This window comes from Ricinus communis, chromosome 2, assembly GCF_019578655.1.
Source record: "Ricinus communis isolate WT05 ecotype wild-type chromosome 2, ASM1957865v1, whole genome shotgun sequence".
NCBI lineage: Eukaryota > Viridiplantae > Streptophyta > Magnoliopsida > Malpighiales > Euphorbiaceae > Ricinus > Ricinus communis.
The window spans coordinates 3,300,741-3,436,265 of record NC_063257.1 but is presented as its reverse complement, the minus strand read 5'-3'; the positions used below and the strand labels follow the sequence as shown (position 1 = coordinate 3,436,265).

Sequence of the window (135,525 nt, the reverse complement as noted above, 5' to 3'; positions counted from 1 at the left end):
CCAACATTAACTTTCTAGCCTTCAACTGTATATATATATCTTCTCTTGACTATAGAAGAATCATTCAAGTAAACATAAACCTTAATTCTAATGGAAACATAAATAATATATATGTAGAATACCCATCAACCAACGTTCATTTAATTTGATGTCTTTATTAGCAAATTATTGTATCAGCCTCTCTAACTCTATGTTAGTCTAATTAAGTGTTCTCTCTTTCTCAGTTTTAACCGCACAAACACAAATAAAATAAAATAAAAAGGTAGGGAGCATTTGACCAACCAATCTTGTAGTATATCATCACTATGGATTTAATGTCACATACATGGAACTTATGAAATGTCCTTCATTAGGGCGGCTTTCAAGCAGCCGAATTAACCCAAACCCAAAAGTTACTAAACCCGCAACAAATAGTTGTTCGCACATTGAATCGTTTATAAAGAAGGTGTGTGTAAATTAAAAAAGGGCTGAGAGTAGATGAACTAGTTCAATCAATAGCATCCCTAGCCAGGGTAATGCAAAAAAGAAAAAGAAAAGGTTCATAGTTGGGTACCCCAAAGGGCAAAGGCATCTTTTACGTATATGTCACTTCGTTTTCAATCGAAAGCTAATACTGGGCATTAGGGTTTCAAGGTCCAAATCATATAGAGCATACAAATTATAATAATGGTGATCTCTACCCAAGATCTATACGTTCATAAAATAATGTGTTTTATAGAAGGTTGATGGGTTCTTCTCACCCATTCAGGCCACACATATATCATATTGAGCGTGCCTAAAAGCTTTTGCATCAAGTGGGCCGTAGCTAAAGCATCATATCATGTTTCCTTTCTTGTAGGATAACGAGCAAAAACTAACATTGCCAAATCTTGGAAAAAATGAAACTATCATAATCTTTGGTATTTATTTCTTTCTCTACCTAAAAATTAAATTACCATAAGATAATGAAAGTTGGACTTTAGTTTTAAGTTGCAGTTTGCTATCCTACTTAGCTAGTGATTGAAAGTCCTTTCTTTTCATGTAGCATTCAAGAGAAAAAGAAAAGAAAAGAAAAGAAAAGGCAGATTTTGAAAAAAGAAAAAGAAAATCAAGGCCTAATGTTGCTCACCACCTTATTGATCAAATATTGGGATTTATTTTGCATGAAATATATATGACGAAAAGATAGAATTTTAATATCATGTATCTTATATATAAATTGACTTGTGATAACACTTTTTATAGTGGCTATACAGAAAAAATAAAAAATAAAACAAAAATAGAAGCATTTGTGTGGATTATTGGTGCAATTGTATCCATGTGTGGTAGACTGCAAGTTAAGCAAAACTTGTGTCAAGATATCAATTTCATTGCAGCACTTGTCTGAGAGTGCTTAATTCGAAAGGAAGAAACAAACAGGGAAACACACAGAGAAAGCTGATGGCTAAGATCCAAAACCCAAGTTTCCTTTTCCTCAACCTAACTCCTTATTCATTGGATTTTCTCCTTTTCTGACCGTTGGCTTAGATGCAGACCAAATAACAACTGCACAGAGGCAGCCCCCACTTGAAGGGGCTTAGAGTTGTCGTGGCAGATTTTCAGTTGGTATTTCTAAGCAATACTAATTACTCTAATTTCCCACTTTTGAACCCATCTTACCAACCTGAAAAAAAGAGTCTAGCATAACCTTAATCTGCTATTTCAATTAATCCAATAATGACACTTTGGCTACATGGTAGATGCAATTGCCTCTGGTTTTTGTTGTTTTGTGTTTGGTTAATCATTAATTTAATTATGATTATTATTCTTTTGGATTCTCAAATCATCAGCTTATTAGAAATGGATTAGTCGGTCGGTGCTTGCTTCTAGATGACTAAGGCAGAAATGTCGAATACATACTACAGTACAGAATCCGTATTATGAGTGACAAGTCACTTAAACTTGATATGTCTGCTCTTCCTAATTATTACCCTTATATTATATCTAGCAATGTGGACAATTTCTATATTTGTAAGAATTTGACATTTCATCTCTTTGAGAATGTTGTTTTAGGCATATGAAATAAATAAATAAACAAAATTGTTATAGTTTTTGCTTTCTTCTAAGATTAAACATTACATTCTCATCTTTGAAGATAATTTTATACTCCTGGAAGAAAGAACATCCTAAGTTTTATGTTCCCAACTCGGGGGTAGGGAATGGCACCCCAATCTTACGTTAAACAACTGTATGATAATAATATAGGACAAAAGAAATCTTAGTCTTGTTTTTTCTTTTGATTTTGTACGCTAGCAATTGCAAATAAAAACATTTAGCCAATAAAAACTATCATCATAAATTAAACTAGATATGGCAATGCCAGTAGGTCCCCACAAACATACTACTTGATTTTGCCAATTTCGTTTCCTTTTTTTTTTTTTTTTTTTAAAGAAACCTGACGAATCATTTATCCCGATGTTCTTCAACAATTAAAAAGTTCCCTTTCTTTTCCTTCTACACCACAAAATAATATATAAAAAAAAAAAAAGAAGAAAAAAAGCAATTATAATTTGAAAACAGCTTTCGGCCATACAAAAATTGCCTTGTTTAAATGAGTGCAAGTAAACATAGCTTTTCTGTCATTAGAATTAGAACTTTGAGAGGAAGGCACATGATTCTACAGCCGACCCAGTATCTATTCTTTCTCTTTCGTCTAACTTATCAAATTTCATAACTACGAATAGTTGTGCAGCTGTGATTTCTTTATTCCCACAACTTCTTCAACTCCTCAGCTTTTGTTTTTTTTTGGTTTTCTTTTCTTTGCTTGAGTGCTTTTTCTAACCCATGTGGTGAATGGTGATATAAGACTTAGCATCACATGCTCCTGATGAGCTCCCACTTCCTTTACATCACAACATGCATTATTCCTAATCCTTTCTTTTTATCCAAGCTCCCCTCATCTTTCTGTCCCCTTTCATTCTGTCATTTCTTACTCACTGCCATTGATCCTTCCTTTATTAACATGAATTATTAGCCCCATTATTAAAACTAACTTGGACTATCTCACCATCCAATCGCTTAGTTCTGTTAATCAGTGCACTCATTCTTAAGTACCCTTCTTTTTTTATAAAAAAAAAGAAAAAGAAAAAAGAAAGCAAAGAAAGATATAATCTTATAAGGTTTCATGCATAGGACTCCAAAATGACATAATTATGATAATTGTGGCCCTCTTGTCAACTCAAACTCAAATGTAACTACATATATATACAAAACCCAATTTTATTTTTGCATTACGGTTGTTGATTAAAAACTATTCGGTCTTGTATTGCTATCAAAAGCCCTTCTACAGTCTATACTATCCTTATCTTTTTATGGAAGATTTTTGGCTCCAAAGCTAAAAGCGAAAGATTGTAAGAGACATAACATGTGCAAGATTGATAGTGCTGATCATGCGCCTGAATATATCATTGCGTCAAGATTTGGACTCAGTGGTACAAGTATATGTCTGAAAGTGGGGTTGGGGGTGGCTAATCGTCCATGGCTCTTTACTTCTTTCTCCTCTCGCTCGGTCTAACCATGGCATTCTATATTTATTTATTAACTTAACATCCCATATCACCAATCAAATCAATATGTTTTATGATTATACATATTAAAAGAGTCCCACAACTGGAAAGTGTCACAGACCTAATGAAAGACCATGGCCCTCTTTTTCCTTTTTCTTTCTTTCTTGTGTTTTCGAGGTCAATCACTCGTAACCATCCATGACTAGTGAATTACAACTACTATTGTTTCTTGAACAAGTGCCAACATTTTTAATCATCCAAAAGGAGAAGTGTCAACTGTACTATGGTCAATGTCCATTATCTCTTTTAAATCAAAGCATTAATCCATTAATTTTCACATTCACATTCTAATAAATACAGATCTAATTATGATTCTAATACATAAATATTATCTATTAATTATAATCTTTAACTTGACAAATAATTATATTGGGTCTCCTTTTCTTTTGGTAATAATCTCTACCTGTTCAACTTCTCTTCAATATTCGACTCGTTTTATAAAAAGGAAGTACGATATATATTGATGATTTCTAATAACTTTCCCCTTTTTCTTTTCATCTCAAACTAAATCAGATATTTATCAACTATATGTTTGGCTGTTTTTTTAATTTTTTTTTCTTTTCAAATTGTTCATGCTCTAAATTTATTACAAGTATAAAAATAAAAGGTTTAATTACCAAAATAAATCTGTAGTTTTATGTGTTTGTTAAATTTAGCTTGTGATTTTAGTTTTCCGGCCTAAGAAGCGACAAAAACCCTTTCACCCCCACTAAACTCTTATGGTTGGTTATTAAATTATGATGACTCAACAAATAAAAATAGTCAGCAAAAGAAAAAATATCAAAAGTGAATTTTAATTCAGTTTTAAATTCTGACTCATCAATCTTCTTTTTATACAATCCAGTATCACATCAACAATTTCATATTATAATTTTGTACAAATATTAAAATTGAAGTAATTATGTTAATTGGTTGAAATTTATTAAGAAAAAATAGATTACAGGCTAAGTTTAATAATAATAAAAAAAAAAGTATGGGTTATTTCCAGCAATTAAGCAGAGTAAAAATACCTCTGAAGCAAATGGTAGATCTCTCGTCTAGGGCTAGAATGACGGCCTGGACCATCTGGAATAAAATTTGGGCTCTATCTAATTCAGGCCACACAGGTTAATACGAATCATTAAATAGGCCTGGTTCAGGGTTGTGGATCAAGCTTACACACCTGCGAGTCTACAAACTCTAGCCTTACATAACACTGAATCCAACAATTTTATGGAATTTATTTTAATTCATTTAGAATTTTATATAATTAAATTTATGAAATTAATAATAATTATATTAAATTTAAAAAAAAAAAAAACTTATGAACAAATCTAACTAAATTAATATATTTTATAATACTAAAATAACCTTTAAACTTCATCATTTTATTTTATATTTCTTCCTTCTTTATAAATTTTTTACTATAATCCATTTCTAATATGATATCTATTTTATGTTGAATGAGTTCTACAGTCATTATTTAATGCATCAGATATAAAATTTCATTTTGAAATGAAATCAATTTTAAATTCGTCTATGAATAAAAAATTTATAGTTAAATAGATAATAGGTGAGTGTTAATAATTTTCTTAACCAACTAAATAGTTGGATATAACTACTAAAAAAATATAAGGTGTAATAGTGCTAAAATTGATATACACTAAATACAAACTTTATCAGTAAAACTGATAAAAGATAGTTAATTTAGTGGTAGAATGCATTCAAAATTTTAATTTTATTTTAAAGCATAACGGAATTAAAGCATTATAAGTTCACTTTATTTTAAATTTGGGTTATTGATAGATATGAGAATTGAAAAAGATTAGATTAGATGCCATTGTGTAATATATCTTGTGCAAATTTACTTCAAAATTAACGAGGTCAATTGCTTGTCTACAACAATAGTGGCCAACTTCCTCTTTCCATTAACTTATCTCATCCTCGTTTCAGGGAAAAAGACCTGGGATTTCCATTTCTCATTATTGTCGAGCAATTCAAGGTGCACTTGCCTCTTCTTGCTGGGGCTTCTCTAGCTACAATGAATGATTTGCTGTAGTTTCCTTAGATTTTCTTCTCTGTTGTTGCATGCTTGTACATTCTGATATCATCAATTAAGGACTTCAAGTCATTGTAAGATGACCCTCCTTCTTCCACGGCCTTTTTAGCACATTCTGCTAGTCTTCTTGCTCTTTTTCTCATTTCAATTGCTTCACCTCCATCACCCACTACCCTTCTCACAGCATTCTCTATATTTTTTCTACTCATCAGTGGTGATTCTTGAGTTGCCCATATTTTCCAACTCTCATTACCAACAGGTACTCCAAATTTAACTACTTGGGTTACCAACTTCTCATTGTAAAACTGTTCTGCAAAAATTGGCCATGTAACCATAGGCACACCTGCGCATAGCCCTTCAAGAATTGAGTTCCAACCACAATGAGTCAAGAATCCTCCAATTGCTGGATGCTCAAGTATCATCACTTGAGGAGCCCATCCTTTTATGACAAGGCCCTTGCCACTTTCCTTCAATCTTTCCTCGTATCCTTCAGGCAACCACCATTGTTCTTGCTGATTATCTTCATCTTTCTCATTGTCATTATAGGATTTTAGTACTTTTCCTACGACCCAAATGAAAGAACGGCTTGAATCTTCAAGTGCACTTGCAATCTCTACTATCTGTTCCTTGTTGAATCTGGTCAAGCTTCCAAAACAAACATAGATTACAGAATTAGGCTTCTTGGAATCAAGCCAGCGCAAACAGGTGTGCTCGCATACACTAGTCTTATCCCCTCTTGCGACTTTATCATCAGCAAAGAGAGATACAGGGCCTAAATGCCAAGCTTTTATTCCTATAACTTTTGTAAAATGATCAGCATAAGCTGGTTCTAATTCATAAAAACTATTCATCAACACTCCAAAGCTCTTCCTCTCAGCTTCCTTAAGTGTATCGAACAAATCAGAAAAATCTGTTCTGCTTTTTACGATATCAGGCAATTGCGATCTCGTCAGGTTGACTAGGTCTGGCAAGCCTGGAACAACAAAACTTTCTGTCTCAGACGTAATAGAATCATGAGGCCGATTACACTCGATACTATTAGCGACGCAAAGATTAAAGAAACCACTGCCACTAAATGCAAGCCTCGGTATTCCAAGTTCAACAGCAACATCAACAGTCCAAGGAAAAAGATAATCAGAGACAATGCAATCAGGGCTATGCTTTAGAAAGATCGTTTTGATCTCCGGCTCCAGCAAACCTATTCCATGAAAGAGTTTTATAGACATCTCTGGCGTTGGTGTTGATGCTAAGTTTTCACAGCCTTCAGGTAAGCCAGCCTCTGCGGAGGGGAAACGTAATATTTCAAGAGAAATGTTTCGACCGGCTTGAATATCGCGATCGATGGAACTCTTGAAACGAATGGCATTCTTCGTGGTGGTTATAATGGTGACTTTTATACCATTTGAAGCAAACAGTCTGGCTATGTCTATCATTGGCATCATGTGACCTGGGGCCAAGTAGGGAAGGAACATTACATGAATTTGTTCTGCTCCTGAAACCATATTCAAATAAAAAGATTTTGCAGATGGAGATTCAAAACTGGTGTTCTTGAGGGAGAATCGAATGTTACTTGAACAAAAAGAACAATTTTAATTGCTGGTGGCTGATGGCTGGCCAGCTTTATCGGAGGACGAAATATATTTTGTTTGGTTGATGGTATTAATAACATGATCTCTTTCTTTCTGTTTTTATTTATAGATATCATCGTCTCAGTTGGACTAGAACACTCGTACAAGAATGAAAAGCAGTTCAGAAAATTCGCAGGAAATCAAGGAGAAAATATTTTATCACATTTCAATTCAGTCTGATTATCGTGAATAAAAATAAAATAGAAAAGATAAAGACAGCATGCAATGGAGGCGTGGACAATCAGAGCTTGTCACCTTCTGTTTTTAGGCTCCCATCAAGCCTAAAATATGGATTTAGCTCCATTCTCAACAGTTGTGACTGTGAGGGAAAACTATCCAAGCCCATAAATATTTTTGGATGTATCTACTCAACTGTGACCAACACAAGTTACTTTATTATGCGAAAATTGTTATGATCTCAACATCATCTCAATCGTGGGAAGCTATGACTCATTTTGATAAACAAACAAATAATTTCTTAAATTCTTATCTAATATTGATGTATATGTTCCTATCTAATGATACATATTTATTAATTTAAAATAATGAAATACGTGTTAATCATTTAATATTATAATATAACACAATCATATATATCAGTCACATAACATGAAATTATTATTAAAAAAAATTTGAATGTATATCGAATCTCAAATTGGTTAGATTTAGAACTGTTCCTCTAAAATATATGGTGTTAAAAGGGAAAGCATCTCAATTTATTATAAACATTTCATACAGCCGGAAATTGAGTAAATGGAAACCACTAATAAATAATTAAGTAGTTGTGTTTATTTATGAATGTGATATAAACATTGTTGAAGCATAGGAGTTGATAATCTAAAATATTATGGGTTTATAAATGTGTCCACCACTAAGACAACCTCGGCCCATGATTATTCCTTTTCATATAATTGCAAGTCAAAACCCCACAAAATTATATTCTCAACTTTCAAGAGCTACTAGAAACAAAAAGTGGATGCCCTGCCCTACCCTACACGCTGCCATGCCATCCTTCGGATAGACCCCGTAATTTGCCCCACCCACCAACGCCCGAGATTAATTCAATGTTCCTACTCCAAATTTATTAAAAAAAAAAAGGACAAAATTCTTGAATAAAGCTAATTTAATAATTCTCAATTATAATTTATTTGTAACAAGTGACAGGATCAATTTTACTTTTAAATTTAAGTTGATCTTCTGTTTGACTTGTTGGAAACCGCTTGATATTGCTATTACTGAGTCATAAGAAAATTAAGAAGAGATATTAATTTCTAATTTATCAGTGTAATCTATTTGAACTATTAAATTAAATCTATACCAGCTAAATAATAAGAAAATAAAAGTAAATTTATTAATTAATATATTAATGATAAAATATTTATTACAAAAAGTTATAAGCTATTTAATAAAATTGTATAATTACATTCTAATTATAAAATTCAATAAACACATAAAGTTAAATTATTAAAATTTTAAATTATGAATAAGTACATAAATTTAAAAATAAGTTAAAATCACAAATTATATGAATTTTAGTAGTGGATTTCAGGGTAGTTTCATATGACAATAATTATAATATTTATGAAATTTTTCCGTACAAAATTAGTGTAATAGAATGTGTAAAATCTGAATAGCTGTAGGTGAGGTTGGGCTTATCACATAATTCGAATATCTATATATTAGTAATAATTTTATTTAGGTTTTTCGTGGAGATATTAATTATTTTTTAATAAGTATTAAAAGGAGTAATATATTCCAAAATTTATGTGTGAAGTGTTTCCTAAAGACTTCAGTTTATATATATATATATATATATATATATTGGTTCCATCCCTCTCAAAATTAATTTATAATAGCAAAACACATGTGGGTGAATTCACGTTTAGTTTATAAATATGTTAAATATTAAAAAAAAAAAAAAGAAAAAAGAAAAATAGAGGGTGCTGGGTTTATATGTGCCGTCGTCCTGCAGGAATCTATTTGTTGACGATGACATGACTAAATCTCATTAGTTTTGAATATTAAATTATAGGCATACTATTCCTTCCACGCAACATAATAATAGAATTTGGAAATGATCTTTTCTTTTTCTCTTCGATTATTAATTGGACATTGCAGTCAACTATATCTGATGACAGCCGGACATTTTAATTTTTTATTTTTTTATTTTGCTGCTGGAGATTATTTCATCTTCTAGACCTCTTCCAGCATGAAAATTAGGAAGACTGCGAACCAAATGCCATTTCAATCTTACAAGCTACTACTAGTAATTGCTAGCCAAGGTACCATCTTCAAACCAACCCCCAAAACCAGAAAGAAAGGAAAAGAGTACATAAAATGGAAGGGAAAAAAAAAAGTTTGTCATCTTTATGCCTTTTGTTTATTTTCTTTCTTTCCCGTTACCACATTGTACTTTTGCTATGTTTAGAACTGTTACAAGAATCTGATTCTCCAAATTTACTGATAGAAGAAAAAGAAAATTATTGAACAAAATTGCATCTCAAAGATATGTGAAATAAGGACCACCAATTTACATTTCAATGAACATTAGCATCGACTGTACAAGATTGTATATTCCTGATATAAAACCCATCAAAGAGACAATATGTATCAATAAAGAATGGTCCTCAGAAAAGCGTGTTTTCTATCTATCCTATCCCAAAGATTTTCTTTCTCTGATGTTAACTATCAAAGACAGAAGAAGAATTCTGATGGTCCTCGCAAAATCCATGATCACTCTTGCACACAGAAAGAATAAACAGTAAACACTGATGCAGAAAATTGTTAGTGATTGTGTGTGTGTATATAAATCTATAACACTATATTTGGAGATCTACCGGTGCCATCCAGTACAATTTCAAACAAATCTGCTTCAGACTCTTCATCGAAATCAACTGCTCGATTATTACTAGTACCATTGTGGTGGTGGTTGCTGCTGCTGTGAAGGCTAGCTTTAGTTGTACATCTGTTAAGCCATTGAGAATCAATTCTGCCCATTGAAAATAGTTCTTTACTGTCTTCATAGCCCAGAGCAGGTGAATTTACAAGCGGCCCAATGAAGCAAGGATTCGGTGTTCTCTGAGCATTTGCCTGTGCATAACTGAATGCACTTTGTCCAAAATTTACAAGAACTAATACGTCATTGTTGGCTGCAATTGTTGGGTATAATGGACTCCCGAATTCTTCTGTCTTGCAATTAATTACATGCACCAACTCTGCATCCACTGTGAAAAATACTTTCTTTTGCCTTGGATCAAAACCACACCCAATTACTTTGTCCTTGCTTGCCCAGTCTCCTTTTTCAGATTCAAACACAAGTTTAATACCTGAAACATGTTTAAGGAAAAAAGAAAGTATGTCATGTGGTAGCAAAAACAATTCCATTGAACTGCTAAAATCTTAGCCTGCTAGTTGTTGCATGATTCTGTTTCATTGAACCCAATCCACATCATTTATCTGGTCAACTAATGCTTGATACCTACTCCCAAAACAGTGAAGCAAGATACGGTCGATTGTTTTAGCTTAAAGAAACAATTCTTCTCCATTTCATGTAATTAATGGCTAATCCATTAGTGGACCACTTCACATTAATCTTTAACTAGATAAATTAGGTTAAAGAATTATTCATTAGTGGATTGTCAACTTTTCTTAGTGCTGCTACTGCACAGAAGCAAACGTACATGCTACATTTTGACAACTACAATAACTCATCAAGAATTAATTGATTTATTTTTCATCAGCGGATGTTATTGTTATTCTAAAACTGTGAACTAAATTAATAAGAAGATGAGAAAATTTACCATCAAGATAAACAGAACCATTGGAGTTGAACCCTATGGATCCTGGATAACTTCCAGGAAGTCTCAAAGGAAGAGAACCTCCTGTGGTGAGTCCTAAAGATAACATAACAGCTTCGTCTTTGCCTTCATCTTTACCAGTAGCAAGCTTCAGTTCTTCAAACTTGTTAAATCGATGACTACTAGTAACATGTGCTAAAGATTCTGAATTCATTCTGTGGTTAGAATTTTCTTGGATTAGTTTAGTCTTCTCGCCTTCTCTAATCTTGGCGACAACAGAATGATCGTGATAATTCCCTTGACAATACAAAACTGTTATCTCAAAATAGGCTTCTTGAGGAAAAGCTGAATTACCCAAAGGAGGCCCTGGTAAGGGCAAACCAGTCCTGATTACAGAAGCAGCAGACATAGGAGGACTATTAGTTGCATTAATTTTCTTTAACCCTGAATTTAGCCTTATTTTTTGCATAAAATCTGCTGATCCTTGACATACTTCCCAACTTATCTCTGTCTCTGCTTCTCTTCCATAATCACCAACTGCACATAAGCCTAACAACGATGACCGTGAAGATGGGGAGGACATAAAACCTGTGAAACCAAATCTAGACCATCCATTTTCAACTGCATCTGTAATGAGTGATGGATGATCAGCCCAACTGAACAAAGGTCTTGTCGGAACCCCACGTCGGAAGACATAATAATTTCCTTTTCTTTTGCCATCTAATTCAAGCTGATGATGAAGACTGGTATTATTCCCTTGATGAAGCTTTGCAATCCCATCTTGCAATCTTTCTGGTCTTGTTCTTGCTGTGTCAACAACAACATCTCTAACTTGTTTGAAACATAAACGCCGCCTAATCAACACGACAATAAGGATCGCAAGAACTATGATACCTATTGCTATCAACACAACATGTTCCCATTTAAGCATTCTTGTTTCAAGAAATGATCAACTTCTCTCTCCGCCCTCTTTCTGTTTTTGTTGCAATTGTTTTATATGTATATATATATATATATAGACTAAAAGAACAAGCCTGGTTTATTTGGAAAATGCTTTTGTTTTTTTTTTTTTTTTTTTTTGGGGTAATGAAAGGGGAAATAAAACAGAAAGAATAGACTAATATAAGAATGAGGCGTGGACTAAGAATGGTTCAAGAAAGGCAGGAAGGTATTAAAGAAAGAATGAAACTGGTTAATGCCATGGAGGGTTGATTCTCCATTTCATCGCTCAATCTTTGGTTTCTGGCACTTTATATGGTGACTTTGCCTCTAACGAAGTAAATTGTGCCATTTAAGACTGCCTTGAATGCTTGTATCATTTTATTGTAAAAAATATGAAATAAAAGACTTTGTATATATTTCTATCAATATACTAAATCAATGGATGATTAACATATATTTATTAGTTTTAAATGATGAAGTATGTTTTAAGTCATCACATATCAAAATATAAAATATTTATACATACATAATACTCTTCTATTGATTATAATATATATATATCAAATCTAAATAAATATTTTTTTTATTTTTATGGCTCGATCAAAAATTATTTTATAATCATAGAATATAAATTAATTAATTGAAATGCACGTCCAAACACCATTTTAACCATTGGTAAAAAGAAAATAAAGAAATGTGACATTTTTCCAAGATGACATTAACTGTTTCCTTTTTCTTTCCCCCTAAAGTCTATACTTTTAAGTAATTAGTGTGAACCGACAGTTTTTCCTCATTAAAAAATGGATTGGTTGATTTGTATCAGTTTTTCAAAGGAGAGAGAGAGAGAGAGAGAGAGAGAGAGAGAGAGGGAGTATTAAGCAAACACTTCTAGAAGGAAAGGGGACAATGGGGGCAATTGTGGTGCCGGCAAGACGGAGAGTGTCAAGAAAGTCCAAAAATTAAAGAGTAAAAGCAGAGGAAACAGAGGAGCAAGAATTTATAGATTGCAGGACGTGTTTGTGGTAGTTAGTTGTCGACCGGTAACAGTTAAATCCAATGTTTGTTCAGAGTTAATGATGCAGAAATTTATGCAATCTAAGAGAGCGAAGTACATTAAAAAGCCTTTTTCTTTTTCACAAGGCATCAAAATTAAATTGTATTGAGACTTTTGGGTCTAATGGCAGATTGTAGGCAATGTTAGTACCTTGAGATAGAAATAGAGAATTTGTCAGTGCCTTGAGACATAACTGTAGGGTTTTGGAAAATGGTATCGCATTGGATGAGTGAATCAGGGGAGGGGACGCTATGTAAGTTATGAAAGAGTGGTCGTTCGGAGTTCCATTTCAGTAAACCTTTTTATTTAATGTTGCCATAGAATTTCATCACAGAAATGCCCTCCTTCACCTTTCTAATGCAAGGAAATACAATTTTAAGTATATAAATCCTTCTCTTCTTTCATTGCCGTTCCTTTTGTTTTTTTTTTTATGGCTCTCACACTTATTGTTGAGTTCCTAGGTTATAGATTTCATATTTCTTGATCAATTCTTAAGTCATAAAAAAATTAACCTTGCAATAACCAGAAAAAGATTTAAATCCAAAACCTCTATTTCTATAAATAAAAAGCTTTTACTAGTCCAGCTAGATCTAGATTCATATTTGTTTTTATCTCTTTTTTTTTAATAATTTCTTTTTTAAGTGGTTTCGTCTTTTATATAAAATAATTTGATAATTTTTTTTATTGCATGTGATATATTTAGTTCTTTTTTTTTTTAAATTTAAATTTCAGAAATATAAACCTTAAATTTTTTAAACGAGAATCTTGACTCTTTACAGGTAGATATTTCCATAATTAATTAACTCTTAACATGTGTTTTATTTTATGGGAGAATAACATGAGTTTATTTATTTATAATAGGCATGTGCACCTAAGAGAATAGAAATTCCCCTTCAATGTCCCTGGATGGATCTTCTATTCTTTTATGGAACCACATTGGTCATTAAAAAAAAAAGAAAGGGAAGAGAGACAAATGGCAGACTATTCTATTTGATCTGTTTTAAATCATTATTAAAGGAAAAACAAAGAAAGTAGGAAAATTGGAATATTTTCTCCATTTTAAAGGAAGACACGATCAATATAGGGCTCTTATCTGTGTACGAATTCTTAAAGAATTATATTTTCAAAATACAAGTAAAAGCATGGAAAGGGAAGAGATGTTTATTTATCGGATATGTTTACATTATCTTTGGATGCCAGACTACCCGTTTCAAATTTATTTATGGTCACTGACTCACTGTCAGTTGTAGTGGTGCTTCTACTACCAATCCCATCTCCAAATTATATTGTTAAATTGATCAGGAAGAGCAAACCAAAGTGGAAATACTTAAATTATTCTCCCTCTCTCTATATATATAAAGTGCAATACTTAATTAGTTATGATTCAACCCTCCATTATTAATTTAAAACACATGATAAAAGCAACCCATATGTCTATTAGTACCTGTTTGGTAGTAGTTGGATTAGGAAAAGTATTACCATAATTGTGAAGGTAATAGTCATAATTTATACTGATAAACCATGACTTAGCAGTTGACCTGAAAAAGATCACAACAGTTATGGGAATGGCAAAAAGGGATTTTGTAAAAAGAAAAGAAGAAGATAAAGTAGTAATGAAAAGATATGCAGCAAAAAAGGAACAATAGATGGTGATAATCAACTGAAAAATATATAAGGAAAAAAAAGGCGGTTTTATAATTAGAGTTACTATTTATTATTATTATTATTCTAACTAATTAGGAGGCAAAACCATGTAAATAAGAGCTCATATTGTCACTGCCTATTGCAGACAAGATAATGAAGGAAACGAATGATTGGTTTAAAAGTTTGCCTAAGTTGAAGAGGATAATGTAGTATGCATGTGTCTCTCTAACTAACGATAACAAACAAAACATTCACATCTCATCACACGTTAGAAATTGCGTCATGGGCTTCGAGGCATATGGTGTCTGTTATATATTTCTGTCTGCATTTAGCTGATCAGGGGATGAACAATTTGGTACCTGTATGTATGTATGTATTCACTAATCTAATCAGAGATTTTCTTTTTCTTTTTTTCTTAATAAAAATTTCGGATTATGTTTAGGAAGTGGAGAAGCAGTTGTGAATTGTTTTTGAATTTTTATTCATAAAATGTAATTTATTTAAGAAAGCTGTAAGTAAGAAATAAAAGAAAGAATGGAAACGGACATGCTCGCAAGCCCATATTTTTTTTAACGTGAAGATATAATGGGCCAAAGCCCAATTTCCTTAAGATCCTCATTGCTTATTGCCCTCTTCTTCTTATCCGAAATATCTCAATTCTCAAGCACAGAGTTAAGCAGCAGCACCCAAATCGATAGGCAAACATCAAATGCGGAAAAGCTATATCTGCTCAGATTGCATTGAGTTGAGCAATGCCTCCACTCTGCAGCAATCCACTAAACACCTATTCTCCTTTACTTAAACCTCGATTTCATCTCCACTATCCTATTCTCCATTTCTCACACCAGTTTCGGAACAGCAGCAGCAAGAAGCTTTCTCTTACTTGCAAACCCTCACTCCCTAATCGATGCCTTGTCATCAACGCGTCGTCCGCTTCAACATCCGAAATCGACATGGTTCCTAACAGACAAGGAGTCTACACTTCCAAAAAAAGCAAAGTCGTTGTCTTATGGGACCTTGATAACAAGCCTCCTCGTGGCCCTCCCTATCTGGCTGCTTTAGCACTCAAAAACCTTGCTCAGAAATTCGGTGAAATTATCGAAATGTCTGCTTATGCTAATCGCCACGCTTTTATTCACCTCCCGAATTGGGTGTTACAAGAACGGAGGGAAAGGAAACAGTTAGATATTCTCGAAAGAAAAGGACTTGTCAACCAAACAGATCCCTACATTTGCGGAGTATGCGGCCGTAAGTGTAAGACTAATATGGAGTTAAAGAAACATTTTAAGCAGTTACACGAGCGTGAGAGGCAAAAGAAACTGAATAGAATGAGGTCATTGAAAGGGAAAAAACGGCAACGTTTTAAAGAAAGGTTTATTTCTGGGAATCACAAGTACAATGAGGAAGCAAAAAAATTGTTAACTCCAAAAGTTGGGTATGGGTTAGCACAAGAATTGAAGAGGGCTGGCGTTTATGTGAAGACTGTACAGGATAAACCACAAGCAGCTGATTGGGCTTTGAAAAGGCAAATTGAGCATTCAATGAGTAGAGGGGTTGATTGGTTGTTTTTGATATCGGATGATTCCGACTTTTCAGATATTTTGAGGAGGGCTAGAGAGGCTAATTTGGGGACTGTGGTGGTTGGTGATAGAGATAGAGCATTAGGGAGACATGCGGATTTGTGGGTGCCTTGGATTGGGGTTGAGAATGGGGAGGTTACTGAGAACGATTTGGTGTTGAAGAGTAGGATTGAAAGCGAGAATTTTGATGGAAAAGATGGGTTCTTTTCTATTACGCATTTTGATGGGGAAATCGGTGGTGTTGTAGAGGGTGACATGGATGGTGTGATTGAGGAACTTGCTGGAGTTAGTTCTGAGTGGGATAGTGCGAGGGTTTCAGTGTTTTCTGAAGGAGAAGAGGAAAAAGAGGATTATTTCTTGTCGGATAGCGAGGATGAGGGAATTGAAGAGGAAGACGACTACTTTTTTATCTAGTATAACAGTCGAAACATTTCATTGTTTTGTGGATCTGGTAGTAGTAGCAGTAGAATGGCTGTTAAAAGAAAGTCATGAAATGTGTGAGCAAAATTATAATCTTGGTTGACTGCATTCAGGTCCAAATCATACTTCCTTCTTGATTAAACTCCATTCGTCATTTGTACATTGAAGGTTGGTTCTATTGCCGTTCAATTTTGCAAAACGGTAATGTGTATGTGTTTTTTAGCACTTTCTTTTTATGTTCCTTTCTTATTAGTTTTTTAGTTAATGTTGATACTTGATATAGAGTTGACAAGTGGTACAGGATTTTAATCACATAGCTAGTCTACTGAACAATAATCATAACAGTGAACTCAGTTGTCTTTTTGTTTGCTTCAGGCTTATATTGCGGCATTTCAAGCAAAATGTTAATTTCAGCAACCTTTCTGATGTATTCTTTCTTAACTTAGTCATATAGTTACCAGTATACATATTAGCATAATTAGTTTATTCTTAATTACTTGAAAACTAAATTAGACATTCTGGCTACCTGTGGTTAGGCCGTGGTAATATGGATAAATAACTAGAATATTTTGCGACAATGCTCAGTTGGTTATTCTTGAAGCCTGAAGAAGGGAAGAAGTGAAATTGAAGAATTGGTATAAATTCCCCTTGTTTGGACATTTGACAGGATAGGGAATGGAAAGGCTAAAATGGCACATTGGTTTCTGGATGAACTATTGCTGATCTGTTTTTAGGTCATACAGCTAGAGCATGGCCAAGCCTCCATAATGAAAGGGGATGTAATATCTAACATGATTTTATCATGAGAAATGCAGCCATAGTAATATACCATTAAGGAGGGATGATATATGGTTAAATGTGGCATGTACCCTCTTTCTAGATATGGGTTTGCCTGTAATAAAAAAGGAAACCTAAAAGAAGGATGACTATGCAAGAAACGACATGATTGTCTCTTATTGCTTTCAACAAAGCTGAACTGGCTTTCTCAGAGCTGAGGTTTGAACAGAAGAAAAGGATCATGGAATTTGATTGTGAGTGAAAACATGTTTGACCAGATATTGCTTAGCGACAGAATGAATTTATGAATGAAGGCTCATCTTCTCTTGTGAAGGATATGCTGAACTTTTGCCTTATGGGGAGGGAAAAGTTCATCAGAATGTGGTTTAATGAATTATTATGTAAGCATGACTATATGCCTTAAAAACTTGTTAGTAGTTTACTGGTACATAAATAAGGTAAAAGCTGAAATATGGATGATGAGATTATTTAATTTAGCAAACTTTGGCTATAATAAATTTTGAGATCACAATTAGTTTCCCTTCATTTTATTTTCTTAAAAGAGAATTTATGATTTATGTAATTACTGTGCTTTTTACATATCCTCTTACTGATTATTCTACTTCAAAACCACTATGATTATATATCTGTTGAGTTGGTTAAATTTGTTTCATAACTTTCACTGTATGCTGCCAAAGTCTTCATGGATAACTTCCTAATGATGGTAAAAATTGCAAATGCAATTGACTTGTCATCCTTGATGAGATCACAGCAAGTGGAGGCCTGGGAAAGAGAAGTGCTAGCTAGTATCATGAATGTTCAGGTACTTCATAACTTCCCATCATATAATGTTTATCTTTCTTGCACCATCAAGTTTATAATGTCAGAGTGGACGATGGTTTCTTTTCCCTTTTCATTTTATAGCAATTCCAGTAATAGTTGAAATGGACTTCCAATTTTGGTATTGTATTAAGCCATCAAGAGCTTAAGATGATTTTGGAATCATTTCAAGCGTTTAGGGCCAGTAGCTCCTAAGAGATAGGAGTCTAATTGTTCCCCTTTGGCAGAGAAGGAAAAGTGAATTAATTTGTTTTTTTTTATTAGATTACTTGATTCGGATCGATGGGGCTCAAACCTGCTATATTGAATGAATTTTAAATGCTTTCAGATCAATTATTAATTTTTAAAAATGCTCCATGAGTGCCTTTAAAGATTGCATACAAAGTTTGTCCTGTGCTGTAGTTTTCAGTTCAGTTAGAGCATACCTTAATTGTTGTGTGTACTGAATGTCGCAGTTTGTGGTCCCTTGTATTATTTTCCATATTAATAACAATGTAAAAATGGCGGTTGCTGTATTTCTCATTTACCATCCGAAGTTCTGGTTCTGGAGAACATGAAGAATTTGAATCCAACAGGATTGATGAACTTTATTACGCATGTTGCGAGGAAATATCAATATTTTGACCAACTGAAATAACTTATTGATCTTTTGAATTAAGGTAATATTCTTTTCTTCAAATTAATCTCTGAAGTTTTATGGTACTTATGTTTTGTAAGAAGAAATTAAAGTGTACTTTTGGAATAGGATACCTTTTCGTTTAGTCGGCAAATGTCCTAGCTTTCTTTCATGTTTGAGAATACAATAAAAAAAGATAAATGTTTAATTTGTTATCATTATTAATACAATAAATAAATAAAATAATCTTAGTATAAATGATAAATTATTATTTTACTTATTTAATCATTTTTACTTATGGTAATAAAAAATTCATTCTCTAAGCGGCACGAGGGAATGAGTGATGGAGAAATTCAAAGTGATTTTGAAAAAGACAAACATCAAAAATAGGAAATTACCTGCAGACATTATAGTTCCTATTTCCATTCAATTCTTTTACAAAGCAAACAACCACTTGTAAGTAATATGTATATGAAGCGATTTATACTTGAATAATTAAAGAGTAATGTGAATTTTAAACTAATAATATATATAATTTTAAAATTGTAAGATTATTTGATATGTATCTCTCTTCTTACAGTAAAGATGTAATAAATAAAGATCGATGATTTTTGTATTAAGTTCATGACCTTTGTACAACTTAGGTCCTTATCAGTCTCCAGGGCAGTAGAATTTAAGAGCATTAAGTGGTTAAGCCTTTTTCTAGGAGACATGGAGTGGTTCGTTGAACTTGCCCTAGTGACCGTCCAATGGCGCGAAGGAGCAGACAGAATGGTGCAAGGGGAGCATGCAGGCCTTTTTGATCCTATTCCTATAGTTGCTTGCATCGCTGGGTGACCATCATCTCTCTATTTTGCAGAGATTCATTTTCCACCCTTTTCGGGAAATCATCCGGAGGGCGTACTTTTACATGTGCAAAATGTAATGGGATATAGGTTGTGCCGACTGAATCTCCTAGTTTAGTTGGCCCAAAAATTAGGCCACCTCCCTCCTTCTTCCACATTAAAATTTAATTCTACATTTTCAAAGTCTTACAAGCAACATGTTAGGCGGTTTGTTATTAACGCCGTGTTAGAATTGTCAATCAAAACATGCACAAGTATTTAAACAAACGGATAATGTGAAGCAAATGATATTTCTAATGTAGAGGGATTTTGCAAATGTTATCTGACCCATAATTCTTTTATTTTGCTCAGAAATAAAATTTGAAAGCTACCATCATTATTTCCAATAAACTTTCAATTTTTTAAACTGAATATTATTAATGCAATTTTATTTTGCTCAGAAATGAATGTTAAATTATTAAAAAGGATTCCCCTTCCAAATTCTAATTGTAGTTGAGGCCGGAAAGAGTGAAAAAGTAGGTGGTTCCATTATAAATTATAATTATACAAGTATAAATAAGGTCTAAAGCGGCTGATTTCACCCTCAATATTTTGTCAACTAGGTCGGTGAGTTTTATATTAGACTTAGTGTTCATCCTTTAATAAAGTTTTACTATAGACTTATTAATAATAAAAAGCTTTATGATATTTATCGCCTAACCATTATACACCATACAAATCATCAAGATTTAGACCATGATTAATGCACTAACAATAAAAGAAGTGTAAAAGAAACTCGATGATGATGGTGGATAATTGAATAAGGAAACAATGGAGAAATTTGAACATTAAAAACTTCATTCGTCGTGTAAATTTGCAGATGGTGATGACGTCTCTATGGTAAGTCGCTCTCACGCCCCAATACGTCCATATACCACCGACTCCGACTCAGACTCACTCGCTGCTGCCTCTGTAACATCCATTTGTTCACAATCCAAACTCATCATGAATAGGGGGCGCTAGTCTTGACCTACACACATCATCAACTTATTACCAATAATAAAAACAATAATTTTTCTCTGCCCTTTCGAAACCCACGCATTTAATCTGCATTGCGTTTTTATTATAGGCTTCAATTAAATGATAAAATAACTAATTACTGCTATATTCTTATATAAGATTAATAGAGGATGAAATGAAACTCGAATTTGTTTCTTTATCTATTCCAAATTCTGAAAAGAAAAAATCAACTATTGATACTAATTTACTTATTAATTATTAATATGCACGCGCACACATGTTTAATTGTGTATGTAACTATTAAATCATGTCAAAATTGGCATTAACTTATAAAAAAGTAGGAAGATAAAAGAAAAATTAAGGAAAATCATCATTATCATCCAAACAAAATTCATTACTAAATTATTTTAGCTATAGACAAAGGAAATGGAAAAGCCAAAGACGCCAACACATGGGTGTTTTTGCGTGCTAGAGGCGTAACCATCCACATCGGCAGTCCCTTGCCCACAAGCCGCTACGTGGATTTCCCTTCCTCGTTTCTCTTTTTCCTTTCATTTTTCAACTCCAAAACGCCCTTTTGGACTCCCCGGGCGAAAGCTATTGAAATTACATCCTCATGTTTACACTACCAAGTCTCAAGTTTTAATTGTTTTTTCTATTATCACAATAGAAAATTAGATATATGTCAGTCTTTAGCAAGACATTTTTTTTTTTCTTTTTTGAACTGTCTTTTAGTGCCACAATATGTACGAACTATCAGAAGGAGACCACCTATTTGATAAGATTATACTTAGATGCCATTTATTCTTCACTATTTGAAGATAAAATATTATTCAACGAAGAATCTATTCCAATTTTATTTTTACTAAATAATCACGTTCATCCCCATCAGATAAAAGATAAAATATAAATCACAAGGCTAAAAAATAATAACTATTTCATTAAACCCTCTAACTTCACACGCTTAGCAGTTCATCAATGATAGCAAATGATTGATAATAAAATTGAAACATTGATCAAGAACATATAGAAAACTTACATTTTCGTTGGGGTGCCTGGCCACATAATAAATAAATAAGTAAATACTTAGCTCTATGTCCATGTTATATATGTACGCAGCGAGAAAGATGTATGTATATATATATATATATATATATATATATATATATAGATAGAGAGAGAGAGAGAGAGAAAAGAAAGATAGAAATGATCGATGGTGTGTGTCGGCCAAAATTGGATTTATCTTAAAGGAAGATCAACGTGGCGGCCGTGCCCAGACGACAGACTAGCAGCCAAGTAGGAAGCTCTTATGTCCTACCTCCTCTTTCTTTTCTTTGTTTCTTTCTTTCCATCTCCCTCTCTTTTTGTGATATATATAAGCAAACCATAGCGTCTAAGGCAACCGTTTTAGCTCTCTAAGCTTCAAACATCACCACCACCACCCACAGAATCTCTCTCCTCTTTTATTATACTAAGTAGTCCTTTTTTATCTTTATTATTATTATTAATTTATGAATTGAACTCTTCAAGAAATCATGGAGGAATCGTCAGGAGAGTATTGTTCAAGCTCGAGCTCAACCTCTCCAACTACTACTGCTACTACTGCTACTGAGAAGCGTAAACAAAGGCAACAGCAACAAGACAAGCCTTATAGAGGAATAAGGATGAGAAAGTGGGGGAAGTGGGTTGCTGAGATTAGAGAACCCAACAAGCGTTCGAGAATTTGGCTTGGTTCTTATTCAACCCCTATAGCTGCTGCTCGTGCTTATGACACCGCAGTTTTCTACCTTAGAGGTCCTTCTGCTAGGCTTAATTTTCCTGATTTGATATACCAGGAAGACGGTCTGGGTGATATGTCTGCTGCTTCTATACGCAAGAAAGCTACTGAAGTTGGAGCCCAAGTCGATGCCCTTCAACAAACCACAAATCTCCATCATCACCACTCGTCAGAAAAGAAACTAGTTTCTTCCGAGAAACCTGACTTGAATCAGTATCCAAACCCTGAAAATTCTGATGATGAGTAGAAGATATGATCTCTTGATTAATTAATTAATTAATTATGACTCTTATGTAATCATTTTAAATTTTTGGCTTTGGTTTCTTTAATCTTTTTTCTTGGGTTATAATAGCCACCTCCTTCTCTATGTGCATGCCTCAGAAAAGTTCGTCAGACACGCAAATGAAAAAGAGGATATTATAAGAAATAGATTGATGAGAAGGATTCTGCTTCATAAGAAGAGAGTGAAGAAATTGGCTCTTCTTACTTTATCTCATCTGGTCAGTTTGTAACATTAAAAAGTAGTTAGATAAAAGGATGCCAAATAGTTAAGTTTTAGTTTAGTTAGTTAACCTATCAAGTTAAATTTGATTCTGTGTTTTGTCTTTTAGTAGCGGTAACATGTTGCTATGTATGTCCTTGATTTTCTTGAAGTTGGGTTCCAATAATATGACTTGGAAAATTAGTTGATAATGGAGAGGGAGGAAGAGGAAGAAGATGAAAATTATGGCCATGGAATTTAACTTAAAAAGGAATTAATATGATGAAACAAGCAACTATGGCCTACGCTTTACATGGATCTGTCTTTTTTATATGCATACATATATAAGCTTTGCACAAAGAAAAAACGAAGTAGATAAGAAGATAAGGAAGAGATGATCAGTTGGAGTTGGGCACCGAGAAGTGGCAACTTGTGACATGCCTGTGGACACCACAAAACACAAATGAAATGAAATATATGCGAGAGAGATGGCAGAAGTGGTCCTCAATCAGGGAGGTTGTCACCCTCATGAGAAGGTGGAAAGCTTACGAAAGGCCGTTCGGTGGAAGTTAATGGGCGATGAAAGGTGGGCGGTGAGTGGGTTTTTTAAACTTTTTTTTTCTGATTCGTTAAATGTTTGTTAATTAAGCCGACTCTATCTAGGGCTAATTAGGACATCAGTATTCACTTGCCTTTGGTTGTCTACAATTTTGGAATAACCGGTTAAATATTCTCATTAATGGAATTGGACAAAGAAAATGAATTTCAGACCGTTCAAGCTTACATAAAAGAAACTTTTCAGATTAAAAGTAATTCTGAGTTGAGGTGTTATTGTTTTATAACTACTTGTTCATTTTTGAAAATTTAATATCCAATCGTAACAGTTAATTTCAAATATTTTAGTAAATAAAATTACTGAAATATGGCCTATCATGTTTTTCCAAAATATGAGAAAATAAAAGAAAAAGAAATTGATACAAGTAATGTAATTTTAATGAAATTATAAGTCAATTAGTATTGCTGTCAAATATTCATATATAGTTAACTTATCAAAAAGAAAAACAATTATTTATATAGTTAAAGGGAGTTTCAGCTTTACTTATGATCTGTATGGGGACCATTTTATGCAACTTCTTGTCTGAGTGTTCTTTTTTTAATTTTTTGTGGTGAAGGGAGTTGTTTATGTTTGGAGTGTTGCTTGTAGATATGTTCTGTGCAACAAAATCTGTGGCTGCTTAACTGTTCTCCAATGAAATTGCTTTTCTTTGCAGAAAACTAGGGCTACTTAAGCAATGATCTCATGCATGATTGGTCCTTAGTTAATATAATTTAGTAGAGTAGTAGTAGTGGTGATGCCTTCATTATTCTTATTATTTGTAAGTTTAATAATTTTGGTCGGTTGCAAATAAAATACCCATCTCAAAATCACTTCCGAAATTAATTTATTTTCCTAAACTTATGTCAAGCATATGGAGAAGTTGAAATTGATTTGATTTAAATATTTTTTTTTCCATCCAAGGATCATGAAGTTTTGAGTGGCCAACCAGGCAACGTGGAAGAAGGGCCTTTTGGAGACTTGACCGTGATATTTTTACTCTAGCATGATTGGACAATTAAGCTCATCTTATTCAGATTTTGTGATGTCTTATTTAAGAAAAGTTTTCATTAATGATGATTATAGACATGAATCGCCCCCCCGAAGTTTGTGGTCAGATGGTCCAAATATCTCTTATTCAAACATGTTTAGCCACTTACTTCTCCAAGGTGTATTCTATTGCCATGTGTACACCATCATTCACATAAAATATCATACTCTCCTTTTCTATTTGTTTTTAAATCTTCCAATCTTTATTGTAAATCACACATATAAAAGAGAAAAAGATAAGACTTGTTCTACTTCAATAATCCAATATCAATTATCAGGTTGTTCTCTTTTCTAAACTTCAATAATTTAATTACACTGAATAATATACAATAATTATTAATATTCTTATTCCTTTTTCTTTATTTTACCTTTTAATATATAAATCCATCTCCCTTCCTAGCTTAAATTTTTTGGTTTTAAATTTAAACCTTTTAATCTTCAAATGTTTTACATTTTATCCTATAATTTCTTATTATTTTAACCTGTAATGTCTATGTTTTAATATTTTCTTTTCTATAGCCACTAAATTGTTCATTTTTTTTTTAATTTGTAAATTCTTCATATTTTTTGCTTGAACCCTAAATAATTTCTCTCAGTATCATTATGAAATTCTACTTAGACCCCCTTCCCAACTAAAATTCAGACTCCATCACATGTATATTCTCTTACTCGTACTGTATAATTAAGGTCGTAGGCAAACATAACTTCTAGTAAGGACATAAAAGAACTGGAATTTATTTTCCATAAAAAGATGCTGCGAATTTTAACGGACTGTGTTTCATTTTTCCCATTCTATTCAGATAAGATCATTTGACGGCCAAGGCATCTCTTCTCTTCAAAAGGAAAAGAAAAGATTTGATGATAAAGCCCACAAAAAAATAACCAGGTTGTCAGCCTGGTACAAAGCCAACGAATAAGGACGGTAACTCCATCCACCCAAATTCCACAGCAATGGAATCTCAGACAAAAGCAGAAGGTAGCTGGTGCATCTCCACCTACAAAAACTTCATATCTCATTCATATATTTCAAGTGCGTAATTTAAGTTATTCTCCAAATATTCCAAGGGTCATCTTTAAGGAAACACCCACATACTATATTTTGCGGCTTAAACTATCCAACCCTTTTTCTTTTTCTTACATTCCATTATCATTATATTTTATGAGGTGATGTTTTTTTTTTAAAAAAAAAATTGATTTATTAGTGTCTAGATTGTATGAAAATTTTAAAATTCACTGCATCTTTCTGTCAGATATATTTTAGACACCAAATTTCTTTTAAAATTTATTAGTGTCTAGCATTTTAATTTATAGATCTCTTTTGTTTTAATAAAATTTTGATATTACATTACTAATATTGATATTTAAAAAAAATATATATAATACAAACTTTCTTTAGCATTTCTTTCTCTAATTTTTTTTTTAAAATTTTGTATTTTCATATTATATCTTATCGTGTCACGTTTTCTATTTTAGTTCTCATGCCAGTTAGATCAATATTGTTGAAATTTCAATAGCATACCACCACACCTTTCATGTCTATTTAACAATGAGAATTAAGCATCAGTATCATAGATAAGGAGTAATTATCCGCTACTCTGACTAATCCTTTGGACACACAATTATATTTTATGATCTGGGCTGCAACTTAGTCTTAACAGTAGCACTCTTGAGTCAACAATTTAAGACTTACATGGAAAAATACATTCGAAAGACAAAGCTAAAAGCAAATTACAATGATTTAGCCTATGTTTTTCTTTGCTAAGGCAATCATTATTGTATCCTACATGTATATACATAAATGTCGCAAAAGTAGCAATTGCACACCATGAAAGCGTGCGGGTTCACACTAAAATATTTAATTATGCACAATTGCTTTTCATGTCACCTGCAGGTAGAAGAAGAGGCATTCTAGTCTTTACCTTTTGAATTCAATCTAGGGTTAAAGCAACCCTTTTTACAATGGTTCATCATTCCTGATTAATGCTGATGACAGTAACATAACATAAATATCAACATCATATGGTTGCCCCATGCCAGGTGATCACAAGCAGAGATATAATTGTGTTACACTCATAAATTTCTTAAAACAAGACAAGAAGACCCCAAGAAAGAAAAGGAAAAAATCGGATATGTATCAGGCAAAATTGGGTCTCTTTTCCTTTTAGCTGGAGACTTGGATTGCCATGAGGCTGTCGTTTTCTGGTATTAATCACTTTAACAAGTGTCTTCCATTTACTGATGATTAAGAGAATAGCCATCGAGGCCCTTTTTGTGTTGAAATGAAACGCCATGACCATGATTTCACAGCTTAAGCAATAGAAGATCAAAAGAATATGCGACAACCTCACAAAGTGCCTTCTAAAAGAGCATGTGCAAGTGCATAGAGCAGAGTGCTGAGACAATAATGCGCGGAAAATTGACAGTCCAATCCATTAAAGAACGCAGGAGTCGTAGAGCTTGTTGACTGAAAGCCCACACAACCACAAGCAAAAGCCCAAAGTCAGCAAGTCTAAACACCAAGTCTGCTTTTGCTTTTTCTTTAAAATTTATATCAATGGCCAATGCATTACATTTGAGGGTATACTCCACTTCTTAGAATACATCTAGTCTTAGTGTATTTAAATCCAAGACTTCTCTTCCCAAAACCAAAAAACTCACTTCAATTGTTTTTTTTTTTTCCTTCTAACTTTTAGATCCTAAATTTAAAAATAAAAACAAGAGAAATAAATACAAGGGAACACTTTGGAAAAGAGAATTGATTGCTTGTTTATAACATGTGCTTATAGCTCGCAAACATACATTAAAAATATTTTATGTGTAACAATAAGATGACATTCGAGAAGTGGGGTTTGTAACTTATGCAAATAAAATTATAGCGCACTTAGTTGCAGAGATTAATTTGAAATTAAATGGAGACCATTATATATCTTTTCTTCAATATTCGGCTCAATCTATGATTTATGTGTTAACTTAGTTTTAGGTATAATATAAATGATATTTTTCCTCATTTGATACTAATTAGTTTTGATATATGGATTAATCAATACATACAGTTTTCATAAGTTTGCTTAAAAAAACATATGAAATTACAGTTATGCTTTTAATTTCTTTTTTAATTTTATTAGAGACAGTTCACATAACAAAAATTATAATCATTTCTTTACATATATCTATTATATAAATGTGATAAATTTCTAATATTTGTGGTAATGGAAAAGAGTTTCAAGCTACATAGTTTTCTAAATTTTATATGTAAAACTACGAACTATATCATTCATTAACTGATTTCTCCGTACTTTTACAACACATAAGATGTAAAATTTATAAAATTTTAAGGCACCATCGAAAATATTTAAATTAACATCACGAAGGCACCATCGGAAATATTTAAATTAACATGACAAAATCCATTCTTCATGGACACCAAATGGGGAGAGGATTGACATTCATCTCCTATTAAGATATGTTTTTTTTTTCTTTTTTTTTTTTTATGGTGATCATTTGATAAAAGGGTCAAAGTCTTTTCTGTCTCACTTTTTTCTTTTCTAATTTTCTACTTTTATTCTTTGATTCAAAATAAGGTCAAAATTCAAGTCCAAAAAACTCAATGTGTATCAAGAAGCTCGAACCGTTATTGAAGCATCACAATTTGAGATTATTAAAAAGTGATATTATGTGATTCCCGAAATATGCACAATTTGGTGGCACATTTTTATAGGAATGCAACTCCCCTTTTTTCTTTTTACAGCAATTTTTTGTCAACTTGCTTGCAATTTACTAAAGGATTCTGAATTTTTCATAGTGTTTTCCCCTCCAATCAGCCTGGGATTTTGAATATTATATATGCTGTAGTTTATATTCAAGGAAATCATGATGATAATGTTGATTAATTAATACATCATTTCAGCAGTTCTTTCACTGACTAATCCACAAAATCCAAACTCTAAATCCAATCCAGAATTTTGAACTTATTTGATTTGTGGGTGTTGCTTTATTTTGTTATCATCATTAGCTGTTGAATAAGGTTTGGACATATATGGAAAAAAATTGCTAGTCTATTCATATAAATGGCCTCTAGTACACATTTAAATTAACTTTGTTTTCTCAAAATAATATCACGAAAAGAAGAAACCCATTTCACGTTGTGGTGGAATGTGAAAGAAAAGTTTTTGGACTCACTCTAGTTCTAAACAAAAGGAAAAAGAAAAGTATCGAAATTAAAGAGAAGCAAGAAAGTTGGCGTCAGCTCATTCTTCTTGATATGTGTTTCTTTGGCGGGAAACTGAAAATGCAACCCTAATAGTATCTAAAACAGATTCATTGATCAAAACAACATGAATCGAAGTGGGTCGTTAAGCACTTTGGTCGTATGTGATTGGGGAATAGTTTTCACACACTTGATGAAAAGGTTATTTGGGAGCTCTATAATCTTATATAAAAGAAAAGGCAGATGACAAAAAGATTGCAAGTAGACTTTTCCATATATATTTAAAAGAGGGGAGTCAAAATTTAACTCTTCGAGTTTGTGCAAACATGCACCACTACACAAAGTTAAAAAATCAAGAAAATAAAAAAAAAAAAAAGAAGAAAGAGAGAATATAAAGTAAAAAAGTTTGTACAGTGAGGATCTTTCAGTGCCATCAATTCAATTAATTGTGCTTGGACTGTCATCCATTTAGTCTCAAAAATAAAATCCTTTTCCCTGCACCATTTGCACCCACTTTCCCTTACACGACATGACATTTTTCTCACCTAGTGATCATGTTTTTAATCCTTATTTCCTTCTTTCTTTTCAATTTATTTTTCTTTTTGATAGGGTTTTCTCTTTCTCGAGAAAGAAGAAAAAGGAGAAGGGAAAAAGCAAAGAGAATTAGACTGTAGAACTATAAAGTCATGAATATATATGTAAAGATGCCCCATGTAAATCTAGTTTGGAATATATTTCAATCCAAACAATGATGCCTGCCCACATTCACTTTAATTTTTGGCATCATGCATTAAAGGGTCATCCCTGATCAGTAACAACAAACAGCACACATTCACCCAACAAAAAACAATCCCTTTCTATCAATTTCCAAGCTAAAAAGGCTTCCAAGCAAAACGAGAACTAGAGTATAGAAATATAAAGTCATTAACAAAAGTGGGTGAAGATGACCTTTCTCAATTCTCATTTCTGCTTGTAATTTTTCACTAATTCTGTGATGCCATTTCATGCCACGTGTCCTTCACTTTTCTCCTACCGACATGTTTGCCCTTCGTCCCACCCTTTCAGATCAACTTCTTCCACATCCTTTTTCTATTCTTTCATTGGATTTTACTGCTCTTAACGGTATTGCAGCCACAGCCGTAGGATCCTTTTGTGAGCCTCTTGCATTAACATTCTTTTTTACTTTGAAAATGTCAAAGGGAAAGAAATATAATTAGAGAGTTGGCTCCCTGAAATAAAGTTCTTATTCCACATTATGCCTTATGAAATGACAAACAAATTTTCAGTTTAATATAATTTCTACAAGTAGAAGAATTACATACGACGAATATTTCTTTTTTAATAAAAAAATAACGTCTGAACTTGTGATCATTTGCCAATTTATGACATAGAATCACAGTTTCCAATGTCATTTTGTTTATTTATTTTGGGAGGCATACATGAAATTTTAGTGAAGCTGCAATCTATTCTTTCCAAAGTAAAATAAGAATGCAAGCAAAGGTGCAGTTTGTTGATGAGGAGGAAGAGAAGAATGAATGGATAAAAATCTTGACCATGAAATCAAAAGGCTTTGAGAGGAAAACTGAAACTGAATGGGAAGGTTGATGATGCAAAATAGTTTGAACATCATTATGATAAGAAATGGAGTGAGTGTGGCCCATAAACACGTGCAAATGATGGCATTGTCTTCCCTAATGATGGATTCCCACCGCTTCTTCCACTGTGTGGGTTCCACTCCTATCATGCATATAACCCTACTTCTCATCTCTCAATCTGCTATCTTTTTCTTTGACCATATACGTACATATATCATACAAAATCGTTTGTTATTTTTATACAGTTTTGTAAATCATCAAAACTATATAATTCCCTAGGCCTCCCCATAACATGTCTGGTTTGTCCTATGATATCACCATCCCCAATCTGTCTATTCCTTTCTTCTACTATATATTACCTTGCATCCAGCTGCTCCTCAAATTCGACAGTTTTCCATGTGCCTATGACCTAGTTCTTCATGTAATTAACGTAATTGTGTGATGAAATATTTTCTTCATTGATTATGAACTATATATAATCCGATACATAAAATTTAGTCCATAATCAAAAGTTACGCCAGCAATTTAATTTCTCCGGGAAGAAATTATACATAATGAGGTCTGCAAGATAGCATGTTTTGTAGCAGCTGCTAAACCGCTGTGATGTGATTCAATGCACAATACTAAGCAATCTGAGTTGAAGCTGCTTTTGTTGAATTATGTGGCAAGGCCTACAAAGTAATACGTTTTTAGTACTTGGTCATGAATAATGACTTACCAACACTGATTGAATAGTTGGCAGATGATATTGCAAATTTGATTTAATTGATTAAAATGAGAGCTAAATGAATATATGAAATTTAAAGTTTACTAATATAATCGAGAATCTAATTAATGCAAAAATGACAAGAGTTGCCAATTTAGCTGGTTGGACCTTAATTTTTATTATCTAATAATACAGAAACTAACGAGATATATAATTTAAGAGTGCCAAATTCAAGAATGCAATAAAATGAAATAGTCGTTGAGAATGATTTGTCGAAACGTTAGGATTATATCGGTAATCAACTTTACCATTTAGCTTTAGTTTTAGATTTCTTTATTGGCTTTTCCTCTAATGGCTCTTAATTAAAATGAAATCCCACTTTTATTGTTAAAAGAAAAAAGAAATACTAGCATCATAATGTAAAACATAATTAATATGATATTCTAGTGAGGTTAGCCATCTAATCACTCACTTTATCAAGAAGATCATTAGGAATAGTCTCAAGCTTAATGATCTCTTATAGATCTATGCATACGAATAATACATTTTCATCTTTAACTTTTGATCATTACCTTTCAAGAAAGTATGAATTCTTAATTAATAGATTGTGAGAAGCTTTGTTGTTTCAAAACTCCTTGCTTTACAGAAAGCATATTTGTTGTTTTTATTTTAAAGGAGAAAAGAAAGTGCAATAATTATATTGCAGTCGTGAATGGCTAGCTAAGACAACCCTATATTTAACAACATCTTAATTAATTAGATAAGTAATTGCAGAACAACCAAGGTTTTCTTATTCTTTTTTTCTCTGTGGATAAAAGGAGATCTCATTAACAACCAAGGTTAGGTACAGAATAATGGCCCCCTATCTAACTATAGGCTGAGATTTTTGAGAGAAACCCTTCTTTTTATATAGAAAACTGTCGTGATTGAAGGGGTGGTGGTGGTGTAATCTGCCTTACGTGAGGCCAAAAACATGGGTTAACTCTCATAACAAAATCTAATTAATTAATTATATTGTCAACATTTGATATGATTATCCCAAGCATTGTAGTCAAGCTGGAATGACACCTGGCCAATAGGACTTAACCTTAATGAAATCGCTTTTCAGAAGTGAGATCTTCCTGTATTGGAGCATTAGCTAGAATTAGTCTTTCACCTTCCAACTTTTTGCTGTCTTTACAATTGTAATAACAGCCACCATTTATATTAATTAGCAGTAATTCCTAAAATGGTGCTCTTAGATTTAACTTTCATCTTCTCTTTTTTGCGGTCTGAAGAATTTGATAGATTATTTCAAAGAAAATAATCAATTAAAAAGAAATAAGGATCGCAATTACACACCATATAGGAGTAATATATTATGATAGGCTCCCACCAATATTCTTTTAGCATCTACTTGTAACATATATATATATATATAATTTTGAATTTTCTTTAAGCATAATATGACTCATCAGATGATAATGACTGGAATTATATAACATAAATACATGATCTTAGCCAAAGGCGAGTTTAAAATGAGCTGTTGAGCAAATTCAGGAACCCAAACATCACGCTAATTGAAATTGTCAAATGCATACAGATCCTCTTGTACCACTGCATGCACAGCAAAATCAAAGGTCGAGAAAAATTTAAGATGGAAGGAGAAAAGGGTCACATCAACCCGGCAACCAAATCTTTGCATTTGAAAATCATTTTTTTGCCGGAAACTATGCAGACAGACTTATATAACCTATTTTCTTATACAATATTCTTTTCTTTTCATTTATTACCAGAAGAAGCGTTATTTATTTATTTATATATATACAGACTTATGCAAGATGCCTCAAAGTTACGCTAGAGTCATTCCGTGAAGAATTCTTGTTGCATTCACATGCAATAGTGAGAATGTTTCCCACAGCTTCTGTAAGAGGAAAATGACTTTCCATCAGTCTTTGTGAAGAAAGATTCGTGGCATCTGTCTCTCTAACTACTTCTAGAAAACAGGAGGATTTGTGAGGGGAGACAAAAATAATCCATAATAATAATCCTTTGGGCTGATTTCCACATTCATCCCCCACAAAATCAGTGCAAAGATGATGGGTAACCTACTGCTAAAATTTTAATTCAAAGGTTATGAAAATGTTGCAGATCTTCACTGCACAAGTTTAATGGAAGAATACACCACATACGACATATTTGTAGTCAAGATTCTTGTAACTGCTTCCTGACATGAATTCCAAGTTCCCAATCATTATCCACATGAGGAAACACCATTGTAAGAAAAATAAAAAATAAAAACATGTTGCTACGAATATTAAATAGTCAATGATCTCATGTATGTCCACATTGGCCTTGAAGATATCATGCAAAATTATAAATTCAAGATTTAGATTTGCTGGCTCAAAAACAAAGGGAAAAAAAAAATACTAGATATAATCATTCCCTTATAAAAATGATAAAGTATACGTAAAGAATTTAAAATTCAAAATCTTTTTCTGTTTTTTAACATTTTTATAAAAAATAAAAAAAATTATATCAAATTCGGTTGAAAATATTTATATAGAAATTCTTAAATAGTTTACTACACTATTTATAGATAGATTCAATAAAAATGAATTATATAGATTTATTATGTCATATTATATAGGACAACTGATCTCGATTAACTTAATCATAGAAATGTAATTAATAAATTACTTAAAAATCAATTACCTTCAATGATCTAACACTATTAATTGACATGGTTATTTATATTGAATATGTCTAAATTGGACATTTACCTAAAAATTTCTTTCATTTTTAATGTAAAAAAAAAATCTCAATTGATATCTCAAAGCAATCTAATCAAATAACTAAACTAATTTCAATAATTTTAGGCTTAATTACCAAATACATTTTGTATTATGCATTCATTTTTAGATGTAGCATATAAATTTTAATTTTTTAATTTCAATTATATTTTGATATTGATTTTAATTTTAGACTTCAATAAATTATTAGATAAGTGATTGACATGGCTACAATATCGACGAAAATAAGCGGCTAGACAATGTTAGAATTGATAAACAATTAAAAAATATATATATTTTTTCATTTTTGTTTAAAACTCTAAACTTCTAAAACTTGAAATGCTTTCAATGCTTTCAATTGTTACACATCAATGAAAAGAAAAATAATAAGGGATTATAAGAGGTTAGATTGTCAAATTTTCTTTTATAACTTAAATATTTTAAAATCTAATAAAAAGGAGTAAGATGTGTATATATATATATATATATATATAGTTTAGGTGTAAGCTTCTTTTTTTTTTTAGAAAAAAGTTGAAAAAGAATTATTTAGGTGAGATTAAACTTACCAGCCAATTAGGATTATTACAAGATTGTTATTGTCTGCCATGATTTACCCCACTTCTTCAATATATAGGAACATTCTGAGTAATCAAATATATTATTTATATCATGACTATCATGATCCTCTAATTAATGATATCTTCTTTAGGATTCATTTGGCAGATGGAATTTTAATTTTCACTAGCTACCAACCTAACTATGAGAAGAATGATTTACTCTTATTATTATTATTATTTTCCGCTTCTGGTTGCGTCAGGGTTCAACTATGTTAATTAGAAGCGAAATGATCGGAGTTGGAAGAAAACAAGCATGATGAAAGATTAGTAATTAGTACCCTGAATAAGTATAGTTAATATAAACAATTGGTGGCAATGATTTAGAATGGAGCAAACATCTGCTATTCATGTCTCACTGATCACTCGATAAAAGAAAGAAATTAGAAACCCAATCACACGTGCATGTGAAGAATAGAATCACTTGGCAGTACTACTCAAAATTGTCCGTGATTGCAGTCATCAACCCCAGATCCTTCTCTGCTGCTGGCTTTTACTCATCATTTTACAAGGAAACAGAATTATTATTTACCTCAGTAATTATACGTACTTATAATCAACTAATCCTTAATTTGGCAGACTCTGAGACCCAAAGCCAAAGGGCCAACATCTACACTGCCTGCTGCATGCCATTATATGTTAAGCAAAATAAATACTATTAATTAAGGTGGGGTTTTCTTTTTTATAGTATAAATTATTTTGGAAATTGGAGCTACAGTTCCCAGAGAAGAGGAGGGTATTGGATAGAGGATAAATGGCAAGCAAGCACTATAGAAAGAGAAAAAATGAGAAATTATTATTTTTCTAAAGAAAATTGCTTATTAATTTGTGTGCTTTTATAATATTAATGTCAGTTATATATATCTCTTAATTGTTCCTCTTACTGTCTCACTCAACGCACAATATAATCCGTATCTTGAAAAGCCAAAGAAGTTCCATTTTCAAGTTTTGGGATTGGAGGAATCTTTTTTTTTTTTCCCCTCATTCCCCTCCTTCTCTACTTTATGATCATTAAAAACTATTGAGGAAAAAAAAGAAAAAAGAAAAGCTTGAGAGAGAGAAAGGCAGAGAGAGGCCACCGAAAAGCATGAACACCTTATCATGAAAGAAAGAAAGAGCCGATTAGACTACCCAACCCACACGCAAATTATACACAACTAAACACACTCACATTCACATACCCACACGATCGCTGGCCTCATATACAATTATGTCTTCTTTTCTTTTTGCTACTGTATCTATTGTGTCCTTTTTCTGCTTTATTAAAAAATAGAAATCACAAGTCAACCTCCCCTCATGATTTGGTCTTTGGGTTCTTCTAAATAAGCACCACCTCATATCCCACTTTCTCTTTAGCCCTCTCTATATAATTACCTCATTCACTTCCAATTTTTTTCCTCCACCATGGGAAGCATGAAGGTGCATCAGTTGGCACGTGGATTCTGGGAGCATGAACAGACCTCGCTTTCGCTTGGTTGCAAGCGCCTTCGTCCTCTTGCTCCTAAGCTAGCTAACAACACTACTACTACCGCCACTGAGATTACTAATACTATTACTAGTGTCAGTTCTTTCGATCTTAAGAGCTTCATTAGACCTGAAAGTGGTCCTAGAAAACTTGGCTCATCTGAGGACAAGAAAGATTCGCCACCTCAGGTGATCATCATCTTCATTTTGACTAATTCTATACAATATCCACTTCCCATGTTTCTTTGTCTCTGTCTTTAATGTTATTTCATGTGTTCCTTAACTTTAAGTAACTTCAAGAGAGAGTTTCTTGAATTATTCTTCAAGTAAATGTTATTCTTGTCTGGACTACTGCCTCCATGGTTTTGGTTTCTGATGATGAACTTAATTTGATGCAGGTGGAAACGCACCCAGGAGGGACCCGGTGGAACCCGACTCAAGAACAGATAGGAATATTGGAGATGCTGTATAGGGGAGGAATGAGAACTCCCAATGCTCAACAAATAGAACAAATCACTGCGCAACTAAGCAGATATGGCAAGATTGAAGGGAAGAATGTCTTTTACTGGTTTCAAAACCACAAAGCCCGCGAAAGGCAAAAGCAGAAACGCAACAGCCTTGGTCTAAGCCATAGTCCGAGAACTCCAGGCCCCATTACCACTATATCGTTGGAAACTAAGGTATGTTCTTTAACAGATTTATCACTCTCCTCTCTTTATTTTTGAACAGAAATGAGCTAATAAAGAAAATATATTCAGGGAGAAGTACTTGAGAAAGATGAAGACAGTCCATACAAGAGAAAGTGCAGAAGCTGGGGTTTTGAATGTTTGGAATTAGAAGAGAGCAGGTCATCGTGTAGAGAGGAAGGAGATAGAACTCTGGAGCTTTTTCCATTGCACCCGGAAGGCAGATGAAGGGGTTTGAAAAAGAAAAAAATTAATTTAATTTTCTCATAAATTAATCAACCTTTGTTTCTATTGTGATCGTGATGATGATGATGATATGCAGCTTGCATGATGTGCTTTTCTTTCTTTATTTCTTCACATTGGCTGCAAGAGAGAGAGAAAGAAAGAAAGAAAGAAAGAACAAGTTGTCTCTTTGTACTCTATTTATCTCTGACTTGGGAACTAAAGCTCTTTGTCACTCTTTATTCCATGATCCTTTTTCTCTAGTGTTTGACTAATAACAAAGGAGAAAGTAAATTTGTTGGGACAAACTAAACTTTTAGGTTAAAAAAAAAAAGAGTTGCCTATATGGACACTGAAGTCCAAGCACCTACTTGTAAATCTCAAGCCTATTCTTTCAAGGAAAATTTGAAGTTCAAATGGGAAAAGGGTTAGTGTCTTCTTCCCCCGTTACCAAGAAAAGAATTTGATACTGATCTTGGTAAGACTTTCTTTCGCATAGTAACAAATCGACTATGAACAGACACAAACGTTTTATATTATTTTTTGTTTCTACTTTTTTTTTTCTCCTTTTCTTTTGAAGAGTGATTGACATGCATTTTCCAAGGAAAAGAAAACACAGAGCAGTAGTGCTGTGGTGGGGCTACTACCTCATATCTACCATGCCAATACCCACTCGCATTCTTTCTCTTTGGAGGGAAAGATGCTATCACCTAAATTTGAAATCAGCAAGGAGGGCTTCTACTTTTCTGCTTCAACTGAAAATCTTTCATAAAATTCAGTGGCTACATGGTCCTCTAGCAAACTCCATTTCTTGTTGTTAAAACAAAGTTGCCCATCACGCATTTTAATCGTCCTCTTCCCCTAAATTGTTTATTATTTTGGACTCCTATATATGATCATATATTTGATCAGTTGTTTTCTCTACAATAGAGTGGCTGGCGTACACGAATTCAAATACTAATAAAATAAAACTATCAAAATAATTAAACATGTATCAATGTAATACCGCATTTGTTCAAATATTTAATCAATTCATTCATTTATTAGTTTGATTAATCAATGATAGAATTTAGGAATTTTCTTAAGGGCTTTAAGGAGGTTGTTATGTTGGTCTTCCTTAGATCTATGCATAATTAATAGGAAAAAGAAAGAGAAAATGTCAAAGTAGAAACTGGAGATTCCAGTACAATGCCTACACAATACAGTTGTAAATAAAATATTTATAGAGAAAGATTAGAATTATATCAAGTAATTAAATTAGTTATTGAAAAGTTATTGTCAACCAGAGTAGAAATGTAATGATAAGAGTTTTTTCTATTTTAAGTCACAAGCATATGCAAGAATTATATTATTATGCTCTAAATTAATTAGATTAATTTTAAATACAACATAAAATAAAAAGTTTTTGTTAACTCCATCGGATTACATCCCACCATTACTAACAAATTATTGCCACATATTGTAGGTGTATATTTCGGGTCAATATTTTATCGACCTAATGTTAAACACTATAGCAAGACAAGTGTATAATCCATCGCTGTTTCATGGATTTAGAAAGACATTGATGAAATCTTATCTTGAGTATGATAAGATAAAATATCAGTCGCACATTATTTCATTATAATATTCTACATCCGTTGATAAAATGAATAAAAAAAAGGGGTCTATAATAACTGAGTTTTACTATTAAGTTAACTTTGATTAGTTATTTTTAGACTTAAAATTAACTGGATTAATTAAGTTATAATAGTTTGGTATAGAGAAATGATCTAACGAAGACGGGAAATGAACGCTGAGACAATAATAGAATGTCTGTATAAGAAACAGCTTTTGACTGACTTTTAAGATAATAGACCTCAGAATATAAAAATGCATGAATGAATTGAATTAAATATTAAAAGCGGGATAAAAAATGACTAATATTACATATAAAGAGTTAAAATCATATTTCGGTAATTTGGTTATAGAATTGTAGAAATCTTAGAATTAAATGTGTTGGGTTTAGAATTTTTAAAGCGAGTGATTTTAAAAAAATAAATTAACTCACAAAAAAATTAAAATTATAGAACTGGTAATATCTCATGAAATATGTTTGGAGACGTTATATAAGTTTAGGCTATAAATATTAAATTGGAATGGTGTGAAATTAGTGGATTTAAAAGAAAAGAAGGGGGTATTTAGATGCGAGGATATTATGAGTTGAAAGGGGGAAGGATGGGGATTGTGAAGAAGTTAGTGGACTGAAGAGATGAGGGCTACCTCCGAGGGATAGTGGGGAAATATTAATCAACAATTTTGATTGTTAGCGGGATCCACAATAATCAGCAGTCCAGGTGACAAAATGGTCCAATTGCGTACACTGAAATTGAACCTATAATTATCCAAATGATAGCACCACGGGGACCAATCCTACTTCTTCTTAATTAAAAGACATGATTCATAAATTATCTAAATGCACGTTTTCTCTAAATTCTATAATGAATGTTTATTTGCCATAAGTAAAGAAAAAGACGGAAAGAACAATGGAAAAGATTACTTATTGTTAATAATGAATTAAATAACAATCTATCATAATAATTAAGGTTTAAAATGCTTTTATTTATTAAACTGATAAATAATTAATATATATTTACTAATTTTAAATAATAAAATATATATGGATTCACTAACACTAAAGCATAAAATTATTTTTATTTATTATGGGAGATACACTTTCTGCTCTCCAGAAAGAGACGGACAAAGCTTAAGGCAATATAAGTATAAATACATCGGAGGAGTTATGGTCACTTTCCTTCATAACATAATCACCAAATCAAGTGACGACAACAGCAAACATTATGAATGATGATGGTGCTGTTCCTCCCAATACAAATACAATTTGTTGCGCAAAGTTAGGAAACGTGATATTTGGAGTAGGTCAATTCGTTCGGCTTACACAGATTTTGAGTTAATGTGTGGGAAAGAATTATTAGGTTTAGCCCTACCATCAAAGCCTTACATTATTGTTGGGCCATTCACGTTGAGAACATTGTTGGGCCAAGGCTTCGGTCCTTTATAATAGGGACATTCCGAGCAATGAAAACACAGTTCCATATCCTATTGTTAAATTTTTAAAAGAGAAAACTAACAGATGTAATGCAACAGAATTAGATTAACCACTCACATATTATTACTATTACTATTACTATTATTATTATTATTATGAATTACTGTACAATATGAGTGTAAAATAAAATTCTTAAATTTTTATAATTATAAATTATATTTTAGAAATTGCAATTTAAAATATTTTTAAGTATTTGTTTTAAAATAATTTATATCAATTTTAAAATCTTATCAACAATAAAAGTAAAATTTATTTTAAACATTAATTAGTTAAATTACTAATTATATAAAACTAATACTATAAATATTATCAATCGACTATTTTTTAAGATTAGCAACCATTATATATTTAAAAAATTAATTTATATAATTAAATTAATCATAAAATTATTTTCAAAATTATAAAAATTAAATTAAAAATTATGTACCAAAATAGATACATATATTTAAATAATTTCTATGTAAAAATATAAACACAAAAATATTTATTATACCTATATATATATATATATATATATATATATATATATACATATTATATTATATCGAGATAATATTTTAAAAATTATAAATTATTGTATAATTAGAAAATAAATTTATTAATATATATTACAACATCTATAATATAATTAAAATGTAATTTTTATATCTAAAACAATAATTTAATTAAAAATAATATAAAAATTAATAAATTAATACAAAATCATACATCAACATTAATTTCATAAGTTAAAAAATCTGAATAATGTATACTAAAAATTGTGCATGTGTTATATGTATATATATTTACATTTTCAGTATATTTTTGTAACTCAATAACAATTTTATTATTTATTTAAAATTTAATGATTTGTAAATTAATATATATCCTAAACGTGATTTGTGTTAAAAATAGTATTTTAACTTATGATAGCATTTGGAATGTTTTTGCTCCTTCGTAATAGAAACATCAAGGAAAGCTGCAAGTATTTATCCCTTCTTACCCTTTTGTTTTATATCAAATAGCAATATATAGACAATTGTTCATACCTTATATTTTATGATAAATAATTGTTTTTTTTCGGAATAATTAACAAAACAGAGAGAAATGTTTAATCTAGTGTGCTGAGATGTAACGTAACATCTCACTTCCCTTACTCATTATCGAACCTCTCTACTTTCACCCGTCCACGTATCTGATATAAAAACAAAACTCTTTAGGAAATAAGATTTTGCTCTTTGATTTTACATTTTCCTAAAGAATAAACTGTTATCTCTTAAAAAAATTAAAGAGATAAAATTTATAATAACCAACAATTTCAAACCCATCTAAATTAAAACTGCCAGCTATAGGACACATCGAACGGTCCCCTGTTAAAATAGAGAAACTCATCAAACGGTCCAAAGTTCAGTCCTTAAAGACTAAGCTAGGGTTTCAGTCTCCTAATTAACCATACTATATAAACCACACAGTTACCGTATTGCCGATTGCGGTGCAGTTCGTTCTGCCCTCCCACCAAAAAAAAATACCAAAAATTATTTTCTCTCTCCGTCGTCTCTTGTCCGGTATCATCCGGTTCTCCGACGATTTTATCCCTATTTTACCTTTCTCTCTCCTATATTTTATCCCCAAATTACACCTATAATATTTACTTTATTCAGGATTTAGGTTATCAGTTTAGATTGCTGTTTGTTATAGGCGTTATAGCTATTACGATCTGCTTGTTCTCTGTCTGTGTTTTTAATCTCTCAGGGTCTGATCTTTAAATAACAAAGAGGAGGTGAAAAACACAAAAAGGACATTTTTTTTGAAATGGCACAGATTCAGGTGCAGCATCAATCTGCGGCGGCGGCGGCCCCGATTCCAGGAGCCAACGGAGCGGCGGCGGCGGCAAGTTCTGGCAGTGTACCATATATGCCTACGTCACTTTATGTTGGAGATCTTGACCTGAATGTGACCGATTCGCAGCTTTACGATGTGTTTAATCAGGTTGGTCAGGTTGTTTCCGTCCGGGTCTGTAGGGACTTGACGACCCGGCGATCATTGGGTTATGGTTATGTCAACTATACCAGTCCTCAGGATGGTTAGTATTGGTTTTGATTCAATTTCTTTTTATTAGAATTTGAACTGTTTCTTTAAATAGGATTTTAGAGATTTCTGGAACATGCATTGTGGAATTAGTGACATGTGAAAGAGTCTGTGTCCATATTTTAATCAGAACAGTCCAATAGACCTTATAAGAAACGAGGTTTCAGATTGAGAATTGTAATTGCGTAAATGCCTCAAATATAAAATTTTAGGAAGTAAGATCAAGAAAAATCAATGAAGTGGCGGCAAACGCATTTAAATTGTTGACCATTGTTTAGCAATTAAATGTGGAAATTTCTTGATATACATGTGGAAACTGAAGAACTGCGGAGCTAGAAATGAGAGTGCTGGCAAACACGTAACTGTGTTGTGAAGGAGATGGGAGATGCAATATTGACCAATATAGTAGTAGTTCAGTTAGGTTTAGGGTTCTTTCATGATCTAAGTGCAACATATTAAAACTGCATGTTTTACCCTACGAGTGTGAAAATGAAGAGGCAGAAGTTTAGTTCTCTGCACCAACTCTTATTGCATGTGCCAACAAGGAGTTATCTATTATTAGTGGAGTAATGAATGCTATTGTACTTTTGAATCTCTTTTTTTATTGGATTTCTAATGCTGCTTTATCTGCAATTGTTAAGTCAATTTTATATGTTGCCATAAATCATCTTTTATTCAGAGTTATACAATCCTTATCTGCAGCTGCAAGGGCATTGGATATTCTTAACTTCACTCCTTTTAATAACAAGCCTATTAGGATCATGTACTCTCATCGTGACCCAAGTATTCGTAAGAGTGGGACAGGAAATATTTTTATCAAGGTATATACTCATTAACATGTAGTCTCTCTTTCATTTAATGTATTACTCTGGCTAGGGCATTGCTGTGCTGATGTCCTTTTGCAGTTCCATAAATAAAGCGTCCTTGTGGGTGTTACTTAAATTTTTCTGTTCTTGTCTTGTTCTTTACTCTACACTGATATTCTATTTGTCTGTTGTGTTTTGGGAATTGCAGAACTTGGATAAGACTATTGATCACAAAGCTTTGCACGATACTTTTTCATCATTTGGGAACATTCTTTCTTGCAAGGTTGCTACTGATTCCTCTGGCCAGTCTAGAGGCTACGGTTTTGTACAATTTGACAATGAGGAAGCTGCTCAGAATGCTATAGATAAGTTGAATGGCATGCTGCTTAATGATAAACAAGTTTATGTTGGACATTTTCTTCGTAGGCATGAAAGAGACAGTGCATCAAATAAGAAATTTAATAATGTTTATGTGAAAAATTTATCTGAATCAACAACGGAAGAGGACCTGAAGAATATATTTGGTGAATATGGAGAAATTACTAGTGCTGTAATTATGCGGGATGCCGATGGAAAGTCAAAGTGTTTTGGTTTTGTGAACTTTGAAAATACTGATGCTGCTGCAAAAGCTGTTGAGTCTCTTAATGGAAAGAAGATTGATGACAAGGAATGGTATGTTGGAAAAGCACAGAAAAAATCTGAAAGAGAACTTGAACTTAAAAGTCAGTTTGAGCAGAGCATGAAGGAAGCTGTAGACAAATATCAAGGTGTCAATCTATACATCAAGAATTTGGATGATAGCATCAGCGATGAAAATCTTAAGGAGCTTTTTTCTGACTTTGGTATGATTACTTCATGTAAGGTATGTGGTTATACCTTGTGACACGTTAAAATCAGCTTCAGTGATCTCGTTTCTCCTACCATGGAATTTATGTCAACCACTGTTTATTTTAACTAAATCTATAGGTTATGCGAGACCCTAGTGGAATTAGCAGAGGTTCTGGTTTTGTTGCCTTTTCAACTCCTGAGGAAGCTTCTCGAGCTGTAAGTCCTTACTTTTATGGCTGTCATAGTATGTGATCAGAAATTGATGTGCTCTTACTTTCTTCAGCTTGCGGAGATGAATGGCAAAATGGTTGTTAGCAAGCCACTTTATGTTGCACTTGCACAAAGGAAGGAAGAGAGAAGGGCAAGGCTTCAGGTATTCTGGTGGAGCTGATGGACGATGTTTTAATAATTTCTTGTGATGATAATCTAATTTAAAGCAGATTATCTTGCAGATGAACTGGAACTATTTGCGAAACTGGTCATATAGATATTGTAGTTTAGATTTTTTTCTATTCAAGTGCGGATTTTGTTGTTCTTTCTTGACACTTGTGGAAGTCATGTTTGTTTTATAGTAAATGATTTGTCAGTGGATGTGTGTGATACTGCATTAAATTCACTAGCCTTCTTTGCTGGATTTGACCACATGATGTAGTATGCTTTAGACGTGGTTTTTCATTTTGCTTGGCTTGTATAGTGACTTCACTTGTGAGATGTGTTACATGCAGGCACAATTTTCACAGATGAGGCCAGTTGCAATGGCACCTTCAGTTGGCCCTCGCATGCCGATATACTCTCCAGGTGCTCCTGGTATGGGTCAGCAGTTTTTGTATGGGCAAGGACCTCCAACCATGATTCCTCCTCAGGTTAGTTCTCTTTTAATTTATTCTTTTTAAGTTATATGCTCAGTGCACGATCTGGCATTAGAAAATCTTTATTTTAAAGAATTTCAATTGTTGTGAATATTTTTTTCACTTTAGTATTGTGAACTTCTCCATTATTGAGAAGGCGGGATTGGTTTTGTACTTTCCCATCTTTGGTCTTTATTTACTTGAGACAATTATGGTATATTCACTTGCATCTTTTCGTGATCTTACATTCCCAGTTTTGTTTGTAATTTTCACGAGTTCTGTTAGATGCATTAGCATTTCAGTTTGGATGCTGATACTGAACTTCTTGAGTCTCTTTAGGGTGGATTCGGCTACCAGCAGCAACTTGTTCCTGGAATTAGGCCAGGAGGTGCTCCTATGCCAAATTTCTTTGTACCAATGGTTCAGCAAGGCCAGCAAGGCCAACGCCCCGGGGGACGTCGTGGAGCAGTTCCAGTGCAACAGAACCAGCAGCCAGTCCCTCTGATGCATCAGCAGGTCATTAGAGATATTACAGTTCTTCTTTTTAATGTTGGGCTTGTTTCTTGCTTGCAACTCTGATCCCAGCAAAAAATTGGGTTGTACAGATGCTTCCTAGGGGACGTGTCTATCGTTATCCACCCGGGCGCAACATGCCAGATGTTCCAATGCCTGGTGTTGCTGGAGGCATGCTGTCAGTTCCATATGACATGGGTGGCATGCCGATAAGAGATGCTGCTGCTGGGCAGCCTGTGCCTATTACAGCTTTGGCTACAGCCCTGGCCAATGCATCCCCTGAGCATCAAAGGACGGTGGGATCATATTCCTTTTCTGTGGACAAGGCCTGCATTTTCCTTTTTGATTATTCATTGGATCAAAACTGTTTTCTTATTATGGCTTTTGGCTGTTTGGGCAGCTGCTGGGTGAAAGTCTGTACCCATTAGTGGACCAGCTGGAGCATGAATCAGCAGCTAAGGTCACAGGTATGCTTTTGGAGATGGATCAGACTGAGGTTTTGCACCTGCTTGAATCACCGGAGGCATTAAAGGCAAAAGTGGCAGAGGCCATGGAGGTCCTCAGGAGTGTCGCCGCTCAGCAGCACACCAACAATACTGCTGATCAGCTTACATCACTGTCCCTGAATGATGGCCTTGTCTCCTAAAATATATTTGGGTGAAGAGAAACAGGTGCATCAAGTGGTTTTGGACTTCTTAGAGCTAGTTTTCTTGTTGGATCATATCCACATTGCATGTTATATTTTGTTTTAGGCTTGAGTAAAATTTGTTGGCAATTGGAACTCTGTAGTATACTTTCATTTGTGCTCTTTAGGATTCAAGATATTTATGGTAGAACGAGATGCGATTTTATTCTGAAGTTTTGGAATATTGTGTTGATTGATCAGCAGAATTGATAATAATGCCACATGTGGGTGTTCTGAAAGTTCTGGTTTTTGCTGCTACATGAGCTTAATGTCTTTTTTACGAGTTTTGCCATTACCCTGATCTGAAATTTAATGCTTGTTAAATTGATTTGGATTCAGAGCATGCTGATATGGATATGGTAGTATTCTCCTGCTGAATTTAGAAAGTGGGACCAACCTATTCTTTCTCTTTTACTTTTTCTCTATATATATATTTAAAAAAGCACAAAATCCTTTTACTGGTTATTACAATTCTAGTGTTTATGTTACTGAAATCAGTAGAGTTCGGTGGCTGCGATGGTGCAGTTACTTCATCATTAGCTTAGCTTCGAGTGGGAGTGTTGCTGCCCCCAATTTCGGATTTTCCAAAGCCTCTACAGAAACTATCAGTTTTCAATATTTAGATTCGATAAGAATTTTATTAATAAAATTCTGAAAGCTTCGGTCATCTTGATGCCTTTTCTTTTCTTGTATCATATTACTAATCTCTTTAATTTTTTGTGAAGTTTACACTTGATGATATAGAGTTTCAGCTAATAACTCTGAACACACTGACACAAATAAAAATCAAGTTTATTTAATTCGTGAATAAAAAGTAAATATATTTAATTAAATAGGTTAATAAATAATACATGATACAGATAAACATATTTAAAATTTTTCTTTCTTGGTTTTTGTTTTATTTGTTCTTTTTAGATATATATCTACAAGAACGGTGGTTGAGACTTGAGAGAGTGGGTCAAAGTAGGACAAGCAAGCTGAATTCAGAGCGTGGGTGCATGTTGTCAACAATACATCAAAGCAATTATTATACTTTTCTGTTGAACAACCAATTGAACTCTCATTTCTCTCACGTCACTTTTTCTTTTTTATTGATTCAGGAAGAAATTTGAAACTTTAATTCGTGGAGGAGAATAAACAAAAAAAAGAGTTGGTGAAACTAGGCAGACATACAAAGAAATAATAAAAGATAACATAAAGAAAAGGTAATAGAATAGAATAGAATTTTTGACTGGGTCCTCCCTGTTTTGTTAACATTGAGCCCTAATCTGAACTCCAATATAAAAAAGAGAAGGCAACGCTGCAACTCTGCTTTGTACTGGCACATTAAAGAGAATAACTACCAATCAGCTTAGCTTACCCTTCTAGCTATGAATCCAACAAGCGTTCAACAAATTTCAGAATGCTTTATAAAGCCTCCAAACCTGCCGAAAGAAGCCAATCAACCTTATTACTTGACACCATGGGACCTTGCTATGCTTTCTGTTCACTACATCCAAAAGGGCCTTCTCTTTGCCAAACCACCGCAAGAAGCCTTGGACATCATGTATCTATTGGACAAGCTCAAGCACTCCCTCGCTCTTACACTTGTCCATTTCTACCCACTGGCCGGCCGCCTTGCAACATCAAAGACTGAAGACCCTCCCTCATATGTTGTCTATGTTGATTGTACTAACAGCCCAGGTGCAAGACTTGTACATGCTGCTGTTAATCTGACAGTATCCGATGTTCTTTCACCTACTTATGTACCTTTGGTTGCTCAGTCTTTCTTTGACCATCACAGAGCTCTTAATCATGATGGTCATTTCAGATCTTTGCTAACAATTCAAGTGACAGATCTAGTTGATGGTGTGTTTATTGGGTGTTCTATGAATCATGCTATTGGTGATGGATCCTCTTTTTGGCAATTCTTGAATTCATTTTCTGAAATTTTTCAAGCACAAGGAAGCGAGTTTCAGATCGCACATCCCCCCGATCTTAAACGTTGGTTTCCTGATGGTTATGGTCCAATAGTCAACCTTCCATTTACACACCATGAGCAGTTTCTAGGGCATTTTGAAGCACCTCCCTTTAGGGAAAGAGTGTTCCACTTCTCATCGGAATCCATTGCAAAACTCAAAGCAAGAGCGAATTCAGAGTACAATACCAACAAGATTTCCTCTTTCCAGTCTCTGTCTGCGTTTATGTGGAGGTGTATAATGCGTACCCGTAAGTTGCCACATGATCAAATAACCAGTTGCAGGCTGGCTTGCAATAACAGGTCAAGATTGAAGCCACCTTTATCTGCAGACTACTTTGGAAACTGTATTTATCCTCTCAGAGCTTCAACAACAGCTGGGGAATTGCTGGAGAACAATCTTGGATGGGCAGCATGGAGGACGCATCAGGCTGTGGTTAATCAGAGTGATGAAAAGATCCGGGAGTCTCTTGAATCATGGCTTAAATCTCCGATTATATACCAGATTGGACAACTGTTTGATCCGTTCAGTGTGATGATGGGCAGTTCTCCAAGATTCAACAAGTATGGGAGTGAATTCGGATTAGGGAAAGCTTTGGCTCTTCTTAGTGGCTATGCACATAAGTTTAGTGGCAAAGTGTCAGCTTATCCAGGACGTGAAGGTGGCGGAAGTGTGGATTTAGAGGTGTGCCTTCCTCAAAATCTAATGACTGCTCTTGAAGATGATCAAGAGTTCATGGACGCTGTTTCTGTGTCTCCTTGGTCAAATTAGTTTTGCCACTACTCTGCTCTGAAGATGATCATGTATCTCATATGACCAAATGATATGATATTTGACCGAGTTGAATAAAGAATCACCCTTGATTAAATCTATAATAAGAAGTTGTTAGGCTTTTAGCAAATTGGGCCTAAGACAATGCTGGTATTTACATCTGTCTAGCTCCTTATTTTAAGGCCCATATTTATTTCTCATTAGGTTTGGTTAGGCTTGGCCCAGATCCAAACTTTTTTGTAATTTTTCCTTCTAAAAATAGCTTACCAAGAAGATTCCCAGCTTTCGGGGACATTTCACACTCATGTCCCCATTGTGGAAACATCCATTTCTCCTACAAAGTTCAAAGATTCCTTTGTCTTTCCTCAAATACTACCAACTTTTTGACGATTGCTACCTTTTAATTGACACGTTCCCAGCCGCCAGCAATCTATCTACTTTATCTGCCAACGCCACGTGTATATGTACCCCACACCCTCAACAATGATAACGTCCCTTACTGTAACACGAGATTTTCCATACTACCACATTACTAGAATAAACAAACCCACATCCACATGGTCACAACAACTGGCGCAGTGCTAATGTATTTCGTGCACTGACGGTTGGTGCAGCAGTCTCCTGTTCTCTGATCCACTCAATCACGGCCCAGTCTTCGTTAACCTTTAAGACATCACCTATCCAATATGGAACCGCCATCTCAGCACGGGCCCAGCTGTTCACGTGGGACCACCGAAAAGAAATAATTGGGAGGGTAGTGTAAGCAAGAGGAAGACTTGCTCACTAGTGACTCAGTAGATACTTGGAAACTTCAGGGGCACGCATCTTTCGCCTATATACAAACCCCAGAAACCCCTTTTCACATTTTTTTTTCTTTGCTACTCTGTTGTTACTTTGATTCTCTCTTTCTCCCACTGAACTGATCGCTAAAATAAAAACCCAGCACGATGTCGTTTGTTGCGCCAGGCTGTCGATTCTACCCTTCCGATGAGCAACTCCTATGCTATTACCTGACAAGCAAGACCGACGAGGTCGGTGATGGCAATAATGATAAGAAAATAAACGGCTATGATTTAATCAAGGAGCTGGACTTGTACGAATATGAGCCGTCGAATTTACCGGAAAATGCGTGCTATTCGTATGGATATAAAGGGAGGAGAAGGCACTGGTATTGTTATACAAAAAAGTTTAGGGTTTGGAAAGGAGAAGGGAGAAGGAGAAGGAGAAGGAGAAGGAAGGCTAAAGGAGGGTATTGGAGGAGTAGCGGTAGGGTTAGGGATGTGGTGGATCCCGGTGGAAAGGTTGTGATCGGGACTAGGTCTAAATTCGTGTTTTATTCGGGGAATTCTGTTCAAAGTTCAATTAGGACTGATTGGGTGTTGTATGAGTATGCCCTAATGCATCATGTTAAGGTATTATTTTTTAATGCATTGATTAATTTTTAATTAGGTTCCATTTTTATTTGCTGTTTTAATTACATGTTTGATGAAATGTCGTTATTTTTGTTTCTTGTGTTTATATATATACAATAGGATCTGTTACATTGAGTTGCTTTATGTTTTTATACTTGAGTTAGGCCTCGTATGTCCTTTGCCGAGTATTTGTGAAATCTCGTGCTGGAAATAGTAACTCGGAAAACGTATTAAGTTGCTGTGCTGAACAAAATGTATCTGCTGTACGTCATATCGGAATTCAGCATGATGGATTTCTTACACCTGACATTGTTGAAGCTAAAGTGCATCGTGGAAACTCTGTAGATGCTGAGAATGATTTGTCAAAATATCCTCTGGGATTGAGTACCAAGTTAGATGCTTTTCCCGACTCAAATAAGCTAGTAAGTTATATCAATTCTCTCTTCTCTCACTTGGTCTTTTCACTATTTTTGTGTTTCATTTATCAAAGTTATGCCATTGCATTGCTTGCTACTAATCCACTTTTATTTGATCATTTTGTTGCATCTCTCACATTCACAATTATTGGCAGAGGGACATTAATGAAGACCTAACATTGTTTCATTTTGCATTTAAGCATGTCTTTTTGTCTGATTTGTATACTACTGTTGAAACCATCTCTGTTTTGTCCGTATTTGTTTCTGTTGCTCTTATAATCCTACCGCTGACCCTTGTGTGATAATTCTCCTTACATTTCTCATATATTTTTATCTTAAATTACCTGTTCTACTGCATATCTTACATTATGAAGTGGATGAGGTTCACATATAAGTGACTAGCCTTTGACTTCTTTCTAAAGTAATGTTGGCATATTTTAGTGGCTCAACACATGTTAGATTATCTATTTTCCACATCCCTGCAATATGCTCAATTTAATTGACCTTTCAAATAACTCATACTTCTTTTTTTGGGCTGCCTGTTATGAAGGTTAGGACACCTGAACTTCCTGGTGATGACATGCTTGTGGATGCTGGAACTACTCAAGAATTAGTATCCATTCTAGAGGGAGATTTCATAGAGCTGGATGATCTTCTGGATTGACACTTGGAAGAATGTTGAAAGGATTACTTCTGGGAACATGTGCATATTAACCAAATGGGTTAACTTATTACCGGAAACAACTCAATTTATGAACTTTAGAAGTTTATAGGAGTATGTTACACAGCTACGAGGACTTTGGAGGTCATGTAAGGAATTTAATGCGCAGCTAAAAAGAGAAGGGTTTATAATCCAATTAGAAGAAGAGTATCTTGTTTGGGGAACCTAAGACACTGAAGATGTTAAACTTTTATGGGACGCACAAAGTTTAAATGAAGAAGCAGAAGAGCTTCATCAGTTGAGGTAATGAGTGACAAATGTTTATGTAATTTTACTTTTCAACCTCTGTTTATGAAACAATTAGCAATTTGTCTTATAATTTTATGTGCAGATTTCTCTTATGCCCGATATTAGGCATTTTTCATCCTGTGGAATCTGAACAAGATTGATATGTCAGGTGATGATAAATTCAAATTCGAAAAAAGTATTGTTCTCTGATATCAGCTACTTCACCTGGATCATCTTGCTGTTATTGTTCTTCTGCTCACGTATGGGAAATACATTTTCCCTTGTTTCTTCAGCGCCTTCCTTTAACAAGGAATCAATTTTCTGTTTCTCAAGATGCATGCAGTGGTAGATGTATCAATAAATTAACGGATGGGAACATTGTTCCCCCTCACCTCTTTGGCAATATCTGTTAGCTTAATAGGGTTATGATTATTTAGACTGGCATTTATTTTGTTTCTGAGTTTTCTTGTTGCAGACTTAGATAACTGTATCATGAAGAATGTGTGCTAAATAAATTCTTATGCCATTGGACCAGGTTGCATCACTTGGTTTTCTGGCCCTCACTTTCTCAGCCATTATAGACTTGTAAAAATTGCTTTTTAATATCAATGACATGCTGGTAAGATCTTTGGACCTAAATCAGTTACTTTATGCTGTCATTTCCGGTTCCAGATTTTAGAGTTCATTGATTAGTATCCAAATCTTAAATTAATGTTATGTTAGATTTACTTTGTATCTGTTATACTATGCAAGTCTCCATATGTGTGATTTGGTAACCATACTAGATTTGCATGATAGTTCATATCGGTTTTGCAAATTATTATTTCGTCCTCCTAGGGACGGAATTAAGTTGTTGCTTTATTTTTGTCCCTAAACTTGAAGATACATGTTTCAGAATCTCTATTAGCTTCTCTAGTGGAGACTCTTTGCAAAGGGAAGGCTGAGAAAGAAAGAGAACTTTTGAGTACTGATACTTTCGTTAATGGTTCATAGTTTCTTTCTTATATATGGGTCTTCAATGAAATTTTCACTAAGACCATTCTTATTTTCCCATTCGCATGGAAAACATGTTCCTTGGCATTTTAAGCTTCTGTGTGTTAATGTGTCTGGCAGCCTGGTACACATGTTTAGTGCTTCAAGTACATCCGGCTTTGTGCCATTGGTTTATATGAGATGAATCCAACAAAACTATTTAGGTTGTTTGGTCAGTGTCTTCATTGTGATTTGAAGGTAGAAAGCGGCTCCACACGCTGATGAGTGTGCAGTAATTCGCTGTGAATTTTCCTTTTCATATTCGTTGGGCTATTAAAAAAATTAATTAATTAAAAAAAGGTGGATAGGTTAGTCTGAAACTCAGGAACGGTGATGGAAAAGCTTAATAAAGTGAAATTAGCCAGTGGATTAGTGTTATTATCAATAATCTTGTGGTGCTTTATTTTTATTTTTATTTTCTTTCTCAATTTGAAGAGGTTTAAGCTTGGTCTGTTTGAGTGGGCATCCAGCATCGTTTCTTTCATTATAGATTTTAACTAGGACGTCTGTGTTAATTGCTGGCCCTATTTTTCTTCTTTATCTTAAATCTGCGTCCAATGACTCCGCAACACTTATGCGGTGTGAACCAGCAGCGGCATCTTCATCATCTTGGCTTTGGGATAGTTAATAATTCTCTCACAGGTGGTCCTTGTGCTCTTGGAAGTCGATACATAAATCGAGTAAATTTGATTATGGCATGGTGGCGGCAGCAACAAGGCAATTTCGCTTTCCAATTTTTTGCAGGTCCCTATTAACCATTATGTTGGATTTATGCTTGATCAGTTTTCTTTTAACCACCATCGTGCTTAATCATTACTCTCCAATCCAACCTTCACTTCTCCTCATATTCACCCATCTTGGGTCATTTTGTATTCTTGCCAAATCTTTGCGAAAGGGCACGAGTTTTGCCTTCCCCTGAAATAAGTTGCCTTCAATAACTCCCACACCTACCTTTCTTTTAAAGCTATTATGAAACACACGACATAAAATAATTGCATAATTGCCACCAATTTGACCCCTCACTCGGTGTCTCTAAAATAATTTTCCGATTGCTCTAATGGTCATAAGCATATTCTTTGAACGAAAAGTCAAATTAATGGCTAAATTATCTGTAATTTTTTTTTTAGAAAATACTAGGAGCCCAATGTCGACCATGTCAAAGCGTGGGGAGTATAAACATGTGATGGAACCCGCACATACACATAACAACATGGGCATCATAAAACGTTTCAGAATAGTGGGGGGAAGGATTTGGCATTTTCTACAAATGGTTAGGTTGGCAAGTATTTATCTCACCTTGCCAAAAAGCGTGGGGCAAGATTTGTTTGTAAATATTCACTTGAGTGGAAGAATAATAAGTTTGATTAGTATTCAAGACAAACTTTGAAATGTGGGATCATTCAATGGGTTACATAAGCAAAGATCCATGTGGATGGATTAGTGTCTACATTAGAGGAAAAGAAAAACTAATAATAATAATCCAAAGATTAGGAAAGCAAAAGAAAGCAAATACCTTTAAAAACAGGGACCAAAGGACATAAGAATAAGAGGCCCACGATGTAGATATGAACGATTTAAAAGGAAGTTAAGAGGTAAGTAAAGAACCCGGAAGGAAGGATGCTTCTGTGCCTTTGTATTCACACCTCTTTTTAAGCAAAGTAATAAATGTCATCTTGTCATTGTAAGCTAAGCTACTAGTTTGTGTTATGCGTACCTAAAAGCAAATATAAAAATGATATTAAAATAAAGAAATTTAAAATTCATACACAAGAGCACCACTACCACTGCCCACTGCCCACTAGCAAATGGCAATTACACCATTCCACCTAAATATATGCCGACAGGTTACTTTATCAAAATTTTTACCCATCTTTTTCTTTTACTCTTTTGGTCAATCTTTCATATTTATAATATCACTGTGCAGTAAATCATTTCTCTGATCTTTTTATAACTGAATAAACCCATTCATACATAGTCAAAAGATAATATGGCGCAATTAGATTTTAGGTGAGGAGAAGAAAATCTAAGTCATCTAACTGTGGGGTCCGCTCCTTATAGCTATGGCACGTGTGTGAATTACGTTATTTCTTTATTTTTATTTTTATTTTTTTTTGGGGAAATTATCTTGTCGCAGTCACAACACGAACACACAGCCAACTCAACAGAAAGAAGGCAGAGAAATAGAGAGAGGCATGTGAGTGAAGGGTAAAAATGAAAATAGGGAAATAAAAGAAAAAAGAAAAGAAAAAAGGAGAGGTGCTTGGCGTGAAGGAGATGGGAACAAAGAGCGGGTGGGGCTGAGGCTGCCTGCCTACGCCGCACATTATAGGGAGAAGGGTCTTCTCTTTCTTTCTTCATTTAATATAATCTTCTCCTTTTCTTATTGTATTCTTTAGTTATTTTGTTTTCTTGTTATTAGGAGGGATAATTTTTCTTTTAGGGAAAAGGTTAGAAAATTGGTAATAATAATAATCCGTTGTAAATTAAAGAGAAATCACAAGGAAAGAGAGACAGAGACCTCAAGAGTGGCATTTGGTATTGGTAAGCGGCCCAATAGGGTACACATTACACAACACAGACACACACAGTTGTTTGTTGTTTGATGTTATGTTGATTGATGATGCCATTGCTACTTCCCTTTCCTCTTTGTTCTTTTTATTTAAAATTTTAACATTAAATTTCCATTTCTTTGCTTAGAAATTGATGACCCATTTTTTTTAGGTTATTTCTCTCTCTTCTATTTGGTTATTTCGTAAATTAACCATTACTGTGTGCTCTTTTAATCTTTCTATTTCTTATTACTTTACATTGTATTCTCCCATCTCATATCTTCTTCATCCATCCTCTTTCAAAGCCTACCTCTCTCTCTCTCTCTCCCTCTCTCTCTTCATTTCATTTAGTTTCTGGGTTCTTGTTTTCTTGGTACTCTCTTTTCTCTTTCTTTTCTCGAGAAAGAGGTGGAAAATAACATCTGAAGGAGGAAAAAAAGGTTTTTTTTTTTATAGATTTTTTTTTTAAATATTTGATTTTTGCGCTACAGATTGTTAGATCGATCAGGATCTTCTATTTTTATTTATTGGGTAAGTTCTTTGGATTTGATTTTTTATTTTGTTCTTTGGTTTAATGGATTGATGGGTATGGAGCTATGGATGCTCTCATGTTTGCTTTTTTTTTTTTTTTTTTTCAAATGTTTGTTTTAATTTTATGTGGTTGTTGGGTTTAATCGGTTTGATACATAAAGTCAGATTTTTTTTTTCCATTTTTTTAAAAAAGGTTTTTGCTTATTCTGTTTTTTGTTTCAATTTGTTGAAGTTTTTTCTTTGGAACAAAAAAACTTTTGCTTTTGAAGTTTAAACTGGTCTTTGCTTCTGAAAAATCATTTATCTAATTCAGGTGGATCTTGAATTAGATTTGGCTCATGGGTTTTTAATTTGACCATGAGTTTTTAAAAGATGAATCTCTAATCTGACCTTCATGTTTCTTTTCTATGTTTTTAATTAGGTTTTCCTCTTTTCCTCTCCTTGATAGTAAGAAAAGATGGGGTCTTTAATCCTTTTGTTTGGAGGTTGTGGATGATATTCCTATTGCTATCTGGGTTGTCACTTTTTCTATTGTTGTATTAAGCTTGGTTATGGTGCTTTATGTGATTTTAGTTGTCTTCAGTTGGTATAGGATTTTATCGCTGCTCTATACTAATTTTTGAGATTGTTTCTCTGAAATTGTTGTTAGCAAATGCATGCTTGTATTAACCCAGCTTCCGTGAAAGCATTGCTGAATGGTAATGCTCCAATCCATTGCTTCACTTAAAAGAGTTTATGGAATGCCAATTGCTAATAGTAAGGCAATTCCATGATTTGTTTCTAAAGTTCAGTCTTTTTTTTTGGTCTGGGTTTTTTGAGGGACTCTGCTTTTCTATCTTCAAAACTAAATATTTTTCTTAAAACATAAAATCACATCCTTTCCTAATCCTTTTCTAGGGTAAACAACCCTAGCAGTAGTAATAGAAGTAGCCGACAGAACTCATAATGCAGGTCACTTGAGGTTCCATTCCACCACAAATTAAATTATAGTGCCCTTAGCCTCTCATGCTTATTTTAAAATCCTGTGCATTCTTATGTTTCTCTTATGGTTTGAGTTATATATTATATGGAGCTTGTTAGCTATGAATTTACTTTTTAGATTTTGATTTGCTGTGCCATATTCTGCAGAAGTGTTGTATTGCTGTTTGCACTGGAAGTTTCTGCAGCTCTTGCATATAACTTGTGAGGTACATTAATAGCAGCCCTGATGCAAGGGCAGAGGGGTATTATCGGTTCCTTGCCAGAAATATTGGACTTTGACCATGGATCTACATCGGGTAATGCCATCATAGATCAGCAAATTTGCTGGAATAACATGCAAAATTCTGCAGAAAGTCGACTGCCAGAATTTATGCTATCACCTAGTCACATGAACAATGCCTATGTTGGTTCTGTTGATCAAGAACGACAGAGTTTGAGTGGCTGGAGCTTGGGTGAACCCAGTTCAAGCAGTGCACAAAATGAGGCAAGCCGTGAAGAGCAGAAATCTGAACATGGATGGTCTTCTTCAGGAAGTACTTGCGCTGGAGCTGGCCCAAGGTTAGAAGAAAGGCGATATGAACCAACTAATATTCTTTCACTAGACAGTGTTAATGTGGACCCTCAATTTGTGCAGAGCTCCAATTCCAATCCAATTCCACAGAATCTCAACCTGAATGCAGGTTTTGTGGGTCATGGCAGTGATAATAGTCCACTCATGGAAAGTTCTGGCATGTACAAGTCTGGCAGAGCACAAAATGAACGCATTGCTCCTGCCAGTAGTTCCGGTACTTTCTTGCATCCTTCAGGAAGTAGTGGATACATAGTGGAAGAGAATGATAGCAGGCCAGGTAGTTCATTGGATGGCCGCCGCCAATCCTGCAAAAGAAAGGCGGTCGAGGGACATATGGGACAATCCTCAGTCAGTGAAAGTTCTGGTTTCTTTCAGTGCTCAGACGGTAGTGCATGGCCTGGTGTTCCTCCCCGTTATGATGCAGGCGGCAGTTTAAGTATATCTGCTCCATCAGAACAGATGAACCCCAGACTTGGACTAGGTCTGAGAGGATTAGCTTCTGATAGCATTCCTGACTTAGCAGTAGCAGGACGCCCAGAAACCTCCCAGAGAAATTTCCGATTGCGAATAAGTTCTTCAAATCAAGAATCTGTTCCCCCTAGTTCATTTTCTACAGGGAGTGCTGTTAGGCGTTCCAATGTACCGTCTTCCCATCGCTCGTCAAGGCTTCTTCCGGTCAATCATTCTTTAGACTTTAGATCAGCATCAGGGGTAGATAATGCAACTTCTCATAGTCAGCCTGTTGTTATACCGGTTCCAGCTTTGCCACAAAATGTGCCTTCATTTAGGTGGAATGAAAACCCTAGTTCCAGAATTGGCAGTTCATCAAGTTCTATCACTTTACCTGATAGAGAGGAAGCCAGCTCAAGAAGCATGTCAAGAAATATGTGGGAACATCCTATGTTCGTACCTACCACTGAGTTGAGAACTTCAGCTAGAAACCCAACAAATAGAAGTGTAACTGGTGGAAATGCAAGTGTTCCTGGAAATATTGCTTCAACATCTCGGGCTGGCTCAAGCTCGGGTGTCCATCCTTTATCAGCTCCAACTTGGGTGTCTCATCCAAATCCTCCGTCAAGGAATTCTCGGAGATTAGCTGAATTTGTCCGTCGATCACTATTTTCTGCTGGGGCAGATTCTGGAGGCCAGAGCACTACACATTCTCTACTGCCTTCGGGCCCTCCTGGTTCATTGGAAGAAACAATGCATCCTTCTGGAGTTGGTAATCAAGGGCATCATCAATCATATCCAAGATCAGCATCCTGGATGGAAAGACAGGGTGAGGGTGTGCTTGGAATTCCCTACCCATTGCGAACTTTGGCTGCCAACAGTGATGGAAGAAGCAGGCTTCTTGTATCTGAGGTCTGTTTTACAACTGTAGTTGGGACTATGAAATGTAGAGGTTATGCTATTGACAAATCACCTAAAGAACTCCTTGACTTTTTGCCAATTTAGAAAGATCTTTACATTGCCTCCATATTCTATACCACAAGATAAGCTTTTATCATTTAATCCAATAATTGCTGCTTAAGAAGAATGGATTACCTTATAGAATGCAGAGGTACCTTAGAATCCCTTTAACAAAAAAGATATCATTTTATCATTTTAGGTCTTATTAGGTATAGAACAATTATTTAGCACAAAACTAACAGGCAGTATTCTTATCTTAGGTTAACAATAGCATATATAATTTAGTATTTGGAGCCTTGTGATTAAGAAAATGACAGATTGAACATAAAGATGATCGATGCGATAAAGGAATAGTAATAAATTTTAAGTATCTAGCATATCTTTGAAGAATATGTCAGTCTAACTCTCAAAAGTTCCATTCTCATTGCATCTCACGCCCTATATCCACACATATATTTATGTAAGAGTTTGTCTATTATCATGCCTGTTATAGCTTTGGAGCTTGTAACTTTAGCAGTCATAGCAAACAAGTGTTCTTCTGGAACTCATAGTATCTTTTTGTAATTTCTGTAGCAGATTCGCAATGTCTTGGATCTCATGCGCAGGGGTGAGAGCTTGAGATTTGAGGTTAGTGTTTCATGTTTTTGCTGTATCAAGCACATCAAGTAGACACATGTTAAAGTGGGGAGATGGACATCATAGCCCATTTACATAGACTCCTGGTTGGGCACCGAGTCTGGAAGCCATGGCTTCTTTTGTTTTTTTTGCATTTTCTTTTTGTTTTCTTTATAAATTTAAAAGAATGATCTCAGAGGTCTTGTTAAATGTTTTACTGTAATCTTAAGATGGTCAGTGATGTCACCTAATTGCTCTGGCCAGAGGTGAGTGGCGGAAATAAAGCATCGTGCATTGTCATTTAGTAACATTAGTTTTCATTGCATATCTGCATTTAAAACAGCGTTCTAAATGGTTATGGATCACTTTATGTATTTCAATCAAATGATTTTTCTTATGTCTAAAGTATTGGGAATGATTTGCTAAGTGCCTATATAGCACATAAAATGGGGTTAGAAAGATGCTGCTTTATGTAAAATTAATGTGGGTGTGCATTGAGCACGCTTGACCAAACAGCTTTAGGTATCCTGTCATTGATGGCCCTTGAAAGACAATTGATTTTTTTTTTTTTTTCTTTTCTTTTCTAATAAGCAATATCTGATTTTTGGCTTGTACTTCTAATTGTGCATCAGGATGTCATGATTCTTGACCAATCAGTATTTTTTGGAGTGGCCGATATTCATGATAGGCACAGGGATATGCGGCTAGATGTTGATAACATGTCATACGAGGTAAAGTAGGAGTTTTTCAGGCATCTAAATTTGCTTGTATGTTTTTTGTGCATTGATCTCATAATTCGACCTTTATGCTTTCTCAAAATTGTAGGAGTTGTTAGCTTTGGAAGAGCGCATTGGAAATGTTAGTACTGGGTTGAGTGAAGAAACTATAACAAACCAGCTTAAACAGCGTAAATATTCCATTGCAGTAGGGACTGAGGTGGAGGCGGAACCTTGTTGTGTCTGTCAGGTAATGGTTTTACTTTCTCTGCAATTCCCTGCCAAGGCTGTGTATATTTTGCCTAAAATGTTTTATTTGCTTGCAGGAGGAATATAACAATGGAGAAGATGTTGGTACTCTGGATTGCGGGCATGACTTTCACACGAACTGTATTAAACAATGGTTGATGCTTAAGAATTGGTGCCCCATTTGTAAAACGACAGGGCTTGCTACGTGATAAGTTATGTGGATGCATAGGCATCTAGATTATGTGCCCTACCATGAAGAAAGAAGGTCAGCTCTGCAAACTTGTTACTAATTTTGATAAAATTGGCGAGTATTGCCTTGCATCGCCCTCTCCTAAGTTTGTCCATTGCACTGACTTATGGCATGACTCGCCAGAGGGAAATCATTTTTCTTTTTGTTGGAAAGAAGAAACGAGTTCCATGGTGATGATGCAGCTGTTAGAAAGAAAGTCGGAGTCAAGAACTGGTTTTGAACACTTTAATTTGTTATTGAACAATTAGTTTATGACGACTATTGGATCTTCATTGTGCTTGATATATGTATTTTTTTTCTTCTCAATTGGATACCAGTGCCTCTTTAAATTTGGAGCTGTGACATTTTTGGGGAGCCTAATGGCATTTGAAGCTAGCACCTATTATTATTTCTTTTTTGTCCCCCAATTGATGTAACCGAATCAAAATTATTCTAAAAAGGAAATCTGTAATTCTGGCAATGGGGATTAGCTATTGTCCTGAGGACCTTTTCTTTTATTGTTGCATTTGTTTCTTATTCATCCTTTGTTGAGCAATTTTGTGAAATATGTGTTGATGATCCAAGAATTAGGGATTTGGCAAGTAGAATGCATCCCAAAACCGCATTGTGTAATCATCTATTTATTATGATTTCTGAGTGATGAGCTGTGTTGGAATAGTCCGTCTTCTACTGATACAGATTTTAGGGTGCCCCAAATGCATATTTTAACACTTTAGTTTGAAAGAGCATAAATGGACATTTGGTCGAGCTCGTCAATTACACATATAATGGTGGTGGTGTAAATATATATTAAGTTATTGTTGCAAACCTTAAAGCCAAATTAATATTAAATTTTTTATTATTTAGTTATAATTAATTCTATATAAATTTTATTTATAAATAAATTTTAATAAAAAAACAATATAAAATTACAGAGGCATTTGAATGTAAAGGATTGAATAATCAAATAATAGATAATAGATGGACGGTGGCAGAGTCTGATATTTTGCTGTCTTAGACATAAAGCGGAATCCCACAGATCCATGTTCATGTGTCAATAGAGGTGCTATTGATATCTTCCAAGTATTCTTTAGAGATTGTAATTTGGGAATAATTGGTATTTCTGTCCTCTTTGGAATGTCACACGAGCTAACTATTAAGAACAGTGGAATTCTACGATTGTCGCCGTTGGTTGCTACTAACAACTTAAAGCTATGGTAGAGAGGGTGACGCTTATTAGTCATACACATGCTCGGAAAACAAAATTTTTAAAGGAAAGCAAAGAATAGAAAGAAAAAGCTTCGTGTTAAATCCTATTGTACAAATAAAAAGATATAACATTCAATAAAAGAAAAAGAAAAATACACGAGACGAGACAATTCAAACAAATTGAATTTAGTCTTGACTTTTCTTTTTACGTGGTGAATCATAAGCTGAGGAGAATTGAAGGAAGTAGTAGTTACGGAGGAGAATTGAAGATCGTAGCTGAGGAGGCAAAGCATTTCCAAAAATGAAATGATAATAGAGTTATGGAGCAGTAGCAGTAGATCCCCCACTTTTATATAAACTTTAAAGAAAGGAAACGCAAGAAGAAGAGGGATATTATTAAGAGAAAGAAGGATGTTGCTAACACGCCACCCAAACAAAAATGTGACATCGGGAATTGCAATTGCCCCCCTCCTTTTTATTATTACCTGCTCAAGCCTGTGAATTTCAATCGCTGCCTCCTTTCAGTTTCAGCCTGAGGCCTTAGCTGACGTTCCTCTTGGATAATAACACGCACTCTTTTTTCTTTTTCCCCTTCAACCATAGTCTGTGTGGATCCCATATGTTACTCATATATACGCCTGCTTTGACTTTCATCCTCTCCAATTTCATCACTTTTCCTTTCATCCTTTATATATTTTCGTATTTATCCTGTTTTTTAAGTTTTCATTTATAGGACTCTCCTATTGTATGTTTCGTTTTCTCAAAATTTGCTTGATTCGATTTGGAAAACCAATCTAATATCTAAAAATAAATAAATTTAAATCTCCAATTTTTTATTTGCAAATTTATAAAATTTGTATTTAGAATATATCTATAATACCTGAGTTTTTTACTTAATCTTAGTTTAACTCTTGCTTTAAGCTGATTTCACAAAAAAACAGGACAAGAAGTAAAAAAAGTTAATCCATTATACTTACTCGCCTATTTAAATATTTATTTTATATTTATACAAATATTAACATTATTTATTTTAGATATATTATAAATTTTTAACATTAACTAAAGAGCATACTTAAAATAATGAACTCAACTTGACATTTAATTTTAAACCATTTTCTTTAGGAAAAAGAGAGAGAAGAGTTGAATTTGAATTTTCTCAAAAGGAAAAAGAGCTTTCACGGAAATAGATCAGATCAATAAAAGAACACAGAAAGAAAAAAAAACGTTATATCCCCGGCACCATTGCCGAGGGTTTTTCAGGAAATAAAAGTTGATGAATCGTCAAATATTGAGAACAGTATAAAATAGCGGGAGTCAACTCAAAATTAGGAAAAGAAAGGGGAGTAAAACCTAAAAGCAAAAGAATATAACATCTAATTAAGGCGGGAGATTAATCAAAATTTGATTACGAAGCTTTCCCGTTTATCAAAAAGAAAAGAGAGTGATTAACTCATAAAACACTTCCTTTCAACTTCAACAGATCAACAATAAAAACCCAACAAACAAACACAGCACAGGAAAAGAGAACACACTCGCAAATCAATCAGCGACGTTTCTTTCACAGCAACAACGGCAACCAGCAAACAATCAAAAATCTTAAATATCTAACGCTTCTTTTTTCCTTTTCTCGCTCACTTACCTAACTCAGATTCACTCGTATCAAACCATCCATGGCGGATCTGTACGGAACTTCTCCATCTCCAGCTCCAGAATCTGAAGAAATCTCCTGTTTCCTACATCAACTCCTTCACAATTCTTCATCTTCCACTTCGTCTTCTAAGTTCGTGCACCATTCTTTTTCTTCTTCTCACTCGCTCCCTCCTGAGAATTCTTCGCCGGCTGAATTGTTTTTCGGCGGCGGTGGGAGCTCCTCCCTTAATTACTCTGATCAGGGCGGTTATTTCGCGAAAGAGAGTGCTGAGAGGAGAGGTGTTTCTATGGAGAATGATCTAGGTGACTTAAGCTGCGATAGCGAGGTAATTGTTGTTATTATTATTGAATAAGTTTTTTAGTTTAATCTTGTATTTAGATGAATTTTTACAACTGAGGATTTAGAACTGCGGTGTACTAATAATCTTTTTAGAAAGGTGCTGAGGTGGCAGAAGTGCCATCGGAAACCGTGCGGCCTAGAAATTCATCAAAGAGGAGCAGAGCTGCAGAGGTTCATAATTTATCTGAAAAGGTTCGCCTTATTTGTTTATTTTTTAAAGTGAATTATGATTGATGTGTTAGTTTGGAAACTGATAGAATTGCTGCTGTTGTTAATAGAGGAGGAGGAGTAGGATTAATGAGAAAATGAAGGCGTTACAGAATCTTATTCCAAATTCTAATAAGGTACAATTCACTAACTTTAGTTTATTTTCTCTCATGTTAATAGTGGATTTCAAAAGAAATGATTGATGTTATTAATATGTTTTTTTTTTTAATCATAGACTGATAAGGCTTCCATGCTGGACGAGGCTATTGAATACTTAAAGCAGCTTCAGCTTCAAGTACAGGTCTGTTTTCTATTTCATTCCATCCTTCTTGAAAAATTGTAATTCGGAATCCAGTTTTGCTAAAATGGTTTTGTTTCTTGTGATTCCGTGCCTGCTGGTTATGTGGATGAAATCTTCACTCAGAGGACTACATAATGGTGTGTAATTGGTGTATACAGTTCTATGGAACTCATATTTTGCGCTTAGTTTAGATATCTAATATTCTCACACTCGAGATTGACTGTGAAGTGTAAGCATGTGGAATTAATTAGGTTCATTCAATATGATGTTCTGATGCTGGATCCCCTGAATTTGACATGAGAAACCTTTTCTGTCGTAGAAAATGGTGATCTGTAATGTTGGTGTCTTAAATTAAAAGTACATTAAACATAAGCCTGGGCTTGACATATATAGATCTCATTTTAAATTAGCATCAATGGCATGGTTGTAGAATGCAATTGGTATTTGACTTGTGTTATGTTTTCTTGAAGGATGTTAATTAACCATCTTTCTAGCATTCCTTCTCCAAAGCATTCCACTTTTTACAAAACTATAATACCTCGTGCCTTCTCTGGCATTTCTTTTTTTAACATCTTGGACGCATCTATAGCCAACGCACTCTAATCTGATTGCTTTATATCAGTCATTTCTACATCCTTGGCAATACAGGTTCAATGGATTACCTTTTATATTGATTACCTCTACTGTCCATGAAGCCTCTGAGACAGAAAATGTTAATTGATGCCAGATAACTTGGATGCTCGAGGGGTGGGTTTAGGATGGATATAGTCTCCCACCGATGCCCCCTATCTTCTGAAAATCATTGCCTTTCTGTCTGCTTTCTGTCCATGGATGATATAAAACTATATCCTCTATGTCTAATTAATCAGTTTTTGATTAATCTTTTTGCAAACTGGCGGTCTTTTAGTAAAGAAGCTACTTGACCAAGTGACCGCAGCTATTTAACTGCTTTCATTTGAAGTTTTGTGGTAGGAAACGAGTCCTATTGCAGTGCTTTAAATTAAGTCATCGTGGTTCCAATAGAACTTGTAGTCTTATGACACATTTTATTTACTCAATTGAGGCTTGCAACAGATGTGGTAATTTTTACACCTCTCACAAACCTGTGATTGAGGAGGGACTTTATCCCCAACTTTTAAAATGAAAGGCAACGGAACAGGATATCAGATAGTGCACCGACATCCCGGCAATGCAATTACCTGTTTGTAGGAGCACACGTCCTGAATGGCTGTAGTAGCTTCACCAGGCTCCTATCACAGCAAATAAAAACTGAAAAAAGCAGCTGTTATTGTCAATAAATCTAATTAAGTTCGTTCTTTACTGTGATTGATTTTGCAGATGTTAACTATGAGAAATGGGTTGAGTTTACATCCTATGTGCTTACCAGGAGTTCTACAGCCTATGCAACTACCGCTGACAGGAATGAGCTTTGATGAAGGGGGTGGACTGTTAAATACCAATTCAGCAACGGGTGCATTTTCTGAGAATGATGAAAGCTCAGCACAAGCCACTCTCAGTCTTCCAAACAGGTGTGCGGTATCAAATCAACCAATTATTTTGCCTTCAACAACAAATATCACCTCTTCAGAGACACCCTTTGGTTTTGAGCCTCTGATTCAGGCTAGCGGCGAACCCTTCAATCTATCCACATCTTCAAAGGTATTATTTAGTATTAAATTTTAATGAATTCACCCAAGTTTCGTTGGGATTTAACATTTTTTTATGCCACATGAAGGATATCTGCAGGGAAGGCACAGCACAACCTCCGTTAGATACAAATCAAACTGTGAAGACAACTTCACCCAGTGTGTCGTAGTTGATATCTTACACTTAAGACCCAGGATCAACAAACTGTGTGACCAGTCCTTTTTATTTTCTTTCTTCTATCTTCGAACTTTTTCCCCAATTGCCATATAAGGTGCCAACAGTCCATGAGATCAAACCGCTGACATTTACACTTCATCAGGTTATCTATTTTGTAACGGGCTCATACATTTGTGGGAACCATATTCCTTAACTTCAATAGAAACCTTCCGGGCAAAAATCTGCTAATGTGTTAAGTTAATTTAGAAACTAAAAATATGGTTGATGGACGCTGTTAGTGCGGCACAATTTGAAATCTGTACTCAAAAAGGGGAAATGAAATGGAAGGATGTTTTGGAATGCTTGCTATTTTGATATGCTTTTGACAACATCAGTGCCTTGTTTATCTTGTCAATCGCAATGAAACAATAACTATGAATGTTTCCGAAAAGGAAGTATTCTGTTCTGGAATGCCTCCAAGAAGTCACGACTGTCCTTCATTTAGCATTATCAGAGTGATATATGAGTTATTTAAAAGGGGTATGTTTTTCATTCTGCAAATTCTCCCATCTTTTGAATTTGAAATCCCTTCATAAAATTTTCAACTTCTCATAAATCTTAATAGCAGTATTTTAGTGCTTTAGAGCTGTTTGTTACGGTGTCACATTGTCAGTCGCGGTTTTCAAATAAAGCATTTGATAATTGGAGTAGGTTGAATCGGTAAGTATTTGCCATGTGGATTATCTCAACTAAGAAAAATAAGGAATGACGTACGATCTCAAAATTAATAAATGGAGTCATGATAAGGTTGATTAGCCTTTGGGAGAGTTTAATTTCTGCCTGCCAACCGATGCATCATAATATCTTTAATTGCTGTTTACAATTGCCACACTGAACAATATACGCCCTAATTGATCACTCAGAATCTTTTCGTCTTTCTTAATTACGGTGTTTATAATTAGTATGTTAGATTAATCTGAATCAGATATTCCTTTTGTTTTTTCTTTACCATTATTGCTATGTAGAAGATTAGATCTGTCATCCTAAATAAAGTTTGAAGAGTTATAATTATGAGCCATTCTAATATACGAGTTATAATTATAATTTATTTTTAACATACTATAGATATATAGTATTATATAAATTTATAATATTACTATTACTTTAATTTTAATAATTTGTTAACTTAATTAAATATTAAATTAATCCATTATTTTTATTTATTTATAAAATTTTAGAATTTAATTAGTAGTATTTTATAACTATGAAATTCACCTACATAATTTTGATTAATATAAATAATTAATTTTATAGAAAAAAATAATATATGAAACTATTGACAGTTAATATTAGTAGAAGAATGTATAAAATAAATAAATTATTTAAAATAATATTGATAAATTGTCTAATAAAACAGATTTATTTTGTAGGATGCCACGGTAATATTTTAGCAAAATCTTATAATTATTGGACAGCGTTTTAACTTAGTTAAGTACTAAAACCAATTATATTATTATTTAAGCTTAATTAAGTACTAAAAATGCAATTATATTATTATTAAGCCAATAGTTTATTAATCTCCGAGATATCCTTTTCCTTTTCTTGGATTCAAAAGAAAAAAAATTACTCGAAATGCAACATCCGAAAACGTATGTAGGAACGGACTCGGTTTAACATAATGATTGTCGTAGGTAAAGCATTAGCTGTCATTAGTAGGAGGTTCATTACGTAATGATTATTGGAACAATTCTTAATTAATTTCAAGAATCACCAAAAGGGAAGATTAAGATAGTTTATAATCGTTCTTTACAAACATCGTTAATAATATCAAGAATCACTAAGAAAAAACTATAAAATACTAGGAAATCTCTGTTCTATTGAAGGAGGAGTCACGAAAACTTTATAACAACTTCATCAAATTTTTTTGGTTTTATTTTAGAAGTGCTTAGTATGTTTAATATATTTTTGAACCGCCGCCACACAAGAAACCACCATAAGAAGCATTAATTCATGATAATTAACACCGAAGCATATATATTTTTAAGAAAAAAAAAAAAGATAAAGAAAGGGGGAAAATTTGTATGAAAAGCAATTGAAAAGGTAGGGTTGTTGAGCCGCAATTTTGAAGCCATAATTTTTTTGACACGACACCTATAAAATTAAAACTTTTTATAATAAGATATGAGTTATTTCGTCGGAACATTTAATATTAGATAGATAGAAAATAATTAATGGATAGAAAAAATAGTTCAAAATAATACTAATACAATTAATAATCATAAATCATCAGTAGATTTTTTATATTTAAACCTCTCAACTGCTTAATTAGTAGAACAAGAAGAATGATTTGATGCCAATTGAAGTTACATTAGTGTAGATTTATTATTATTTTGTGTTGAATAGAAGATGGGACTTACATTAGTGTAGATGATTGACGTACAGAAAAATAATGGACATACATTTCAAGTATTTTAGACTTTATAAAGAATAATAAAATAGCATACAAATACATTAGCGTAGGAAAGCTGTATAAGTTTGTGGGTAAGTGTGGACCCAAAATGTTTATATGACAAAGCTTAGTTTCCGTTTTTTGTTGGTAAGCTAAATAACGGCATTGTCTCATGATTGTATTTTGGTCTCATCCTCTTTTTCGCTCCCTCTAAAATTATATGATATGATCTTTTACCCCTACTTCAGTTTTGCCACCTCTCTTTATAAGGCCACCCATGTCCACAAACCAACCCTATAATCCATGCTTTTATATTCGGATTCAGATAATCTTGTTACTTCTTGCACTGAAAACAAGTTGGGTTTGGAGGCATTTAATTCAACCTCTAATAACCTAATAAAAATGGAAGCATCAGTTGCTCAGATGGGTCAGAAGAGGAATAGAAAAGGTGCTGCAAAAAATTTAGAGACTAGTGTTACTTCTAGTGGGGAATCAGAGCATGAGGCACATATATTGACCGAGAGAGAAAGGAGGAAAAAGATGAGGACTATGTTCACCAATCTTCATGCTTTGCTTCCTCAGCTCCCTGCCAAGGTATTTTCTTATTTTTTGTTAATTAAAAATTGGTCCCTGAAGATCAAGAAGTACATGTAAATATATATATATATATATATATATATTTATTTTCTTTCTGTTTATTGGGCTCTAATATAATTGAGAATTTTAGGCCTTTGATTACTGTTGAGAGATTTCAATTTTCGTTATATCCTCCATTCTACTGCCCTTATATATATATATATATATATATATATATATATATATATATATATATATATATATATATATATATATATAAAGAATTGAAATTTAATTCTTTCACCCGAGTCTTATATAATTAAAGATGATTCGTAGTTAGTTTTGTGTTTAAAATCTTGGTTTTGGATATTTGGCTGCCTCAGAACAAGCCCTTTAAACAAACTTGCTTTGAGACATAGGGTTTTGTGATCTAAATGTTCTTAATCCTAATTTTAATTAGTACTTAATAGATGCAAGGACTCTACGAATTAAGTAGTTACAATTGAAAATAGATGTACATAACTGTAGCCATAGTTAGGTTTATTGCATTCCAAACTATGCAATTTAACTATTGATGGCACTAGAAATATTGAGTTTATAATGTTCATATTGATTTATGAATTATGCATGGATTGATTTTAAGAAGTCTTTATATGATGAAGAGAAGTCATTACAGTAAAATCGGTTATCCAAATGCGTTGCACTAGTATAAATTAAGATTCTAACTCCACATGTTGTATACTATTCTTTACCATTTTGCATCTCTTGTGGATTTTACTCTTTTTCAGGCAGACAAGTCCACCATTGTTGATGAAGCAATAAAATACGTCAGAACTCTGGAAGAAACTCTCCAAACACTTGAAAAACAAAGGCAAGAAAAGCTCCAAGGAGCAACATTTGCTGACAGTAGTGAACCATCAGTAATCACAGTGCAGACAGAAGCAGTCGAATCCAGGGAAGCATTTTTGGCTATTCAAGGACCATCAAAGAACTATCCCAGGGCCACAAAAATGCCTCATATGCTTCCTGTCTCTCTAACCCCAGCTTGTTTCCAGACATGGTTCTCACCAAATGTTGTGATGAACATGTGTGGTGATGATGCACAAATCAGTGTGTGTTCGGTGAAGAAGCCTGGTTTACTTACCAGCATTGTCTATATACTACAGAAGCATAAATTGGATGTTGTATCTGCTCATATTTCCTCAGATCAATTTCGTAGCATTTACATGATTCACGCTCATGTAAGTATATCAGAATCTTGGCTTTCCTATATACTATAAATTGGCTTGCGGAGTAGAAAGTATTTTTAGGGTTCTTATTACCTTCTCAAGAAACTTTAAGAGAATAGTTGTTGTGGCTGGTTTACATTTTTAATGGAATTTCTTTTAACATTATGGTGCTTTTATTTTATGGTTAGGCTGGTGGAGCTTGTGGTCAGTATCCAGAGGCATTGTCAGTTGAAGATACATTTAAGCTAGCAGCAGGAGAAATGAACTTGTGGCTACTGTCATGTTGATGTCAGGTGTTTGCCATTTTTGTAGAATTGAAGAGCTTGATGTTCTCATTACATAGCTACAAGCCATGAGGGTGCGCCAGGCAATTTCTGCAATTAACGAAACCTTTGCAAATGAAGCTTCAGTGTATATACGCACAAGAAACCAAAGTGTTCATAGAAGTTCAGTTTTCATATTAATGGATGTATCTGTCCATTTAATTGGTTTTGTGATAATCTTTTGCTGAAACTAAAACTAATTTTTCTTATTGAATTAAACTTATGTTTGCTGTAAAACTAGTGGAATTGAAGAACATGTCAATATTAAGCTGAAATTCTAAATTAGGTGACAGCAACTTGCAATATAAATTTTATTTCTAAATTCAGCTTCTTCTTCTTCTTCTTCTTCTTTTTTTTTTTTTTTTTTTACGTGACATTTCAATCATTTTTACCAAAGGCTGCTCCCCTAATCTAATCTCAGTATATTTCTCTACTTTACAATAAGCCGACTCATATTAATAAAGTATCAGATAATAGAAGCATTCAATTATTTTATAAAATATTTATAATAAATTATGGTAGATATATATTTTAAGTTTCAACTTATTTTTAACCGAAATTAAAATATAAAAGTTATTATCTATAGTAAATATACGAATTTTAATGAATATATAAATATTATATCTTATACATTAACTAATTACTATATATTTAATTATCTAAGATAAATAAATATATAATGAATAAATAGAAAATATCATTCATGTTGAATGTCAATATTGTTGCACCTTGTCATGATGATACAATTTGTTTCTTATTTACAACTTGTGCAACGTTGCTGAAAAGATATTGCCTTTTCTTTTATCTCTTTGATGCTGATGCCAATGAATGAGCCACATTTCTAAAGAAAATATTTTTATAGCAATGCTTTTGCAATCAATTCAATTTTATTTTTTTAATAGACATGTAATTATCAAAATATTAGGGATATAAAATATGTATTATTTTTATAAAAGTAGTTAAAATATGCTAAGAAAAGTAATAAACATAATTGCAAAATAAATATTATTTTGAGAAAAGAGAGACAAAAATTTAAATAAATTTTTGACTTCAAAAAATAAGAATTCATATGTATCAACGAATTTAAATTGATAAAATTTAAAAAATTATCTCGTGAATTGATGCTTTTCACTCGACGAACATAGATATTTTTCGTATCAAAAAGTACCACATGCTTTATTTTCTTAGCATTTTCTAGATACATATTTATATTTTTATTATTTTTATTAAGTTTTACATGTATTTAATATGAACTATTATTAAATTATAATTTATAAGCAATGTGTTATCTAATAATGTACCATAAATTTAATATATATATATTAAGATTTTAATTAAAAAATTATTTGTTAAATTTGGTTAAAATCATTTTTTAAAAAATATTTTTTAATAATTTGTTATAATAATAAAATATCTAATTGGATTCTAAATTTCTTAAAAATACTTATATTATTAAAAATTTATATTTTTATTAATATCTACAATATAAAAAAATAGACAAATATTGAATGTGCTTAAAAAATGGTTGAAAAATAAAACAAATGTTAACTGTGAAATCATCAAACATGGTAGTTTTTTTAAATTTTATCCTATTTTTTAAATTATATATAAAATTATTAATAATGTAGAGATAAATTTTGTTATGATGAAACTTAAAAAAATTATCACTTATTGTAATATAAATTTTCTTATTTTTAATTGACCTAAGTTAGAATTAACTTTTGTTTAATTATATAGAGAGTAGTACTCTTGTATAAAATAGAACTATACAGTAATAAAATATTTTAAAGAAAATATCTTCAATAATTTGAATGAAGTTGAAGGAGTAGTACCGAAGAAGACCCAATTAAAGATGGCATTTAAAAGGGAACCTAATAAATGAGGTGGTTTTGAAGTGTATGGAAATCATGGCAACTTCTGGTAATAGCGAGTTGACACTAGAGAACACATGTTCAATTTCCTTTATGAATTCTATCATACCCATTGGGTCCACCCCGCACCATTCTTACAATATTCTCTTCTTATTTCATATTATTATATTTATGTGTATCTTTTTATTTCTTGGTTATGGCATAACATAAATTGGATAAAGTTACAAATAATTTTATAATTTCAGACATTTTTGTTAAAGTTAAAAGAATTGGTTGAAACCGTACATGAATTTTAAATTTTTTTAACCATTAAACATAATATAAATATTATACAAGTCATCCTCAATTTACATATTTAGTCCATAAAATGGATAGTCAAGAAGGTGTTGTGAAAGGTTTGGGTTTTGATCTAGGTAGCCAACAAAAGAAAAAAGAAATAAAGTAAAAAAAGAAAAAAAGGTCCAAGTGCTTCTTGTTACTTGTTGAATGGGGACCAAAAAGCATCTAATTCTAAAGGTAAAGGGCTACGATGGATGTACGTCTACTTGTATTATACTCCATTTCTAGTCTACATTTGCGTTGCTGATTTGGGCAATTTAGGTTAGAATAGTGATAACAGGCAATGGGTCCACATTTGTCCATGCTTAACATTAGACCCAAAAATGGACAACCCATATTGATGTTAACACTGTATTGGCATATACCATCGCAGACGTTTTAGTGTTATGACAAACGAGAAGGAAAATGCCTTTCTTATTCTTTGTTTGTTTGTTTATTTAATTATATTATGATATTGAATAAAATATTACCGCTCTGAACTGAAAATCATAAAGATTTTGCATAAAATTATTATTAGTCCAATGACATAGTTTAATGTGTGGGTGTCAAGATTGCATTAAAAATCTAATTAACAAGAGACCACAAAATTCTCTAGCAATAGTCAAACATTTAGAACTTAGCAAGAAAGCATTCCTATTTGGAAAAAGGAAACTATAAGATTCCACTACCAATTTAATGGCCTCCTCCTGTTAATATTATTCAGAAAGGAAATTTAATGGCCACTTTTAGATGGAAAGATATAGCACCACTACACAAAAATTAGGAGTGGATTAGCCTTTAATTATACAGTCACTAATAACCCAATTGCTAATTCCACTTTTCTAGAAGTCCCATCAGTGCCAGCTTGCTTTCTCCTTCTCTATCTGAAACCCCACTCACTCTGGACACTGTTCTTTTAACTCTCTCGCTCTGTTCCAATTGTTTTGGTTTATAAATCTTTTTTCCATCATCATCCTACCCTTTGCTAGTGCTGCTGCATATACTTCATCCTACCCCTACCTGTTCTGGTTCTCATGCGACGTAGTTTGGAACTTTGACTTCAAATGGCATAAAGAAATAAAACAAGGAGTGCTCATTCTTTTAAGAAGAAGAAGAAAGAAGAAGAGAAGAGAAAAAAAATAGAATGTCAAATTATTCATTCTTGAATGATCAGTTATCAAAACGAACATCAATCTTTGGTCTACGTTTATGGGTAGTTCTTGGTATATGTGTAGGAGCAGCTATAGTTCTTGTTCTTTTTATTATTTCCGTTTGGTTCACTTCAAGACGAAGCAAAACTAACAAGAACTCTACTTCACACTCAACAAAATTCAGGTCTTATCTCTATAACAACAACCACAACCACAATCCGACAATCCCAAATGTCTCCAAAGAAATTCAAGAAATTCGACTTGACCCGAATCCTAACCCGAAAGCGCTTAGTCCTGATCCAGTACCCGAATCAGAGCCAGTTCTGCTTGAAGAGGAGACTAGTCCTGTTGGTGGGAGAAATAGAATTCATATTGAAATTGGGAAGGACCATAGAATTTCTTACCCGGAGCGGGCTGGCGGGTCGGGTAATGGAAGTGGAGAGACACGGTCCAGCCCTCGTTCTGGTGATCAGGCTGGTGGTGCGATTGTTGTGCCAGAGGTTTCACATTTGGGGTGGGGACATTGGTATACTCTTAGGGAACTTGAGGTGTCTACTAATTGTTTCGCTGATGAGAATGTGATTGGTGAAGGTGGGTATGGGATTGTGTACCGTGGTATTTTGGATGATAATACTAATGTTGCTGTCAAAAATTTGCTTAACAACAGGTATACCTTCATTATTGGTACTCGGTTCTTATTTTAGGGATAACCTGAGAATAAGGGTTGTTTATTATCTTTTAATCTGGAACTGCATGTACTTGTTCGTCATTGTTAAGATTTTGTGGTTTTACTCTTGTAGCTTGTACTTTCTGGTGGTGCATGTAGTTTTGTGTTTTAAAGTTTGTTGCTTTTGAACTAGGGGACAAGCTGAGAAGGAGTTTAAGGTAGAAGTAGAAGCAATTGGTCGTGTACGGCATAAGAATTTGGTCAGGTTGCTTGGTTATTGTGCTGAAGGAGCTCATAGGTACTTTAATTTTTGTGCCTCAGAACTTTGGTCTTAATTTTGCAGTATAGCAAGTTAGAGATTTCGTCATCATTCTTTCTGGTCTTTTTATTTGATTTTCTTCTGTTGGTGCACTAATGTATATTTATTGTTGTTGTAGGATGCTTGTTTATGAGTATGTTGATAATGGAAACTTAGAGCAGTGGCTCCATGGCGATGTTGGGCCTTGCAGCCCTCTTACATGGGAAATTCGTATGAATATTATACTCGGAACAGCAAAAGGGTACTGATTTATATTAACTTTTAGCACCGGGGAAGGATGACATCTTGGATTCTTAGATCTGTTCCAACTGTTTTATTTCATGCTTGTGACTAAAACTGGATTAACAATTTAGGTTGACATACCTGCATGAAGGGCTTGAGCCTAAGGTTGTTCATCGTGATATCAAATCAAGCAACATTTTACTGGATAGGCAGTGGAATGCTAAAGTATCTGACTTTGGCCTTGCAAAACTCTTGGGCTCAGAGCGGAGTTATGTGACTACCCGTGTAATGGGGACATTCGGGTGGGTTCTCAAATATCTTTATTTTTAGATTCCCTTTTATATGATATGCATTCCCATGATCTTGGTCCAGCAAATTAGAATGATAATTATGTTCTGTTTGGCAGATATGTAGCTCCTGAATATGCAAGTACAGGCATGCTTAATGAAAGAAGTGATGTATATAGCTTTGGGATTCTTCTTATGGAAATCATCTCTGGAAGAAACCCAGTTGATTATAGCCGTCCTCCTGGAGAGGTTTGTATTCAACAGATTAACTTGATGGCAAATTGAAATGAAATGAGTTCAGGGTAAATTTCTTAAGATTTATGCTCTTGATATTTACTGGATTCAGGTAAATCTTGTTGAATGGCTCAAGACAATGGTTACAAATAGGAATGCTGAGGGAGTTTTGGATCCGCGGTTGCCGGAGAAGCCTTCTTCAAGGGCACTCAAGCGTGCCCTTTTAGTAGCATTACGCTGTGTTGATCCAAATGCGCAAAAGAGGCCAAAGATGGGACATGTGATACATATGCTTGAAGCTGATGAATTCCCATTCCGAGATGTAAGTTCACATTGGTATATGGAAACTGAGGATTCTTTCTTCAATCTAAATTCTAAGATACACCTTGTTAGATTTCAACTTTTCATGTTTCTTTTTTCCATTATGAATTTCAAATTTCTAAACAAGAAACAGAAGTATGGATCAAAATAAATTGCGCTTTATGGCAGCTGCTTGCCTTTGCTTCCCCCGCCTCAACCCCCCCTCCTCTCTCCCCCTGCGTCTGGAGCTATTGCTTGCTGCTTAGATTTCCTGAAAATCTGTTATTATATACTTTATCAAGGCAACCTAACTGCTTAAAGTAATAACATGTAATCCTTGTAAAAAGTATGTGTGAACTTTTTTGTTTGGTTGAAATACATGAAAAGGCTAATGTGACCATAATATCCACGGTGCAGTCTCTTGGGGTTTATAAATTATGATCCTTGAGGTGTTTTGATTCGTTAACTGAAAAAGAGATTATATTAAAGTGTTATGTTTGTTGGATATATAAAGTAAATCGATACAAGCTATTAAACTTTTATGCTGTGTGGTTCTTCCTTCTGTGTATAATCTTTGCTCATTCATGATTGTCTTTCTGTTATGATTTCAGGACCGCAGAACTGGAAGGGAGCATGTGCGTTCTAATCGTGAGGGTATGAAAACAGATAAGCGTGTGAGTGAATCAGGTGATAGTAGTGGTTACGAAAGTGGTGCCCAAACCAATAGAACATTGTGGAGAAAGCAGGAGGGTGAAGAACAGTAAGTTGCCTTGCCAATCTCATGTACAAGACGAATGGATTCACCTTGTTTTGTTCATATTCTTCTCATTCAGGACTGGCATATACAAACATCACTCGCTGTACCTTTATATTTGGTCCATATTGTATCAAGTTTGCAGTATGTTGTAGATTGTAATTGATGTCTCTATCTGTAGTGCTGTTCTTTCCCTGATGGGTCATCTTAAAAGCATAGAGTTAATAATGTGTATGATATCTAAATTTTGTTTGATTTTACCCGGTGCTGTAGTTCATTGACTGTAAAATGCATCTTGAAATTTGTGATATTAAAAATTTCCTGCTGATATTAATTGTCAAAAGTTTCACAAGTTCACCCTACAAATTGCAGGATCAGAAATTCTGATTTATATTACAGCATGTTTCCCTCTTGGTTGGTGCAAATCAATATGTGAAAGATTGCAAGTATTACGATTTTGTTGTCATTTCCTGTTCCTCAGGCTTCATCACACTCGGAAATGGAGTACATATTTGAAACCAGTTCAGATTTTTTTCTTTTTTATATTTTTCTGCATATATGTCGGTGTGCATTTGAATCTTATATTTATATTTAATAGGCTATCTCTTCTTGGTGGGTGGGGGAGTGTTTTGGATGGAGGTTAGGGCACACCTTTAAAGTGCTTATCAATCCTTACATGTACGTATCTGGTCTGCCAAATCTCCCTACAGTTTGTTGTCTCACCGACAAAAGGCTAGGTGCAGAGATTTGCCAGTCAATGATCCAAATGGGCAGGGTATAAAAAGTGCAATTATTTCATAATCCATGAAAGAAGCATAATTGAGACTGAACCATGGATATTTGGACATAAATTCCTGTGACCAACAATTATTATTAAGACAATATACGAAGTTGGGTTGCCAATGAATACGAAAACTTGGGTCCTACATTTCAAATGGGTCATCGTTGCATACCCCCATGAGGTTTTAAAGATTGTGGGGGCCTAATTGTGACAGGAGAAACCTTGACAGCTAGAATTGAACCGAGTGATACGGTATCACTGGACCCCTCCTAAGTATTTGAATATTTCTTTTGCTGATTCTGGTCTTTATAATACAAAACTGTGAAGGAGCTTTTTTTTCTCCCCCTCTTTTTCCTTTTCTCTTTCTATTAGGTCTTTTGTTCTGCCTTAAGACCTTTAGCAATAGCATTCTCGTTCCCACTTTTGGCGGTCTTAAGTTTTGCATTTGTCACTTTATCGACTGATCTCTTTTCTTGTTTTGCCATTTGTGTGTGTTTGGTGGTCTTAAATCCATGAGAATTTTTGAAGCTATGACCCATATGGGCCACCACTTAAAATCTTTGGGCATGCGAGGCTGAATGGTCACCATATTTGTGGGCACTGCCATTTATTAGCAATTGGCTCTTGTTAGGTGATGCATATTTTCAAGTGGATTGGCGCCAAATGCCCGGGCGTAATTGGAAAGAAATAACAAAATATTCTCCCATCTTCCAAGTTCCAAGTTTTATAGTGGTGATGGTCATATTCTTGAATAATTGGAGACGCAAGTGTTCCAGGGATACATAAAATAAATGAAACAAAACAAATATATACAAAGATGGTATCGTGCAATTTCTATTTAGGTGGTTTCAGACAAGTTTTATCCTTTTGCCAGTTGCCTGTAGCAGAAGTAGCAACGAACAGATGCTAGCGCGAACTTTATCATGTGCATAAATCTATCGGTAGTTAACGTTTTGCAGATCTAGACTTACACGGGAAACTAGAAATTGATAGCTACTATGGCGCTTGATACGACACGGTTGTGTTGATCAGTCCATTTGAGTTAACCAAATATCACAGTTGATGAGGCTTCTTCATCGATCTCTAAACTCACAGAACAACATTTTATCTTTTGATATTTCGGAGTGAAGGACAAACTATTGGGCTCTACTAGAACTCTCGTTCCATGAGGAATCACTGGAATTGCGTTGTAAACAGATGTGTTATCCCCAATACTTGTCAGGATCCTGCTTAATTTCTTCAACTTTGGAGAAACATCTTTGTTAAAAATGCTGATAAAAGAAGGATACTTTAGCCTACTCCGTTCTTGGCTACAATTCCACTGGCTTCGCCTAATGACTGCACTCATTTGCTTGTCACTGTAGCCGAGGCTACATTTGAAGTTAATATAGTCTTGCAAACCCATTTGGTAAATGAGATCGGGATCCGTGGCTTTGTCTGGGTTGATACGCTCTGGCCCAAAATCTGGAGGTGTGGCAAAAAGACCCGCCTTTTAGTCTTTTAAAATTGTGCCGTGTTGTCTATGGCAAATCCCGTGGTCATAATTATTGCTGATCGGATAGCTGCAGGACTCCTTTCAGGATGGACACTTTTGAGTAAAGCTGCCGCTCCAGCAGCATGGGATGCTCAGCACCAAAGACATGTCTGCCTGCTGCAGTGGATGATGTATGAGTTCCATGGTCTGCAAAACCTCTTGCGAATCATAAAACTCTAATGGAAATATTTCTATCTGCAGCTGTGAGTCCTTTGCTTAAAGATAGAGCTCCAATGAGCTTTCTGTTGCAGCTAGAGAGGCGGAAGGCTGTTCAATTCTCACATTGGCCCTTCCATCTCTGCGGTACTGGTGGCATCCCCTTGTCATTGAAACTCTCGCTCTCTAGCCAAATTCCTGTATCAAGGATTCCTATGGTCACACCTTCACCATTTGATGTAGTAGGCGATAAGCCATACTTATGGTTTAGTCCAAGAAACTTGGGGCTATATGTGGTGAACAGCTTGCCAAAGGACTCTTAAAATGTGGCAAGATGAGCTGGAGATTTCTCAATTTCGGATATTTGAGATGGCGTTAACCTTGCACTGAAGCCATGCATGACATACTTGTACGAGTACAAAAACATTTCTTTGTCATCAACAGGATGGGACAATGATTTAAGGGTGTAGCGGTGCCAAGATTCATGGGTTAGGAAGGACGCCGCTTGTGGGAATGGTCCATCTGAATGATATGGGTTTGCAGTTCTTCATTTTCTCAGACTGCATTGCTACTTTCCAGCTGCAATATCAGGAGCCAAGGCAACGCATGATGGGACATGAGATTGGTGAAAACCATCCTTTTCTTTACAACCATAGAGAGGTACAGGTCAGTTTTCCACTAGCTTGTCAATTCTATTGATTGAACTGATCAACAACGAGCATCGTAAGTAATTATCCATGGGTCCTGGCCAACCGTTACCCTCTGAGTTGAGTATGCCTGCTTCTGGTTCCAGAAACTGATGAAGTTCGCTTATGTATTGGACTAAAGTGAATCCTGACGCCTTTCATTATTGTTTATCTGTTATCTTCTATTGTCTAAAATTGTTTGCCGGATTTAGCTGAAATTTTCAACATTTCTACCTGTGTGAATGGATCAACGAACCTGAAGTAAAGCAAGTAAGATTATTTGAGACAATTCTTGGTCATATTCCGTAAAGCCCCTTCTTATAATGGCCAAATTAGAAGCCCCTCCCCACTGCCTACTCCCAAATCCAAGTAATGAGTTATCGCAGCATACATAGTTAAATACTTTACATTATATTTTTTTAATCTCTTTTCCTTAATTAATCACCATGGAATGTATGAATCTATTCTAGAATGGAAAACACAAAGTGAAGAAATTATATTTATTTTAAAAGAAAAATCAGCAATCATACGGGGCATTTTTGATAGTCAGTGATGTAAATTAATGTCGTTGAGTGTGGAATTAAAGCCTTAATTTGTTATTTGATCAAAATTAAGATTGAGAAAATCTTAAAACGAAAATTTAGTAAAAGCAAAAGCTGACGTCTCATCTTTTAAAAAAAAAAGTGCGGCATCGTGGTGCACATTATATGCCAAACGGACAGAAGAAATGCAGAAGAGCGCAAATACGACTGTGGAAGATTCATATAAGCCTTCTCTTTTTTTCCTGACAAAAGGTTGTAGCTTGGTTGATGTTTTATAAGGAATTTGATTTTCACTTGAACAGGAAAGATAGTGGCTCTCTATTATCTAAATTCTTTTTGTTCTTTTACAACTTACTTTATAGTTTCACGTATTGAGAACTGATATTAATATTGTTCCAGAAATTTTGTACTTGTAAACATAATGCAATTGAAAGTTTTATTCACGGGATTGCAAAAGTGGATACTGGTAGCTAGAAGTAGAACTTGATGATGGCCGCTAAGGGGCTACATATACTATCGATATGGTTGCATTGACCGATACATTTTGGAGAATCCTTGTCAATCTCTATTCTGTGCCCACCAACATGACCTTGCTTTTGGTATTTCGTTCTGAATGATTGAGTACTTGGTTCCGTGCTTATTCTCATTCCGGCAGGGACCTCTACAGTTGTATTGCAATTTGTAAATAGTGGCATCATTGCTCAACCCTTCTAAAGTTGGAGAGCTGGCTTATAACTGGTAAACCAAGCAGCGAAAGATGGGTAGTTCAGATCTCTTGGCTATTGGTTGCAATTCAATTGACTACGTCTAAGGAATCCTCAGTCCTAAGTTCACATTTATATTGATCTCACTGCAATTTGTGCATGCTAAATATATTTGAATGTGAAATGGGAAAACAAATGCGCCATTAATCTAATAAATTCATTGTGGTTAAATGGTACTACACTTATTGATATCTAATTAGAGATCTTTATTTCTAGACCTCTAGTATTTTAATTGTTTTTCTCATCTGGAAAGTGAATCTCCTCAAAATCAAGAACGACTGTACAGATCAAGGCATATCTTTTCTTATTTGGTTACAATATGCCCTACCAATCAGACCATACCATTCTGTTGTTTTGCACATTTTTAATGTGAACACTGTGTTCTGTCTGTGCTGCAGGTACTGTTGCCTTTTGGGTATGAAATAGCAGGCTCTATTGCTACTCTTACAGTCCTCCTACCATGAATTTCAGATCGACAATTTCTGCATTTATTGGTAGAGAGAAACGTTTCTTTATTTCTTTCTATTCTTTTCATTTGTGTGATTCCTCTGTTATCATTTCTTGAAGAAACCACCCAGAACAGTCTTTTTTTCTTTAATGAAATGTTGTTTTTAGGTCTATATATCTCAGTAGCTTGATGGGTTAATTCTCATAAATCATTCTACTCTTATTTGTCTATATTATGAGATGAGCACTCCAGCTCAGCTGATCATGAATTTATGTTTGCAACCTGCAAGTGTGAACTTCAGCTTTTTATTTTTTATTTTTGGCACATGAGCTGTGATTGTCAAATTAAGAAGACGCCTAAATGAGAGAGGAGCCAAAAGCCCACCAGAAAAGGGTACGTAATACTTAAACAGAAACAGTGCTATATATGAAATCCTCCCTAATTCCTAACGTATAAACCTCCAAGTCAGTAAAAGAAAGCTAGTTAAATTAAGTGGAAAATTGGCAGAGGGCGCAGTAAGGAAAAGGACGTTGATTTTTCTCATACATTGAAGTGACCTGATCACCTAGTGTTTTCCCTTGCACTTTCCTTGGATCCTAATTACATTTTATATTCAGTTTTAATGCCTTGTGCATTCAACTGAGATTTTCTTACTGATACCTATGTACATGTTCTTAGCATGTCAATTTTTTATTTTCGCTTTTGAGTTTATACATTCGCATTTGCATTATAGTTTATGCAGCGAAGACGCCTCTATATAAAGACAAAAGAAATCAACCTTCATGCACAAACCAAAATCTTTTGACTGATAGAAAAAGAAAAAAAAAAAAAAGATGAAAATTCTTTCCTTCCTCCTGTTTTTTGCATGGCATGTCTTCTTCATTCTTTCTGCTACCTCAACTTCAGTAGAGAGAGCCACATATATTGTCCACATGGACAAGTCTCTTATGCCAAAAATCTTTACTACCCATCAGGACTGGTACACCTCAACCCTGATTTCACTCCAATCTACAAACCTCACCTTCTCAAACAATGATCTTAAACTCTCCCCATCATTTATTTACTCTTATGATAACGTTGCTCATGGTTTTAGTGCTGTTTTATCTCCTGAAGAGCTACAAGCTCTTAGAAATTATCCAGGATTTGTTTCTGCTTACAAAGACAAGATGGTCACAGTGGATACTACTCACACTCATGAATTCCTTTCCCTCAATCCATTCACCGGCCTATGGCCTGCTTCCAGTTTTGGTGAAAATGTTATAATTGGAGTCATTGATAGTGGGGTCTGGCCAGAAAGTGAGAGCTACAAAGATGATGGTATGACTGCAATACCTTCAAGATGGAAGGGAGTTTGTGAAGAAGGAGATGAGTTCAATTCCTCCATGTGCAATTCAAAGCTTATTGGAGCTAGATATTTTAACAAAGGTGTCAAAGCTGCAAATCCTGGAATTGAAATCACTATGAATTCTCCAAGAGACTTTTATGGGCATGGGACTCATACTTCCTCCACAGCTGCAGGTAACTATGTTAAAGATGCATCATTCTTTGGTTATGCTGCTGGAACAGCTAGAGGTATGGCACCACGAGCTAGAATAGCCATGTACAAGGTCTTGTGGGAAGAAGGTGATGGTCGCTATGCATCTGATGTTCTTGCAGGCATAGACCAAGCTATTGCTGATGGTGTTGATGTGATATCTATTTCCATGGGATTTGATAATGTCCCGCTTTATGAGGACCCGATAGCAATAGCCTCATTTGCAGCAATGGAGAAGGGTGTGATCGTCTCATCTTCAGCAGGAAACGATTTTGAACTTGGAAGCCTGCATAATGGGATTCCATGGCTTTTAACAGTTGCTGCTGGCACGATTGATCGCTCTTTTGCTGGGACTTTAACTCTTGGCAATGGCCAAACCATCATCGGACGGACTCTGTTCCCAGCTAATGCCTTGGTTGATAATTTGCCACTGGTTTATAACAAGACCTTTTCCGCTTGCAACTCTACTAAATTATTATCTAAAGCTCCTCCTGCTGTCATCTTGTGCGACGATACTGGGAATGTTTTTAGCCAAAAGGAAGCTGTTGCAGCCTCATCAAATGTGGCTGCTGCTGTTTTCATTTCAGATTCTCAGCTGATTTTTGAGTTGGGTGAAGTATATAGTCCTGCAGTTGTGATTAGCCCCAATGATGCAGCGGTTGTCATCAAGTATGCCACAACCGATAAGAACCCCTCTGCTAGCATGAAGTTCCAGCAAACCATTCTTGGCACAAAGCCTGCTCCTGCTGCAGCTATTTATACTTCAAGAGGTCCTTCTTCGAGCTGTCCCGGAATCCTGAAACCAGATATAATGGCGCCTGGGTCACAAGTTTTGGCCTCTTGGATTCCAAATGGAGTAGCAGCTCAAATCGGATTGAATGTGTTCTTACCAAGTAACTTCGGAATTGATTCTGGAACATCAATGGCGTGTCCTCATGCTTCTGGTGTAGCTGCACTCCTGAAAGGTGCACACACAGACTGGAGTCCAGCTGCTATACGGTCTGCCATGATTACCACAGCGAACCCATTGGATAACACTCAAAATCCAATCAGAGACAATGGAGATGACAAGCTTGGATATGCATCTCCTTTAGCCATGGGAGCTGGCCAAATTGATCCTAATCGAGCACTAAATCCAGGTCTGATTTATGATGCCACACCGCAAGACTATGTCAATCTTCTGTGCTCCATGAATTACACAAAGAAACAAATTCTAACCATCACAAGATCAAACAGCTACAATTGTACAAGCTCTTCTTCTGGTCTCAACTATCCATCATTTATTGCTCTGTATGACAACAAAACATCAGCAGGTGTAACCTTAACCCGAAAATTTCGAAGGACTGTAACAAATGTAGGAGAAGGTGCTGCAATTTATAATGCTAAGGTGATTGCACCATTGGGTGCCACTGTCACCGTCTGGCCCGAGACTTTGGTTTTTGGAAAGAAACATGACAAGCAGAGCTATAGGCTTACAATATATTATGGGGCGGATAAGAAAGGAAAGGTGTCGTTTGGTTCCATCGTTTGGACAGAAGAGAATGGAGTTCATACAGTCAGGAGTCCTATTGCAATTTCACCTCTTGTGGCCTTTGATTGAGTTGTGGTTGTGGTTGTTGGTGTTAGAGATAATGTTAACGTTTGATAAGTTATGAAATGATATCTGCTATAAAATGAGTGAAATCTTTACGAATAAAGACTGGTAAAAGTGAAGGGTGAACTTTATATGATTAAGGTGCTTTGCTGCTTTTGTTTACGTACTTGATGTTTTTATTCAAATATGTTGTTAACTTACAGAACGGCTCAGCACATTCAGGAGACTAGAGCCGTTTTATTCTTCTGAATGAATAGATTTACAAGCTTCGAATAAGATGGACTACTACAAGTACAATACATTAGCGCATGCACTCCAGGCTGACGTTGATTTTTCTTGCGATTCCTTTTCTCCACAAGGAGAAAACGACCTGATAGTAATAATTGCGGTTAGTGATCACATAATTCCACTAAACATGAAAGCAATTACTTCCAACTCAAGTCTTCTAGCTATTTGGATTCACACATGAGAATTTGGAATTTTCTTCTTCTTCTTTCTTTTTTTAAACTGAATCATTAGCAAGATGAACATAATATTCAAATTAATTAAATATAAATAATTAAGTTTTGTTGGTAAGATTAATAAAATAGATGTAATTGTCCTTTTAACTATTTTTCTACCCATTTCTACTCTAGAAGGAAAATATTATGTCGGAACCAACCTTGTTTTTTTACCCTAATTTTCATATCTCTCATTTTTTTTTTCTTCCAATCAATGAGAATGATTCCTTTTCCGTCCTGGAAAAAAATAATATTAGTTGTCTCTTGAAAATAGATATAACGATAGGGCAAAACATTCTATTGGTACCAATTTTTTTTTTTTTTTATTTCAGTTAAATGATGTGGTAGGTAGAGCTCTATATCCAATAGTTATATCATTTTAAATTGACTAATTTTTCTAGTTATCTTTAGGTCTCGCTAGTTGGTAAGATCCCTAAATTATTTTACCCTAATTTTCTAATCCTAACCCAATTTCTATTCTAATAGGATAGCTGTTCTGGTTATCGTTTTATAGCTTCTATCTCTCTATTGAAATCACCCTCTCTCCTTGGTTCACTCTCTCTCGATTTCTTTACACTAGTTGCTTAGAAAAGGCAAAGAAATCAATATTCCTTCGTTCCCTTCACTCTTACTCGAATGGCATTGTCATCATAATTCTAGAACGGTGGTGCAAGAAGGAAGAATTAGCAGAGTTTTAATACTATAAGTATAATGGATTAAGTTTGAAATCACTTCTTTATTATTGTTAAGTATCACTTTGAACGCTTTTGATTAACATCAGTGTGGCAAAATTGATTAAATTAATTACGACTCTTTTGATTAATTAAAATACTGAAGTTACTTTTGATTAAACAAATTAGGACTTTATTAGCATCAACTATTACGCTAATTTATTAATAGAAAGAGTCGATTAAAATGCTTAGGGTTACTGTTTATTCACTTAAACAATTAGTGTAGGGCTTCGGTGTTAATTAATTTTAATCTGTGCCTAATTCATAATACTTCACTGTCCAAAAGCATAGCTTTAGGTAGATATACACTTTTAAAATTCAGATAAGTTGATATATATATCCTGAAGAAAAAGTAGATTTGTTGGAAGCATCTGAAGGCACATGAATGAACCAAAAGATCTGTTAAATGAGAGTGATAATATAGAGAAGTCAACACTGTTGATGAGTCTAGATTGCTACATAAGAAAAGTTATGCAAGAAGAAATGGTCGATAATGCAATGCGATGACAGCAGATGAGTGTGGAAATGCGAGAGAGTGAAAGCGATATGGAAGTAGAAGGGAAGGATGAACAATTAAGTAGCAAAGGCATTAAATTCAACTATGGGGGGCTACTCTTTAAATTAATATATAAAAACTTATGGGACTAATAATTTCATTTCTTCTTTTAACAGTAGATATGGTTATTTCTTATTATGTTAATGTGTTATAATTTATTTTTACTCAAAAATTGGAGGTAAAAATTTTATGGGCTCCTCACTTATTTTCCGCCATAGTTTTTTTCTCTCAATTTTCTTCTTCTTCCAACCAATGAGAATATTCTTTCACTTTCTCTTTTCTTTTTTCTTTTTTCCAATTCTTCAACTTTCCACTACTCCAAACAATGAATTAGCAAGGGACTACTTTTGACTATCTATCTTTAAATTAGTGCATAAAGACTTTTATACTAATAATTCTATTATTTTTATTGATAGATGTGGTTAGCATAGTGTATTAAGAAAAAAGAGAATTTCCTTTTATAAAATAAAAAAATAACCACCATATTTCAAGAGACCTCGATCCTCCAGTCACCAAGTATTGGGCCACCGTATTAAAACATGGTAATTGACTAATAATTCAATTTTCAAGTATACCGCTTTTGTTTTCTACTGCTTACTGTCAAAGTTAACAAGCTAAGCTTTTTGTGCCCATTAATTTCTTCCACAGCCAATCAATGATATGTTATTTGCCAAAGACCGAGCGCAATGACTTCTAAAGCTCAATTGTTGCAAGATGTTACTCGAGTTCACATACACAAATAGAATAAGTATACCCAGCAGTGAATTATAAATTATTTTTTTTGACAAGTAAAAATATTATTTATTTTTACACTAAAGTATGATGAGATTCTGAAAACTCTTTACTAGCACGATTGGAGATGGCAACGGGTCGGATCTGGACCAGATCCAGATCCATATATGTTTTTGGACCCTGGATCCAGATCCGATCCGGATCCGTCGGGTTTGAAAAGTTGGGATCCAGATCCAGATCCAGATCCGTTGGATTCTACGGATCCGGGTCCAAAACGGATCCTAAACGGATCTTGCTGATTTTATCTTCTTTTTTTCCAAAAGTTATAGAATTCAAAAAAAAAAAACACATACGTTATACTTTTCAAGCCTTCCTCAAAGTGTACAGGTTCAAATGTTATACTAATCCATACTAATCCAATAATACAAAACAACTTATACAAACTCAACAATCCAATAATATATGTCTTTTGAATAACGATACAAATGAGCATCATCAACATTCATCTCCCAATAGCACCTTGCACCAACTACCAAAAGGCTAATACTCTTCATCACTACTAACATCATCAACATCCTACAATAGACAAACAACCAAAGAGAATAATTAGGGATTGGATAAGAACTAAAAATAAATATTTATATATTAATATAACTTTTTAAATATTACCATATCAATGATATCAACTACATCCATCCATTGTGCATCATTATCATCCTCACAATCTTCCGTAATAGTGGAATATGAAAGGGATCCTTTAAAATTGTCTTTGTCATAAATAATTAAAATTACATTAGATTAGAAATAAAAGATGAAATCTATATTAAAAGGAAAGAAATATAACTAAGTAAAATATTACCTTTCACATCATCAACCATCCAACTTTGCAAGCACATTAGAGCCTCCACGGTTTGAGAATGAAGTCGAGAACGATGGGCACTAACCACTCTTCCACCCATACTAAATGCACTTTCCGAAGCAACCGAAGAGACGGGAATTGCAAGAATATCCTTGGCAATTTTTTTCAAAGTTGGATAATTTTGATCTCTACTCCACCATTTAAGAACATTAAATTCATTATCCTCCGGCATAGTGTCACTCTCTAAGTATTGATCAATCTCACTCCTCAAAGGTGTACTTTTAACTTTTTGTCTCTTAGATCTTGCAAAATCATCTTCATCACCACACTCGTTAAACCCTCACTTTAATGGTGATGGTTCATTCACTACCTCATTCTTATTTTGAAACTCATGGACAAGATTATCAAGGGTCTTTCTCATTCTTGTCATTTCACTATTAGCATCATCTCCATATAATTTTCCAAAATAATGAGCCACACAATCCATTTTGTTTCTAGGATCTAAAATGGCAGCAATAGCTAAAATCCCATTAATATGTGACCAATATTTGTCAAATTTTTCAACCATACTCTTAGCCATTGTCCTAATAACCTCATGATTATCGGTTTGCACCCAACGATTTAAAGCAAGTCTAATCTCACAAACAATTCGAAAAAATAAATTAGTAGTTGGATGATTTCTAATAGAAAAAACCTTGGTTGCCTTGTAGAATATTTCCAACTTTTGACAAACAAGAGTAGCCATAGTCCAATCGTTATCACTAGGAACAGAAAACTTAAGCCTTTTATTTAGACGTTTCAACTTATTAAAAACATCCTTGAAAGGAAAACTAGATTCAAGCATCAAATAAGTAGAATTCCACCTAGTTTTACAATCAAGACCCACTCTTTTAGTTTTAGTCACATTCAAAAGACGACAAGCTTCCTCAAATTTTTCAATCCTTTTAGGGGTAGACATCCAAAATGCTATACACTCTCTTACTTTGACAATTGCATGATCAATCGCTTCTAAACCATCTTTCACAATCAAGTTTAGAATATGAGCACTACATCTCATGTGCAAAAAATCTCCATTTAACACCAAGCAACTACTTTCTAATTTCTCCAATAAAACATTGATCATATCATCATTTGTAGTACAATTATCAACAACAACAGAAGAAATTTTATTTTTCAAAGAAAATTGAGACAAACTATCCATAAGAACCTTAGCAATAACCCCCTTTGTGTGTGGACATGGCACAAAAAAAAACCTACACACAAAATAAATATACCAAATACATAAATAAGAGCTAGAACAATTACCAACCAAATAACACAAGCATCATATAATCATATAGCCAAAATTCAAATAACCAAAAAGAACAAAATATAAGTATATAAACATTATATTATTTATACAATATTAGAAAGAAATCAATTAAGCAATTACCTTAATGTAAGAGTATGCAAAACCCACTGTTGGTCAATGAAATGCGAATGACCATGTACCCTTTTTTATTTGGAGGTCCACATATCGATTGTTATTGCCACTCTACCCTCATTAGCCTCTAACAAATCCTTAAGAGAAATTCTTTCATTGTTGTACATTTTCATCACATCACTCCTTAACGTGTTCCTTGAAATAATCTTGAAATTATCATTTAAGCTCTTGACAAAGCTCCTAAAACCAAGATGATCCACGATTGACAAAGGATATTCATGTATTAGTACCATTCTAACCAACTCTCGCCTTGAAACATCTTGATCAAATATCACTTTCTTTTGTTTTTCCTTAACTGTCAAAGAAGTAGTCCCATCAACTTCGGTCTTAATCTTCAATTGTAATTGACCAGACGGAAGCTTCAAATGCCTTCCCGAACATATTTTTTTAGCATGTTTGAGAAGGTGTGAGGTTCCATTATTTCCAGAGTAAGAGAGTGCACTCTTACAATACTTACACTTTGCCTTTTGTATACCTTTGATTTTAACCACATCAAAATAATCTCATGCTTCAGAAGTTAGTTTTTTATTTTTCTTGGAACTACTAGATTCATTTTCTTTGCTAGTATCATTCTCGACCTCAACAAACCCCTCCAAATCATCTTCCTCATTTTGATCGGACAACACTACAAAATGGTTCTTCATTACTATCTTTAAAATTTGATTGTTCTTCCATATCCATAAACTGGAAATATTATAAAGGTCAACAATTTAAAATTGATTTCCAATAATAATTAATATGAGCTCACGTAAAAAAAATTAATATGAAGACTGAAATGTTATACATCATTATTATTAACATATATCTTTAAGAGTAAAGATATTATTGTTATACAACATTATTAAGCCTATTGTTTGACATTATTAAGCCTATTGTCTGACATTATTAAGCCTATTGTCTGACATTATTAAGCCTTCAAAGTAAAGACTGAAATATTATACTTAAATTTCAATTGCTCGGCAAGTCGGCAGAATTTCGGCTATTGTCTGACATTATTTTCACAACTTAATATTTAGCTAAATCAACATTATTAAGCCTATGAACTCATGAACATTATAAATCTATTATAAAACAAACCAATGGATGATAAATTAACCAAAAGTCACGAACCTTAATTCAATAAAAATTACGAACATCAATTAACATAGAGTCACGAACATCAGCATTCAACAAAAAAGGATTTCAATTTTTTAATAAAAGCATAAAACCCCTTTTCCCATATCTGTAAAGATTATTAATTAACCCGATTTTTCAAAATTATTCATACAAATTAAGAATTGATTCATAAAAAATTAAACCAATTGATTGATAAATTGATATTCAGTTATGCATAAAGAAAAAAAAATACTGTAAATTGTTTCACGAATTGAACTCACGAACAGAACTCACGAACTGACTTCAATGGAAGAGAGAGACTGAATTGTTGGCTTCAATGGAGGAGAGAGACTGAAATGTTGGCTTCAATGGAGGAGAGAGAGTGAACTGTTGGCTTCAATGGAGGAGAAGGCATAAGCGGCAGATTCGCATGAAGCAATACAGAATTCTAGAGTCTACACTACACTCTACAGAGTACTAGAGAGGGAAGTTAGAATTAGAGAATTTAGGGTTTAGGGCTTTTGAGATGTTGGGCTTAAGTTAGAGTTGTTATTAGAGTCTCAGACAATCAGATTCAATATAAAAAATATTGAAATTATAAATTAAACGGGTAAATGGGTAAACGAATCCGGATCCAGATCCGTTTTTTCAAAGCAGGATCCGGATCCGACCCGGATCCGTCGGGTCCAAAATTTTAAGATCTATATCTGTGAAAACGGATCCGGGTCGGGTCCAGGATCCATTGCCATCCCTATTGCAAAAAAATGTAATTTAATTCAGTGATGTACGTCTTCTAAGTAGTGGAAAAAATGGTCTTCCTCTATCCTAATTAATAAACATATAAGCTCTAGTTAATAGAAGGACTGTAGAGATAATTATTTCTTAACTTGTGGGAAACCAAATCATAAACTTGCTATGAACATATACTGGGAGACTTTAACGATGAAAGAGTACTGAAAATTATACTCTTTCTTTCATATTAATTATCACTTTTTAGTAGTTCATTTAGATTAAGACAGCATTTAATAGACTTAATTTAAATAGCTTAATTATAAAAAAAATAACCAAATTATATCCAATTACCCTTTTATAAATATTATAAGATTTATTACGCCTATTTCAGTACAAGAAAAAAAATTGAAAAAAGAAATATTAATATTGTATTGAATATATAAGAATGATAGATAATATGAATTTTTTTTAATTTGAAAAAAAGAAAAAGACAATTAGTATGGAATAGAATAAATAATACTTAAAAAGTTAAACCTTAATCTAAATTTATTTTGCCTTACTGACTTGTATTTACTTTCCACAAAGGAGATTTGAATTAATGTTTAATTTAATTTAGTTAATAAAGACGCAGGTGGAAGATCTTATTTAGATACTAAAACTTTATATATGACCCTTTGGTGTGAAAAATGAACCTTCCTTCTCCATCAACAGTTTCTTCCTCCATCATATTATATATGTATTAGCTTTTGTTGTACAAGAGAACACATTGAAAATATTTATTACACATTCAACAATTAAGTATAAATAGATGGAATATCTCCGGAGTAGGCAAATCATTCCGTCGATTATCATCTCTTGTCAAAGAGATAGAAACCAAAAACAACTTTAATAATTGAAGGATGGGATATCTCTTTTAAGAGAAGGACCCATGAAGGGTACGTCTAAGGCTGCATGCCTTTACAAAAGCACAGAGAGTGGATTCTCAAAAATTGTTTCCAAACTGACCTTTCGAAATAGATGAACCCATTTTAATTGCCTTGTCTTCTAAGGGGTAGGAATCTTGTGGATGCTTTCCTACGTTTACTTGCAACATTTCCTTTTACGAACTCCAACTCATTCAACAGCAACAACAATATCAATACTACTTCTTATACAATTCTTTTAACAAACTGGTATCAAATATTATCTCACCTTTAACATAAGGATGACATGACAAATTGAAGAATGGTTAGGAAGGGCAAATATTAAGAAAATAAAAGTAGCTGACTTTAACTTTAAATCAAATATGATAATGGAATTTTAGGTGGAAAAATATAAAATTAATGGATGAAGAAAATAGCAATAGTCTATGTGCTCTGTTCTTTTATAGAAAGGTTAAAGTATTTTTACTTGGAGACTGAAGCAAAAAGGTCTGCAAATTATATCATGGAACGAGGTACACATAGCACATGTATATGACCTATTTAACATGTGCGGCAGATTGACAAATTTTATTTTGTAACATTTTTTTGATTTAGGACTAGCGCACGTACACAGTAAAGAATTTTTAAAAATATATTTTTATTTGTTTGCTTTCTCAATTGTATTTAGTTTTTTTTATTTCTTTTGATTTTATATGATTTTTTGAACAATAAAATAATTGTGTCTCAAGCTAGTTAATTATAAATTTCATAATACAGTTTTATATTTGATATTGGTAAATTAATAATTTTATTAAGTATTAACTTTTAAAATTGACTTTATTTTATATTAAATATTAATTATATTATTATTCAAAAGTTAAAAAATTTAATAATAGTTAATAGATTTTAATTTTTTATTATTTATTATAAAATACAATATTAAAAAATAAAAAAAAAAGACTTATGTATCATTTTTTTCTACTAATTGTCGTTTTTAGCAATAAATTTACTTTTCAAATTATGAATGTATTATATTATATGAACCTCAAATGTATATTTAATGAACTTATAATTTATTGATGATGAATTTATTATTTAATCTGTATTAATTTATTTTTTACACAAGCAGCATGTTCATTACTTATAAAGTGTATATTTATCAATTATTAGTGTCGGATTCATTAAACATAAATTTCAAATTCATTACTTATAAAGTGTATATTCATCTGTTATTAGTTCAGGTTCATTACACATAAACTTCAAGTTCATTACTTATAAAGTGTATATTCATCTATTATTAGTGTTAGATTTATTAAAATAACTTTTAGATTCATTATCTATAAAGTGTATATTCATTTATTATTAGTGTCAGGTTCATTACTTTTAAAATGTATATTCATCTGCTATTAATTCAGGTTCATTAAATATAAACTTCAAATTCATTAAATATAAATTTTAGGTTCATTACTTATAAAGTGTATATTCATCTATTATTAGTGTCAGATTTATTAAACATAATTCTTAAGTTCATTACCTATAAAGTGTATATTCATATGTTATTAGTGTTAGATTCATTAAACATAAACTATAAATTTATTAATTTTTATTAATGAACCTATCTTAAGATGTGAATATGTTTTTATTTAATTTATGAATTTCTAAACTATAATCTATAAACCTCAAGTATATATATATATATATATATATGATGAACCTATAATTTATAACATATGAATCTAGAAGTCATTTTATAAATTTAAATTATAACGGTGATGTTTGGGATTAAAATAAGAAAGGAAAAAATGATAAAAATAATATTATTTATATTTTAAAAATATAAAATTACTTTTCTCTATATTTATTTTAATTATTTTGATTAAAACTCTTTTAATTTTAATATATAGTATTTTCATACTAGCATATTATTAGAAAATAAATTTATGTGAAAAGAATTATAAAATATACTAAAATATAAAAAATTAAAATTAAAATATAATAATAAAATTAGTAGTAGTATTTAATATAAAATGAGAAGTTGGAATGCAGTAAAAGAGTTATTTTAGAATATAATAATTGATGTGTCTTGCAATGAATTTAAATTTACGGTATTAGTTTGTTTATGTCCTTTAACTAATTAAATATTTAATCATATTACAAGTTCAATTTTATAATTACAAAAATGCTTAACTTAATTAACTATTAACACGAACGTGTGTTTAGTCTCGGGTACATAATGCATCGTGTACCCGTATCCGAATCCAGGATATAACAATCCAAATAGGGCATTAGGGTTTCGGACACCCAATACTTGGGCTTGTGGCCCTAAGCAGCCAATTTTATTCATAAATCTGTTTGTAGTTTCAAGGAGAAAGCCCATTTTGGATGTGAATGGTTTTTCGATGGCATAGTTGTCATTTCAAGTAAAGGTAAAGAGAGGTGCAAAGCCTATTCTTAACGGATCTTACTTTAAAGCCTTATAAGTCAAATACCTTTTAAATATTTTATGTTGGTACTTCAAAATTATTTATCAAATTAAAAATAAAATTTTAAAATATATGTTAATTATAATTTTAAATAATATAATAATAGCTTCATTGAAGTGCATCTACACCCATTCTACGTTAATTTCTGATTATGAATGTTACTGGAGTGCGTGCTAGGAGAAGGCTCAAAACAATGGCTTCCAAATTCTGATTTTGCAGATGCATGGCTTTTTAGCAACATTTCTTTTTCTTTCCGGTGACAGCCTTGCTAAAGTTCTTTATTCAAGAGCTGGCTTCATTAGTAAACAAAGCCGTGAAAGATGGGTAGTTCGGATCGGTTGGCTCTTGGCTGCAATTCCATTTGTCCACGTCTGAGGAATTATCAGTCCAAAGTTCACATTGATATTAGCTTTCCATGCAAAATATATTTGAATGTGAGAAGGGCCATTATTCATCAAATAGATTCATTTAGGTTAAATGGTACTGCACCTATTGATATCTAATTAGAGACTAGACGTATAGTATTTTTATTTATATTTTCTTATCAGGAAAGTGAATATCTTCAAAATCAAGAATCAATATACAAATCAAATTACGGGACTTATGTGGGGAGAAAAAAGGTTTTTCTCTACCCCGATTGATAATTATATAATAGCTCTAGTTAATAGATGGATTATATTATAAAGATAACTAATTCTTGCTATTTAACTTATGGGAATTCAAATGATAAACTTGTTATGAACATATGGCGGACGGGAGGATTAGCATTTCCTATTTCAGAAGTAAACTATGAAACAGTACTGGTAATATTAAACGTTAACTGTTGATGTTAAATGATGATTGTCCTAAAACTTAACTTTGACAGTGACCTAGAAATTATCTTGCTACATTGAGTCTTCCTTATAATTATTTTCCACCAAGGAGGCGTGACCTGAGATTTAATTTAACTTAGTTATACAGATGCATATACATGGAAGACCTTGTTTGGATGTTATAACTTTATTGACCCTTTGCCGTGGACGGTAAACCTTCCTTCTCCACCAACAGTTTCCATTCCACCTTGGAATTTTATGGAGAAAGAAAGCAAGAGTACAAGACTCGATTTGGTTTAATTAATTAATTCAAAAGAAAAAGATATATCCATTTGGAACCTATCCCCTCACAGACGTTTGTGATTTTACAGTTATTTTAAAATTGAAAATCCACTGCTTCAATTTAAGGTTTTAATCCAGACACTGGTAAGAAAAAGAAGCTTACCATCTCCATTTAGTTGCGGACATGGATGAATATTCTTTTTACTCAAGTGACGTGTGTGTGTATATATATAATAATATAAAAACAAAGAACTTTAATAATTGAAAGATGGGATATCTCTTGTAAGAGAAGGACCCATGCATGAAGGGGACATGTAAGGCTGCATGCCCTTACAAAGCACAAAATAGTTTCTAAACTGACCTCTAGGAAACTGATGAACCCATTTTATTTGCCTTATCTTCTAAGGGATAGGAATTGCTGATGGTTTGTTTACTGCTTGCTTTTTTTTTTTTACATTTTCTTGCAGTGGTTCGTTTTGTAAAACCCAACTCATTAAAAAACAACACCACCAATAATACTATTTATTTGTTACAACGTGACAACTATATGTATATTATCTTACCTTTACAGAAGGATGACTTCAAATTTAGTTGAAATTTGAATGCCAAAAATAATGGATTTTACACAACTTTCTGCTGAGAAAATATAAAATTATTGAATTATATTATTATTAAACCAATAAATAATTAACATACATTTATTAATTTGTAATAATTAATATTTACCAACTTCTATTGATATTTACTAAAAGAAAAGACCTAAAATTTATTCACAAGTTGCTATCAAAGATTGTATATAAAATAGTTTGATTTCAAACAAAATTTGCTATGATCCATTTAATTCTTCTGAGGAAAATTTAGTAAAATCAACAGTCTAATCAATCCACGGATTATTGATGATGTCTTGAAAGACAAAAAAACAAACAAACATAAAGCTGAAATCAAGTTCAACTTCTCCTTCATTTTGTAGCTTAAACTAACGGCAGACCAGTTGTAATAAATGAGAAAGGTATAAAACGCCCACATCACGACCCACAATTTTATTGAATTATTAATGTGCAATGTGTGCCTACACAAAACACTTGCATGATCACGCTTCTATCTTTTATTCCTTGAATAACAATAGCTTTGAAAATGATTCGTTTTTTTTCTAGTTTTCTTGCCAATGTTTTGTTACCTTTAACCTCAGAAAGAATTGAAGCGACATGCAACCAAACAATCTTCCCTAAATTTTTACTATCAATAAATAAAACTCATCTTTAACAATTAGTGTTCACCCCTTCAATATATCTTTTTTTTTTTTTTGCTTCTTTTTCGCATGCACATTATGGGAGAAATTATTATATGAAAATTACCTAGACTAATTATGTTTGTTTTTTTCTTTTACTTTCCTTTTTCAGCTTTTATTTTCCATCAAAATTACCAAGGGTAATCTCCCAAGTAATATATATTGCGTACACTTTGCACTAATCTTTTTTAGACCTATGCCAACAGTGTTGGCAATCAAACATCATTACAACAACTTTCCGCAATAAAGATTAATTTGGCGTCGATTCCCTTTTTTTATTTTTAATTTCTTAATAAAAATGGCCTATACCATTTGAGCTTTAAGCAGAAGACAAATTACTAAAGCTTGTCATTTTTTTTCATTTTCCTTTTTTAAATCAAACCGATAAATGATTAACACATATTTATTAGTTCTAAATGATGAAATATATGTCAATTATCTAATATTAAAGTACAAAACACTCATATATACATGTCACTCTACTATTAATAGTGATATATATCAAGTTTAAATAAGAATTTTTTTATAAAAAAATCACTATCAATCAATATTACCGATTTTTGGAAGGCATCCAATTGTAACAAGTTGTAAATGATCCTACCACATGGCTACCCAACATGTAATATTAAGAGAAGTCCTTAATATTTAACTTGCACATGGTGGTGGGCTCGAAGCTCCAATCCGAACCATTTCTCAAGTGAGATTCAATTTTTGTACAAGAAATTTTGCCAACTATAACTTCACTTTGAGGAATGATAAGGACAGTTTTGTTTTGATAGCTTGAACTTTTTTTGCACGCGAAGATGTGCTTGGGCACCATTAATTAAGGCGGTCCATACTCACACACCAATTCTCCACTATCTTAACCGTAAGGACATTCCATTTCTTATAAGCTTCAATTTCCTGATGAGTGTCAACCTCATTCATGCTAATTAATCACAGCAAATCTTTTTCTGGGGTGTTTGGAAATGAAACCCAAGTCGAGCGCAACATGGATGGGCTCAAATCGTACAGGATGATGTGTCTATTATGACAAAACAACAAGATTGGCCTAATTGACGGCATAATTATGCCTAATCTGATTGGTACGAGGCTTAATAACTAAAAGTATAGCCTCCACTCTTTGAGTTATGCTAATTAATCCATATTTACATTTATATCAAACTCCATGTAACACTGTAGATATATTTTTAGGATGGATGTAATAAATACAATGATTTTACATCGGTTGGTCTAGAGTTCAATAAAATAAAGTTCAATCAAATCAGTATCCACCGGATTTTGGGTTATAGATTTAATAATTTAAGTTTAGATTTTTATTTTTTTTCATTTTCAGTTTTTTGTTTATATTTTCAAACTTTTACTTAAGAAATCAAAACATCTAAAAAAAATATATCTAATATATTTTTATGTGAATTTACTTTAGTCAACTAATCGGCTCTTGATCACGAGGTTGTTGGTTCTCAAGCACCGGCTCGCTAATGGTTAATTTATCAGTTTTTTATATTATATTAATTATATTTTTAATTTTAAATAATTGAAAAGCGATATCTAAGTGGATGGTTTCTTTATGATTAATTTGACTTTTAATCAACAAAAATGAAAAATAAAAAGTAAGTACGGTTCAGTTAATATGAAAATATTAAGTTAATAGCTTTTTCCCTAACTCTTGCCCTATAAGAGAAAAGAATAGTTTTAAGACTATACTTTTCTTCCTCGACAGAGTATGAAACTATGAATTTGTTTTTAAGAAAAGTACGAAAGTATGAATGACCTCATAGACCAGATGTATAATCGATATTTCCTAAGCATGAACTTTAGTCCAAACGTGAAAAATCACAAAGCTAGAAATATTTATATATATGAATGTAATTCGCAGATTATTGATTAGAAGAATGAGTAATTAATTTAAAGAAGAAAAAAAGGCAATTTGGAGAAAAATATGGAAAGAAATATTTAAAAATGTGAAGAGTATCTGCAGCTTCAAGCTCTATATAAGCACACAATTTTACACTATTCTATTAAAATATCAAATCTTTCCATTGCTCATCAATGGCTTCACATTACAATAGTATTCTCTCTTTCTTATGGCTTTCTTTTATAACTTTCTGGCTCTTCATCATCCCCACATTAGCAGAAACAGACAATTATATCGTTCACATGGATTTATCTGCCATGCCCGAAGTCTTTTCTAGCCATCATAGCTGGTACTTGGCCACTCTTTCTTCTGCTTTTGCTGTCTCTAACAGCAGAAACACCATTAATACTACTCCTGCACGACCTTTCTCTTCTAAACTTCTTTATTCTTACACTCACGTTATCAATGGTTTTAGTGCTCATCTCTCTCTTTCTGAGCTTGAGGCATTGAAAAACACTCCAGGATACATTTCTTCCATTAGAGACTTACCTGTTAAACTTGACACAACTCGTTCGCCTACATTTCTTGGCCTCACTGGCAATTCAGGGGCATGGCAACCCACGAATTTCGGTGAAGATGTGATTATAGGAGTGGTGGATACAGGTATATGGCCGGAAAGTGAGAGCTACAGTGACAATGGAATTTCAGAAATTCCAAAAAGATGGAAAGGAGAATGTGAAAGTGGTACCGAATTCAATACTTCGTTGTGTAACAAGAAGCTGATTGGAGCTAGATTTTTCAACAAAGCTCTAATTGCCAAGACTAACGGCACCGTATCTATGAATTCAACGCGTGACACAGATGGCCATGGGACCCACACTTCGAGTACTGCGGCTGGGAATTTTGTGCAAGGTGCTTCTTTCTTTGGCTATGCGTCAGGAACTGCTAGTGGTGTGGCCCCTAAAGCACATGTGGCCATGTACAAAGCTCTTTGGGATGAAGGTGCTTATACTGCTGATATAATTGCTGCAATTGATCAAGCAATTATTGATGGAGTTGATGTCGTGTCCATTTCTTTGGGCTTGGATGGCGTTCCTTTGTACGACGACCCTATTGCATTGGCCACATTTGCTGCTGCTGAGAAGAACATATTTGTGTCCACTTCTGCAGGGAATGAAGGTCCTTATCTTGAGACATTACACAATGGTATTCCCTGGGTGCTAACTGTTGCTGCTGGTACTGTAGACCGTGAATTTAGTGCAACTGTGACACTCGAAAATGGTGCTTCAGTCACTGGCTCAGCTCTCTATCCTGGAAATTATTCTTCTAGCCAGGTTCCAATTGTTTTCTTGGATTCTTGTCTCGATTCAAAGGAATTGAATAAGGTTGGTAAAAAAATCGTGGTGTGCGAAGACAAGAATGCTTCCTTAGATGACCAATTTGATAACCTGAGGAAAGTGAATATCAGTGGAGGTATCTTCATAACGAATTTTACAGATCTCGAATTATTCATTCAAAGTGGGTTTCCAGCCATTTTTGTAAGTCCAAAAGATGGAGAAACTATCAAAGATTTCATCAACAGCAGCACGAGCCCACAAGCAAGCATGGAGTTTCAGAAAACAAATTTCGGTATTAAATCAGCTCCAAGTCTTGCTAGTTACAGCTCTAGAGGACCATCACCAAGTTGTCCATATGTCATGAAACCTGATATTATGGGTCCTGGCTCTTTAATCTTAGCTGCATGGCCTCAAAACATCGAGGTGATGCGCCTCAATTCTAAACCACTGTTTAGCAACTTCAATATATTGTCAGGAACATCCATGTCTTGCCCACATGCAGCAGGAGTGGCAGCACTTTTGAAGAATGCACACCCAGATTGGAGCCCGGCCGCAATCAGGTCTGCGATGATGACTACTGTTGTTACAATGGATCACACTCCTGGGCCTATCAAAGACATTGGCAATAATAATCAGCCTGCGAGTCCTTTAGACATGGGTGCTGGTCAGGTTAATCCTAGCAAAGCACTAGACCCTGGTCTTATTTATGACCTGAAGTCAACTGATTATGTGAAACTCCTCTGCGCATTAAACTTCACTGAAAAACAAATCCAAATTATCACAAGGTCATCTTCTAATGATTGTTCTTCACCATCTCTGGACCTTAATTACCCCTCTTTTATTGCCTTCTTCAACTCGAACGTCTCTAAAAGTTCCACAGTGCAAGAATTTCACAGGACAGTGACCAATGTTGGAGAAGGAATGTCAACTTACACTGCAAATTTGACACCCATTAATGGATTAAAGGTCAGTGTCGTTCCAGACAAATTGGAGTTCAAAGCCAAGAACGAGAAGCTAAGTTACAAATTAGTGATAGAAGGTCCAACAATGCTTAAAGAAAGTATAATTTTTGGATATCTTAGCTGGGTTGATGACGAAGGTAAACACACTGTGAAGAGTCCTATAGTAGCTACAAGACTGAGCTCAGACTTAGTTTCGTCTTAGAAGATCTAACTTTAATTATAATTGCTTGTATACTTGAAAAAGTTAACCGACTGGCATTAAATAAAATAATATTGCTGCATTCATTCAAGTTTCCAAACAGTTTGGTGATAGAAATTTCACCTTATCGGATAGGGTGGTATCTTGTGTGGTTGCTATGTAATTGTTGATTAATCACAGCACCCACTTGTTATCAAATTAAAGTAATAATATATCAAGATCGACCTGCATACGATAGAAGCAAAAGAAAAACAAAATAAAAGACAAATCATAGGTTATGGACAAAAACAGAGCTGGATATTGCATGTGCAGTGGGTATCATCATCAACGTCTCGAAATAGTTTACATTAATTATATTGACGCCCAAGATTATTGCTATGACTTGAATATTTAAAGTCATGGAAAAAGAAAAGGGTTACAGAGATTGGCAATAATTATGTATGACTACCTTAATTATGTTGTAATAATTAGCAAGTATCTACTCTCCTCTGATGCTAGTGCAATTCTACAGCCATCATTGGAAGTTGAAACGACAATATACACTGTTTATTTAATTGAATAATTAAATTAAGATAACCGAAAATACAATGACGCAAATGAACATAACCAGAAATTAAATAGTTTTAAAGCCTTTCTGTCATCTAAGTCTTAAAGAAAATAGAAATTCCTTTTAGTGGAAATGGGATATTAATACTTGACCGCTAAAACACAGGATTTTGACGGTGCTCCCACCAGGGCCCATTCATATGCAGTTAAGCCCGTGACTTAGCATCATCCACTTGCTATGGAAACTAGAAACTAACCCACCATTCAATTTATTTGAATTGAAGTGACACTGACGCACGGCCTATTTAATTCGCTTGTATTTGAAGTCTACGGCTGTTGTAACAAACCTAATTGCATCTAATTCAGCATCCATCATTAGTTATTGCTTTCCCCATTATTTGATTGCATCCAACACTAATCATGCATTCTTTTGAGCAACCCATTACTTAGGTGCAAACATAATTTTACATCATTCCCAACTAATATGGATTTCACGTTTTCAGGCATATAAATGTTGATGTAAATTCAGATATTGTAAAATGGAAAGAGGCAGCATCAATTTCTTTTGCCAGTGAGCAGAAATCTGTAGGAATTTAGAGTAAATTTAGCTTTAGCCCTTAAAAACAAACCCTACTATTGTGATGAGTTGAATCCCACTATCCATGTTTATTAAAGTAACCCTAATCTTAAAAACAATATCTAGTCTAACAATAAGACGATATTATTTTTTAAAATGAGTCCTAAAATTCACATCTCATAAAATAAAAATTTATATCATAATTGAAAATTCATTGTTACTTTAAAAATATTTATATTATTTTCCGAATTTCTATTAAATTATAACTTTTGAATAAAAATATTCTTAGAAATCTCCCATCTCCATTCAATTTCTTATTTGCATCGAGTTGAACGATTATGCATAAACAATTCAACTAATACCAAAATTTTCAGCAGGTTTCCAATCTTAGGTTACATTCCTTCCCAAGAGATGAGAAGAGAATATGAAAAGGAAAAAGATCCCTAGAACAAGTTGTGATGGGAGTAAGATATAAACCATCGTAGACCATTTCTATAAACTGCACCGGACACCTATGGCCTAGGAAACTTGAAACGAAAGAAAGAAAGAGTATGTAATTTGAATCTCCATGTTCGACAAACAGCCATCTGATACTGTTCGGATCATTCAGTTGACTTGAGACAAAGGAAAGAAATGGCAAAAGAAAAAAAAAAAAAAAAAAAAAACAAGAAAACCCAGCTTTCTAGCTGGCATAGTGATGGGTAGGTAACCATGTGCTAGTTGATCTGTTCCGATGCATATTGCTAATATACTGCTTCCCCATTTTGTACCATTAAACAACAGTGCATGAACCATTAATACATCAAACTCACGAGCAAATCACAGTAGTCTTATATATATATATGCTTGTGTCAAACACTTGTGCACCATTCTTGAGTGAAAAAGCTACTTGTTATGTATTCTATAAAGTTTATATACGAAATATATTTTTTTGAAGAAAAGTTTATATACGAATTAGTTGTTAGTTTCATCTGCATGATTAACGAGAGATACTTACAATCAAATTTATCCTTATATGTTCTATAAAGACGGGTTAATATAGTTATTGACTAATTAAATCATTTTAGGTAACAGAAAGATAAAATATTAAAAAATATTAAGTTAAATGAAAATTCTTAAAAAAAAGAAATATGCATATATTTATCTCTTTCAACTAACAAATTTTAGAGCTTTTAACAATGGAGTATTTTAGTTCGGTCCAATTAACAGAAGAGAAAGAATTCTCATTTTCATAATTTTATTTCCTTATGACAAATAGCGTATTTGAACCGAGAACTCTGTTTCCAGAAAAAGGATTGAGATGACTTCAACATTTCATGATGTATATAATATAAGTCCAGTGATTGATCGATCATACAAAGGGTAGGACCCTAATTTACGGAGATACTGTCTGTGGGCCATATTTCCTGTCTGCCTGCAAATCCATCTTGATTCAGGAGGAGCACCAGCAGACAAACTTTCAGATTCCATAGAGAAATTTCCTAACGTTACTGCTCTCCGGTGGGCAGCAGTGAAGGCAGTCTTTGGACTTCATTTTGTTCTACATCAATCTGTATTTATTTAATGTCTTAATTAAGCCACTGCTTTAATTCATGGTGCTGGCTTTTATTGTCTGTTAGTGTTTGATTGAGCAATCAACCGATCAATTGCACGTGATTCTGAATTAAAATTAGAATTAGAATTTTTCTTTTTTAAAACTGCAAGATGCCTGAAGGATGCCCAACAACAACCACTGCATGTTCTTTCTTAATCCATTCTGAGGTGATTGATATATTTTATTCTGTCACTGCCAATGTTAAAAGACAATACTAACAATGTTTGATTTTCTTTCAAACACATAATAAACTATAGTTTTTTTTATTTTATTTCTTTTCCAAACTTATTAATACTTTGTTAAGGAAGTCCAGATGCCTGTGATCTTCATTTAATTGTATGGGTTTTGTGTGAGGCGTTTTAGTCCAAGATATCAGTCGGGTCAAAAATATACATCCAGCAAATTGTATGTCTGTATATGGGCCCACATATGATTATTGAATCTAGACAGACTATAAGGATGTGGGATATCCACTATCGTCATTCTATCCATATCCAAAATCCTTTATCCGATCAATGGAGATATCCAAGTAATTGACCAGTCGAAAATCTGTTCCATTAGCAAAAGAAAATTAAAAAGGAAAATATTTTAATTGATCAGCTCAATTTATAAATATATTTTACAACAAAATTCTTAAGATTTTGGAAAATGCAGCATTTAAAATTAGGTAAAACAAACAATTTAAATTAATAACAAAATACTAAATTATAAATTTATTTTTAAATGCACTGTTTTTTGATACATCAGAAATATAGATAAGAGTGAATGAATATAAATGACTCAATATGAATAACTAACATGAACATACGAATATTTTATATTTTAATATTAAATGATCGTCAAATGATGAATTATTTAATAAATATGTGACTTATCTAATAGTTTCATATATACATTAAATTCTTCTTTAAATCAACAATGTACAATTCAAGCCCAGTGAATACAAACAAAGATAATTCGTGGGAGTGTCTTATTTTAGGGACAGGGGCCTATGGATATAAGAAGAGATTGCCCTTACTTGAACAAAAGGAAGCAAAGTGGAATACTCCTCTGCTAGCAGCAAATAGTCATCATCTGGACAAGAGGAAACAAAGTGGAACGATCCTTTGCTAGTGGCAACTGAAAGTGGACAGCAGCCTTGAAAATCAAATATGAAATTTCTTCTGGTTAAACTTTCCTCTATTCCAAGTATATCCACATGTCATCTTTTGTCTCATATTCTCCATTCAAATGTTCATAAAATAGGTGTCCGAATTAAAACTGTCAATATCAGAACCCAAATTGCTGTGATAACTGTGAGTGGAATGAATTTGGAACACGCTTATCTACTAAAATAAATTAGGAAACAAGAATCCAATACACTCAGTCAATTCTCTATATAAATACACTTCACTTTCACAGTATTGTACTAAATTGTAGATTTCTTCATTTGCTCAATTAGCCATGGCAAAACAATACAGTATTCCTTTCTATGAACGGCTTTTCTTTGCTACTTCTACCTTCTTACTTTTCGTCCCCACATTATTAGCAGAAAAGGACAATTATATTGTCCGCATGGACTCATCAGCCATGCCCAAAGCTTTCTCTGCCCACCATAGTTGGCACTTGGCCACTCTTTCCTCTGTTTTTGAAGTTTCTAAAAGCAGAAGCTCCGTTAGTACCGCTACCACTGCTGCAGCCAAACCTTCTAAGCTTCTATATAGTTATACTCATGTTATTGATGGTTTCAGCGCTCATCTTTCTCCTGCTGAGCACGAGATCTTGAAAAACTCCACAGGCTATATTTCTTCTATTAAAGATCTCCCTGTTAAACCTGACACAACTCGTTCACCATCATATCTTGGCCTTACATCCAACTCTGAAGCTTGGAAGTTGTCTAATTATGGTGAAAGTATCATTATCGGAGTGATAGATAGTGGCGTATGGCCGGAAAGTGAGAGTTTTAGTGACAACGGAATGCCAAGAATTCCCAAAAGGTGGAAAGGAAAATGTGAAAGTGGCGTCCAATTCAACTCCTCATTATGCAACAACAAACTAATTGGTGCTCGTTTTTACAACAAAGGGCTGATTGCCAAATGGAACACCACTATATCAATGAATTCTACACGTGACACGGAGGGCCATGGAACCCACACGTCGAGCACGGCGGCCGGGAATTTTGTAAGAAATGTATCATACTTTGGCTATGCACCTGGAACTGCCAGTGGAGTGGCTCCGCGTGCTCATATTGCCATGTATAAGGCCTTGTGGCAAGAAGGTTCTTATACATCTGATATAATTGCTGCAATTGATCAAGCAATTATTGATGGAGTTGATATTCTGTCTATTTCATTGGGATTGGATGACCTAGCTTTGTACGAAGACCCTGTTGCTTTGGCAACATTTGCAGCTGTGGAGAAAAATATATTTGTGTCCGCATCTGCGGGAAACCGCGGGCCTTTTCGTGGTGCACTCCATAATGGCATGCCTTGGGTAACAACTATTGCTGCTGGTACTGTAGACCGTGAATTTGAGGCAGTTCTGAAACTTGGAAATGGAGTTTCAGTAACTGGTTTATCTCTCTATCCAGGGAATTATACTACTTCTAGGCAAGTCCCAATGGTGTTTAAAGGTAAATGTTTGGACAATGAAGACTTGCTTAATGTTGGGGGATACATTGTAGTTTGCGAAGAGGAGTATGGCAACTTACATGACTTGGAGGACCAATATGATAACGTCCGCGATACTAAAAACGTCACTGGAGGAATTTTCATAACCAAATCTATAGACCTTGAAAACTATATCCAAAGCCGATTTCCAGCAATTTTTATGAATTTAAAAGATGGAATAAAGATCAAGGATTACATCAACAGCACCACTAAGCCACAAGCAAGCATGGAGTTCAAGAAAACAACTGTTGGTGTTAAATCAGCTCCAAGCCTTACTAGCTATAGCTCTAGAGGACCATCCTTAGCCTGCCCATCTGTCCTGAAGCCTGACATTATGGCTCCTGGTTCTCTTATCTTAGCAGCATGGCCTGAAAATATAATAGTGGATCGTATCGATGATCAGGAAATATTCAACAACTTCAATCTACAATCAGGTACATCCATGGCTTGCCCGCACGTAGCAGGAATAGCAGCACTCTTGAAAAAGGCACATCCCGATTGGAGTCCTGCCGCTATTCGTTCAGCAATGATGACTACTGCTGATACCATGACTCAAGCCAAAGAGCCAATTAGAGATATTGATTATGGGCGGCAGCCTGCTACTCCTTTAGACATGGGATCTGGCCAGATCAATCCTAACAAAGCATTAGACCCAGGTCTAATATATGACGCGAACTTAACTAGCTACATTAATTTTCTCTGTGCATTAAATTTGACCCAAAAACAAATACAAACTATCACAAAATCTCCTAATAATGATTGTTCTTCCCCATCATCAGACCTAAACTACCCCTCTTTTCTCGCTTACTTCAATGCCGATAGCTCTGAAGCCAATTTGACCGCTGTTCAAGAATATCACAGGACAGTAACCAATGTTGGAGATCCAGTGTCTACTTACACTGCCAATTTGACACCCATTAATGGAATAAAAGCAAGTGTGGTCCCAAACAAGTTGGTTTTTAAAGCCAAGTACGAGAAGCTAAGCTACAAACTGAGCATACAAGGTCCCAATCCGGTCCCGGAAGATGTAGTTTTTGGTTACCTAAGCTGGGTTGACTCAAAGGGTAAATATGTTGTCAAGAGTCCCATAACAGTCACAAGCCTGAAATATTTTGACGTTGATGATTAGATGTGATTCACTTAGATTTGTAGTTAACCAATGCTGTCGAATTTAGAATAAAACATAAAACTGTCCATCGTAACTAAACTTGCAGTTGATGATGGAGACTTCAACTTAATTAGCTGGTGATGGGCCGTACTTAATTGTGTTGTTACAGTTAGTGTATCCAGTTGCTTATTTAATCATACATAAAACCATCCTGAAAAGGAAAGTGAGCAAGCTGCGTCAGCGTCAAGAGGAACGTCCACGAATATTTTTTTTTGTTTGAAAGTTTTGGAAATTAAGAAGAAAGATCAGTTTATAGTATCATTTAATACAATTATACAATCAATTTTAATATTTTTTTAATAGAAGGGGACAAAATAGAAGTGGCCATTGCCTGTGAGGAGTGCGTCCTACCGTCCTGCCCATCAATTTTTGCTGGCGAATTTGAGTAATATGTGCGTCAGGGAAAGAGAAAAAGAAAAGAAAAATTAGGGAAAAGAAGTAGCAAGATAGTATACAACGTGGAAATAACTACGGATTGCATTTAGAGAAAGAAGAACTGTAGAAGGCCTTTTTTGAGGAAAAATAGAGAAAAGAAAGTAGCAGTTTTTCTTAATGAAGTGATATACCGCCTAATTAATCCTTTTCTGTTTTGGAGTCTACAGCTATTATTATAAAATGGCACATTAGAAATTTTGATGATTAAAGTAGTTATAGTTTAATATTTGAAAATTCTAGAGAATTTAAAAAAACTAATTAGCTTTTGTTTTGCACCACCCTTATTATTATTTCGATTCTAAAATTAAATTTAAAAATTAATATATATATATATATATATTAATCTATTGATATATTACATTTTTATTATTTGATTATAAAATGATAATATAAAATATATTAATATTAAAATATTAGAGACTGTTATAAAAAGAAAAAGAAAACAACGACAGTTAGACACTATAAATACATTCTGCTTCATTATTTTCTTAAAGATTTACATTTTTGCTTGGGCTCAATATTATTGGGCTTGAGCAAAAGGTCAGATTCTAAGAAAACATCTCCGATTGGCCCATGTAATATAAAACTTTTCTGAAGTTACAAGATTTTCTATTTCCTAAAATACGGATAAAAAAATTATTTAAATTTTATGTGCATGCAATAACTTATAAAAAATTAATATATATGTATGAATATTTTAAATATTGATATTTTGATATAAATTATTAACACATATTTTATTATTTAAAATTAATAAATATTATTAATTATTTGTATATAGATAGAAGTATAAATAAAATTTAGAAAAGAATTTCTTAAATAAAATAGGGAAGATAAATTGAATGGGAGTGATAAACCGGCGACAAATTTTCAATTATTTTGGGTAAAAATAAATAAGTATCGAGTAGAATGTAAGTTAATAAGGAAAAAAGAGAAAAGAAAGTGAAAAGGCATTAAAGAAAAGGACCGTCAGCTAGCTAGTATACAAAGTGATAAAACAAATGGGAAACACACATGCAATGCCAGTTCAAGATATGGGAACTGGTTGGTATCCTTCTTCCACATGGGGCTCATCGCTCACATGTGCCATGAGGAGGCCACCTTTTTATATTGGAAACTGAGTACCCCTAAAATATAGAAAAATCAATTAAGAATTTGAGATATCTCGGTGCATGAGCAATTCTTCTAAAGGAATATATTACAACACGGGTGAGTTATAGTATTAAACTTTTTTTAATATCTTTATATATTTATTAAATAAAAAAAATTATAAAATTTAAAATTGAATTTTTCAATATTAAAATATTATAGTATATATAAAATTATATGCAAAAGTTATGTATAAATTTAGTTTAAATATTATAAATATTTTAAGATAAATATATAAAAATATTAAAATCATTATAAGGTATAATATTCTAGAATTCACCGAAAGTGCAATAAGAAGGCTATATATTTAATTTTCCATCAGGAACTAAAACGGGTCACAGGTTTTGGGCAGTGGCTCGTTTATGCCCTTTCCTTCACGAGCCCCTGCGGGAACCATAGCGAAATAGTCGAATAAAATAGATTTGTTGGATTCGTGGTTGCGGCGCCAAGTGCCAACTGTAATTTGGTTGTCGGTTAATTACTTCTTCGATCCTTCCTCTATCCAACTCAATCGCACAACTTCGCTTTTTGTCCTGTCTTTTGTCACTGCTAATAAACATTGCACGCGTTTTATTATACCCAACTTTCCTCTTTATTTATTTGAAACCCTTTCTTCTTAATTACACTCTCTCTCCCTTCTTTTGTCAGTTGACAAACAGAACAAAACCATCTCTCGTTTTCATCAAAAAGAATTTGACTGCTGATCTTGAGACCCTAGTGGGTTTGGATTTTCATTCGGGAGTTTCAACAAACACCTTGCAATGCACGCCAAAACAGATTCAGAGGTAACTAGCCTCGCGCCATCATCACCCACGAGATCTCCACGGCGTCCAGTGTACTTCGTGCAGAGTCCATCACGTGATTCTCACGATGGAGAGAAGACAACGACGTCGTTTCACTCAACGCCGGTGCTTAGCCCCATGGGGTCTCCACCACATTCCCACTCATCCGTCGGGCGTCACTCGCGCGAATCGTCTTCAAGTAGGTTTTCCGGGTCGTTAAAACCCGGATCGCGCAAGATCTCTCCAAATGATGCCTCTAAAAGTAGTCACAGGAAGGGACAAAAGCAATGGAAAGACTGTGCAGTTATTGAAGAAGAAGGTCTTCTTGAAGATGAAGCGCGTGAGAAGGGACTCCCTCGTCGCTGTTATTTTCTTGCTTTTCTTCTTGGTTTCTTTGTTCTCTTTTCTTTCTTTTCTTTAGTTCTTTGGGGGGCCAGTAAGCCACAAAAACCCAAGATCACAATGAAGGTATTTCCTTGTTTATTTATCACTCTTTTTGTTTTTTATCACACTATATTGGTAAATTGATACATACATTTGCTTTATTTCTTTTTGTTTGCAGAATATAAAATTTGAGCATTTCAGCATTCAAGCTGGGTCTGATTCTACTGGAGTAGCAACTGATATGATATCAATCAACTCGACAGTGAAAATGATCTATAGAAACACAGGAACATTTTTCGGTGTTCATGTAACATCTACACCTGTAGATCTATTTTATTCTGAGATCACCATAGCCTCAGGAGCTGTAAGTTGCTGATAATACCCTTTGCTCAATTCTTTTCAATTTCTGCTTCAAAATCATTTCTCTTTTAATGCGATTATCTAATAGTGGTGAAACGGGAATTATTTACAGGTAAAGAAGTTTTACCAATCTAGAAAGAGCCAAAGATCAGTAGCAATATCAGTAATGAGTAACAAAATCCCATTGTATGGAAGTGGAGCTGGTTTCAGCAGTTCAACAGGGACCACTGCACTGCCAGTGCCACTAAAACTGAGTTTCGTTCTCAGATCAAGAGCTTACGTTTTGGGAAAATTGGTTAAGCCTAAATTCTATAAAAGAATTGAGTGTGATTTTACTTTTGATCCAAAGAAACTCAATGTCCCAATCTCCCTCAAGAAATCTTGCACATACGATTAATGGTGACTAAGAGGAAGACTATTTTTACATTTTAACTTTCCCCTTTGATTTTATTATTGTTGTTTCTATTTTTTCGTTGAAGAGAGGAAGTGGAAAATGAGAAACAGCTAAGCGGGCAAGGAATTGAAGGAACAAAGGTTTGGACTTTTTGGTTGCCCAATTGCCCGTTGAGTGGAAAAACAGCCTGGAATGGATTCGGTAGTGACTTGTGAGCGATAGCTTTTTAATTTATTTTTTTCCTTTGTTTTTATATAAATATATTTGTTTATGATGTAAAAGCAAGAAACCATTTATCTTTTTAAATACTATTATTTAATTTAATTATTGTAATGTAATAATGTTCATATTATATTATTTCAGCAACTATTTGGTCTTCCGCTTACATTTTTATTTTATTTGGTGATTATTATATGTTTGGAGTCATTAACCCAAATACCCAGTAACAACCAAATAAGAAATGCAAAAGTGGCAAGGATTAAACTCGGAGCAAATATGAGATTACAATATGATGCTAGCGCTGTGACAAATCAATAATAAGATAAAATAATAAAAGAAAATGCCAAAAGAAAAACGGATCGAGGGAAGAGCAATACTAGAAGGATCACATCTGATTCTTTTTGGACAAATAATTTTCTGTTAGGAAATGAAGGAAGAGCACCGCTGCATGCATATGATGTCAAAAGTCCGGTTGTCGGAGCGCAGAAAAGGAAACGTGCTCTGATTATATTTGTTAGTACTCGTAACATAAATAAGCATATATCAAGGGAATCACTTAGTCAGCTCAGCTATTGCTGACAATGAACATCTCGCAAGTATTTACTTAAATGATAATTAAAGCATCTTCCATATCGTGTCTGGTCGAGTCTTCGTGCAAAAAAAACTTAATTTATGCTTTCTTTTCACATGCTAGCTGGCGCAATTATTCATTAATAATGTGGAATTGGTCAGTAAAGTTTAGTTATAAGATTAATTTTATTTTTTTGTCTTCAAAAATGTCAGCTATGATCTCTGCAGAAGACAGATATAATATAATTCCTCTGTACACCTACCACTAGCGCAGTAGTGATTTGGCATCTCTACTCTGTCGGTGAATTTAAAATTAAAGAATAAAAAATTAAAAAAAATACTACAGTTAACAGCGGAGTTGTATTCATGAATTGGAGATTTGAGCTTGTTCACTGTAGACTTTAAACTAGGATTGAGCATGGATCTCGATGATTTCCGTCCGAACCGAATAACCATACCGAAAAGTATTAGAACCGAAAAAACTAAAAAATTTTATAACTGAATTGAACCGATCCGAATTTTTTTACTATTACGGTATAGTACTGGTTCTTTAGTAAAAACCGTACTGTAACCGTACCAAAATCGATCCGTCTTGTATTGATCCGGACCAAACCATAGAACCGAATTTTTTACATATATTTATAAAAAATTATTTATATTATATAAAAAATATATATATTAAAAAAATAATCTATATACTCTATAAAAAATTATTTTATATTTATCATTTATATAATTCAAGCAATTGTTATCGAAATATAAAAAATAATACATATTAAAAATAACTATAATATCATAATATACTTTATACTCTATAAAAAATATAAGTTATATATATTAATATGTCACATAGTATATTGATATTAGTAATCTAGTATACATACTATAATACTATATTTAAAATTATTTACTATCTAGAAATTTTTGACAAGTTAATTAAAGAATTATTTAATTTAATAAAAAGTTATATAAATTAGTAAAAATTATAAAAATATATTATTATATAAATATAATATTATTTACACTATATTTATGAATAAATTACTTTTTAATTATATAATATTTTTATTTTAAGAATAATAATATTAATTATACTAAAAGTATTAATTTATATAAATATTAAAATTAAGAAATAAATATTTAAAAATAATTTTTATATTATTATACTAATAAAACTTAAAAAAATTAAATATTTAGAAATAATTAATTTATTAAATTTTAAAATATTATAAATTAATATTAAAATATAAAAAAATATATTAAATTATATTTATAAATTTATTTATTTTTTGAAAATGATCAAACAAAATTTAGAAAAAATTGTCAAAACATCTTTTAACAATATAAAAGTTCTTTACTTCCTATAACAGCGGAGGTCCTCATTTGTTGTCAAGATTGGCTTAGAAGTTCAAATAAACCTATCCAACTAGAAGAATCAATAGAGGATATTGAAGAATCAAATAGAGGATTTTGAAAGCATAGAGTCATGTAAAATTTCTTTACTTCTTACATATGTTTATTTATTGTTGATTCTGTTAAGTTTTATTGATGTAATTTCTTACTTTTATTAAGAAATTATTCAAGATCCTGAGATTGGTGAGTCCCTTATGCCAAGATTAAATATGGACTGTTAATTTTAAGGGGAGGTAATAACATTCATTTGCTAATTTTGAACATGTATTTTAGTGCTACATAAAATTTGTAAATTTATTTATTTTAATGATTGACATATGTAAAATATTTTATCCTTGCAGTAATATATATTTTAATAGTTTGTATTTGAATATTGAATGAATTATTATATTTGCAAGTGGCTGAATAGTGAAACAGGTTGTTCAAGAATGTGATTGCAATTGTAATTTAGATTTTCATGCTACTTTTTTTAGGTTGGTAATCATATTTTCTCTAAATGAATTTGATTAAAGATGAGATTAGAGTTATATTTTTTAAATTTTTTAGAACTGAAAATAGCACCGAACCGAACTGTATTGAACCGTAAAATTGGTATAATACGGTATTATATCCTTTTATGTTTGGTACGGTACTGGTATCTTCAATTTTAAAATAATCAAAGTTTAATATCATTTTAATAATTTATAAATAACTGAATTGGACCGATGCGTGTTAGCCTATTTTAAATGTAGTGGCAGTTAGGATTTTATTCATTTGGTATTGGAATTAGTTTAAGTGGAAATGGCAGCAGCACAAATACCACTAATTAAACAGCAACTGTCACATTTCACGCCTTGATTTCAGAACCTAACAAAACAAAAGCCTCAACTACCGCACTGGTCTAATCACTCCCACTCAACTATTGAGATTTCTGATAAGTCGACGAACTACAACAGAAACGACCCAAAGGTCGAAACAGTAGTAACAAGCAACAAGAAACTCAAAATGCCAACAAAACTCAAAATGTAGCTAGCTTAGAAACATTCTCTATCTCCTGCAATGGGTAATACAAGAGCAGCCTCTAGTGTAAGGATTAACCTGCGTTCTTGAACCGAAACAATCATGAGTATAGTAAGACCTTCCTGAGCGAGGTGGGCAAGGCACCCTATTTGCAGATAAAGCGCCATACGATATGTAATAGTGCATGGGCTTTCCTCTTCCATATAGAGACCTCCTATCCAACGACCCACCACCATCTTCGTCTTCACTGTCCCCAAACTCATCGTACAAACTCATCGTTGATGGCCATTCGAGATTCTCCTCCATCAGCTGGAAGCTTCTCTGATCAACCAATTGATGAGTTTCAGTAACTAGACACGTTACTGCTATGGAAAGAACAAAAAGAGCTGAATGTGCCATGAACTTCTTTTCCTTTCAGTGGAAGAGGCTGTAGGAACTAATGTATTGTTGGATCTAGATTGTGCTTTTATGAGGAAATTGAGCAGAGGAGTCACATGGAGATGGGGACAATAAACACTAGCACCTCTTACGGTTTGCCTGCCTTAATTATCGCAGCTTCCAATGTGGTGCCGCACCAGGATGCCAATTCTTTATACATTTTTATTGTTTCAGAATTTATTTCATTCTGAGATATAAATCCAATCCATAACACTATCACTATTCCCTGTTTACCAAGTATCACGTGAAATTCCACCACAATCACAATTTTTATTTTATTTTTTATGCATATAAACAAGCTAAACATGCAGTTTATTTGTATTCGTATATCATGAAACTTATATTTATTTTCAAAAATTATAATTTTAAATCAACTCTAAAAACACACACACACATATATATATATATATATATATATTTACTTAAATCCGTTTATCTTACTGAATTTATTTACATTCATGTAAACTATAAATAAATATAATGAATTCAAACCAATTCAACTCAGTAATAAATAATCAAATCCAAACTAGTTAAAACTTAATTTGGTTTGATAAAAAAAAAATTAAATTCAAATTAATCAAAATTTCTCTTGGTTTGATAATAAACAACTCAAGTCCGTATTGGGCTCAACTTGATTCAATATAATTACATAATTATTTTCTAAACTCAGAGTATTTATAGTTTATTTTTATGAAAGTGATTTACTTTGAGCATAATAGGCATTTGATGTATGGAGCAATGTTCAAGAACTTAATTTTGTTTCTACAATTTCTGTGGGAGTTCGTAGTTTATGACTGAATTTGAAACTTTTTCTTACTTCTTTTAGCGAATACATAATCTGTTCAATATTATGCATTTACTTTCTTTTTCTTTTTTAACAATCAGGAGGAGATTAATTAAGGAATAACTAGCTAATTAATGTAGTAATCTTATTTGTTTTCTTTCAGTTTAATTTAATGTGATGATCTAATAGTTAACATGACTTGTTTAGATATTACATATCTTTTTAAGTATAAATAAAAATCATAATTATAATAATTTATCCCGTAGGCCATAGCTTCCACTTCAATATTTTTATCCAGTAGGCGGTAGCTAAGACTTTGTTTTAACTAAATAATAACGTTTTCATTTATGAAATAACATTTTAATCTTATACTTAACATTAGTTTATGTGATTTCAAATTACAAATAGTGTTTTATTATTATTAGTTCAGTTGTCCAGCTGTTCGTTTGTGAAAGTCAAGAGTCTCATTTGAATAAACAGCTTTAGGTCCAAGAGTTAATTTGCAAGGCTGGACTAAGCAATGTAAGAGTTGGGCTTGGAACTGCAAAAATAGTCTACCAACTGAAAGACCCAAATCCATAATTTAATAACACTAAGAAAGGGTAGATCATAATTTTAGAATACTGCAAGGACTTTCTAGAAAATACAATGAAATCGCCCCTATCCGCCATCTCGCCAGTTTCTTTCTTTCCTTAATTAACAAAGAAGTTCCTCTCCTATTTTTCTCTTCTTCCTTTTTCCCCCTTTTTTTTTATTATTATTATTTTTTTTTATAGTTTTGATTTCACATTCAATCCTCTCCATGTCCATGGCTCTTCCTCAAAACCACTTTCAACAACAATACCACCACCACCAGCAGCAGCAATCTAAGAACTTAAGGTAAGTTTTATTTCAAGACCAAAACTTTTTTCTTTTTTCTAATTTCATTTCTCTCAAAACCCTAACATTACTTTTCACATTTATTCATTTAACCAGCTTGAATTTCTCAATTTCTGACCAATTTTTTTCCTCTTTATATTCAGAAACTTGTACTCAATTGACGGACAGGTTTATTATAACCCTGTTAATTTACAAGTTCAATCTCAGCATCCTCCATATATTCCACCTCCTTGTACGTTCTCTATTTCTGTTTAAAGTATCCATTGTTAATTTACGTGTGTTTGCACTGCATGTCTTTTTGTCTAGTTGTGAAGCCATAGGGTACTAAATAGAGGAATCTTTAGTGAGTATTAACTCATTTCTAAGCTAAAAAAGCTCAATTTTCGAATAATATAGCTACAGAACTTTAATTGAGTCTTTAAAGCTTTTCAAGGTTTGGTATTTTGTCAAACTAGTTTAATAAATTTATGGGTATTGTTTATTTTGGTCTGCTTCTAGTTCATGTTGTGGGGTTTGCACCGGGTCCGGCTACCATTGCTGATGGAAGTGATGGGGGAGCTGATTTGCCTTGGAATAATTATGGGTTGGAACCCAAGAAAAAGAAGTTAAAGGAGCAAGATTTTTTGGAGAATAATTCTCAGATTTCATCGGTCGATTTCTTGCAAGCACGATCAGTTTCAACTGGGTTAGGCTTGTCCCTTGACAATACCCGTCTTTCATCTTCTGGTGATTCTGCTTTGATTTCGCTCATTGGGGACGATATCGATAGGGAGTTACAGCGACAGGATGCGGAAATTGATAGATTCCTCAAGGTTCAGGTCTGTGTTTAAAGAATTTGATTTGCTTGGGAGAATGAACTTGTTTCTAGTTTCCATATTTTTAGGATGATTTAGGTGTTTTTCAGCCTTACTGATAGTGTTCACTATCTTAATGTGTGCTACATAAATTGTGCAAACTGGCTGTTCTTTGTATTTGTGTCTGCTTGTACATTTCTCGAATTCTATTGCTATATCAGGCAACTACATGACATTATTTTGGATAAATTGGTTCTGTAGGTATATCTGTTTCCCTATATTGTTCTGTTGATATGTTTCATGTCGCTTGAAAGCACAAAGTTCCTTCTGTTCAGCTCCTTTATGTAATTATGGTAACGTTGCTTCAGTTTGTCGCTAAGCTCTCTAGTAACTGGTAACATCAATTAATGAACATGTTTTATATGCACGTGTAATGTAGACAGTGAACTAGTACAATAACTTATATAACCAATGATGGACTATGTTAAATTAACTACGCTCTCTGCCTAATTATCAAGACCCCTAATTTGGAAGTTTATTCATTGTGTGGTTGTCCTTTCCTAACCAGATCTTTCCATTGCTTGACAATTGTATCTGTTGTTAATGTATTGAAAGCATTGCTCTACTGTTATGTACAACTTTCTAATTAGAATTTGTAAAGTCCAAATAGTAGCTTCAATGGTGAAACTTGTCTATATTATCTCTTTTTATGTGATTTCTTTGGGGCATTATGTCTTTCTAGCTATAGGATTTTGTGGTCATTGCCTTATGTCAATTAATTCTTGTCTAAGTGGCTGAGAACTATAAGATTATATTTGTTCAGATGCTTGTTCTGAATGAAATTTTGTAGAGCGTTGTTTTGATCTTGAAGGGGTCCACATGATGAGTTATGGATATGCATTTTTGGTAACTAAATCTCTTTGAAGTTAATAGATGAGATTTTGCACTTGTTGATTCAGTCAAGAGCCTTCTCTTGTTGCAAATTTCCTATTTGATATTTTGTTCTTAATTTTATTTTGTCTTTCATCTTCCCATGTGCTTTGATTGAAAATATTCATCTGATATTATACACCAAACAAATGGTGTTAATACATCCTGAACCACTTATATATACATGGAAATGGTTTAAACAAAAGAAATACCAACTTCTTTAAAGCAATGGAATTGTAGCGTCAGCTGGTATACATAGTTGGCAGCAAATTCAATGTGAAGTTACATTTTCTTAAAGCATGAGTTACGCGAACCTGCCACTCTTAGTTTAGAAGGTTTTTGAAATTCTTTTTATTTTTCCACCTCCTCTTTCATTATGTTTTCCTTCTCAATGGCCCAATCGTAGTGTGAAAACTTTAGAGAAAGAGTTCTTTTCTGGTAATAAATTATTGATATACTATTGAATAGTTCTTGGCCGTCTTGAATTTCTGGTAGGGTGATCGATTGAGGCAAACTATCCTAGAGAAGGTTCAGGCTAACCAACTCCAAGCTCTCTCGCTTGTGGAAGAAAAAGTTCTTGAAAAACTTCGTGAAAAAGAAGCAGAGGTAGAAAGCATTAGCAAGAGGAATATGGAACTTGAAGAGCAAATGGAACAATTATCTGTGGAAGCAGGAGCTTGGCAGCAACGAGCTAGATACAATGAAAGTGTGATAAATGCCCTCAACTTTAACCTTCAGCAAGTCTATGCTCAAAGTAAAGATAGCAAAGAAGGGTGTGGTGATAGTGAGGTGGATGATACTGCTTCTTGCTGCAATGGTCGTGCTATTGACTTTCATCTGCTCTCTAAGGAGAATAATGACATGAAAGAATTGATGACTTGTAAGGTTTGCAAAGTCAATGAGGTTTGCATGCTTCTGATCCCATGTAAGCATCTATGCGTTTGTAAGGATTGTGAAAGTAAGCTTAGTTTTTGTCCCCTATGTCAGTCTAAGTTTGTTGCCATGGAAGTCTATATGTAATAGGATATATTTATAAATGGCGCAATGTTATACTAAAGTTATATGCATTGATTATGTCATTTTATTGCTTGATACAGCCGCTGGTTTTTCTCCTGTTGTGGCTATTGTATGGTGAATCATATTTCTGGAAAAAGGCATAATTGTGTGCATTTCTTATAGACTTTGCTTTAACTGGGTTACCCTGGAGAATCATAAAAATTCCGTTGGAAGGAGTTGCATGTACAGTGACAATGAGATTTTATCTAATCACTTGGATGGCCTGTAAATAAATTAGAATAAAAAGAAAGGCTTCTTCTAATAAACCTGGCATCTTCTTCTAATAAACCTGTCAAAACTGTCTGCCACTCTTTTAGGTCTATGCTTCGTGCAAAGAGTAACTTGATGACTTTTTTTTTTTTTTTTTTTTTTGAGAAAGTGAGTTGATGACTCTTAAAATCTAAAAAGAAAATAAGTTTAGTATATATTTTAGTTATATATTAAATTGATAGATAATTGATATATATTTATTAATTTTAAATAATTAAATATATTTTAATGCTCTAAATATGAAATAATTTAATTATAAAATGATCATACATAGAAGTCATATACATCAAATGATCATATATAGGAGTCATACACATCAAATTTAGATAAAAATTTAAAAAATTTAGCAACACCAATAAATAAGAATTTCACATGCACAAGATATAATTTTTGGTTGTTTGCTGTTTATGGAACTTATATGCTTGCTAGTGCAGAACCCACCAACCACCTACCCCTGTCCCCACCCACTCAACCCTTTCTGCATGCATGCCAAGCTTAATAGGTAGTTGGTCCACCACAGCCACCTCCGATATTGGGTTGGTCAGAATTGAAGTGATGCTCCGGGCGGGTGGGTTTTCCGGAAATGGGTTCAAAAATTGGATCCAGGACTAAAGGGTTGTGCTAATGCATGTAATTCTTGGTTTATGGCCAAGAACTTTATGAATTTGGAACTTGCAAACTTATCAATTTCATCTAGATTTACTAACAAAATAATTGCACTAATTGAGTTGACACAACTTCATCCGTAAAACAAGGGATCATTTTATTAAATACAAGACCCAGGTTTTGAGGGCCAACGAGAATTATGCCCATGAGCGACGGCTGTTATGTGTCACTGCTGACGTCAATCTTACAGTCCATTGTGATTAGGTGACGTCATATGGTAATCGTATCGTGTATTGTTTTAGCCGCTCATCGCGTAAACATTTCCAGCAAAGCCATCGTCTTTCCATTATGATGTACAACGGCATGCCATCCCTCTTTATTTTTTCAGTCTCTCATAATGGCTTTGTGACTGTTAAATTAACCGAAGAAAAACAACGCTATGCTTAAAATTGATTGCATATGACGACGTGTCTGATGGAACATTCTGTTCTTGTATGTGTGCGCGCGCACACATATGCATCTTAGTTTACTAACTTGGGTTCTTTATATTTATTGTTTGGATTTGTTTTAGATATGAAAATCTTGGAGTTGAATGTTTCCCTGCATATGCTGAGCGTAGTGTGTAAACGGCCAGAGGGATTCAACTGAGGCCAGCTTGTGAGCCTACTTGCACATCTTCAGGTTCAGTTCCGACGCCACAATATTTTCATCTGCTTAATCATGTCAGTCAAGCAACTTGCAAGGTGAAATTCGTGCTCCATTTCTCAGATACGGGTGTTTCTTCATAACAAGAAATCATATTCGGAAACCGAGGAGAGTTCAATTCAAATACTTTAAGGAAGCAATTATTAGGAACAAATGTACAAAACAAAATAAACAGAACTATTAGGAACAAGCAGATGGACAAAGTTCCAAGTATATTTGGGTTGATGTCTTAAAGAAAAAGACCCCTCGTAATTCTGTTCAATTGGGAAGTATGATCAACTCTGCTCTACTTCTTTCATGAGTTGGTAAAGCGTCATGGGCTGGTTTTATATTCTTAAAACGCTTCTTTGAGTGGCCCAGGAAAACAAAAACAGTGTCTCAGATCAAATCTAATCAAGATCCAGTGAGCCGTCCATCTTTTGGTACAAAAGGAGGAAGATGCAACTTTGCTTGCAAAAACCTTGTAGTCAAAATGATATTAATGATCCTCTCACTTGGGTTAAATTTAGAAATAATACCCTATTCTCTAGAGTATTATGATTAGAGAATGGCTCCTAATGAATAATAGCTTTCCCTTTGAGTTTGCTTTCCTTAAAAATATTGATGAGTTGGTTGAAGGAAATTAACGGTCAGGGACAGAAGAATAAAATCTCCACACCGGAGATGGATAGCATAATTAATTTCATAACCTGTTTAATTGGTTCGAAACAAAATTAAGGATAAAATAAAATATCTTTAGAATGATTCCTCAAAAGAAAAAAAGAAATCTTTAGAATGTGCCGTGCCATCTTCATTGGCAAATTGATAGAATCCAAAATGAGAAGTATTTACCATCTTAGTTGGCAAAGTTGATCTTCCATTGTCTTACTCGCACTTGTTGCTGTTAAGCCAATAAGCTGAGGTAACATTATTAAAAGGGCTTATTATAGTTTAATAGTCAAAATCTTGAACACTTTTTGAGTTCTTTAGTTTAGTAAATTAGTATTGTAGAAGAAGGCTTGGGAGGCAAGGATCAATGTTATTATTTTTGAAGCGTGAAGTGAACAAAAGTAGGAGAGGGAAGTGCTTTTTAATTTTGATAAAGGAAAGGGAAGGAAAGAAGATTGATGAACTTTTATCTAATCATGCCTTAGAAAGTGATGACAAAGAGGAAAGTGAATATGCTTCACCCATGATTATAACTATCTGCTCTCTCTATTATTATTCCACCTCCACTTCCACTTCCACCGCAAACCCTAGCCGATCTCTGTCCTGTCAAATTTTGCCTGTCCCCCCATGCATCTTTGCCTTTTCTTTTTTCATAGAGACTTTGGATTAGAATGTGATACATTTTGATTTATATTATCAAGTGTACATTCAAATTTTAATGGAAGAGGTGCCTTTATATATTATACATGACATAGCTTAGACTTCAATCATCCAACCCCTATCCTTATTCCCTATAAAGCTGTGTTCTTTCTTTCTTTTTTTTCCACTACTTTCTTCTTTTCTTCTTTCACTACTTTGTGGGGCATATATGGGGTATGAGATCTCTGTTGGCTTACCTCCACTTTGTTTCTTCTTCTTTTCTTTTCTTTTTTTTTTTTTTTTTTTTTTTTAATCTTTCAGATGTTGTACATCCGTGATTATTTTTTTCCCTCTCCTTTTGGGATTCAATTTAAATTCCTTACACCAGTCAAAAATTATTCCTGTTTTTTGAACTGAACATTCATCTTGTTATGCCCACATCTCCTGCTGCCTCGGGTACGAGGCTATATTGCTTAGTTGCAAGGGGTCCCCAATTTATACAAATGTATCTTGAGATGTTTGTCTTTAGTTGGCTCTTTCTTGAAAATAGATGTGTATCAAGTTAATTAATTTTTAGCATGCATGTGGAATTCTAGAGCAGCTTTTATTTTTATTATGAGGTTATGTAGGCATGCCAATATAGTGATTATAGACTGCTCTATTGAAATATCACTAACCTGAAAATCCTCATTCCCTTTCCATAGGGTTTCTCTTTTATACCGCCTCTTCTTTGAGGTTCTATTACATGTCCTGCCAGGGCACATGAGAATTGATATTTCGTAATCCATTAACTAATTATCACCTATACATATAGATGTATGAAGTAGTCTATATGAAATTAAGTGAACATTGTGTCTTCTTTTAGTTACTCCAACTAGAAAATTTAATTTGTTTTTTCCAATGCCACTCTCTTTTTAAATTTGAAGAAAATCTGTTTTAATGCATATGTGATGTAGTGGAATTTGTAGTTTTCAAAATTTAGAACATCTAATCCTTTGTAACTCAAAGTTCTACATATCTTAGAAACTGTCTCATACAATTTATATGTATCCACATTTTGCATGGAGCGAAGAGAAAGCAGTGTCATCACTTCTTTGCATTTATTTAATAAAACAAAAGAAAAGGAAGTGAAAATTCCATTGCTTATTGGTTTCACTTTTGGCAACAGTGGTCCTATAGTAACCAAATAACAACCAGATTAAACCCACATCCTTGTCAAACAATCTTCCAAGTTCCAGTCCATCTCTGGCCGAGAGTATTATTTACAGTAATCAGCCCCTTATTCCCATGCAGAAAGACCCTAATTTCCTTTCCTTTTTTTTTCTTCTAACCCTGCATTGAATTTAGATATGTTACATAGAGATCATCTATCTTCAGTTATATTACTTTATTACATTAGAAATTCTTAGAATTAAACATCTCTGGGTTTTTTCGTTTTATTTATTATTTAAGAAGTCAGTACAAGAAGACTAATTATAAGAATTAATTTCTAACTGTTTATGCTACAGAAGCATATAATTTGGTTCTAATAATTTCTTCGTAATGGTATTACATTCTTAGTCAAATAATTAATTAATTAGTTACTTGGAGTTTTTACTAAATAGGTGAGCATGGAGAATCAAACAGTGAAAAGAAGAGAACAAAAAAACTGGAGCGGATAGTAATGGATTAGGGACCATCAAAATTGTGCGCCTGGTTGATGAGTGATGTAAACAGTACACCAGAGATCATTCAAAAGGCTTTTGCTTGACATGATTGACCAGCCAAAAAGGGTTTTCTGAGTGGATTATTAGGTGGCAATAATATCAATATGATTATTGGAATAATATTTTATGAATTTCTTTTTCGAAGAAAACATCAGGAAAAAAAATAAACAGAGAAAACTGGACTGCCTGGATCAACCCAACACTCCAAATGATTTGAAGATAACTGCATTTCCCTAGAACATGATAGATCTATCACCATCCGATCAATTATATGGTAATTTACATCGAATTTCGGCGAAACTAACAAGATTTCCATTTTTATAGCATGAATTATTGGAACCCATCATAGTAAAAAGGAGAAAAAAAATCCATCTTTTTTCTTTTTCCAACTTTAAGAGCCTGCTACGTAGCTATAAGATGTGGGTCTTCATAATATATATGCATGAAATGATGGCGAGAATGAATAATGGAGGGACCCAAATGAAAGCTTTTTGATCATCACAAAGGAATCCCTTGGATTGAGGAGTAGTAGTAGTAGAAGTAGCAAGCAGCAGCCTTAAATCGTGGGACCCTTTATTATTATTATTATTATTTTAATTTTTTTTCCTTTAACGTTGATCATCCACAGTATAAAAAGAAGAGAACTAGAGGAAGATAGAATAGGAGAAGAAAGAAAGGAAAGAAAAAAGATTGTGACGTGCATGTGATCAAACAGCCTTTGTGTTCCCCTCTTATAATCCAATGTACTAAAAAAACCACCATTCTTCTTCTATGTCTTTTTTGACATTCGGGTAGATCGCTCTTTCTTTGCTTTTTTGGATAATAATGTTTAGGTCATACCATTAACTCACTTATGTTAATGTTTTCGTACAAATTAAACCTTAATTATAATTTTGGACCCCATCTTTAGACATTATGTAAATGTTTGCCCCAAGACTTGATCATCAATTGCACCGACTAAAAGCATGTCATTAGTGGAATCATTGGGCCCCAAAAATATCAACATCAAGGGTGATCTGATCATATAACCAACTTTTTGCACATTCTTTAGAATATAAAAAAATAATAATAATAACAATAATCTATATATCTAACTAGCTTTTACCCTTTGTATATGCTAAAGGTTGCACTAGTTTATAGTAGGATCTTTTTCACGTAGAAGTTGAATCAATGTCTTTAACAAAGGAGAGGGAAAAGAAAAGAAGAAGAAGAAGAAGAAAAAGGGTAGAAAGATAAGGTATATGGAAAGGAAAGACCTACATTGTTCTTCTATCCTTTTAATGTAAGTTTAAAGCAATGTTGTAAATGAGGAGCTTTCTTTTTTATTGAGAAGATACAATAGACCATGCAAAGAGTCTATGTGTTTTCTTTTCTTTTTCTTCTTCTCTTTTATGTACAAAACCCTTTTGGTATTGGACCTACGAAAAAGAGATTAGTGTTGAAGTGAAGCTGCTTTTTAACGTCTTTTTTGGAAAAATATAACTTTTGCATGCAAATCAAATCCATCTTATTCCATTTTATTTTCATTAATTTACATACATTCCTTTTTCTATATCCAATCAATCGACTTCCTTTACTTCATTTAATTGGGCCATTATGTTTTTTTTTTCTTTTGTTTTTTTTATTCTTACAACTAAAATTAATTCATGCACATTATTCTTTTTCTCTAATTAATGCATGCACATGACAAAGTTTTGCATGTTGAAATTGTGAAATTAGATGCACATTAAATAAATAATTCTAATTTATAAACGTCTTATTTTTTCTATGTAAGAATGTTAGCCCCTATTAAAAGCAAAGTTAATTAAACTTAAGAGAAAAGAATTTTAAACACATTTTCTATTTTGTTACTTGCAAATAATAGTAATTCGGGAGTTCCTATCTGCTTGTGTTCTTAGAAAATCTTAATTTCCTTTTAAGGACGAGAACATCCTGAGAAGATTTTCAATTTTTGTTTTTTGTTTCTATTTCACCAAGAGCACTACTCTAAATAAAAACCAAATGAGTTCTGAGATGGCAAATATTATTTCGTATATTGCAGTCCGTTCAGAGTGTCGACAAATTTTAATCTTAATTCTTATTATGGACTCGAATACTTAAGGGTTGCATCAAATTGTAAAATAGGCCAAAATAAATAGTACAACGCATGGAAAATGTCAGCTTTTCTGATTTCTGAACCACAGTATCCCATTGATAGTGTGTTTTGGTGCCTGCAGTTAAAAAACAGAGTGCAAGAAAAAAGAAAATGCAAGAGATAAAGAATTAGTTGGAGTGAGGGTAAGCATTTTGTTATTTTAGCAGCAGATCCGGATAACAATATTAATTGAAGCTATTTTTCTTAGTAATAATGTCCAGTGGGGGTTTTGTAACATAATATCATTCAAATGATTGCTCATGAATCAAGCACGTTGTTAAATTAGTTCTTCATTTAATGAAATGATTATCATTCATTCATTATTATTTTTATTATTATTATTAGTTTTAAGTTCACAAATAGGAGATGGTAATAGTTACAATATTTATTTATGAGTTGTTTTATAATGACTAATGAAATAATCATAATGGGGGATATTATATCATTATTTCAGTTATTCCTCTTTTAATTCCATAAATACATATTAATAAGTTATTACGTCAATCATTTTTGCTTATTCTAATTATATATGCACACTCGAGCTTAATCATGTAACAAGATGGAATCGCTGGCCAACTTTCATCCACGATGTTAACTAAAATGACACAAAACAATCAAAACATAGCATAATGCAAAAGAAACAATTATCACATTGAAAAAGTTTAAATCTAATTTAAAGAAAAAACGTCAATTAGTAAGCGCAGCATGTTCCACGTGCTACCAATACCATGCACAACAGAATCATGTGTATTATTAATATATGACTCTGTCTGTTGAAAAATATATATGTATACGTGTGTGGATTGAGGAGGTAGAAGACAGTCCATCACCATCACACGTACACATACGCAAAGGACAAAAGGCAGCTGGTAACATTACAATACAATACAGGAGTAGAGACCCAAACGGGTATCTTGTCCGATCCATTAATATCAGTGTGCCATTTCCTCGTGACCCATACACTACACATACAAATATTCTCTCTCTCTCTCTCTCGTATAAATACAATATAATATACTAATTTCTGCTCTCTACGTTTGTTTCACTACTAGCTACACGTTGCATACAGTATATACCAATAATTATTGAGATTTTTCATTATTATTATTATTTCTATTATTGTAAACGTACTTAGAAATACAATTAAAATGTTTGAATTTGAGAGAAAGGGACTAGTGCATGATTATGATGTATAAATTTTACTTGATGCCAAATTAGTATCAGAACTACTGTAACTGTTGGTGGTGAACTAGCCTTGCAATTTGGAGCCCTTTATGAGAACGCAATGTTTGAATAGGGAAACATAATGCTGAAAGAAATCTTACACTGGATAGGATCACTGAAAAGAAACGATGAACCTTGGCCAGTCTTTTAAATGAGTTCTACCCTTTCATTTTGGGACATTATATTTGAAACATGTGCACTTATATATAAAATAAGTAAGAAATTAAGATGGCCTTGGTGTGCTCTCTCAATGCAAGAGATAGTTCAGTAGAACAGACAAAAGAGAGTGTGAGAAGAGAAGAGACAGAAGAAAGACCTTATAGCTTGTCGTTTAGATAGAAAATTTGATTCTTTGTACAGTTTTCTTTAAAATAATGAAGATTAGAGAGATATGAGAAAGAAATAAAAGTAAAATGACATAAATACAAAGATTTTATCCGTATTGGCTCTGTGCATTAAGTTGTCTCTCCTTGAGATCTTCGTTTTAGATTATGTAATAATTACTATTACCATTTGTTTATTTAGAACAACTAGGAATACATTATTTATTATTTGTTAAAGAGTATCGGCGGTGGTCATGTGACGATGTGAGATGGTTCTTTGTGGGGTTCACTTTCACTCCGTTTTAGAAATTAGAATAGAATCTTCTTGGACATGTATAATGGGAAAACTGCAGAAAAAGTACCGTATAGTTAGGGATTTTGAACTTATAGATCTCTAGTTTTTCTTTTCTTCACATTTTCAGACTAATATATTTAATTTTTCTTTTTGGCTTTTTGATACCTGCTAACTAATAATCACAAAAAATAAAATGGACATGATTTTTTAATTTTACTAGGATTAAAAAACATAAATCCTGAATTATTTTATGTTTAAAATAAATTATACCATCACAAGAAAATAATAACATTGTTAGTAGGTAAGGTAGACAAGTTTAAAATAAAATAAACTCAGGGACCCTAGCAAAAATGTAAGAAAGCAGATTACAGAATGTTAAATGCAAAAAACTGGAAACAATACAGATACTTTGTTTTCTTTTTTGAAATTTATAGTGTGGGAGTGAAGAGGAAGAGTGAGTTTGGTAGCGATGGTGGTGGGCTGGGTAGGATATCTGTCCGAGTTGCTGACAACTTGTTAGAGAGAAAAAGATCAAACCTTTGGTTTCTAGATTTCCATTTACTTTTGTAGGACCAACTTTTCTTTTATTACATAAAAAACTTTTTCCTTTCTCTTTCTTCTTCATATTATCTTTTTTTTTTTGTTGTTGTAATTTTGTCCTGTTATACCCTATACTGTACAAAGCTACAAACAAAGATATAAAAATGCAAACTCAACACCCACATAAATTTTTATTTATTTTAAGAAAATAAAACTCCACGAATCATGAAAGGAAATTACCTTTGCTTACTCATTTAACTATTTCGTGCTTGTTTCTGTTTCCCATTACTCATAAACTGTTCATTTTCCATCAATGAGATAGGGCCCATCCTTGCAATATGATTGTTGGACCCACCGAGGCCCATCATCATCATCATCGAGTGGTTTAAAATGGATAATCATAAATATAATTAAGTTAATCAATTGTGGATCGATGGATATAACTACATACATAATTCTTCTCTTTGTGACAATGACTAAGTGGGTTGCATGTTGAACTTATCATATGTAAATTATATAAAAAAAAAAAAAGGTAAAAAGGACTATTATAATAAGTATATTAATTATTTGAGGGAAACATCTAGATGATGGGGTTCGTTCCTTGTTATAATTTGGGGATGAGCTATAAGTGCAATATATTCCCATAAATATGCATGTAACATGAATGAGGGCAGGGAATTGAGGGGTGCAGTAATAAATATTATGTCATGAAAGAAGAAAACAAAACAAGAATCACGAGATTGGTATACGTACGTGTACAGGACCATCAAAAATACATGGACAGCGTCCATGTCAGCCGCTGCAAATCTTGCAGACTATGTACACAGAAGGGTAAGTGTTTTTTGAACTTGAGAATCAAGAAACAAGAAATAGAGCGAATAATATATAAGAGAGGGATATAGAAGAGAAGAGGAAGTTTTAGAAGATTTTGATCTGCAGACCAGAGAGAGGGATAGGGTTTCCAATTATAATTGCACATAGGTACTTGAAGCTGAAATTTCTTTTTATCAATTTCAAGTTCCTTCCCGATCTATATGAACTCAAGGAAATAAAAATAAAAATATTTAATGTCACATGCAACCTATTTATTTTATATGAAGTGTTTTGAAATATACCAGATTAATCTAAGTAATGTTTCATGTGAGGAGGAGTTCGTTTTTGGCACTACATATACTTGTAATGTATGTGTATATATATATATGTATTCTTAATGGGGAACTTTTCCAAAAAAGAGTAACCTAGCTACAAACTCAGAAGAATAAATTTATTTTGTTATGTACATTTAGTTTTGGAGTCAGGTGACCAGGTTCTGATGTGCTTACTGGTTAAAAAAGAAAATGAGCCATTTACTTGTGTATGACCAATCTTGCACAAGTACGCATGATAATGGACATGAATTCAGCTGATTTTCTTGGTGTCATGAACTGATTAGATAGATTTGGTAAGTTTTACTTGTGACATAAACCAAAATTGGGATTCTATTCCATCTGAAAAAAAGAACTAATTAATGCTCTCTTCTTAAGGAAATTATAAATAAGAAATTGAATCACCCCTTGTGTTTTTAAGAATTTATGTAAATAAGCTAAAACATGTAAAAAGAGTGGAGTTATAATGGTGGGGAACATGGGCAGTTTAACTTTGTTTTTCCAATAATGAGAATCATAGACATGATCAAAATAATCAGTTGAGTATCTATATGAAATAATTAGTAATCATTTATTTTTTTCTATTCTTTCACTTTGGACCTCTTACTGTCCCTACCCTTTACTGTCACTTGATCATCATCATAATATGAATCCATTTTTCACTTTTATAGGATCCCTTAGCAACTACTCATTACAACAGTTTTCATGCAATCTTGTTCAAATTTTGTGCTCATATCCAATTTAAGATAAAGTAAATAAATTATTAAACTCGTTCATCAAATTAAGGAATGAAAAATCTTTCAAATTATAGAATAATAGGAAACATATTGGAAGAAATATACATAAACCATATAGAAACTTTCAAATTCATATTTTCTTGGGCCCTTACAATAAAGAAAGCAAGGGAAAAAGAGGCTGTAAAAAAAGTTTCCATTTATTCATGAAAAACTTTTAGGGGAGGGTCAATAATTCAATCACCTGAGACACGTCAGCAAAGGAAGAAAGAAAGAGAGAAAGCCGAGCCGATCGAGGAAGAGCCAAAGTTGGAGGCTCAAAGCAGAGAGGCTAAAGGCTAATAAAAGGGCTACATATAGCTAGTGTAGATAAATATAATACATATAATAAATAACTGTTACATAGTCAGTAAAGGTAATAGTGGGCAGAGAGCATGTCAATATGATATTGATATTGAAGTCTGGAATATTGTTATGAGTGGAAAAGAAAGTTGAAGGGAAAGAAAGAAAGAAAGAAAGAAAGAAAGAAAGAAGAAGGAAGAAGAAGAAGAAGAAGAAGAAGAAGAAGAAAATGTCGTCACGTAGAAACAGGCTTTAAATCTCATCACGTAATTCGATGTATCCTTTACCATACATTATATATATATATGCTAAAGAGTAGTAGAAAATGATGGGGATTCGAAAATTGGAGAGTGTGTTTGGTGATATTAAACAACAAAAGGATACCTACAAAATGAAAAAGAGTACACTCGTTTGACGTGAAGTGAAAACCCACCTTCGTCTCTCTTCTTCTTCTCTTTTCTTTTTTTCTTTTTTATTTTTTGAACCGTTTAAAATGTCAACAATAGTCTCAACTGCTGTATGTTTCTTTTGAAGCAAAATCCGTAAGACAACATAATGTTTAGTACAAGAATCTAATAGAATCCAAATCAATAATAAATCTCGATATCTTTACAAGGACATGAAAGATGAGCTTAATAAAAAAAGTGACTTTAAATATCCTGTTTCCTTTTTACAGTAAATGTTGAAGAGCAATGAAGATGAGCAAGCATAATACACGAGCTACGTACATGCTTTTCTATATGTATATATGAGCTAAGTCTTCATCATAGGTTTACTTTTTTATTTTATTTTCTTAAAAAATAGTTTCCTTCTTTAAACAATGAGCTGAAAGCTGCAGGCTAAGCAAGAAGAGCAATTAAGGAGACGTACTGTATAATGAAAACTAACAAAGGGGGAAAAAGAAGGAGGAATTGATAGGCGGAGAGTGTGTATGGAATAATAAGGAAGAAGGGGTGGCATTGTCAATTTGTGGAAGACGAGGGCGCATTGCATACCATATCCTCAACTGTGCCTGATTTTAAGTGGGTGTGCGCGGGATGAATGTCAGAGAGAGAGAGAGAGAGAGGGAGAGGAGAGAGAGTTCACGGGTTTGTCTTGAAAGGCCCTTATTTCACAGTCCTAGACAGACGGACACATATTCTCTCTCACTACACAACCGAGGACCCAAACAAAAAATTATAACAATATCATATTACATATCAGTTCATCCCCCAAAAAAAAACATACTTATAAAAATTCAAAAAAAAAAGAGAGAAAAAAAAAAAACAACCGCACAGTTCACAGTAGCACGCACCCCCTTCTCTCTCCAACATTTTTATCCAACCCAAGACCCAAAGTTTCACACTCAACCTTCTCCTTATTCTTACCCATCAAAGCCAAAAAAAAAAACCAAAAGCCCCCACTGTCTTGTTTCCTTCTCTTCTTCCAGACCCATCTTTCTTTTCTCTTTTGTTTTCTCTTCTTTTTCTTTTTTCCCCTTTCTTTCTCTCTTCAGATTATAGCAGGTGCTATTGATCTTCTTCAATGGCGTTTATGCTAGACAATTGCGAAGGCATTTTGCTTTCACTTGATTCCCACAAATCTGTCCCAGCTCCTTTCCTTACCAAAACCTACCAATTAGTTGATGATCCTGCCACCGACCATATAGTTTCTTGGGGTGAAGATGATGCTACTTTTGTTGTTTGGAGGCCACCCGAGTTCGCTAGAGATCTTCTTCCTAACTATTTTAAGCATAACAACTTCTCTAGCTTTGTTAGGCAACTCAATACCTATGTATGTTACTAAACCGAATCCCTCCTTTTCTTTCTTTTAACGTTTGTGTTCTTATTTATATATTTTTGTTGCTTATTCTAATTTTGTGTTTGGTTTTGGTTTGATGAACTAGGGTTTTAGAAAGATTGTACCAGACAGATGGGAGTTTGCAAATGAGTTTTTCAAGAAAGGAGAGAAGCATTTACTATGTGAAATCCATCGAAGAAAAACAGCACAGCCTCAAGTAGCTATTAATCACCACCATCATCACCCACATTCGCCACTCGGTGTTAATGGGCCAAGTTTCTTTCCATTTTCAAGCCGAGTTAGCATCTCCCCATCTGAATCAGATGAGCAACCCAACAACAATAACAACTGGTGTGACTCTCCACCTCTCACTTCACCAAGAGGAGGAGTTCCTAATGCTTCAGTTATTAATGGTGGTGGTGGATATAATAGCTCAGTCACTGCCTTGTCAGAGGATAATGAAAGACTGAGGAGAAGTAACAATATGCTTATGTCTGAACTTGCACATATGAGAAAGCTTTACAATGATATTATCTACTTTGTTCAGAATCATGTCAAGCCTGTCACTCCTAGCAATTCATACCCCTCTTCTTTACTTCTTTGTGCACCAACATCTACTGCTACTCCTTTTACTTCCAATGGTTCTTTGATACAAAAACCATTAAACCAACTTCTTGGATATTATAATCCTCCTAGTACTAACTCTAAGCTAGTTCCTCAAGTTCAAGTTTTAAACTCTCCCACCAGCACTTCACAAAGCTCTTTAACATTTCTTGATGAGGGCTGCAAGAATACAAAGTTGTTTGGTGTGCCTTTACAATCCAAGAAAAGATTGCACTCTGAGTATAATGCTTCTCACACAGGAAATATGGAGACTAGTAAGGCTCGTTTGATGTTGGAAAAGGATGATTTAGGGTTGAATCTCATGCCCCCTTCAACATGTTAGTTTCCTCAAATCCATTCAAAGATCTGAGGTTTCTTTTTGCTTCTTTCTTTTCATTTTCTTGATTTAAAATTTTCCTGTTCCGTTTGTTATGGACGTTCTTTGAGTCTGAGATATGATAGTGTTGATCATATATGTGTGTGCGTGCGTGTGGGTGTTTGCGACTTATTTGTATATAATTTTAGTGCCCGGGTATTTTCTTGTTTACCCACAGCCATGAGTGCAGGTGGGTTTTGGTTAGAGTGATTATCAAAAAGCAAGTTTTAGTAAAAAGAAAGAACCGCCAACACCGTCTTTCTTAGAGACATCTCTTAGTTTTTTATTGGTGCAATTTATTGCTAGTTCTTGATTATCAGATCTCTCTCCCTTCTTACCCTCTCTTCTCCTTCTGATTTCTGATTTTCATGTCTGTATGTTTCAGTTACATTAATGCAAGCAGAGAGTGTGAGAGAGAGAAGGGGGGGGGGGGGGGGAGGGAGTCTCGAGTACTCTCGGTGCTTTCCTTTTTAGTTCTTTTTTCAAAAGATAGAAAATAAAAGCTGTGAAAATTTCAGGCTGAAATACAAATTCGTCGACTATGGTCTCTAGGGCTTTCTCTGATTAGTCCCATTAATGGATAATACGTACAGTCATGGCATTCGAAAAATATACTTGAAACGTATTAATTCATGAAAAGAGGAAGAAAAGAAAAAGGAAGCTGACACCATTATGATATTTTTTTGTTTCAAAAAATCTAATTATTAGCAGTTTAATCATAATTATCATCAATCCTATTATTGTCAAAAGAGAAATGATACAATTACTTAGGAAAAGATGGTCATCATTTCTATCTTGATCGGTGAAGGTTATAATCTCTATTTCTCGTTTCTATGAACTGTCAGTCAATGGGGAAAAAGAGGGAAAAACAAAAATTGACAGGTTCAGATTAGAAGAAGAAGAAGGGGAAAAAAAAAGACAGAACCAGAACAAAAACAAAAAAACAAAAAGAGTGGGTTATTCGATGAAAGCGAAATATAATAGAAACTGACTAAAAATGTGGTTTGAAATGTTTCTATCAAGGCTTCTATACTTCTTCTTCTGAGACCAGAAACCTTTGCCTTTTCCTACTTTAAGTATCTGATCATTTTCTTCAAGACCCTCTTCGGATCCCTCTACTGTTTCCTTACAACATCAATCTTCCTTCTTTTCACTAATTCCAACCTTTCTTGACAAAGCCCATGTATAAAAGATAGAGACTCTTAATTGGTAGGTAGCTATATGAACAAAACCCACATTTTGCTATAAACCTTTCTCTTTTATATACACACTTGGCATTGCTTGTCTTTTTTCTCTAACGTCCCTCTATAAGTAAAGTTAAACACAAAAGGTCTGAATAACCATTTCTACTGTTTCTTTTTCTTCCTTTCTTATTTAGCTTTTTTCTTGGCTCTTTGCATTATTTCTTGTTGTTTATACAAAATGTTTATCTTTTCGGTTATTTATTATCTAAAGCAGAGAAACCCTCAGGAGACAGAGTTTACAAGTTAAAGAAAGGGTTTATCTTAAGTCGGAACATATATATATAAATATAGTATTCTTGGCATATCTTTGTCGTGCAATGATTTCGTCTCATTCGAAAAAAAAAAAAACCCTAACCCTAGTTCTTGACAACAAAACAATCAGATGCTTCTCTTCAATCTAGCTTTGTCTTTTTGGTGGCATCGCACGTGACTTCAAAATTCACGTGTGGTGTAGAAGGATTCGTCTCGTCCATGTTATATCTAAACTTGAACATGTATAGAATAAGGTAATATTATAAAGTAGGTGATGGGGCATTTCAAAAGTGGATACGGATCATGCAGTAAAGATGCTTTAAAGGAGAAGGTGTCTCTGTGTTGCTGAACAGCCGTATTGGACCACGAAACTGAGTTTTTGTTTTTCTATTCTTTTCTTTGTTCTAAGAAAGAATTTCCTTTTTTCCTTCTTTTGCTTTTTTTTTTTTTTTTTTTTTTCTAAAGAAAAGAAAAAGAGAGAAAATGGGAATTCATAAAAAGACTTATGTTCTTCGTTTAGTCTTTTGAATGGAACTTTTTTGACATTTTCTTGATGCATTCTTTATGTAGAGAACTTTATTGACAATTTATGAGGAGAATAATAATT

The 135,525-nt window shown here is 33.6% G+C and overlaps 21 protein-coding genes and 1 pseudogene across 25 annotated transcripts; 16 read left to right on the top strand and 6 right to left on the bottom strand.

The window, feature by feature from the left end:
• Positions 1-5,388: 5,388 nt before the first annotated feature.
• Positions 5,389-7,449, bottom strand: LOC8288574 (scopoletin glucosyltransferase). Its single transcript, XM_002510133.4, has one exon. It carries the CDS (start codon positions 7,122-7,124, stop codon positions 5,628-5,630), a length of 1,497 nt encoding a protein of 498 aa, XP_002510179.2. The 5' UTR covers positions 7,125-7,449; the 3' UTR covers positions 5,389-5,627.
• A 2,308-nt stretch (positions 7,450-9,757) lies between these two features.
• On the bottom strand, positions 9,758-12,385 carry LOC8288575. The gene is made up of 2 exons (XM_002510134.4): positions 11,051-12,385; positions 9,758-10,576 (listed from the first exon to the last, which is right to left on the bottom strand). Exons 1-2 carry the CDS (start codon positions 11,976-11,978, stop codon positions 10,062-10,064), a joined length of 1,443 nt encoding a protein of 480 aa, XP_002510180.2. The 5' UTR covers positions 11,979-12,385; the 3' UTR covers positions 9,758-10,061.
• A 2,902-nt stretch (positions 12,386-15,287) lies between these two features.
• On the top strand, positions 15,288-18,010 carry LOC8288576. 2 transcript variants are annotated; one of them, XM_002510135.4, is made up of 2 exons: positions 15,288-16,888; positions 17,273-18,010. In XM_002510135.4, the coding sequence occupies exon 1, from the start codon at positions 15,440-15,442 to the stop codon at positions 16,679-16,681; it is 1,242 nt and encodes a 413-aa protein (XP_002510181.1). In that variant the 5' UTR covers positions 15,288-15,439; the 3' UTR covers positions 16,682-16,888; positions 17,273-18,010. The 2 variants fall into 2 exon arrangements, with proteins under 2 accessions (XP_002510181.1, XP_048227124.1); XM_048371167.1 differs by having other exon boundaries at positions 17,063-18,010.
• A 3,943-nt stretch (positions 18,011-21,953) lies between these two features.
• Positions 21,954-23,234, top strand: LOC8288577 (ethylene-responsive transcription factor ERF011). The gene has a single exon (XM_015717291.3). The coding sequence runs from the start codon at positions 22,300-22,302 to the stop codon at positions 22,786-22,788; it is 489 nt and encodes a 162-aa protein (XP_015572777.1). The 5' UTR covers positions 21,954-22,299; the 3' UTR covers positions 22,789-23,234.
• A 12,696-nt stretch (positions 23,235-35,930) lies between these two features.
• LOC8288579 (WUSCHEL-related homeobox 4) lies at positions 35,931-37,357 on the top strand. The gene is made up of 3 exons (XM_002510138.4): positions 35,931-36,213; positions 36,423-36,704; positions 36,783-37,357. Exons 1-3 carry the CDS (start codon positions 35,965-35,967, stop codon positions 36,936-36,938), a joined length of 687 nt encoding a protein of 228 aa, XP_002510184.1. The 5' UTR covers positions 35,931-35,964; the 3' UTR covers positions 36,939-37,357.
• Positions 37,358-41,375: 4,018 nt separating this feature from the next.
• Positions 41,376-46,024, top strand: LOC8278838 (polyadenylate-binding protein 2). Its single transcript, XM_002510139.4, has 9 exons — positions 41,376-42,100; positions 42,808-42,926; positions 43,120-43,773; positions 43,878-43,955; positions 44,023-44,112; positions 44,465-44,602; positions 44,927-45,103; positions 45,193-45,396; positions 45,501-46,024. The coding sequence occupies exons 1-9, from the start codon at positions 41,830-41,832 to the stop codon at positions 45,744-45,746; spliced, it is 1,977 nt and encodes a 658-aa protein (XP_002510185.2). The 5' UTR covers positions 41,376-41,829; the 3' UTR covers positions 45,747-46,024.
• Positions 46,025-46,701: 677 nt separating this feature from the next.
• On the top strand, positions 46,702-48,813 carry LOC8278839 (uncharacterized acetyltransferase At3g50280). Its single transcript, XM_002510140.4, has one exon. The coding sequence runs from the start codon at positions 47,156-47,158 to the stop codon at positions 48,512-48,514; it is 1,359 nt and encodes a 452-aa protein (XP_002510186.2). The 5' UTR covers positions 46,702-47,155; the 3' UTR covers positions 48,515-48,813.
• A 153-nt stretch (positions 48,814-48,966) lies between these two features.
• Positions 48,967-51,930, top strand: LOC8278840 (protein CUP-SHAPED COTYLEDON 3). The gene is made up of 4 exons (XM_002510141.4): positions 48,967-49,926; positions 50,091-50,348; positions 50,893-51,306; positions 51,395-51,930. The coding sequence occupies exons 1-3, from the start codon at positions 49,462-49,464 to the stop codon at positions 51,004-51,006; spliced, it is 837 nt and encodes a 278-aa protein (XP_002510187.2). The 5' UTR covers positions 48,967-49,461; the 3' UTR covers positions 51,007-51,306; positions 51,395-51,930.
• Positions 51,931-54,516: 2,586 nt separating this feature from the next.
• Positions 54,517-60,692, top strand: LOC8278842 (probable E3 ubiquitin-protein ligase RHG1A). Of its 4 annotated transcripts, XR_001535319.3 has the most exons (7): positions 55,002-55,403; positions 56,532-58,317; positions 58,939-58,992; positions 59,613-59,711; positions 59,806-59,946; positions 60,023-60,210; positions 60,319-60,692. XR_001535319.3 is itself a non-coding variant. In XM_015720073.3 (6 exons), exons 2-6 carry the CDS (start codon positions 56,611-56,613, stop codon positions 60,152-60,154), a joined length of 2,133 nt encoding a protein of 710 aa, XP_015575559.2. In that variant the 5' UTR covers positions 54,517-54,864; positions 56,532-56,610; the 3' UTR covers positions 60,155-60,692. The 4 variants fall into 4 exon arrangements, 3 of the variants coding, with proteins under 3 accessions (XP_015575559.2, XP_015575575.2, XP_015575561.2); XM_015720073.3 differs by lacking the exon at positions 55,002-55,403 and adding an exon at positions 54,517-54,864 and having other exon boundaries at positions 60,023-60,692; XM_015720089.3 differs by having other exon boundaries at positions 55,000-55,403; positions 58,942-58,992; positions 60,023-60,692.
• Positions 60,693-62,774: 2,082 nt separating this feature from the next.
• LOC8278843 (transcription factor SPATULA) lies at positions 62,775-66,046 on the top strand. Its single transcript, XM_002510144.4, has 6 exons — positions 62,775-63,359; positions 63,467-63,565; positions 63,652-63,717; positions 63,816-63,881; positions 65,220-65,540; positions 65,617-66,046. The coding sequence occupies exons 1-6, from the start codon at positions 63,054-63,056 to the stop codon at positions 65,695-65,697; spliced, it is 939 nt and encodes a 312-aa protein (XP_002510190.2). The 5' UTR covers positions 62,775-63,053; the 3' UTR covers positions 65,698-66,046.
• A 2,327-nt stretch (positions 66,047-68,373) lies between these two features.
• LOC8278844 (transcription factor bHLH95) lies at positions 68,374-70,517 on the top strand. Its single transcript, XM_002510145.3, has 3 exons — positions 68,374-68,727; positions 69,498-69,950; positions 70,127-70,517. The coding sequence occupies exons 1-3, from the start codon at positions 68,437-68,439 to the stop codon at positions 70,223-70,225; spliced, it is 843 nt and encodes a 280-aa protein (XP_002510191.2). The 5' UTR covers positions 68,374-68,436; the 3' UTR covers positions 70,226-70,517.
• A 2,746-nt stretch (positions 70,518-73,263) lies between these two features.
• Positions 73,264-76,712, top strand: LOC8278845 (probable serine/threonine-protein kinase At1g01540). The gene is made up of 7 exons (XM_015719760.3): positions 73,264-74,268; positions 74,462-74,566; positions 74,706-74,828; positions 74,941-75,111; positions 75,216-75,345; positions 75,443-75,652; positions 76,242-76,712. The coding sequence occupies exons 1-7, from the start codon at positions 73,595-73,597 to the stop codon at positions 76,392-76,394; spliced, it is 1,566 nt and encodes a 521-aa protein (XP_015575246.2). The 5' UTR covers positions 73,264-73,594; the 3' UTR covers positions 76,395-76,712.
• Positions 76,713-78,115: 1,403 nt separating this feature from the next.
• On the bottom strand, positions 78,116-79,526 carry LOC107261045 (annotated as a pseudogene).
• Positions 79,527-81,881: 2,355 nt separating this feature from the next.
• LOC8278847 (subtilisin-like protease SBT3) lies at positions 81,882-84,563 on the top strand. Its single transcript, XM_002510148.4, has one exon. It carries the CDS (start codon positions 82,129-82,131, stop codon positions 84,427-84,429), a length of 2,301 nt encoding a protein of 766 aa, XP_002510194.2. The 5' UTR covers positions 81,882-82,128; the 3' UTR covers positions 84,430-84,563.
• A 3,578-nt stretch (positions 84,564-88,141) lies between these two features.
• On the bottom strand, positions 88,142-89,002 carry LOC125369165 (zinc finger BED domain-containing protein RICESLEEPER 2-like). Its single transcript, XM_048370890.1, has one exon. It carries the CDS (start codon positions 89,000-89,002, stop codon positions 88,142-88,144), a length of 861 nt encoding a protein of 286 aa, XP_048226847.1.
• Positions 89,003-89,298: 296 nt separating this feature from the next.
• LOC125369164 (zinc finger BED domain-containing protein DAYSLEEPER-like) lies at positions 89,299-89,928 on the bottom strand. The gene is made up of 2 exons (XM_048370888.1): positions 89,829-89,928; positions 89,299-89,759 (listed from the first exon to the last, which is right to left on the bottom strand). Exons 1-2 carry the CDS (start codon positions 89,926-89,928, stop codon positions 89,299-89,301), a joined length of 561 nt encoding a protein of 186 aa, XP_048226845.1.
• Positions 89,929-98,838: 8,910 nt separating this feature from the next.
• Positions 98,839-101,320, top strand: LOC8278848 (subtilisin-like protease SBT3). The gene has a single exon (XM_002510149.4). It carries the CDS (start codon positions 98,931-98,933, stop codon positions 101,235-101,237), a length of 2,307 nt encoding a protein of 768 aa, XP_002510195.2. The 5' UTR covers positions 98,839-98,930; the 3' UTR covers positions 101,238-101,320.
• A 3,969-nt stretch (positions 101,321-105,289) lies between these two features.
• LOC8278849 (subtilisin-like protease SBT3) lies at positions 105,290-107,837 on the top strand. The gene has a single exon (XM_002510150.4). It carries the CDS (start codon positions 105,395-105,397, stop codon positions 107,726-107,728), a length of 2,334 nt encoding a protein of 777 aa, XP_002510196.1. The 5' UTR covers positions 105,290-105,394; the 3' UTR covers positions 107,729-107,837.
• A 1,953-nt stretch (positions 107,838-109,790) lies between these two features.
• On the top strand, positions 109,791-111,604 carry LOC8278850. The gene is made up of 3 exons (XM_002510151.4): positions 109,791-110,601; positions 110,696-110,881; positions 110,990-111,604. Exons 1-3 carry the CDS (start codon positions 110,113-110,115, stop codon positions 111,272-111,274), a joined length of 960 nt encoding a protein of 319 aa, XP_002510197.1. The 5' UTR covers positions 109,791-110,112; the 3' UTR covers positions 111,275-111,604.
• Positions 111,605-114,184: 2,580 nt separating this feature from the next.
• Positions 114,185-115,119, bottom strand: LOC8278851 (protein RALF-like 34). Its single transcript, XM_015718952.3, has one exon. It carries the CDS (start codon positions 114,869-114,871, stop codon positions 114,500-114,502), a length of 372 nt encoding a protein of 123 aa, XP_015574438.1. The 5' UTR covers positions 114,872-115,119; the 3' UTR covers positions 114,185-114,499.
• A 1,199-nt stretch (positions 115,120-116,318) lies between these two features.
• Positions 116,319-119,410, top strand: LOC8278852 (probable BOI-related E3 ubiquitin-protein ligase 2). The gene is made up of 4 exons (XM_002510153.4): positions 116,319-116,573; positions 116,717-116,805; positions 117,072-117,391; positions 118,793-119,410. Exons 1-4 carry the CDS (start codon positions 116,497-116,499, stop codon positions 119,315-119,317), a joined length of 1,011 nt encoding a protein of 336 aa, XP_002510199.2. The 5' UTR covers positions 116,319-116,496; the 3' UTR covers positions 119,318-119,410.
• A 12,182-nt stretch (positions 119,411-131,592) lies between these two features.
• Positions 131,593-133,687, top strand: LOC8278853 (heat stress transcription factor B-4). Its single transcript, XM_002510154.4, has 2 exons — positions 131,593-132,437; positions 132,550-133,687. Exons 1-2 carry the CDS (start codon positions 132,189-132,191, stop codon positions 133,387-133,389), a joined length of 1,089 nt encoding a protein of 362 aa, XP_002510200.1. The 5' UTR covers positions 131,593-132,188; the 3' UTR covers positions 133,390-133,687.
• The last annotated feature ends 1,838 nt before the right edge of the window (positions 133,688-135,525 follow it).

Coding starts and splice junctions, on each gene's coding strand:
- LOC8288574 (XM_002510133.4), bottom strand. CDS start 7,124: ATGGTTTCAGGAGCAGAACAAATTCATGTAATGTTCCTTCCCTACTTG.
- LOC8288575 (XM_002510134.4), bottom strand. CDS start 11,978: ATGCTTAAATGGGAACATGTTGTGTTGATAGCAATAGGTATCATAGTT. Junction 10,577..11,050: donor TGGTTCTGTTTATCTTGATG/GTAAATTTTCTC, acceptor AACATGTTTCAG/GTATTAAACTTGTGTTTGAA.
- LOC8288576 (XM_002510135.4), top strand. CDS start 15,440: ATGCCTCCACTCTGCAGCAATCCACTAAACACCTATTCTCCTTTACTT.
- LOC8288577 (XM_015717291.3), top strand. CDS start 22,300: ATGGAGGAATCGTCAGGAGAGTATTGTTCAAGCTCGAGCTCAACCTCT.
- LOC8288579 (XM_002510138.4), top strand. CDS start 35,965: ATGGGAAGCATGAAGGTGCATCAGTTGGCACGTGGATTCTGGGAGCAT. Junction 36,214..36,422: donor AGAAAGATTCGCCACCTCAG/GTGATCATCATC, acceptor AATTTGATGCAG/GTGGAAACGCACCCAGGAGG. Junction 36,705..36,782: donor CTATATCGTTGGAAACTAAG/GTATGTTCTTTA, acceptor AAATATATTCAG/GGAGAAGTACTTGAGAAAGA.
- LOC8278838 (XM_002510139.4), top strand. CDS start 41,830: ATGGCACAGATTCAGGTGCAGCATCAATCTGCGGCGGCGGCGGCCCCG. Junction 42,101..42,807: donor CTATACCAGTCCTCAGGATG/GTTAGTATTGGT, acceptor CCTTATCTGCAG/CTGCAAGGGCATTGGATATT. Junction 44,603..44,926: donor CAACCATGATTCCTCCTCAG/GTTAGTTCTCTT, acceptor GAGTCTCTTTAG/GGTGGATTCGGCTACCAGCA.
- LOC8278839 (XM_002510140.4), top strand. CDS start 47,156: ATGAATCCAACAAGCGTTCAACAAATTTCAGAATGCTTTATAAAGCCT.
- LOC8278840 (XM_002510141.4), top strand. CDS start 49,462: ATGTCGTTTGTTGCGCCAGGCTGTCGATTCTACCCTTCCGATGAGCAA. Junction 49,927..50,090: donor CCCTAATGCATCATGTTAAG/GTATTATTTTTT, acceptor TACTTGAGTTAG/GCCTCGTATGTCCTTTGCCG. Junction 50,349..50,892: donor TTCCCGACTCAAATAAGCTA/GTAAGTTATATC, acceptor CCTGTTATGAAG/GTTAGGACACCTGAACTTCC.
- LOC8278842 (XM_015720073.3), top strand. CDS start 56,611: ATGCAAGGGCAGAGGGGTATTATCGGTTCCTTGCCAGAAATATTGGAC. Junction 59,712..59,805: donor TTGATAACATGTCATACGAG/GTAAAGTAGGAG, acceptor TCAAAATTGTAG/GAGTTGTTAGCTTTGGAAGA. Junction 59,947..60,022: donor AACCTTGTTGTGTCTGTCAG/GTAATGGTTTTA, acceptor ATTTGCTTGCAG/GAGGAATATAACAATGGAGA.
- LOC8278843 (XM_002510144.4), top strand. CDS start 63,054: ATGGCGGATCTGTACGGAACTTCTCCATCTCCAGCTCCAGAATCTGAA. Junction 63,566..63,651: donor TTCATAATTTATCTGAAAAG/GTTCGCCTTATT, acceptor TGTTGTTAATAG/AGGAGGAGGAGTAGGATTAA. Junction 63,718..63,815: donor TTATTCCAAATTCTAATAAG/GTACAATTCACT, acceptor TTTTAATCATAG/ACTGATAAGGCTTCCATGCT.
- LOC8278844 (XM_002510145.3), top strand. CDS start 68,437: ATGCTTTTATATTCGGATTCAGATAATCTTGTTACTTCTTGCACTGAA. Junction 68,728..69,497: donor TTCCTCAGCTCCCTGCCAAG/GTATTTTCTTAT, acceptor ACTCTTTTTCAG/GCAGACAAGTCCACCATTGT. Junction 69,951..70,126: donor TTTACATGATTCACGCTCAT/GTAAGTATATCA, acceptor TTTTATGGTTAG/GCTGGTGGAGCTTGTGGTCA.
- LOC8278845 (XM_015719760.3), top strand. CDS start 73,595: ATGTCAAATTATTCATTCTTGAATGATCAGTTATCAAAACGAACATCA. Junction 74,567..74,705: donor TGTGCTGAAGGAGCTCATAG/GTACTTTAATTT, acceptor TTGTTGTTGTAG/GATGCTTGTTTATGAGTATG. Junction 74,829..74,940: donor ATACTCGGAACAGCAAAAGG/GTACTGATTTAT, acceptor TTAACAATTTAG/GTTGACATACCTGCATGAAG.
- LOC8278847 (XM_002510148.4), top strand. CDS start 82,129: ATGAAAATTCTTTCCTTCCTCCTGTTTTTTGCATGGCATGTCTTCTTC.
- LOC125369165 (XM_048370890.1), bottom strand. CDS start 89,002: ATGGATAGTTTGTCTCAATTTTCTTTGAAAAATAAAATTTCTTCTGTT.
- LOC125369164 (XM_048370888.1), bottom strand. CDS start 89,928: ATGAAGAACCATTTTGTAGTGTTGTCCGATCAAAATGAGGAAGATGAT. Junction 89,760..89,828: donor TAGCAAAGAAAATGAATCTA/GTAGTTCCAAGA, acceptor TTAAAATCAAAG/GTATACAAAAGGCAAAGTGT.
- LOC8278848 (XM_002510149.4), top strand. CDS start 98,931: ATGGCTTCACATTACAATAGTATTCTCTCTTTCTTATGGCTTTCTTTT.
- LOC8278849 (XM_002510150.4), top strand. CDS start 105,395: ATGGCAAAACAATACAGTATTCCTTTCTATGAACGGCTTTTCTTTGCT.
- LOC8278850 (XM_002510151.4), top strand. CDS start 110,113: ATGCACGCCAAAACAGATTCAGAGGTAACTAGCCTCGCGCCATCATCA. Junction 110,602..110,695: donor AACCCAAGATCACAATGAAG/GTATTTCCTTGT, acceptor TTTTGTTTGCAG/AATATAAAATTTGAGCATTT. Junction 110,882..110,989: donor TCACCATAGCCTCAGGAGCT/GTAAGTTGCTGA, acceptor AATTATTTACAG/GTAAAGAAGTTTTACCAATC.
- LOC8278851 (XM_015718952.3), bottom strand. CDS start 114,871: ATGGCACATTCAGCTCTTTTTGTTCTTTCCATAGCAGTAACGTGTCTA.
- LOC8278852 (XM_002510153.4), top strand. CDS start 116,497: ATGTCCATGGCTCTTCCTCAAAACCACTTTCAACAACAATACCACCAC. Junction 116,574..116,716: donor CAGCAATCTAAGAACTTAAG/GTAAGTTTTATT, acceptor CTTTATATTCAG/AAACTTGTACTCAATTGACG. Junction 117,392..118,792: donor ATAGATTCCTCAAGGTTCAG/GTCTGTGTTTAA, acceptor AATTTCTGGTAG/GGTGATCGATTGAGGCAAAC.
- LOC8278853 (XM_002510154.4), top strand. CDS start 132,189: ATGGCGTTTATGCTAGACAATTGCGAAGGCATTTTGCTTTCACTTGAT. Junction 132,438..132,549: donor TTAGGCAACTCAATACCTAT/GTATGTTACTAA, acceptor TTGATGAACTAG/GGTTTTAGAAAGATTGTACC.